General features: G+C 36.1%; 6 protein-coding genes and 1 non-coding gene across 17 annotated transcripts; 3 read left to right on the forward strand and 4 right to left on the reverse strand.

The window, feature by feature from the left end:
* Positions 1-5,148: 5,148 nt before the first annotated feature.
* On the reverse strand, positions 5,149-43,736 carry LOC128556174 (zinc finger MYM-type protein 4-like). Of its 7 annotated transcripts, none has more exons than XM_053540304.1 (23): positions 43,478-43,647; positions 37,500-37,712; positions 33,458-34,162; positions 32,510-32,595; positions 29,372-29,960; positions 28,813-28,997; positions 28,374-28,482; positions 27,608-27,711; positions 27,101-27,334; positions 25,581-26,429; positions 24,438-24,575; positions 23,715-23,829; positions 23,000-23,113; positions 22,236-22,306; positions 20,369-20,531; positions 18,046-18,227; positions 17,079-17,196; positions 16,497-16,661; positions 15,218-15,685; positions 14,297-14,422; positions 11,408-11,674; positions 10,451-10,559; positions 5,149-8,006 (listed from the first exon to the last, which is right to left on the reverse strand). In XM_053540304.1, exons 2-23 carry the CDS (start codon positions 37,699-37,701, stop codon positions 7,817-7,819), a joined length of 5,289 nt encoding a protein of 1,762 aa, XP_053396279.1. In that variant the 5' UTR covers positions 37,702-37,712; positions 43,478-43,647; the 3' UTR covers positions 5,149-7,816. The 7 variants fall into 7 exon arrangements, with proteins under 7 accessions (XP_053396279.1, XP_053396274.1, XP_053396276.1 ...); XM_053540299.1 differs by having other exon boundaries at positions 10,451-10,562; positions 43,478-43,646; XM_053540301.1 differs by lacking the exon at positions 43,478-43,647 and adding an exon at positions 43,671-43,736 and having other exon boundaries at positions 7,864-8,309; positions 10,451-10,562.
* A 5,054-nt stretch (positions 43,737-48,790) lies between these two features.
* On the reverse strand, positions 48,791-48,863 carry Trnan-guu (transfer RNA asparagine (anticodon GUU)). The gene has a single exon. It is a non-coding gene; the product is annotated as a tRNA-Asn (tRNA).
* A 248-nt stretch (positions 48,864-49,111) lies between these two features.
* LOC128556176 (transmembrane protein 50B-like) lies at positions 49,112-71,955 on the forward strand. Of its 3 annotated transcripts, XM_053540309.1 has the most exons (8): positions 49,166-49,316; positions 53,220-53,332; positions 56,296-56,408; positions 57,596-57,663; positions 59,662-59,754; positions 61,193-61,253; positions 64,791-64,874; positions 70,024-71,955. In XM_053540309.1, exons 2-7 carry the CDS (start codon positions 53,234-53,236, stop codon positions 64,834-64,836), a joined length of 480 nt encoding a protein of 159 aa, XP_053396284.1. In that variant the 5' UTR covers positions 49,166-49,316; positions 53,220-53,233; the 3' UTR covers positions 64,837-64,874; positions 70,024-71,955. The 3 variants fall into 3 exon arrangements, with proteins under 3 accessions (XP_053396283.1, XP_053396284.1, XP_053396282.1); XM_053540308.1 differs by lacking the exon at positions 64,791-64,874 and having other exon boundaries at positions 49,112-49,227; XM_053540307.1 differs by lacking the exon at positions 64,791-64,874 and having other exon boundaries at positions 49,167-49,316.
* A 5,620-nt stretch (positions 71,956-77,575) lies between these two features.
* LOC128556175 (uncharacterized) lies at positions 77,576-85,934 on the forward strand. The gene is made up of 7 exons (XM_053540306.1): positions 77,576-77,977; positions 80,461-80,644; positions 81,581-81,726; positions 83,069-83,318; positions 83,608-83,799; positions 84,249-84,467; positions 84,716-85,934. The coding sequence occupies exons 1-7, from the start codon at positions 77,687-77,689 to the stop codon at positions 84,796-84,798; spliced, it is 1,365 nt and encodes a 454-aa protein (XP_053396281.1). The 5' UTR covers positions 77,576-77,686; the 3' UTR covers positions 84,799-85,934.
* A 1,886-nt stretch (positions 85,935-87,820) lies between these two features.
* Positions 87,821-96,295, forward strand: LOC128556180 (uncharacterized). Its single transcript, XM_053540318.1, has 2 exons — positions 87,821-88,153; positions 94,535-96,295. The coding sequence occupies exon 2, from the start codon at positions 94,649-94,651 to the stop codon at positions 95,618-95,620; it is 972 nt and encodes a 323-aa protein (XP_053396293.1). The 5' UTR covers positions 87,821-88,153; positions 94,535-94,648; the 3' UTR covers positions 95,621-96,295.
* Positions 96,296-96,551: 256 nt separating this feature from the next.
* LOC128556179 (43 kDa receptor-associated protein of the synapse-like) lies at positions 96,552-107,638 on the reverse strand. Its single transcript, XM_053540317.1, has 6 exons — positions 106,399-107,638; positions 100,886-100,984; positions 100,223-100,345; positions 99,174-99,227; positions 98,314-98,513; positions 96,552-97,143 (listed from the first exon to the last, which is right to left on the reverse strand). Exons 1-6 carry the CDS (start codon positions 107,158-107,160, stop codon positions 97,023-97,025), a joined length of 1,359 nt encoding a protein of 452 aa, XP_053396292.1. The 5' UTR covers positions 107,161-107,638; the 3' UTR covers positions 96,552-97,022.
* Positions 107,639-113,078: 5,440 nt separating this feature from the next.
* Positions 113,079-117,184, reverse strand: LOC128556178 (kelch-like protein 10). Of its 3 annotated transcripts, none has more exons than XM_053540316.1 (2): positions 117,167-117,184; positions 113,079-116,272 (listed from the first exon to the last, which is right to left on the reverse strand). In XM_053540316.1, the coding sequence occupies exon 2, from the start codon at positions 116,225-116,227 to the stop codon at positions 114,503-114,505; it is 1,725 nt and encodes a 574-aa protein (XP_053396291.1). In that variant the 5' UTR covers positions 116,228-116,272; positions 117,167-117,184; the 3' UTR covers positions 113,079-114,502. The 3 variants fall into 3 exon arrangements, with proteins under 3 accessions (XP_053396291.1, XP_053396289.1, XP_053396290.1); XM_053540314.1 differs by lacking the exon at positions 117,167-117,184 and adding an exon at positions 116,876-117,034; XM_053540315.1 differs by lacking the exon at positions 117,167-117,184 and adding an exon at positions 116,684-116,829.
* Positions 117,185-135,049: the final 17,865 nt, after the last annotated feature.

Below are 135,049 nucleotides of genomic sequence, written 5' to 3' on the forward strand. Positions count from 1 at the left end.
GTGTTCTGTGACTATGACTATGATCGGTCCTTAGCTTCTGATCAAATCCATTACAAGAACAAATTCATTGCATGAAAAGAAAAACAATTACATGAATAAATCATTACACAAACAAACCAATTACATGGTCAAATCCATTACATTAACAAATACATTACACGAACAAACTCATAACATGAACAAATCAGTTACATGAACAAAACAAATTGATTACATAAGCAAATCCATAACAAGAACAAAATCCATAACAAGAACAAAATCCATTTCAGGAACAAAATTCATTTCATTTTCTACTATTTTTTTATAGTCTCCAAAAAGACAAACGTAGTAAATGAATCGTCCGTTATACCAAAAGTTCGTCCCCACTTAATTTGACTTACATGTGTATAATTTAAACAAAATTTGATTCACGATATGTTGGAACAAGAGAGTGTAGTGCGCAAGGGCAATAATTCTGATAAAATCTTTAATTATTATTTTTCTTTTTATCAACAGGAACATAATTTGATGATTATGTAAGAAATTCACGTCAAAAGTCAAATCTTGCCATGTTTGCAGTGTGCAAAAAGAACCCATAAGCATTAATTTCATTCTTTTTCGCGGACTTTTATTGTCCGGTCATTTTCTCGTTTCTTATTATAGCAGTTAATCCTCCTGCATTTTGCTGTATTGCACCAACGTTAAAGTTGAAACTGGTTGTATTTAGAACAAAAACATGTGGGAAAAAATGGTACTACTGTTGTCAAAATAGTGATGATTTTTTTAAAGTGTAAGGTGTTAGTATGAAGATTCTTTTGTGTTTTTGTTTCAATTTTACCCGTACCCTGCTAAATTTCTATTATGAACTGATCCATCATTCAATTCGGACAGTACTATTAACTATTAAAAGGGGTACTTATAAAAATATACTGAATGAATGGCGAACAGTGCACATCATAATCAGACTGCACGGATGTGCAGGCTGATCATAATCTACACTGGTCGCAAAAGCAGTCACTCGCGTTCAGCATGCTAAGGTTTAAACTGATGTACACAGACTCGGTTTGATTGAGTCGTGTGATCATAGTGTATAGATCATGGCCCTCATTCATATATTCAAATGAGAATAAAGCAAATTACTACATGATTGTATATACATAACTTTACAGTCACCGGTCCATAGTCGGTCTATATTCAGCGCTACATTTTGCAGGGCTAATGTCAAAGCTTGAAAAAAAAGATTATGAAGATTTGTTTTTGAAGTCATGTTCGGACTTCGGGCAAATACAGTCGATTGGTCAGTTCCGGATCACTAAGGGCTATATTTGTTATAGAGCTTCGGAAATATATCTTTTAAAACAAATTTTTGCACAGGGAGAAAGGAAAATCCTTTTGCTTTTTAAATTACCACATTTGGTTTGAAAATTCAAAGTAAATAATTATTCTGCAGGGGCAACAGTGGTGTCACAACCTCGGTCAGTTTCGGATCATTTTGGTCAGTCTTTGATCATTTTAGAGTAAAACTTAAATGCACTGTGACACCTGTGAAATGATTATTGTTTTCTATCATCCAACCAAATCATTACATTTTGACAGACTTGAAAGATAAAAATATTTTCTTGTTTAAAAATAATTTCTCGATTGTGTTGCGTCCCTGTTACGTGAGTTCCGGATCACATGGATTGAAATGATACGAATTTTCTTCGCATTCCAGTGATCTGTAAAACTTATATTTTGGTATGTTATTTCTCTTATTGAAACAAAAATTCATGCTAAGAACTAAATGATTATCTTCGTCATGTAAGTGTAAACAGTGCTGTGATCCGGAACCCCTATGATCCGGAACTGACCAACTAACTGTAGTTATGACTATTGACCTGCTAGCCATTTAGTAAGCGTACATTGTATATGTCTGTATCATTTTACTTTACATTTCTTTAATAAAAGCAGAAGAACCTACAGTGACAGTATTTATAATTTATGATATTGTATTTAATCAATTCAAACAAACTAATATTGCATTTATAAAATTTAACTTAATCTAAACATTTAATATAATAGTAAACCGTTCCACATACCTTTACTGTAGCTCGAACTTTGAATGTCTTCTCTGATCTCATGCGTTTATATATATGTTTTTCCATAGAAAGTATGGAACCCTTTCAGGGACACCTCATCTTGTGCTGATCTCGTGGAAACAACGATGCGGGAGCAATATATATATTGCAAGTCTCGCAACCTAGTCACAAAGTGCTATAAAGCCAGGCCAGTCTCTTGTTTTTGTTACATAGCATGCTTGGATAATCCGATGAAATAATAGCGTTACAAGAACTGTCAAAAGGGATAGTAGAGTGCTAACATTTCCACTCTTGGCCCATATATTCTGGTACGAAGTCTACATGTGACTTGAACATGGCTCATGGCAAAATATCAGTACTATTTTTCTAGAATTTGAACTTGTGAGCGAGTTAAAAGTTATTTGTTATCGGGTAAACATTTGCGATTCAAAAGCCTTTTAAACGTGTAGGACAGAAAGGACGATTTTTTCATGACTGCCACTTTCCTTGAGATGAGCTTTGAGGTCATGGAATCCTTGATAAATAGTTGAGTCCATACCCTTCAACAGATTAGACTGTATATATATTCCGTTCGCATATAAAAGCACATACCTATGATATGCCCATTTATCATTTAGCGGTCATAATGAAAAACAAGTCAGTTAACCTACGAGTTTTTTTCTGAAAGATTTCGCTAAATTGAGTTATACATCAGTTGCAAAACAGGACTCGTAAAATTGAGCGGGCGGTGAAACAATTTCTGGTTATTATTTGACTGGCTGAAAACGAAGTAATTCTCTGGTTTTCACTTTGACCATGCAGATAAGTGCAAGTGACCACATTACACTTTTGGCGACAACGTAACTCCGTACTTGCAGTAGAATGATTCAGTATCAGCCGAGTTTAAATTTATCAACAATCGTGACATCTCACGGGTATTTTTACATGGGTAACTTTATTTGTTGTTCGTGATGAACATAATTTATAAGGGCCCTTTTAATTCTGATAGATTTAGTTAAAAACAAAATAAATCTCTACAACCACGTTTTATACCCATTGACTTGTTCAATGGGTAATGTAGAACACAACCTCAGACTAAACAGGTCTATAGAAGGCACACACTGTGGTGCAAATTCGAAGAATATTTGCAAGTGCTTTTGTATGTATTTCATTTGCTCCTTTTTAAGACAAAGTACAGTCCGTGTTATTTCAGTTTCTACAAATGTCAGTTTTAAATTTCATTTTTTAGTGTTAATCACCCATTATAATTAGACAAAACTAGTCTTGAGCACAAGCGTTCTTCATTAATTGATTGAAAAAGGTTTTCCAGTCTGAACTTTACGACAAAGCCTCGATGCCCGTGAACACTGGCCATAGACATTCATCGCAAGTTTGGCGACTGCTTTTTGATCGGAATCCATTTTCAACCCAAAGGTGACCTTGACTTACTGACCAAACAAACAAAAGCGGTTCATTTACTGCCCACGGGCTATCATCCCAAGTTTTGCGGCTTTACTCCTATGCGTTCTCCAGTTATTAATCGAAACCAGTTTTCCATTTCAAGGCCACTGACCTACTGACCCCAAAAACAATATGGACCATCTACTTATCAAAGGCAATCATTCTGTGGAATTTGACTACCATAGGTCCAATCGTTCTCCGAAAACTGATCGATTTTTTTTCAGATCCACCGTCATTGTGACCTGGATCTTTGAACTAATGAACTCATAATGGTCATTTACTAACCACATGCAATCGTCCTATTAAGTTTGACGGCTGCAGACAAAAGCGTTATAGGATGTTTGCAACCAGCGAGTTTGTGATCTTCTAGACAAGAAAAAGTCTAACACTAATGCGCCGGAGATCTAGTACGTGCCAAAATAAGATATAGAGCATTCTAACGACACTTTGATACAGGGAAAGTAAATTGTAATGAACACTTGAACAGGACCTTTGACCTTCAGGTGTGACCTTGACCCTTGGTCTGGGTTGTATACTTTGTGAATAGTCTTGATTAACAATTCATGCTAGTTTAATTAAGATAATGCGCAGTTATTTGAACTATGACCTCGCAAGTGACCTTGACTTTGGACCTAATGACTGGGTTTTGCACTCTGCATGAGAGGTTAACACATGATGCTAATTTTATAAATTTCATTCGAGTGGGTTAGAAGATATGGAGTAGACACGAATTCAAGCTATTTTGAATATTTGACCTCTAAGTATGACATTGGCCTTGGCCTTAAATGACCCGCTTCATGTGCTATACAAGTCGTCTTTATTATGTTAGCAACTGATGCTAATTTTATGAAAATATTTCAGGCGGTTTCGACGATATGAAGCAGACAAGAACTTAAGCTATTTGACCTGTGTGACCCTGGCCTATTGACCTGGGTTGTGTGCTCTTCCAAGCAATTAAGGAAGTATGGCCCAGACACACGATGGATGGAAATGCAGGACTCCAGTATACCCCTTATATACATTGTACCTGGGGGGTGGGGGGTAAAATAAATCCTTATCAATATATTTTAATGGTTTCAAAGATAGAAGACATTTGAGCCGTGCCATGAGAAAACCAACATAGTGGCTTTGCGACCAGCATGGATCCAGACCAGCCTGCGCATCCGCGAAGTCTGGTCAGGATCCATACTGTTCGCTTTCAAACCCTATTGCAAATAGAGAAACCATTAGCGAACAGCATGGATCCTGACCAGACTGCGCGGATGCGCAGACTGGTCTGGATCCATGCTGGTCGCAAACCCACTATGTTGGTTTTCTCATGGCACGGCTCATTTTTGAAAGCGCTGGCTGGTTTTACAACGGTAAGTTTGAGAGGAGGTATCTGTTTCTTTTGCATGGACTTTCAGACAATTCAGACTTTTTTTCAGGGGATGAACTATTATCATGCAATGGGATATGTAGGTCAAAATATAAATTTAGCAGTTAGTGCTTCTTTGTGCATATTTCAACTTACTATTCTAAATGTAATTTGATTTTTGAATGAAATTATAAGTAACAGTTCCCACATATTGAAGCTGTGTACAAGTCAAAAAGTTTGGCAAAACTTATGTGGCAGTATTACACTCTTAACTGAAATAACAACAATGCATGCTTTCTCTACACATGAATTTTATTTGCACTAATTGATCGAGTAACTAAGTAGCAACATGACTTTTAACATTGTACAAAAGCTCTAACATCTGAAACATCAGGAGAAATGCTGCTGCAAATATGCAAGTGTTAACAATTATAACACTTCAATTACTTAATAGGAATCGTTTATTTTTATACTAATTACTAGCTGCTTTGTTTTTCTTTCTTTTTATATATTTTGTGCATAGCTAAGCAAAGAAAATGAAAAAAATCGCACAGTTTACAGACATTAAGTCAGAGTGCCTTGTAGTGGGATATAGTACCTGATAAATGACACAGCTGCCAACTAAAGGCAAGTTTGAAATGAAAATCACATCACCTTCAACTTTGGAGAAATAAAAATGTGAAAAACTTTTCACAATACAGGCCTGCAAATTTCTTTAGAGTTTTAAAATACTCCCATCTTTTTGAGCAGACTAGTTGTTAATTTTTGCAATTTTGACAGATTCAAGAGCCATAACTCAATACAAAGACTATCTGGGTGGTTATTGCACTTGGCCAACACATCATGCCCATAAACATTCCAAGTTTGGTGAATTTTGCATAAGAACTATTTAAGTTATTAAGCAGACACTGTCATTTTTCGCATTAAGAAATCCAAGGGCCATAATTCAGTACTGAATGGGATTATACTGGCTATCAAACTTGGCTGAGATAAAAATACCAATAAACACAGTAACCAAGTTTGGTGAACAATGGAGAAGAATTGCTCAAGTTCGAGAATGGACAATGTTAATTTTCACAATGTTGAGTAATTCAAGGCCCATAACTCCAGAATCAAAAGGATCCAGCAGCCAGCAAACATGGCAGAGTAACACGCCCATAAACATAGAAACCAAGTTTGATCAACATCGGATAAGAGCTGCTCATGTTACAAAACTAACAACTTTCTGGATGCCCACCTGTGCAAGTGTTGCTTCAAGTTGCACTGACTGAGCGTGTGTGTAGTAGTGCTAATACTGACCCTGTTTGTAGCAGAGTATGACCCCTGATCCTGTGTGCAGCATACACTGACCACTGACCATGTATGCAGTTGTGGGACATTGTACCCTGTGTGCAGTGGAGTGGAACCATTGATTGTGACCATTGGCCCTGTATGTAGTAGAGTGGAATCAATGAATCTTCTGCATTTCTAGTTTGTTTTAAAATATACTCACTTCTAAAGATTTTTTTTTCAAGTTGGTAAAAAAGACCCAAATAATTCCTGATCTGTTGGGCATTCATTAAAGAAATGTCACAGGATCCAATCATGGCTATTGGCCCAATAAAAACTTGAACAAGGTAGAACACTTTTTTAAAGAAGCCTTAATTTTGCCAACAGAATTTTGTCACCTCAATATTAAACTGTTTTATCAGCTGCTTTCATATCTATATATACAGTTAAAATAGTTCCACACTGAAGCGAAGAAATTTACGACATAATTTTATACAAATATTACTCTAAGACAGACACAGCTAACAAATATTTGTAATAAAACAACAAATTTTGTATTAAAAAATGATTCGATTTCTCATTTTCTACAACAAATTCATAATGTACAAAATGAATGACAATTTAAGTCATGAAATTACTCCTACAAATCAACACTAGAAAAGTGTTTGAATTTATACACTACTGACAATAATCATATACAAGTTTCAGTATTCAGCCAAGTTTTCAAATTTTACCACTAGAAAACATACATTTTGAGGGTTGAACAGAAAACTGTCAGAAGTTGTTATTTAAATTCAGTGAATTATGACAGTATATTCGGACCTCACTATATTCTCCCCTCGACTGTAAAAATCAGAAATCGAAGCAAAATTAAAAATTGATGTGAATGCCCTTGTTTAGATACAGAGTTTTGTAAAATGAATACAACTTCAGGACTTAGTTCATACTGACACGAAGATTATTACACATACTGGTATCATATAGACAGATGACTTCAACACTGTAAAAATCCTGCTTTCAATTTACAAGCAAAACAACATTCAGCTGTTTATGTATCAATTTCCATACAATACAATCTATCGTACATGCTTAATTTTTACAAATATAAAAACACAACCAATTTTACATCAAATTCTGGGATATGTAATGCTCATTCCCCACAGACTTACTTCTTGTACTTAATTCCTGCATCCAAACTGATACAAAAATTTATAAAACTATAGGACTGGTGGATTAAAAGTTTTAATAGCAGTATATTCTCATTAATACCAATTAAACAAATTGCTGAAAACAGGTTTGTGATATCATTAACAAATGCAATAACATGAACTGGAATTTCACTGTTAGAATGTGATCAGTCTACTTAACGAATAGATGACTGAATAGCGTGCACGATCAAGTTATTTCACAGGGTTACATACCAACATGTATGTCTAAATAGTTTATGACCAACCTGTTCCACAGGGTAATATACCGACAGACTTGTCTCAACAGTATATGTCCAAACTATTGCACAAGACAGTTATTCCTATTCCACTGGGTTATATACTGAAAGGTATGTATCAATAGTATGTGTCTTAAACTTTGTAGTTTTCACAGAAGCTGCACCTATCAATCTAATAACAAGAATCAATTATCTGAATTGATTCACAAATAAAATCATTTTTTAAAGAAATTATACACATTGAATTTATCAAATGTAAATTGGCTGGGTATGCAAATGTGCCTCCTGTATTTCTCGCACCAATCGTATTCTGTTCAACATTTTGGCCATATGGTCTATGCCAAGCGTTCCGGTAGAATACCACACAGGACTGTCCGGTACACATGACCTTTCCGGCACCAGGTAAAAAGTGTCATTACGGTTTTTAATGCTTTCCGGGCTGTAAAAGACAGCAAAATCACATTTAAGGTCAATGCAATTATCACAACTTCAGAAAAAAATGGGCAAGCCTCCTCCAAACTTTGTGACTTGTTCGCCAATTTCACTTGCAGGTTATATGTAAATTGGCTGCGTATGCAAATGAGCTTCCTGAATTTCCCTGACCAATCTTATTCTGTTTAACAGCTTTGTTAAATGGTCGATGTTAATAGACTGGTTTGAGTACCATACCGGACTGTCGGGCACACTGGACCTTTCTGGCTTCAAGTAGAAAGTGTCGTTACGGTTCTTAATGCTTTCAGGACTGAAAAGACAGCAAAATTACTTCAGATATCATATAAAAGCAAAGACATTATATATGAGACTGTCATTTCCAATTGTCCGTCAGGTTATCTCTAACTGCCATACTCAACACAAAGCCTTTGAACCCGTGGCATGTTTAAACTTACATCAGCTTTTAAATTGCTTCAGTGATCATACATGTATACGGTCAATTGCTACATCCAACAACTGTACCAAACACAGTCCCAATGCATGTGCGGCAGATTTATACATGTCATCAATATTCTACCCTCGAAGAGATATTACAAGACAACAAGCCGGCCATGATGGCCCAAAGATGCTCACCTGACCATGTCAATTTGACCTTGACTATATGTCATGACACTGCCTTATAATAAGGTAACTATTCTGTTTAGTAAAATATCGAATACTAGGAAGATAAATTGCTAATAAAAGGGGATGGGCAGATTTATAACAATCAACCCCACCCACCCACTGCTGCAATGTTTTTTTGACTGATAAAACATAATGAAGTCCCATCCAAGGTGGTAATGTTTTTTAGTCAATTAAGTTTGTAGTAGCCATTTTTAGCCTGATACTAATTTCTGCGAAATTGTTTTAAATCTGACTAAAAAGTTTCTTAACAAATATTCTTTTTCTCTTTCTATTGCCACGGCAACCAGAGTTCTGCAAGAACCAGTTTTATTAAAGGCAGTTTGGTAGAGGATCACACAGGGACACATACTGTGAAGTTTTATAGAGATTGTTTCACTGGTTTCAGAGTAATGTTATTCAAATAAATTGGTTACAGAAAGATAACTGACAAGGGACAATGTACAAACATTATACAAATAAACAATAGCTCTACAGCCTTTAGGTATAGATAAGCTGAAAAGGCATGCTTACAATTTACTTTATTTAAGATCTTTAACCTACACTAAAGCAGCAAAACTTAAGGCTTGGTGAGTTATTATTTGACACTGATTGTGAATATATGATGTCCCTAAACAAATAAAATGGTCATGTTTTGTGGTAAGCAAATAAATGTAAAAGATCATTATTTTCAATTAAGAGTATGTTAACAATGTAACTGATAAGGTAACAGATATTTACAGCAGTGCCTATATATTAATTTTAGGGATGAGCTGGTTTATCATGGTTTTGGTGATTCATATTTGCTAGAGTTATCATGACATTATTCAGACCCTCTGCAAACAGGCTTGTTTTGAAAGGCTGTAGCGTGATTATTTCTTGACCCCCTTACCCTGCTAAGTTTCTATAATGAACTTATCCATCTTTCAATTTGGACAGTACCATTAACTGTTAAAAGGGGTGCTTAACAAAAAGATATTGACTGAATAGCAGACAGTGCAGATCTTGATCAGACTGCATGGATATGCACGCTGATCATAGGTCGTAAAGGCAGAATCAACTGTGTCAGCGGAACTTTCATGAAAGTTTATACAAGACAACAGCTGAGGTGACCCCAAATTTGATCCCCAGTCAAATTGTTTATGAAACTTCCCCGTAAGATTAATTTAAGGATGTGACAAGCAAAGTTGGTTGGAGATCCATCAAGCAGTTCCAGAGAAGATATTGTCCAAAGTATCTTTTTTTTAAGCTCTGACTATTAGACAATGAATTGTTGACAATGGATGAAATAGTCTGAAAAATGGACACTGGATCATCAACCTATACTAAAAGGTGAGCTAAAAATTAAAATATCAAAACTAAAATGGGTTTTTTTTGAAAGACATCAAACTATAAAACAAAACAAAAACATTTTTATGATCAACATAAATAAATAGTACAACAATAAACACAAGTACTGTGTCATATGGAAAAAGGTGATCTCTAAAACTAGCAGTATGTTTATCAAAACTGATTGTTCACATATATTACAGGGCCATAACTCTTACTTTGGAAGTTATGTTTCCTTCAAAATGAACAATCATCCGTGACAGTTTTATTCAACACCTTATAATGACAGAGTAATTTGACAAACAACAGTTTCATGAAGCAAGTACATATGGACAAAGTCATATATATATACATCCACTAAACCTCATTTTGCGGGAACACAAAAATAAACTACAACAGTGAAATAAACACTTAATGTTTCACAACAGAACATTCATTAAGAATACTATAAAAATCACTGACCACTTAGATAGGTAGAACTCGTACAGTTTAACCGGACATCTCAACGGGTTGTCAAGATTTTCTGTTTGCTCATACACCGGCATCTCTTCTTTCTTTTTCTTCTGATTATCTGCTGAAAATTAAAAAAAAAATTTCTAGAAAATAATTTTGTCAGGGTTGGGTAATTGGGTATGTGTCACCTCTTTAGTGGACAACTAGAGGATCTTGTAAACAGTGCTTACAGCTAAAAACTTGACCAACACTGCACATAATCTGTACAGAATTAGTACTGTACAACCTCTACAGAGCGGCCCTCTCTTAAGCAAAAACCTCTTTATAACAACATCATCAAAATTTCCCCAAGCTGAAATATACTATCAAATTTACCTCTCTAGAACAACAACCTCTACATAACAGTCAATATTTGTATCTCCCAAAGGATGTTGCTCTATAGAGGTTGTACTTGTATCTATTTTACACAAGTCTTATTCTGATTTAACACAAGTACAAATTTAACACAGATTAGTATTATTTAACAAGTATCAATTTAAATGTATGCAACAAATGTAAAATGCCAGTTTCAACTATTAGAACTATAAGTCTCCCAGGTCTTTGAAAATGGAGGTGTAAAAAAACGATAGTGTATCATAAGTAATTAAGTACTTACTTACATTCTAAATTTACAAGTACACTGAAAAAATTTTGTGTTTACAGATACACATGGTTATGAGTGTATAGTTTGACTTAGCTTTGTATACAGGTGCCTTAATTTTCGGATAAATTCCTAGGTATTAAAGCTCCATTATCTAATTCAAGAGTTTCAGAATTTTTTATTAAGTTGCTTTTAAAAGACCTGTCCTACACTAGAACCAAACTAACAACATCTGAACTAGAATTCTAAAGCTTGTTATATATCAAGATAGCCGACAAAGGTGCAAACATAGTTTTATCATACAACAGTTGATATATCAAATGTACCTTTTCCCTGTGGTGTGGGACAATAGTATCTCAGATACACACTCCTTCCAGCGTTAGGACCTGTACCAGAGCCTCGTCCGGTAGCAGTTTTCTTCCAATGTTTCATAATGTGTGTGAACGACAGTTTAAGATGATCCTCTGATGTTTTCAACATGAAATATTTGGTGTTGAAATAGACAAGAGAGTTGAGAAGGACATGCGGGGAGTGAGCCCCAAGCTGCTTGGATTCCCATAGATGTTCCTCTTCAATTCGACACACTAACTGGCCTGTTGAACACAAAAGAGAAAATTTTAATCACCAGTTCCAACTTTTCTGTAGATCAAAAGTATAGACAGTATCAGCCTTAATATAGATCTTCCCCTTGTGTCATAATACCATCAAAGGTACCTGTTTTAAGTGACACTTTGATCCATGCCATAAAACTATCTTTAATAGTTTAACTCTTAACACGCTGGACACAGCCGTGCAGTCTGGTCAAGATCTGCACTGTTCGCCATTCAGCCAGTATTTTTTTGGTAAGCACCCCTGGTACCGTACAAAATGAAAGATGGACAAGTTCATTATAGAAATTTAGGGTGATAAGGGTTAACAGACTTGAATATAAATGATTACCTATAACATATTTGTATCTGTTAAATCAATAACCAATCACTCAACTATACAAAATTATTGCCATTTAGGTAATGGACAAAAACATTTCACTACATAAAGTTATACTCCAATCATCAAACAAAGAAGTTATATCCCAATCATCAAACAAAGAAATTCAGATGCCTATACAATTTTTTTCCAACAATTTGGAAATTGGGCCGAGGTCTATACAATTGGGGGAAAAATGCATCGTAAAAACCAAAATTCTGAACTGTTAAGTCATATTTTTTATTAAAATGTCACATTCAAGAAAATAAATAGTCATAAAATTTATCATTATGCATTAAGGTAGCAAAGTGTCTTGTGTTTCAAATCTTTCAGGTTTCACAGGTAAAGTCTTTTTCGAAAAAGCTGAAAAAAAGTTTAAAAAATTCAAGTTAGGGAATTTTAGCTTTGAAATAGGGGGAAAAACATACTATTTGCGATTGGGATTGGGACAATATTTCTGCCCTAAACTGGCAAGGAAAAAAAAGACTGCTATAAATTTCCTGTTAAAATTCACTATCTTAAACCTAACATTGTGTTCTATAGTCACTCTCTCTGATGAACAAAGGATACTGACCATGACAATTACACACTGTAAATCAGATCATTTTAAACAAAGTTTGCAAAAATGGATACCCTAATAAATACTGTAAAGAAGCTTTACAACAAGAGCTGTCCGTAAGACAGCCAAGCTCGACTATTCGAAATACTGACCCAGAAGCAGGAAAATATTACCCAAAAAAGTTAAGTATCAAAGAGTTTAAGTTCAAAAGGGGAATAATTTGACCAAAATGCATATCATTATGGACTTGCTGCTATCAACTAGTTTTATAACCCGAAGGCACATGAAAGTTTCAATTCATATCTGCATTAGTTTTGGAGATAGAAACTTGCATTGTAAAACTTTAACCAGAATTTTCAAAGTCCAAAAGGGGGCATAATTTGCTCAAAAAACATGTCAGATTTATGGGACTTGACCCAGTGAGGTTGGTAATTGATCTAGAAAAAGAAAAAATTTAGTTTTAAATCTTATGCCTTTTAGAAATAGTTGTATGTACTTGCACGCAAAACTTTAACCAAATTTTCTAAGTCCAAAAGGGGCATAATTTGGGCCAAAATGAAAGTCAGAGTTATGGGACTTGCTGCTATCAACTAGTTTTATAACCCTGAAGACACATGTGAAGTTTCAAATCAATATCTGCATTAGTTTTGGAGATAGTAACTTGCATGTAAAACTTAACCAAAATTTTCTAAGTCTAAATGGGGGCATAATTTGCTCAAAATATATGTCAGAGTTATGGGTCTTGACCCAGTGAGGTTGGTAATTGATCTAGAAAAAGAAAAAATAAGTTTCAAATCTATATGCCTTTTAGAAATAGTTGTATGTACTTGCACGCAAAACTTCAACCAGAATTTTCTAAGTCCAAAAGGGGGCATAATTTGGCCAAAATGAAAGTCAAGAGTTATGGGACTTGCTGCTATCAACTAGTTTTATAACCCGGAAGACACATGTGAAGTTTCAAATCAATATCTGCATTAGTTTTGGAGATAGTAACTTGCATGTAAAACTTTAACCAAAATTTTCTAAGTCCAAAAGGGGGCATAATTTGGTCAAAATACATGTCAGAGTTATGGGACTTGACCCAGAGAGGTTGGTAATTGACCTAGAAAAAGAAGAAATAAGTTTCAAAGCTATATGCCTTTCATTGATGGCTGTATGTACTTGCATGCAAAAACTTAACCAAGGTGTGACGCCGACGCCGACGCCAGGGTGAGTAGAATAGCTAGACTATTCTTCGAATAGTTGAGCTAAAAATGCAAGGTGTTTATATGCATGAAAGTTAGTAATACTGTAAAATCATTTAAATTCGCTGGCATGAAATTCCGCGCAAACGTGAAAAAGGACTGTTTTGCACAGGTTTTAATTCGCGCATTTTCAATTTTAGAAATGAAAAAATATAATTAAAAAATAATAATAGCACGGTCTTAATTTCGCGCATCGGTCCTAGCGCAAAATATGCGAAAATTCGTCCTACGTGAATAAAAATGATTTCACAGTAGTTGCTGAATTTAAAACCCCTGTTGTTTCCTTCTTATGGTTTCGAAACCCTTCCTAGGTGTATAATCATTTTGCAAGAGAAAACTATCCACCTGTCCAAATGCTGGTGGTTTTACCTAGAGTCTTCTTTTAAAGCTGTCAAACTGCCCATAGAACCATAGCTGTGTGTCAGCTGACTTAAAACAGTGTTTACCTGCATGATTAAGTTTTGGCTCATATCTGGTGAGTATCTCATTGAGTCCCTCAGTAAACCGTTCATAGTAAAAATCTGTGAAGATGTTGTCAATCCTTCCATTCTCAAACAAGTATTGCTGAATACCTGTAGTGTAAATATCGAGAAAATATTACAGAAAAATCATCTTAAGTTGTGGGCATGAAATTTTGTGGTTTTGGTCAAAACTGCAATTTCATGGGGATATGAATTCGTGGATTTCTACTTTTGAACACAAAATGAATGGGAAATTTACTTGTTCATTGGGAATAAATTTCATAGTCAACCATGAAATCCACGAATTTTAATGATTTCACAGTAACAGTATGTTTTCCATTGTATTTTTGACTTCAAACACCTTAACACATCAAACAGCATTTCTTCACAAAAAGTGAAACTGAGTAACATACATCTTATTTGACCTTTTCCTTTAGAACTGCTTATATCTTTTAAACTCCTGTAAATTCAAAGTCTCTGACTTTTATAAACTCAAGCTATCATGTTTAATCTGCAGCTTAAAAGAATTTTAAAACAACAAAACAATAAATAATCTAAGAGTAGGAAAATAATATCAAACTTTTTAATATAAATACATGTAACAAAAACTAGATGCCCACAGGCAACATGTCGAGCCCACCGAGACCTGAGACTTATCGCCAGGATAAACAAATCCAGATGGATGCACCCATGCACAATGGATGCAAATCCACACGCAGACATACTCCGAACAGCCATTTGGTCGACTATGTCTTTGCTTCCGAAAGCGGGCTTGACAAAACTCCCAGAAGCTATTTGGTCTCCTGTGTATATGATTTTTACCAGGAGTACTGTAAGATGATTATGAAGTAAAATTTAATGATATTGATTATATAAATAATTAGTGAATCCTGAAACAATGCTTACCTAAGCACAGATAATATATACTGTCAACTGCGTATTCCTCCCCGTTAGGTTTCCGAACTTCTTTCACAAACAAACACAATGAGTAGTTCAACTCATCAGCTGTACACTGGAGTATATCTGTTTTAAATGTCTTCAAATTTTTCCCGTGACCTGGCTTTGAGGCTTGCTCAATCTGACTATTCTTTTGTATAACCCAGTGCTTAAATGCATTCACGCCATAAGTGTACTTAAGATGGAAGTTTGCATCAGGGGGTGGAGCCGCAGGGGCAGGGGGTGATGGGGTAGCCTCATGATACTGTGGCGTAATTTCCACTTTTTGGCGTTTAGGGTTTCTTCTCGGTGTACTACGTGACTGTCGTTTATTTCCTCCCCTTGACCGACGGGAACGTGCAGATGAGGGCATGTATTCATCATCCTCCTCTACCGGCTGTGGGGGAGGAACAACTGGTTTTGGCTGTGCTGGTGGCTCTGTAAAGAAAACAGTATTTCTTTATCAAAACATAACTAAAGGTACGTATAAATGTGATTGATACATCCAATACGAGATTTGTTTTAAAAGGTTTATGATGCTCTTTGTATCCTTTTGAATACTACTCAATGACCCTTTATGTTCAATCTGGAAGGTAAGTTTTAATACTTGATCTTTTCATTTTCAATATATCAAGTTTCATGGAATTTAAATTTATTTCAGACAAGAGTTCTCTGACTTGTGCATGCCAGTAGATTTGCTCAGAAAGATGTCTTGTTTAACTTTCAATCCCACATAAAATCATGTAAATATTACAGTTTAACAAGTTGAAAAAGGGCCTTAATTTGAATTAAATCCAACCAAGAGCTATCTAACTTGGTTTTTTCAGTGAGTCTAATGACTGGAAAACACACATGAAGTTTCAATCAATGAAATACAGCTCAACAGTTAGTTGCATACAAAACTTTAACCAAATTTTCTAAGAAGAAAAAGGGTCAAAATTTGAATTAAGTTCAATCAAGAGTTATCTATCTTACTTTTCTTGAGTAAATTTGATGATTAAGAAGCCTTGTGTAAAGTTTCAACCCAATATAAGCAGGACTTACTGAGATATGAACCTGCGTCCACAACTTAACAAAGGTGTGAGGCCAAAAATGATGTCCATGAAAGTAGAATAGCCGACTTTCTTCGAAAGGTTCAGCTAAGATACTTAGTAATAGTTATACAGACAGACAGGAAAACATCTGTATAATTTCACTTCACCAAGCTCTAGTATTTCTTGGTACTCCATGAACAAAAGTGCTAACATACCGGTGTTTACAGCTACTGGCTCCAGTGAGTTTTCAAGATCCATGACCGGCTCGTCTGTCATCTCTGATGCCATTCTTAGCGCCATCTGTAACATGTCCTCTCCGAGATCACCACCACCACTGCTGCTTGCAGCTGGTGCCGTACTTGTCTCCTTCACAGGCGGTGCTACAATATACAGTGTTTTAAATTTAAATACTGCTTTCTTACATACAACTTATCATAAGCTGCCTTTAATTTTTAATACCTCAAGTAATTTTTCATTCATGTATTTTCTTCAGAATTTACCAACCTGCAAATCAGACAAAGTTCATCACTCATGCAAGTGATTTTAGGAAAATACTTTAAACAAGTTTTAAGCTTCAATGGACAATAAAGTACATCCAATTCAACAACAGATCGGTGATATTACTGGAGTTCTTTTTATACTGAATTTATTAAACAAGTTAAATAAACTAGATGCCCACGGATAACATGTTGAGCCCGCCCTTTGACCCCTAACTGTAACCTTGACCTTTGACACGGAGTCAGTCTGATTATCTGAGTTTGAGCGAATGTAATTACTAATAGGTTTCAATATAATACCAGTGTTATCTTCTTCTTCACTGCTGCTACTGGATTCCTCATCTTTCCCAGCTACAGCTTCAGCCATCATTAACAATTCCGCCTCCAGAGGGTCAGCGGGAATTTTTTCTCGAATTTCCTTAAAAACAAAATCAAACAGATAGTGATTAATTCTGCCAATGCTAATGATATGGGACAACAGTTTGAGGATGTCCATTTGGAGGGGCGAATGCGAAATAAGTTTAAAAGCATATAAATAAGGAAGCCCTTCAATTTTTTTTGCATTCACCCCTCAATTTGGTAATAACAAGAGATCAGGCGAAAGAGTATCAAAACATTAATCAGAATTTCTATAGTAGGAACATAATTCATGAAGTATTTCTGTCAGAGTTATGATGCTGGTGATGATGTGGAACAACTATTTTATGTCTGATTCAAATCAATTTAGTAACTGAGATAGAGTGAAAGTGCCTGTAAAAAGGGAGCATATCTCATGAAGTATTTCTGCCAGTGCCATGGACCCTTTGTCATATGATATGGGTGAGAACGTTAAACAAGTGTTTCGAAGTGTGAACCAATCCATTCAGTAATAAAGGATTCATTTCTAACCTGAAGTTCCAAGTAATTGAGGCTGGGAGCATAATTCATAAATATTGGTGTGAAAGTTGGGCTCTTGTAGAATATTAAGAGGCTGATAATGAGCAACAACTATTTTAAGTTTGAAGTAAATCAATTAATTACTACTATAATGGAGACAAAGTAAAAGTACTTCAAATCCGACAAGACCACGGACGCTAAGTAGCTCTCCATATACTTTCATATAGTCAAGCTAAAACTGATCTGTTTAAAGGCATAAATTACAAATTGTCTGGGTATATTACAAACTTGTCTTTATATCTACTGTAGATACACTTCAACATGGCCCTGCACTAATCAAAGAGTTAAAAACAACACCTTGTAATTCACAACAGTTTTGGAAAGATATTACCTTGATCTGCTTAAGGATACTGTTTGCACTCTTCTTTGTTGTAGGTATAAACACTGGCACAGGTACTGGCACCGGTACGGGAAATGGGACCGGTACTGGTACAGAGTACATAGCTAATGGTGTGGGGCAGTACAGCGGCACGGGTACAGGTATCAGGTACTTCTCTGGTTCCGATTTACCCTCTAGAAAGTAGTTACAATAGTTACATAATACATATTTTTCTTCTGCTTCTGACAGTATATTTCTTAGCAAAATACACTGATAGTAATCAAACTAAATGCCTTCTGGAAACATGTAGCAAGCGCCTTTAAAACTATGTGTGTGTCCATAGGTGCCCCACTCCTGCCACTCTAACATGGTTTAATGACTCAGGTTAAACAATTTTTAAGATGTTTGCAACACAAACTTTTAAGAACCTTATGTGTATTTTTCACTTAGTTGGCCATAACTCTGGCCTAGCTGAGTAAAATCCTAAAGGAAACACTTCATAGGCTATAAAACAATCCTCTAATGTTTTATGATTCTAGATCAAGTACATTTTAACATACATGTTTCGCAAACTTTTTTTTTGAGTAAGTCTGGACAAGAAGTCTGGTCTTGTGTAGTGAAATAATGACTGTAGGTAAAATATTTTTGGAGCTACGCATGACACAACATTAAAATGACAATTTTTTCCCAGGTCAGGGGCCATAACTCCTACAATACTGAATGAATCCGGATGCAAAACCCCAGGTGCACAACTGCATATGCTGACCAACATTCCTGTAAACTTTGGTGACTCTAGGTCAAATACTTTTGCAGCTACGCGCGACACAACATTAAAATGACCAATTTTTAACCAAGTCAGGGGCCATAACTCCTACACAACTGAATGAATCTGGACGCGGAACCCCAGCTGCACAACTGCACATGCTGACCAACATTCCTGTAAACTTTGGTGACTTTAGGTCAAATACTTTTGGAGCTACGCATGACACAACATTAAATTGACCAATTTTTAACTAAGTCAAGGGCCATAACCAGTGTACCAAATTCAGATTTGAATCCACTAGCCTGTTCGGGCTACCAGATTGGAAATTTTCCAAGCCCGACACCAATTTCACTAGCCCGAACTTTAATACCTTAAAATGTCATAATTTTTGCACCATATAACATTTTGTTTTACAGACATCTCTATGCATGTTTGAAGTAATAAAAAAGACATACAGTACATGTCTGCCATGTTTTTGAAAAATTTTAACTCTAAATACTCCAGTCCAGATCAGCATCGTCAGAGTCCAAAAGCATCGGACATGACACTCCTTGCCAAAACAAAATCTAAACTGTTACGCCCAATTTTTTAGGATCCGCACTTGCCAATTACTGCAACTCAGACTGTTGACAATTTGCAAGATGTAATAACGAGTGCTGAATATACATTTACACACATGCTGATAGCATAATTTAAGCTCCGCCTACTCCAGGTACTTGTGAGATTTTCGCGAGAAGTATGAAAGCTAATCAAATTATCTGTTACGCTAGAGGTGACTGTATTCAGCCAACCAGCGCTGCGGTTACGTCTTTGACACTGTGTTTGATTGTCAACACGTGAGAGTGCAAAACCAACAATAATTCCATAAGCGTTTCTCAGTCTGGATGCAGTACTCGTTTAATTAGCATGATTTTTTAAACAAATCAGGAAAATTCGGTAGCCTGGTCGGGCTTGTACCTGCGGCAAATCGGTAGCCCGAGCTGAAATTTGGTAGCCACGGGCTGTCAGACTACCGCGAATTTCGAACACTGCATAACTCCTACATGACTGAATGAATCCAGACGTGAAACCCCAGGTGCAAAACTACACATGCTGACCAACATTCTTGTAAAGTTTTGTGACTCTACATCAAATACTTCTGGAGCTAGGCGCGACACAACACTAAAATGACCAATTTTTACAAAGTCAGGGGCCATAACTCCTACATGACTGAATGAATCCAGACGCGAAACCCCAGGTGCACAACTACACATGCTGACCAACATTCCTGTAAAGTTTTGTGACTCTACATCAAATGCTTTTGGAGCTAGGCGCGACACAACATTCTTGGAAGGACGGACGGACAGATGGACGGACAAGAGCAAATCTATATGCCCCCATCACTCATGGGGGTGGGGGGGGACAAAAAAAACTCCCTTCATATTTATATTTACCAGTCTGCAAGATTATCATCAAACCTTCTGTATCAGATTTTTACAACCAGTCTAAATGGCGTTCTTTCAAAAAAAAAACACCACAATCTGTCAGAAAAATAAAAACAATTAGTCTAATGCTTTGAGATTTTTTACTCACCTGTCTGAACTTCTTTGATTTGTGTATGAGGTCGGCAAGAAGTGGCTTTGGTCTGTGTGAATGGTTTACACAACAGTGATTTATTCTTCACAGATATTGGTGGTGGTGGCTGTATAATGATCTGTTGCTGAACAGTCTGGTTTCCTGTTGTTGTTGTAGTTGCCTGAAATTTTATATGAACAACTGAAGGACACTTTCATTGTTACTATAATTAACAATATTGTAATGCCGATAGCAAACTTTGCGCTATTTTTATGCCCCCCTTCAAAGAAGGAGGGGTATATTGTTTTGCAGATGTCGGTCGGAATGTAGACTAATCCGTTTCCGGATGATAACTCAAGAACGCTTGGGCCTAGGATCATGAAAGTTGATAGGAAGGTTGGTCATCACCAGCAGATGACCCCTATTAATTTTGAGATCTGTATATCAAAGGTCAAGGTCACAGTGACCCTGTATAGTTAAACGGTATCGGATGATAACTCAAGAACGCCTGAGCCTAGGATCATGAAAGGTTATAGGGAGGTTGGTCATGACCAGCAGATGACCCCTATTGATTTTGAGGTCAGTATGTCAAAGATCAAGGTCACAGTGACCCGGAACAGTTAAAAGATTTCCGGATGATAACTTAAGATTGCTTGGGCCTAGGACCGTGAAAGTTGATAGGGAGGTTGGTCATCACCAGCCGATGATCCCTACTGATTTTGAGGTCATTAGGTCAATTTCAAGGTCACACTGGCCAGGAACAGTTAAACGGTTTCTGGACGATAACTTGAGTACGCTTGAGCCAAGGGTCATGAAAGATGATACAGAGGTTCATCATGACCAGCAGATGACCCCTATTGAGTTTGAGGTCAGTAGGTCAAAGGTCAAGGTTACAGTGACTCGGAATATTTAAACCTTTTTCAGACAATTACTTGAGAACGCTTGGGCCTAGGATCGTGAAACTTGATTGGGAGGTTGGTCATGACCAGTAGATGACCCCTGTAGATTTTGAGGTCAGTGGGCCAGAGGTCAAGGTCTCATTGATCTGGAACAGTTAAACCCTTTTCAGACGATACCTGGAGAACACTTGGGCCTAGGATCACGAAACTTAATAGGGAGGTTGATCATGACCAGCTGATGACCCCTGTTAATTTTGAGGTCAATAGGTCAAGGTCACATTGAACCAGAACAGTAGATTTTTTGTTTACAGTGAGCAAATAATTTCAGTTCCTTGTGCAATTATTGAATGCATCAAGGGGGGCATTTCGTGTTCGACGAGCTCTTGTTCTCTAAATTTTGAGGTTCATTTTTCAATTTCAGTACTGATGCTATTGTAGACTTTACACTGGGTTATACAGTCAGACAGGAAACATATTTATGACTAACGGAAGAGAAGTAGTATTTAAAAGCAGGACATTGTAGTAGTGGCATTTATTGAGAGGAGATTTTCCACACTGATTTGACAGCATCAGCCAGGGTTTTATGTTTTGTCTGTAAATTTTGGAAGCAGTATTGCTCACAAATTTAGAACATGGATGAATATTTATGTTTGCAACCTGCTAGGATTCCAATTCTTACACAAAAAGCATTAGACAACCAACAATTAAATGGAGAAAAAGAATGCAACACAAAAATACCTATATACATTATGAAAGGTACCTACAGAGGTTCATCATGAATTCAATTATGAAATATATGGTGTTCCAGGATACAGATTTCATCAACTTTAGGACATGAGGAATAGTGACTGCGGAATCTGAAACATTTGGAATCCTCCCTCTTCATGGTATAAGTACTGAATTTCACTAACGCACCATTTAGCATGGTATTACAATAAATTTGCATAAACTTGTCTTAATTCATATAAATGAAAACCAGTATTTACCTTGATTCCCTGCTGCTGGTTGGTTACTGTCACAGGAGTTGATGATTTAATATTGATCTGTTGCTGTGTACCTGAAATATATGTACATATATATCTATATATCCATCCTGTAATGTATGTACACAATATATTTTCTTCCACACATCACATTAAGTCATGTTGTCACTTTTCACAAATTTCAAGCATCAGCCAGAAGCTGGACAGAATCACAACCTTCCACAAGACAGATGACTTGAAGAACTCTACTTCAATGCATACAGTGTTTCAACCCGCTTAGCTGACAATGGCAAATCAATCCAAGAACCCTACAAACATTTTTACGACAGAGAAGACTACAAGAAATGGCATGACTAAGTTAATTTTTCAAATGCCTAGCTAAAGGAAAATAGAACAAGAGCTGTTTGTACTCCTAAGATCACTATGACCTTGACCTTTGACACGAGAAACATTAGGAGCAATGTACTGACCATAGGCAATCATCCTATCAAGGCTGACAAACAGTTCTTTAGTTATTGAGCAGAAATCATTTTCAGTTTTGAGGTCACTATGACCTTGACCTTTGACCTACTGACAACCTATATTAGAGGAAGGAGCTTCCCTGATTCTGTAGTGTGCCAGGTTTAAAGCACCTGAACAAGGGACTCTTATCCCAATGCAAGTAATTTTTAGTTGCTGGAGTAGAGGATCAAACTCGTGACCCCTGATTCACTGTACTATTGTGTCCGCTTTTATATGATGTAAGGTTAAGCTGTTTGTATAAATACCTTGTGGTGCCAAGGAGACCACATTAGAGATTATTGGGAACGAGTCACCATCTTTCTTAGTCGCTCGGGCCTTTCCTGCTGGTTGTTGCTGGGCAGCAGCTGCTACTTTAGGAGCTGTAATAAAATCATATCAAAATAGAAAGAATTCCTTGTTAGAACAAAGTCGTTCTATTAACTTCACAACACCACACAAAACAGAATATAAATGCAAAAAGTTTGTCTTTCATCTTAAGTTGTACTTATACAAATCTCAACAGATGATTCCAAAGCCATAAAACATGTGTAGCATATTTTGTAAGGTTATAAGCATTAACTATATGGTAACTAAAGTATTTAGTCACAGAAAAACTAAATATGCGTATCTTTTTTTGTTTCTGTTCTACTTTTAAAACATTAAAATTTCAATACTACAAAATATCAATAACAATTTTTCCTTTTCATTCTGTTGTTTGGCATTTTCAACATCATTTCAGATAACTAAAGCAGTTAACCTAACAAGTGACCCTTGATTTTATACCAGCATTAACAGTTTCCTGCAAGTAACTGACATTATATTAACAAGAAATACAGCTGGAGGACAGATGACACTGTATTAAATACAGTCAAACATCATGGAGAAACCTCCAACAGCAGACACTACAAGCAAGCATACAGTCTGGGGTGCAGGTGTCATGACCTTTTTATATGCAGACTTTGTATATTCATAACAAGTTACCTTTTGTTACAACTCTCCCTGATCGTGTTGTTGTCTGCTGTTGTTGTTGTTGTTGTGCAGGGGAAACACCTTTGCCTGCATTTACTGCATTATTCACTGAATTTTGATGTGGTACCTGAAAGGTAAAATTCTTATGCATTATTCATTGAATTTTGATGTGGTCCCTGCAGTGTGAAATTTTACTGCATTATTCATTGAATTTCGAGTGGTACCTGAAGAGTGAAATTTTACTGCATTATTCATTTGATTTCAATGTGGTACGTATATAGTGAAATTTACTTCTTTATTCATTGAATTTTGATGTGGTACCTGAAGAATGAAATTTTATTGTATAATTCGTTGAATTCTAATGTGGTATCTGAAGAGTGAAATTTAACTGCATTATTCATTCAATTTTGATGTGGTACCTGCAGTGTAAAATTCTTATGCATTATTTGTTGAATTTTGATGTGGTACCTGCAGAGTGAAATTTTTCTGCATTATTCATTGAATTTTTAAGTGGCATCTACAGAGTGAAAATTTACTGCATTATTCATTGAAATACATGTTACAGTTCCAGCAAAAATGGAACATTTACTGCATAAATCATTGAATTATGTTATGGTACCATCAATTAGTGATCATTTACTAAATTAAAATATTTTCTTCTTGTAAAAGTCAGCAAAAATGAACACCTGCATTATTCATTGAAATATGTTGTTAAAGTGTATATATGTAAATTACCTGTTTAGCAGGTGCTTGAAACTGTGCCTGGAACTGCATCACACAACCGTACGAGCAGAAATTTCTAACCGATGCATCACTCATTGTCAGATGGTACTGGGCTGGTACAAACTTTCGACACTGGTCACATGTCACTGCCTAAATAACACACAAGAAAAGCAAGAATTTTTTTTAAGAAATACATGAAACAACAAGGAAAATATGTAAAACTAAAAAGACAAATAAGTTACTTTTCTGAGTCGAGGAAATCAAGTCAAGTTTAAAAGCAGAAGCTATTATACTATCCGACTTGCAGCCTAGAGATGAAAAAAGCAACAAAAGTGAAGATAGATCCCTGTGACCTTGACCTTTAAAGGCAATGACCCCAAAAATTAAAGAGATCGTCCTGTAGTGGTACTCTGCAATTGCGTAAATTCTGAAAGCTATAGCTATTACTCCTCCTGACAAAGTCCAGGAACCATTCTCAACATCCAGGTCACCATGACCTTGAACTTTGAAATTATTACCCAAAAGTTCCTAATGCGTTGATTAATCATGATGCAAAGTTTGAAAGCAGTAGCTGTCTGACTTAGATTATAGAAATGGAAAATTTCAATGGACAGAAGGACAGATGGAAAATGCCATAAAACATCTTTTTTTTCAAAACATGGATACAAAAAATGGCTATACAAGTTTTTTTAAGTGTAAGTCATCTTAGCTGAAGTTATGGAATTCAAACAAGAGTCTAGGACTCTGATTTTGGAATTTTCAAGAACTCTTTTGTTTGTTTTAAGTTTTGTGCCTTTTTTCAACAGTATTTCAGTTATGTAACAACTACAAGCATAATTTCAATGCAAAAAAAAATTGAACGAATGAAATACTGCAGGACAGTAATATCTCTGGGTTAGTAAACTAACCACAGTCTGTATGAAACCATTTTAAAACACGAACAGGAAATTTCAAGTTAATAAAAATCAAGTAAAATCTGAACAGACTTGTGTTTATGTATGTACTTAAAAGAGAACTAAATATAGACAATATCACAATAATAAATAGTCCCGCAGCTGTATTCACTTAAACAGTGCCTTTGAAACAGAGATTTTTATATAAGAAACAGAAAATATTAACTACAACTAGTCTTACAGAAGAAACATTTTACTTTACCTGATTTGATGTTGCCTGTAGGTTGACCCTGTATAGTGATAGACAATTCAGAGAGCAGAATAGCTGATATTTGTTGTTAGCATCTACACGTTCAATCATATCAAAGTTACTCTTTTTGTTTCCACACCAAGCACATGGCACAGTCTTTTTATTTGTATTCCTAAATGTATTCACACACATAAAACTACAGAAGCGCCGCTGCTGGCCCTCAAATTGCACATACTGTGGAGCTTGGTTTTCCGAATTCAAATTCGTGCCACAGTTGTCACACGTGTTCAGTGTAAGTTTGTTTGCATACTGGAATGCTGAGAAGCATGGATCGCTACAAAGTCTGTTCACTTTTGAATCAAGCTTAAATTCATGTTTCACTGGGCCGACTTTACCGCATACAGCACATATGAAGTTCCCTTTTGGTGCTTTTGACGCTTTTTGCCCTTTCTGAACCCCAACTATCTCAACGTCTTTGTTATTCTTTTCTTCAAACTTCTGAAGACAGTTCTGACTACAGAAGTCTTTAAATGTTTCTCCAACAGGGGCCATAAAAGAATCTGTACTTTGTGCCAGATCTTTATTACAGAATGCACAAAGTTTCATTCGCTTTACATAATCATTATTACAGTTTGTGCTACAGAAATGTTTCACCTCGTTCCCTACTCGGCAACAAAACTTGGCTTTGTTGTTCGGAAAGATGGCTCCAGAGCAATAACTACAGTTGTTGCTAAGACCTCCCTGATACTTTCCGAGACATTCTTCCCCACAAAAATCAAGGCCCTGCCAATTTAGGAATGGTTTTGAAGTGCGTACATTCATCAACTGGCATACTGTGCAGGTCTTGTACACCTGTGACTGCTGAAATCACATAATAAGTATAATAACTAAAAGCTTAAAATCATATAATATATCCTTCCATCTGGATTATAGAACCTTTTCAGTAGATCACTGTAATATAACAATAAGACTATCACTTGATAAACAGGCAAATAAAAATCAGAAGTAATTTCACTGGAATGGAACTACACTTGAATGATAAAGAACATGAATAAAAATATAACCTCATTTGTGAAGAAAATGCTTCAATAAAGAAATAGGTGAAAATACTTTACAAAAATATACAAGTATATGCTAAACCATTTTTATATGTAAAAGACATTTAAAAATATTGTTGAATTATTTTTTTCCAACAATTATTGCCACATCCCAACATTGAGCATAATATTGAACATAGAGAATAAAATGGGTAAAATTTGGACAAAAAATCATTGGAAAAGCATGAAATAAACAGAAAATTTGTTTGTCTGAAATGTAAAATTAAATAACCTTTCCCTTGTGAAATAGATTTTACATTTTCAAATACTGGAGCTGGTCTTTGCTCATTGAAAAATATTTCAATCTTCCTACCAAATATCACCTAATTCTGTCTCCTTATTTACATGATACATTTTACAATTTTTTAGAAAATGTTTCGAGTAAGAAGACCCAGATACTGTCTGAAATGTATTCAACAATACTGGTTATCTTACCTGCTGAAATGATGCCTGTTGGTTAGGTACTGCCTTTACTGGTGCTGTATTCTTCAATGGGGTAGGTGCCGGTTTACTGTTGGTCTGTTGGTCCGGTTTAGACTGGGCCTGGGAAATACCTTCAGCCTGTTTTAGGTATGTGGTCGGACTGCTGCGGAAACGTTTGAAGCAGGTATCATCACACAGGTGTTTTACATCACCATTCCTTACAATGTTGTATTTGCATTTCCCAACCTTTTGAAAATGTAAGTAACAATAATATTCTGCAACAATAAGCAATGAATGGAATTTTTCATGACACTCTGTAGCCTACAGCGCTTGGGAGGCACCAGTCAACTAAATGTTAATACAATTACCTAGACTTGAACTATGATAATACGAAAAACATTAAATGCAACTATATTTGGGAAATACCATGTTTTTACTTTGTATGCAATTAACTGAAATATGCAATTAAGTGATATGCAATTAAGCGGAATCTACTGTATTTATGAAATACAAGCATACCTTTCCACATACAATACAGGTCTGTATCTTTGATGGTTTTGGCTTTGGTACAGGCTTTTTCTCCTCCTTGATAGCAATAACATCATCATCTTCATCTTCTTTAGCTACAATAATAATTTAATAAATGTCACATCAATTCCTTTAAGAAGAGTTAAAAGGGTAACCCCTTGCTTGTTTGTTTCAAGTTTAGTGCCGTTTTTCAACAGTATTTCTGTTACAAAACAGCAGACAGAAAACCTAACCAGTGTCCTGGATTCTGTACCAATACTGACCTGTTCAGTGCAAACAACTGACAAATTTTCCGCATGAATCAGAAATGGAAGACGAAGGATTTCACATGATGTCTAATATCAAATTGTCACAGATTATATGCCTCGCCCGTGATTCGAATTCACTGCCCTGCAATCCGTACATCTGCACTCTCCATACTGAGCTAAAGTTGAAGGCTAAAATTCAGAATTTATGTAACAGTCTCATTCTGAGTCATTCAGTATTGTATATAACAAGCACTGAAATTAATTGAGCCGTGCCATGGGAAAACCAACATAGTGGCTTTGCGACCAGCATGGATCCAGACCAGCCTGCGCATCCGTGCAGTCTGGTCAGGATCCATGCTGTTCACTAACAGTTTCTCTAATAGCAATAGGCTTTGAAAGCGAACAGCATGGATCCTGACCAGACTGCGCGGATGCGCAGGCTGGTCTGGATCCATGCTGGTCGCAAAGCTACTATGTTGGTTTTCCCATGGCACGGCTCAATTGTATACCTTTGGATTCCTGCTTTATTTTCTTTTTAAGTTCTTCATTCACAATTTTCTTGATGTCTTCTTTTTCTGTGGCTGTAGCTGCAGCAAGAGATTCCTGCTTAACTTTTACCTGTAACCATAATTTTAAGCTAAAACTGGCCAGTTAACTTCACTTGTAATGACCGAATCAAACGCTAACAGTCTTTCACACAAGATACATTTTTATTTTACAATAACATTATCAAAATGAATCAAAATGTGTACCAGCACCTTTTTAAGTTTTGCCTTGCCTAGTTCTTCTACTTCGAATCTGTGTTACAATATATTACAGCATTTTTCCAAAAGTTAAAATTCTGACGTTCTTGATTAATTTCAAAAGAAATCAACATGTAAATTAAAAATCTCTATCAAGTATTTGTTTACGTACTGATATAACGCAACTCAATCACTGTTATTTTACCTGCTCATTTACTTCATTGTTCTTTGTAGTCTTTTTCTCTTCTGCATTATCTCCCTTAGCTGATGCATTCTCAGAAGTCTGTTCAGAGTGGTCCCCCTTGTCTTCTACACCAACAGCAGACGTCACACCAACAATCTTCAGATTACTACTTCCTGTGTTAGAATTTTCACTTTCATTTGCTTTGTCTGAAACAGTAAGATTTATATTAACATCAGCTTCAGAATATTTAACTGCGAAAGAAAAGGTAGATAAAAGATTGAAAATACAGTGGAACTCCGTTCCCTCAAACTAAGATAATTCAAACACCACCCATTGCTCAAACTCGTCAGGTCCCGTCCAAAGTCCTATATAATCTTTATTGTTCAATAACTCGAAGTACCGATAACTCGAACAAATTTTGACGGTCCTGTCGAGTTTGAGATTGCGAAGATTGACTGTAGTTTTCAAGCTGTGTGTGAACTACTGACAGAAAATGCTGATTTTCATTAAACTAGATGATATTAGAAAATGAGATGGTTATTTAATGTCTTTTTATTTCTTGATAAAATTACAAACAAACCTGATTCTGTACTATCCATACGCTCTTTCTTTATCTTGACACTTGACATGTCAAAACTTGGAGATTTCCTGTTTGAAGTCCCTTCTGATTGGTTAGAGTTATCACCAGAGGGAGTGACTTCTGACTGACTAACAGCTTCAGATTGGTTAGAGTTGTCACCAGGGGGAGTAGTTTCTGACTGACTAACAGCTGCTGACTGGTTAGAGTTATCACCAGAGGGTGTGACTTCAGACTGACTATCAGCTTCAGATTGGTTAGAGTTATCAGCAGAGGGCGTGACTTCAGACTGACTATCAGCTTCAGATTGGTTAGAGTTATCAGCAGAAGGTGTGGCTTCTGACTGCATGACATTGTCTGGTTGGCTACTGTTATCAGCAGAGGGTGTGGTTTCTGACTGATTGGCAATCTCTGATACCTCAGTAAGATCTTTCTCTGAGGAGGTGGACCTTTGTTCTGGAGATTTTGTAGATGATCTGTGGACAGCTTCATCCTCTGTTTCACCTTCTTCAGAATTGGATAGATCTTCACCATCGTTTGCTTTATCAGGTATCATTTCCTTTGAAACTTCTTCTGTTGCCTGGTCACTCTCCTGTGAACAATTCTAACAAATGTTACAAATGTATACGCCTACTATAGTATAACTGACAAAATCTTTTGGGTGGATTAAATGAAAACATGTAGGCTTACACAGAGTTAAAAATTTAAAGGTAGGGTTTCAAACATTCAAACTTACTTCCTTTGATTATGCAAATATAAATCTTTCTATGGGATATGACATGTTGAAATTTCATACTTTAACATGAATGACATAGGATGAGGATAGACAGGGCTACTGATCATAAATTTTGTATTGATATAACAAATGACAAATAACTTAAGAATATATGGCAGTATGAAATAGTCCAATCTGAGTTAATTTCAAGACTGGATAATCTTTTTTTTTTTGCTCTTGTAATCTGTAAGATTCTCTGTAAAGTGTAAGCATATAAAATCATTTGATCTTTGTTCAACACAAACATATCTATAAAATTGCACATCATTCTGATAATATAAATACATCTGAACCTGCCTTAGCAGTCACCTGTATTCAGCAGCCACTTGCCTTAAGCAAGCACTCTGCTAACTTTCCAAACTGACTTTTTGCTCTAATATCAACTTGACTTATGCTGCTTTAAGCAGCCAGACTATGTCACACCCTTTGCTAGCTGCTTATACAGGTTTGACTGTATGTAACACCCTTTGCTAGCTGCTTATACAGGTTTGACTGTATGTAACGAACAACATCTTTTTTTATTAAATTTCAAAATGATGTGAGCAAATAATGAGGCTAGTAACTACACAATGTTTGAATTTAATGTTAGGAAAGTGTAAGAATATAGTTTTACATGTACACTTGTGCAATATTAGTGAAATATTTCACTAGAGACAGGTAAACAAAAAATTTTTCAGTTTCAATCCTAATGTAATATTAAACAGAATGTAACTCCAGTAAACAATTAAACAATTTACAAACTATCAGTCAATTATAAGCCTAATTTACCTAAATTCTGACTTCAATCCATTTACGATTAAATAGATTCTCAATGCAGACATATTTGTTCACACAGAGATTCCATACAAACTCATAATCATCCATACCTGTCCAGCAGTTTCCTCCTTGTTAATATCAGTTTCTTCAACTTCATTGGCAACTGCATCATCTGCCATTTCAGCAACTTCCATATTCTCCAATTCAGTTTCTTTACTCTCAGCCACATTTGATTCAATATCCATTGCTTCCTCTCCCGTAGTAACAGGTTCTTCCACTACACCCTTACTGTCCTCTTCTGCAGGTTCATTTATATCAACCGCCTCTTCAGTTTCCTCTACTTCTTTTGAATCAATACCTTTAACTACATCAGATTTTTCCGCCTCTTCAACATCTTCAGTATCAACAGGAGACTCTAATCTATCCTTATCAACATCTCCTAAAGCTCCCTTTAAATCACCAACCTCTTCAGTTACCTCTACATCTCCTTTGGCATCAATACCTTCAATTCATTGTTTTCAACAATTTCAGTATTTACAGGAGACTCTAATCCATCCTTATCGTCCTCTCCTAAAACTTCATTTATATTGCCAGCCATTTCACTTATATCCATTTCTCCTTTAGCAGCTATATCGTCAACTACAGATGTTACTTCCCCTTTTGCAGCAGATTCATTTTCCTCAACATCAGTCTTTTCAAATTCATGGGACATGTCTCCTTTTAAAGCTGTATTATTTCCATTGTCAGAAATTTCTAAAGAATCATCTTTATTTTCCATTTGTTCCAACTGGGGCTCTGGTTCCTCCAATATCTTTATTTCTTCACTGTCTTTTTTACCTTCAGCTTCAGTCTGTGCAAGTTCAAGGTCCTCAGCACTATTGAAGTCTGCAATGCCTGCTCCAACCTCTACGCTTCCATAATTTTCTACTTCCTGCATAAAGTACAGTTGCATCTCAACAGAACATGTATCGTTTGGACAAGCATAAAGCTAGGAGATTGCAAAATATCGAAGTTAATATTATTTGATTTTGGAGAATTGCTTCCACTGAAACTTTGTACATTAAGTAATGCAAAATATTGAATGACCTCGATTTATCTAGCTGAAACAATACTTTTTGTCATATATCTGAGCAATCCTCTGCTTACTGACACAACTAAAGTGAGGTTAGCACTAAGCAACTTTGTTATAAAACTATTAACAATAAAACTGTGCTAAAAAGTAGCTTCTGCCAGACCAGGGTTGCTGCTACTGAATCGATGGTGAATGAGTATGTGTGCGCAATAAAGATTAATAAAGAGTTCCTAATAGTATTATACAATGAAATAAACTTGAAAAATAGGACCTTCCCCTCTCAAGTTAAAATCTTTCAAAACCTTCAGTTAGTCACATCAAACAAAACAACTACCACCATGTTAAAAATCACTTGCCTACATTAGCACGCAAAAATAACCCTGCTTTAATTGTAAATACACGTATCCATTTCTACTCCACAAGTTTCCTTTAAATTAAACCAACTCCATCTACAATAGCTGCCAGGTAGAGTCAACTGTCAATACCCGTAAACCAAAGTAACGTAAAGTTTGAAGTGCCACATGTACATAGTAAATACCTGATTCAGATCCAAGCTACTTTCATCCTGGTCTTTTATAACAGAACCTGAGTTAGCGCCTGCCTCTACCACACTCTGCTCTTCTCCTGTAATTATAATTTACCTTTTTAATGTTGATAACATACACTGAAATCCTAATTATTCAAGAAGACCTTATTTTTGTGGATTTTATCCATGCATCAATCCAACAAAAACTGTTCCAATAAACAAACGAAATTCTCATTTTTCATATCTTCAACAAGAAATATCACTGTAAACTGACATATGCCCCCAAAATGTATAGATCTGTGATGAGGTATAGTCCTATTACCACTTAACAACTCCAGGAAAGGTACGTTCCAATGCAAGTCGTGTCTAAACCATGACATGTGACAAATGTTATGGTGTTGCTCTGTGTAACCTTGATTCAATTCTTATGTGTAATTTAACAGGAAACCCCTCACATACATATACTTATGCTCCAGACAAGTGGCTGTATGCTCTTCTGTTTTCAATTTGTGTGGCTAAAAGACACATTAAATCACCTTAAAATTCACATTAGGAAGCCATATAGACCAAAGATGTGGCAGCAGACAGACAAACTGACAGACAGATTGACAATTTGATTACTGTATGCCACCCTTCAAGGGCAAAAAAATTGAAATTCACAAATTCATATGTGCAAAAATAGTGCTTTTTGGCCAAAACCATGAAATTCCTTGCCTATAATTTGATCTTTTTGTTACTAATCTATGTTATCAAATAAAGCTTAAATTTATCCTCAGATGGCAAGAAAAGAATCATCATTTAAATCAATCTCTAGACTATTGGATTTCTATATTAATACTGCACTGCACAAAAAAATATATAAAAACAACAATTAAACCTATTACTGCATAACTGAGCTGACTGAATCGCAGGAAATTTTCTTGAGCCTCAGACATCCCTATAGACAAGTTTCAAACTTACCCTGATAATCTTTGTCATCTTCATTAGCACCCAGGAGCTCATCTTCATTTAAATCTTCATCCTCCTTTTCCTGTTCAGTATTTTCCTCTGCTAAGTTGGATGCTGAAGCATCCTGGTTGCTTTTGCTGTCACTATCTTCAGCTATGTGTTCTACTCCGTCTCCAAACTCGTTATCCTCTTGTTTGTTACTTACACTTTCTTGTGTAACATCACCTGTATCTTCAACTGGAGCTCGAGTTTGAGAGATCTCTTCAGTACTACCTTCTCCCTCACCTCGGCCTTCTGCTATATCCTGCGTGTCTATTATGTTTTTGTCTTCAACAAGAGGTTCTTCTAAATCCAAAACATCATCATCATTTCTATTAAGCTCTTCGCTTTCATTTATGTTACTAATTTCTTGACTTTCACTTAAAATTATTGCATTTTCATTACTTTTTTCAAGACTATCAAGATTATCATTACCTATATTATTGCCAGCACCATCAACATCTGGTTTACCTGCTTCAAGGTCCAGATTATCATCAAATACATTTTGGCTATCAGAAGTGTTTTCTTCTTTATCACTGACCTCTTGTTCACCACTATCATCAATTAAACTTAGTTCTGAGTCACTAGCACCATTTCCAGGTATTTCAACCTCTTTAGCAAGCTCTTCCAGATCATTTGCAGGTTCTGCACTTTCACCTGCCATTTCCATATCCTCCCCTGTAACAGTAGAAGTACATCTTCATAATATTAAAGTTTCTATAATATCTGTTACCACTACTGGCTTTGTATTAAAGTAACATTTTTTGTTTTGTTTTTTTGTTGGATTTAACATCGCACCGACACATGATAGGTCATATGGCGCCTTTCCAGCTTTAATGGTGGAGGAAGACCCCAGGTGCCCCTCCGTGCATTATTTCATCACGAGCGGGCACCTGGCCACCGACCTTCCGTAAGCCAGCTGGATGGCTTCTTCACATGAAGAATTCAACGCCCCGAGTGAGGCTCAAACCCACATCAATGAGGGGCAAGTGATTTGAAGTCAGCGACCTTAACCACTCAGCCATGGAGGCTCCCATTAAAGTAACTGTTTAGTTACTGTGAAGACATATAAACAATGCCTTACATGTACCTGACTTGCATCATTTCATGATTAGAGACATGGAACAATATTCTACAAATTCTTATATGACCAATTTTCCAGTGAGGCAAAATGGATGCAAACACAGATAAAGTGCAAAATTCGCAATTAGTATGCTGAAGTGCTCATGAAGTACTTTCAGTAAAGATAAACTCTGCCTGACCTTACATGAACAGCTGGAAGTCAGTGATGTAACCATGGACTGGAATACCTAATCATTGACAGATCTTATATAATAACAAGAGCACCGCCTTGCGGGTGCTGACGCTCATCTGATTTTTTTTGTATAATAGAAATATTGTCCTACCCATGATTTTCTAAGTCTAAAAAGGGCCATCACTCTTGCAAAAAGCAGGATAGAGTTATGTTTCTTCATGTACAGTGTCCACTTATGATGGTGAAAAACTGTTGCAAGTTTTAAAGCAATAGCTTTGATAGTTTATGAGAAAAGTTGACTTAAACATAATATTCAACCAAGAAAATGATTTTTCTAAGTCCAAAAGGGGCAATAATTATTGCAAAAAGCAGGATGGAGTTATGTTGCTTGCTGTACAGGGTCAGCTTATGATGGTCAACAAGAGTTGCAAATTTTAAAGCAATAGCTTTGATAGTTTAAGAGAAAAAGTTGACCTAAATATAAAACTTAACCAAGAAATCTGATATTTTCTAAGTCCAAAAGGGGCCATAAATCTTGCAAAAAGCAGGATGGAATTATGTTTCTTGCTGTACAGGGTCAGCTTATGATGGTGAACAAGTGTTGCAAGTCTTAAAGGAATAGCTTTGATAGTTTAGGATAAAAGCTGACCTAAACATAAAACTTAACCAAGAAAACTGATTTTCTAAGTCCAAAAGGGGCAATAATTCTTGCAAAAAGCAAGATGGAGTTATGTTTCTTGATGTACATGGTCTGCTTATGATGGTGAACAAGTATTCCAAGTTTCAAAGCAAAAGCTTTGATAGTTTAGGAGAAAAGTTGACCTAAACATAAAACTTAACCAAGAAATCTGATATTTTCTAAGTACAAAAGGGGCCATAAATCTTGCAAAAAGCAAGATGGAGTTATGTTTCTTGCTATACAGGGTCAGCTTATGATGGTGAACAAGTATTCCAAGTTTCAAAGCAATAGCTTTGATAGTTTAGGTGAAAAGCTGACCTAAACATAAAACTTAACCAGGCAACGCCGACGCCGACGCCGACAACCGCTCAAGTGATGACAATAACTCATCATTTTTTTTCAAAAAATCAGATGAGCTAAAAATGGCCAGTGTGAATGGATAGAGGATGAATAAAAACTGCTTGATCATTGATAATTCATCTGCATTGTTCATGAATGGGACTACTTTGTGTAGCACATGAACAAATTCCTTTGGATGTGATTTGGAATCAAATAAAGATGCTACATGATTGTCAGAAATACACTTAACTTTGGTAGCAGGATAAACCCGCAACCAAAAACTAAAATAAGCTAAATTCAGAGTTCCAGATAATATTTTCGGTCAAAGAGTACAAGTTTTTAACTATTTTACACCCTGACTTTTTTTCAAAGGGTATTTACCCCTTGATTTTCACTCAAATGTTACTCAAAAATTTCTAAAACTCAACTGCAGTTTTTTTTTATTTTACTTAAATGTCTGTAACTAAAATGTCCAAATAACATCTTTAATTGCTAATTATTAATTGCCTATGCCTTCATTTGCCCAAAATCTAATTTAATTATATTTTACAAATGCTCAAATTACATTTCAATTTTTATTTGTTGCCACTAAAATCTACTATAAGTCAATGGTGCTTCACAGGCCAGCCCTTAAAATCAAATTTGTAACTTTTTTAAAATTACCAAGTAAAAATGACTAAAAGAGAGCTGTTTCCTGACAGCATGCTGGACCATTCAAAGACTTGACAGTACAATGGACTTTCTATTTAACCTTTACCCTGCTATATTTCTAAAATGGACTGGGCCATCATTCATACTGGGCAGTACCAATAATCAAAATTTACTGACTGAATAGCTAACAGTGCAGACCATGATCAGCCTGCATGCTAAAGTTAAAGAATAGGCATATTGTCCAAATTCATGAGTTATGGGACTTGATGCCATAATCTAGTTCAATTGCACCAAAAATCTGTGTGAAGTTTCAACCAAGTATCTGCATTACTTTTAGAGATAGTAATTTCCATGTAAAACTTCAACAGTTCTGCTTTTTCAAGTCCAAAATGGGGCATAACTTTGCCAAAATATAATTCAGAGTTATGGGATATGCATCTTTCACAATGTTTTATACATCTCAATAACTTGTATTAAGTTTCAATATCTGCAGTAACCATGTTCACAACAAGACTTACAGTAACCTAGTATTTATTATGTACAGCCTGTCAAGTTACAATGTACACTGTAGACAGAATGAGCGCAGGACTCAAGCTGCCATTTCACTATTTGAAAATGGGGCTGACTTCATCACAACAAAATATTTCTCACTGTCAGACCGTATGCCAAATGGATGAAAACTACATGCTGGATATAAATCTTTTGAAAAAATACTAAGATGAGGCTGGCTTTCTGGGCATAAATTAATCCTTTTATTAGATTAAGGATTACACCTGTTTAAGTCAACTGAAAAACAATATAAATGGTGAATACACATATTAATAAACCATACTAAGACCTGTTCCGCAGGTATTTCTGAAAATTTATTACTTAACCCTTAGCCTACTGGCAGCAAGCGATTCTGCCTTTGCGACCAGCGCAGACCAAGATCAGCCTGCACATCCATGCAATCTGATTATGGTCTGCAGTGTTCGCCATTCAGTTAGTAACTTCTTGGTAAGCACCCCTTTTAACAGTTAATGGTACTGTCTAAATTGAAAGATGGAAAAGTTCATAATTATAGAAATTCAGCAGGGTAAGGGTTAAATTACCTTGCATAGAAACTGGTTCATCTGTTTCCATTTCTTCTGCACCTTTTCCAACTTCCTCATCACCATTTAAAGCACTTTCACCCCCTTCACCTTTACTCACATCATCACCAATAGTCTGATCATTACTCCACTCTGAGGCAACATCAGGCTCTGACATCAGCTTATCAGGAAAGAACTCATCAGCTTCCATTTCTTGATCCATGGCTTTAAAGGCTTTGTAAATAAAAAAAAGAACAATATTTATCCATAAGTATAAATGAGACAGTACACTTGATTTGGTATTCAACAATTTAATAATAATCTTTATATTAAAGTTCAGCATCAACCATAACTTCCATTAATAGCGAGGTCAGGCTTATGTAACCAAGTTATTTAATTACAAAGTACAATTAAACATTTTACAGATATCCCAACTTTTTCTGAATGCCAAGTGGGAGTTTTTGCATTCCAAAGTGGGAGATTTAATAATGCGGTATTTATGTTGATGGTATTACTTAACAGAAGCTTTTAATACAGGTACTAAAAACACATGTAAGGTGTAAAACATCTCTTTAGCACTCCTAATGACAAAGTAATAAACTACATGCAATGCAGCAGCTAATGATAATAACAACTTATTTGCACTTATAAGTTATAATATCACTAGTCATTACTCTTCACAATCATGTTCATGCATTTTTGAAGTCCTGAAATGTTAATATCTAACTATAGTCACCTGCACTCTTCAACTCTTTGTTGTAACTTATGCATGCCTTCTTTGCAAAATTTAATAGTTATTGCACTTTAAGCACTTATTAATACTGTATGTCTAAATTCAAAACTCCACTGAGAATTAAACCTGCACTCATATTTCTTTTGTGGGGAACAAGACTCCCCAGGTGAATTTTTACTACAAACAATGCAAAGTTATGTTAGAACCGTCAAAAGAAAATGTACAGAGTTAAAAATAATACAAGTTTAGGCAAAAGAAAATTAACTGTTTGATTCTCAACCCCGCCAACCCGTATCTAAAACTCCTAGCGCCAATTTTTTTACTGATCAAAATCCGGATATCCAAAATTGTATGTCCAGATACTGTTACACTTTCGTAAACATTGCCCAAATCTTCAGTTTAAAGGATGTGTTTGACAAATTATGATGATGCAAAGACAGTTTAACAGCATTTAAAATTTACCATGATATTTCCTCTTATTAAAAATGATTTAAGAGAAATCTTTATAAAAAATCAGCCTGCTGATACTGCGACAACCTACTTTTGATTTCAAAAACTTATAGAAACAAGAGCTGTCGGAAGACAGCAATGCTCGACTATTCAACAGCCTTGTCGATTGAATGAATATGAAAGTTGAAAAAGGGACATAATTTAGTAAAAAAGCAAAATAGGGTTATGGAACCTGCATAGTGCTTATCAGCTCATGACAGTGGACAAGTGTGTGAAGTTTCAATCCATTCCCATTAGTGGGTACTACGATACCAGCTTACATAATAGGAATTTAACCAAAAACTCCTAAGTCGAAAAAGGGGCATAATTTTGTAAAATGCGAAGTTGAGTTATTGACCCTTTGCATTGCATGTCATATCATGACAGTGAACAAGTGTGTGCAATTTCAATCCTTTCCTATTAGTGGATACTGAGATACCAGCTTACATACAAAAACTTAACCAAAAATTTCTATGTTGAAAAAGGGGCATAATTTTGAAAATAGCAAAATAAAGATATGGGACCTGCTTTGTGCATGTCAGATCATGACAGTGAACAAGTGTGTGAAGTTTCAATCCATTCCAATTAGTGAGTACTGAGATACCAGCTTACATACAAAACCTTAACCAAAAAATTCTAAGTCGAAAAAGGGGCATAATTTTGTAAAAAAGCAAAATAGAGTTATGGAACCTGTGCAATGTAAGTCAGTTTATCACAGTAAATAAGTGTGTGAAGTTTCAATCCATTCCCACAAGTGGTTACTGAGATACCAGCTTACATACAAAACCTAAACCAAAAATTTCTAAGTCGAAAAAGGGGCATAATTTTGTAAAAAACTTCTTAAAAGCAAAATAGAGTTATGGAACCTGTGCAATGTAGGTCAGTTTATCACAGTGAATAAGTGTGTGAAGTTTCAATCCATTCCCACAAGTGGTTGCTGAGATACCAGCTTACATACAAAAACTTAACCAAATCGGGACGCGGACGCCAACGCGGACGCATGGGCGAGTCCAATTTGCTAAAAAGCAAATTTAGCCAATATATTTTCTAATTTAAATTTGATTGTGATTTATTTTTATTGATAGAATATCTGTTTCAGTTGTCACACAATAATCAACACCTGGCTGTTATATCATGCAATAAACAACATTCAACAGTGGTAGGTGTGAAAATATCCGAAAACTGTTGTTTACAGATTCGTTATTAGCGATACTGGATTAATGTAAAGGAGCTAGTGGCTAATTTCTTTGTTTGTTGTTTTTTTCCCGGGAGATTTGGACTTCTTACTGGGGTAATCGGGTTTTACATCCAGAATCGGGAGAAACCTGACAGGATCGGTAGTTGGGATGTCTGATTTTATTACAGCAATGATACAACTTGTATACAAAACTTCAGCCTATTCAAAGTCAAAGAAGGACCACAATTTTAATCAATTTCAATGCACATTATAAGTGACATACTTTTTTTTTTATTATACCTCACTTTTGTCTACAATGATAAAATCCTATTACCCAAGAAGGAGATATTTTGACTATCAAAGCAAACATTTTCATCAAATTTCATGAACATCCTGCCTAAAATGTAGCTCCTATTGCATTCACAAAGTTTTTCTTTGATTTTACTGGGTGACCTAGTTCTTGACCCCAGATGACCCCTATCTGAACTTGACCTAGATTTCATCAAGACAAACATTCTGATCAAATTTCATGAAAATTCAGTGTAAAATGCAGCCACTATTGCATACACAAGGTTTATCTTTGATTTGTTCAGGTGACCTAGTTTTTGACCTCAGATGACCCATATTCGATTTTGACCTAGATTTCATCCTGACAAACATTATGATCAAATTTCATGAAGATCTAGTGTAAAATGCAGTCCCTATTGCATACATAAGGTTTTTCTTTGATTTGACCTAACAATCTAGTTTTTGTCCCCAGATTAAACATAATGAACTTGACCTAGATTTCATCAAGGCAACCATTCCGACTAAATTTTATGAATATACGGTGTAAAATGCAGTCCCTATTGCATACACATACTGTAAGGTTTTTCTTTGATTTGACCTAGTTTTAAAACCAAGATGACCTATATTCAAACATGACCTAGAATTCATCAAGGCCATCATTCTGACCAAATTTCATGAAGATCAATTGAAAAATACAGCCTCTAACACATACACAAGGTTTTTCTTTGATTTAACCTAGTGACCTAGTTTTTGACCCCAGATGACCCATATTCGAACTTGACCTTGATTTCATCAAGGCCATCATTCTGACCAAATTTCATGAAGATCAACTGAAAAATACAGCCTCTATCGCATACACAGGCTAAATGTTGACAGACGACAGACAGACGATGGATATCGAGCAATCACAATAACTCACCTGAGCATTGGACCAAAAGTGAGTCTGAATCTTTGACAATTGTAGATTTGAACTAATAAAAAACTTCAAGGAAGAATGCTTCAAAGCAAATCAAAGATTTAGGACTCCGACACCTTTCATCTAGCAATTCAAGTTCATATAGTATTACAGAGTTAGCTCTTGTTCTGATGGTTCTATTGATAAAGAATCAAAATCTCATGATGATCACACTTCTTAGGTATTAAAATCCCAGCCAATTACTGGACAGCTAGAATGCAGGCAAGGCGTATGGTTACTGGACAGCTAGACACTCAGGTTAAAGTCATTTTACCTATGATCGACCAGCCAAGTGCTTGGCCACTATTTATAAATGTACATGTTTATTAGGGTTGGATACCGGTTCCCGGTATCGGTACAATACCGAATAATCACTTCGAAAAGTACCGGTATATACTGTTTCGTAAAAGAACCGGTTCCGATTTCGGTATTTCCATAAAAGTAAAAACAAAATTCTTACAAAATCTGCGGCAAAATAAAGCAGAAATTTAAGCAAATAGCGTAATAACGCGATCGACATTGTTTACTGTGATACCGCTCACTCAGAGTAACCTCCCTTGACATGGAGAGCTAACCGTGCGAATAGTTTCGTATGCTAAATATTACCTGAAATACTTCTTTTTCTGTCGTTTTAAACAACGCAAACCAATACATAATTTCAAAATATACGACACTATTTTTCTTTGTAGTTTTCTTTTAAAACCAATGAAAAAAAATGATGTAAATAAAAAATTACGAGACTAAGCTGTAACCTACGTAAACAAATAATCGGTTTTCGCGAACCATTAGAAATAATGTTATTGTTGGAATGTTGGTTCTTTCAAGTGTTTTGAAGGTTTTTGTTCAATTAAAAATGTGTTGCAAAGTGTTTCACTTTAAAAATCATGAGTGAGAATTAGTCTGACTTGTTAGAGGGGTAATTTGAAAGCTAATAAGTGTTTAGTTAACAGTTCTAGACAGTACTGAGCTTTAAAAGCATTACTACAGAGAGTGTATTCATAGATTTAAATTGCATAGTGAGCGAGGTATCTGCTCTAGATTTTTATTTTGGAAAACTAGTCTGTAAGATTTATTTTTTACTCTTTCATAATCTAATACATACAACATTCCATTAACAGATTTAAAATGTTTATTTATCACAGCAAATTTTCATGTATATATACTTACATAGGTGTATATAATACTAAGCAAATCATTGCTTATGTAATGTACTACAAAGCATGGTATCGGTATCGTTAAAAATATTGTATCGTTTCGTTGGTATCGGTATCGGTATCGGACCGCTTTGTCCTTAACGATATCCAACCCTAATGTTTATTTAAATAAACCTTTGAACTAATGATTGTTGTTTATTTATTTCCTTCCAAGCATCCCTATATGACATCATACACACTTGATCTAGATCTTTCAGGGGCTTGTTTGTTTACAGACGACAGCTTCTTTGCCTCAATGGCGCCTTCATTAGTTGCGTCATGTAGACGCAATGAGATAAAAAGATTCATCGCGCCATAGGACAAGTTATGAGACATTTGACTTTTTGAAGTTTTTAGGTTTGTTTGATTGCCAAAATAGTTTGATTTCTTGTTAAATTACTTGATGGATACTGCATGCAGACACACCATTTACCAATGTTCCTTAAGCCCACTGTTCAGGTAGGTGTTACTATGTCTGAAACTTATTGGTTTTCAAATCTGAAAACAAAAACTAGAAAATATGAAGTTTTGACTATAAAAATATTTGTTTGTTTGATTTTATAATTACCTCTGAAAAAAGAAATCTGTCTAGTCCAGCATAAGAAAATGTCACTTTAAAATTTAGTGTTTTATACACCCTATAGTTTGAACCATGCCATATTTTACCCTGATCAATGCCAGTCAAATGCTTGGGTGTAAAAGTCGATCACTTCAGAAACTAAATGTTTTCCTTGTTAGTTTTTAATTTGTTCCGAGAAAAATACATGTAAATCTGGTCGAGCATAGGTATAAAACGAGTCTATAACTTTATGTGAATCCTCCTTTAAACCACATGCACCTGAAGATGTAGGTTTAGTACCAACATACTAAGTGTGATCATAAATATAATCATACAGTAGCAGTAAAAGATAAACTAAGGTGTGCACATCATATTTGTGTTACTTGCTGGGTTAAGCACATCACTGAATGGGAGGATAAATTGGGCGGGAGAAGTTTTACTGTTACACCGTCTAAATAATCTGCACAAAAATAGACTTAACTGGGTCAATTCAGACGCTTACGATCAATTTTATCCATTTAGTATTGCAATACAATCAAAAACATCTCTTCGACATAATACTGTAAACAACACAATTCCGTATTACCATATTTTATTTGTTTTACCTTCGTATAATGCCTCGTCAGGCTCGTGAAAAATGTCTGCAAATCAAGAGCTTACTTTCGCTTTGTTAGGCATTAGTTCGAGGCATGGCGACGCTTGGGTACAGCCTAATGAATGTTTCGTTTAGAGAAATGCAAAAGAAATTAATAAATAGTGTTAAGTAACCCCAATTCAAATAAATATTCGACATTTTACCATTGGTCGCCGTACTGACTTTCTCCGGAGCCTCGTTTTCACTTTACTCCCGCTGGCGTGCAAGCGACTTCCCTACTGAAAATTAAATTGGCATGATTTACTTCCCTTTAATTCAAGGTTCGCCCCTGGTAACTTATTTTTCTTGGTACGTTCCTGTAAAATTTAAACGTTCGAATCTCTTGAGTACATAAAGTAGTAAAAAGTACGATATTTCTTCAAATTTAAGGCTCATTAACTTTTAAAAGCTCTTTAGACATATGTTAGATATATGAAGAAAATTGCGAGTACTAACCTGGGGCGTAGCTCTTTTCGCGGGAAATTGCTAAAAATGGCGCTTAATTACATTAAAAATTTAAATGAATTTCAACTGTTTCTGATACATCTGTTTTACTTGAAATGGATTAGAATGAATGAACTACACATATAGAATCTATATGTCTTAGAACTGGTTAGTATGTAGTCTAAATAATGAGACCTCGGTAGACCGATTTTACATTTTGATATTTTACGTTGTCTATTGGAGGCTGATATCGACAAGTCAAGAAAATATAACGATATTCAACTCTCGAGTACAATTATTTGGACTAGTTAGTATGCATAGTGTAGTTCATTCATTCTAATCCATTTCAAGTAAAACAGATCTATCAGAAACAGTTGAAATTCATTTAAATTTTTAATTATGCTTTCTTCTCCAAGCTTAGTTGCTTTAGTTACTTGCTGTGCTTTTTGCATTGTGTTGTCAATACTTGTCTTGCTTTGCATGCTTTAGCTACTTTTTGTATAGGCTACCTTGTTTCCTTGTGTAGTCGACTTATATCTATGCCTTGTTCTCCATGTTTAGTTGCTTTAGCTAGTTTCTTTGTTTTGTTGCTTTAATTGCACACTTGTCTTTATATTATTTTTATGTAATAATTTGCATGTTTTTTATGTTCTCAATGTGCTATTGTTACTATTACATCTTATTTTCATGCTATGTTTTATGTGCTACTGTGAAGGAGCTGCTGCTCAGTTCATTTCAGATCTGAGTCTGAGGTGATATTCTCGTTTAGCATTTTTTTTTTATTCCGCTATTTGCGCCAATTTTACCTCTCAGTTTTTTTACTTCATGTTTATCGTAAGCAGTTTTTAGGCTTTTGGTCAAGAGCAGCAGGTCTTTCACAGTTTTAACTACATGTTGTACTGCATGTAATTTTGTATATAATCCTATCTGTTATTTTACAGCTTGCTTACTATATGTTTTAACTGTTTATCTTTGTTATATATAGTCGGTTAAAAAGCGCCTGTCGCTTATGTTGTATTGTTTCTCTGTCTTGCCGACTTAAAATAAAATTTATCTTATCTTATCTTATGCATTCTGCTTTGATCAAATTTTTGTTCGTCTGCAAGATACATCATCATCATCATCATCATGGTCTGCAGTAATCACCTCACTCTAAAAGTATACTCGAGATTTGATGATACTTACAAGTTTAAGGTATGTGAAACCTTCACGCTATCTAGCCTACTTTAAGAACAGTTATTTATAAATACCTTACCCCCGGCAATTTGGATCTGCGTTTACTGAGGCAATTTCGATAAATTGCCTTGCCCAAAGATATACCACAATGGGAGAAGCTTGGAATCAAACCTGGGCCTTCAGCTCCAAAGGAAAGTGTCTTAAAGTATCCCTCTCGACCAATGCTTTCACCGAAGCTCTGAAGAATTTTTTTCCTACTATATATTATAACAAGTATTATTTTTCTTGTTTTGTTTTGTTGGGATTAGCGTCACACCGGGATATGGCATTAGCTTTCACGTGATCCCAGTGAAAGTATACGTATGATTTCCATGAAGTTGGCATATTTCTTTCTGGGTTTCATTCAAATGAATATTTTTCAAGTCGTTAATGGATCTCTATAGAGAAAAGGACACGTACAAAAGGGTTATTCATATTAAACATTTCACTCGTCCCATGCCATTTTTGAAATAAATTTTATTTTTATTTTGACTGACCGTGAATGGTCATAATTTATAAATGCCACCAATCTGTCTCTTACCCTTTCTGTTCTCTAAATGAATGTCTAAAAATTGCCATATATGCAGTCATTTAAAGCAAAACTGTTATAAAAATAAAAGGTAAGGGTAAATGTCCCGGAAGCAGAGAACACCCCAAACACAGCCAGAGAGCCATAAATAGCGAAGTAGGCCCTGAACAAAAAGAAACTGTAACGGAAAAATATTATTATTATTATTATTATTATTATACCAGATTTATATAGCGCCCTTTTCATGATAAACACGTTCAAAGGCGCTTTACAGCAACTGCAGCCACACAGGGCGCGAAATCATCCTCTACTAGTACAGACACAGAGCGATCTGACCAGAGGGACAGAGTGAGACAAAGCCCCCACAGAGAGATCAGAAATCAGATACAGGCTTGTCCGGCTAACTTAGCCTAGCTCGTTGCGAATAGACAGCCTGGTTCTTTAACGTGCCCAGTGTATAGCACTGATACACGCAAGGATTGCCTGGGTTCCTGACCAGTACACCTCTAGCTGGGTGGGAAACACTGACAAGCGTTTCTGAAAATTCCCGAGTAGCTGCCGGGGATCGAACCCCGACCTCAGGATTGGAAGGCCAGTGTGCAAACCACTGAGCTATCCGTCCACCCATAATAAAATATAGCAGACAGGTTGCTTCAAAAATCCAACAACAAGAAATTTTAATAAATGCAAAATATGAAAATGGGTAAGGCGTAGATAAATGGATGGGGGTGTTGGAGGAAGTGGAAAAAAGCAAGGCTGAATATTCATCAGGGAAAGCCTAGTTCCAAAACCGCGGTCTCCCTACACTACAGCACAAACACTCGCGTACACAAGACACACGCACGCACGCACGGACGCACAAACAAACAAACAAGCAGGGAAAAACAACACAGTGGGGCGCCGCCCAGGGACGGCCAGTGGCCAAATATATGATGAGTACCTAACTTCACTCGTAGTAAAAGGGAGAGAGTGTAAATGCAAGGGGTGGGGTGGGATGGAATGGGGGCGACACAAAGAACAGACAAGACAATATACGTAACATAAAATACGAAACGGACAAAAATCTAGAACGGATGTTTCTCTTGATGAAGGATATGGTGGAAGTTGCCTTTTTTAGTGATCTTGTCAGTGTGCTTTTTTCCAGGGGAGGTCGTTGGATATGGTAAAACCAAGGTATTTTGAATTGTTTGTAGTTTTCAGTTGTATGCCGTTGTAGGGGGTGACACAGGGTGTCTCTTTGTAGTGATTTGTATAACTTCACATTTGTCGGGATTGAATGCCATCTGCCAGTCATGCTGCCGTGATGCAAGGTTGTCAAGGTCTTTTTGCAGCTGGCGTGTATCTTCCTTGGTGTTGATGATCCTGTATAGATCACAGTCGAGCTGTGGACTTAACCTTGGACGGGAGATCATTGATGTAAACCATGAAGAGAAGAGGACCAAGAACACTGCCCTGGGGAACGCCGGAAGTGACTGAGGAGGTAGCTGAACTGGAGCTTTCAAGAATAACCTGCTGGGTTCTTGGCGAGATCATTGATGGTGATGATAAGCTGGTGTCACAGGAACGCCTTTTGCGGAAACCATGTTGGCTGTCTATGATGATACGGTGTATGTCAAAATGGTACATGATGTTGCTGTGGATGATGTTTTCAAGGACTTTACAAGATACAGAAGTCAGAGAGATTGGTAGGTAGTTTGAGGGACAGAAACGGTTGCCTTTGTTGAAGATTGGTGAGACATGGGTGGATTTCCAAATATTTGGGATTTTACTAAGCTCAATTGAAAGCTGGAATAGCCAGACCAGGCCTGAAGACAGTTCCTCAGATGCCAGTTTGAGTAACCTGATCGGGATTTTGTCTAGCACTAGCTGCAGCTCTATATGGCTTGAGATTGTTCAGTAGCTTTTGGACACCCATTTTGTTGATATCTGTGGCAACTAGTATGGCTTGGGGGCAGAGCTGAGCAGTTCGCTGTATCTTCTTTTGTGAAGACTGAGGTGAAGTGGTCATTTAAAATGTCTGTTTTCTGCTTGCTATCAGCAGAAACACAAAAACTATCATTACTCTTTGATTTGATGTAATTCCAGAAGGCGTTGGGACTTTCGTGACCTTCGGTCAGCATGTCTGAAACGTGGTTGTCGTGGCTTGAGCTCTCCGTTTGACAGCTTTGTACTTTGCCCAGTCTGCTGGGGTATTGTGCAAAGCTGTTTAAGAAGGTAGCTCCATCGTTCATCTGCATTAATGGCAATTGTTTGTAACGTGCTACTACTTCTTCTTAGTTTGAACATTTTAAAATCCCAGTTATTCATGTTCTTACTGTTGCTGAAAAGAAGTGTCTCAGTGTTTCTACTTTTACTCTCACTTACCTGACGTGCACCATATCCACAATACTTGTGAGAGGAGTGAGGTATGAAAAGATAGATAGATGTACTTTCATGCTTCAGAAACAGTTCTTCTGTTGTATTGTTTTATCAGAGAGATGCATTCATCGGTTTTGTAAATAAATGTAGCGGGAACCAGATCAATCACATATTTCAGTATATTGCTATAGCATTAATTAACACCATTTCAAGTGTTGTGAAACTATTCCAACTGTTTCTACCTGTCAAGAATATGTCCCAGCTAGCATCGGTATCCCAATGGTAGAATTTTTTTCTAAATTTTGGCCAAAACCGCTGACACATATTGAACTTTCAATTTTTCCAATAATCGGTATTATCGATTTTTTGACACATTAAATAAAGAAGGATAAATTCGATTTATTCGTTGCATCTTAAATGGTTTAAAATAACGAATTTGCTTCGGCGACAATAGTTGATTTAATCTTTCCTCTAAATGATGATATAATTTTAAGAATTGTAAGATTATTTCACTTACCTTTTGAACCATTTCTATGTTACCACCCTTTATTTTCCATTGAAGTCAATAGTAAATTTAGGGTCATTTTCATTGATATATCGCTCAAAATGAGGAAAACGGAAAAAATAATCGTTTTTGCTTCGGTGATGTTGCAAAGAAAAATTAGTGCTCGACTCAACCGGGGGTAGACCCTACTTACCGTACAAAATATACTGTATCAGTCTCAGGAAAAAATGTGCAGCCTCGACCGGGATTCGAACCTCGGACATTCGGCTTAACGTGCCAACGCTCTACCAATTGAGCTACCGAGGCCACCTGATACGAGAACCGCTACACACCTTCCCCCTCAAGTTATAGCGAGACATTGGCGCTCCTGGCAAATGTCTACCGCAGACTGTTAACCGAATTCAGATGCACACCCCAGCCAAACTGCTTCGCCCCGCATGGGATCCAAGGGTGAGCATCCCGGACGAGCCCCCAAATGTAACAGTCTCAGGAAAAATGTGTAGCCTCGACCGGGATTCGACCCTCGGACCTTCGGCTTAACGTGCCAACGCTCTACCAATTGAGCTACCGAGGCCACCCGATACGAGAACCGCTACAATACGGTACGGCATGACACAGAGAATAGACACATTACCAAACAGGAAGTTAAGTTTGACAGTTCGGTCGCAGAGTGAGTCAAAATCAACTGGTTGTTTTGTTAATACTATCACGATATTAATGTGCATTTGATGTGTTTACAAATATATGTTGAAGCTTACGGTAAATTTTGTTCATGGAGTTTCAAATGATTTTGTCTCGCATAATTTATTCATGTTGTTGCCTTAGAAAATAAAAATCATGAAATTTATGATAAAGTGTCTAGGGGTACGTACCTCTAGACAAGACTGTTAGGGGTTTTCTAGGGGTACGGACCTCCGTTTTTCTAGAAATTAAGGGTAATTTATATTTCAAATTTTATTGAAAATAATAAAAAAACAAGGAAGACTTCATCCATAATCTCCTTAAACTTGAATCTAAGTTGTTTACAGATAACATCTAGATCTTCATCCGATTTGTTACATTTTCCTTGGAAACGTAAATAACCAAGGAACACCAAATAAATCACAAGGATTCAAAGTGGCAGAAAAAAAGATACAAAGATTAATAATTTAAAAAAAAAAGGAATGTTATGTATGTTGTGAAAAAAAACAACTATTTTTAATGATTATTTACTCTTAAGGTATTTATGTTTTCCACACATTTGGTAGCCATTACGAGATACAAGGAACTCTGTATCTGTTGAATACTGGAAAGGGACTCAGTCTCTGAGCAAAAATTATCCAGGAACGTGTGTGCGCTTAGGTCATTTAGTCATAAGAAATTGTCCCTTTAAAACTATTAATGGTGTCACAGTTCACTGCACTTTCTTGCAAGTTATTCCAATCAATAAATGTACGCGGAAAAAAAGAATATTTAAATATGTCTGTATCTGGCACCCCTTTAATTTTAATCTGTTTCTGATGTTTATTTCGTGATGTGCGTTGGTTGAACTCGATGTAGTGATCGGCGGGGATAGCTACCAGGTCGTTAACGATCTTGAAGAGGAGAGTGAGTCTTTGTTCCCATCTTCGTTCTTTTAATGGTTTCCAGCCAAGTTGGTTCATCATTTGCGAAACACTACTTGTACGGTGATAGTCATTTTGAAAAAACGCGCTGCACGACGTTGAATGTTTTCTATGCGCGTTATATCTTTTGAGAGATATGGATCCCATACTGTAGATGAATAGTCCAGTACTGATCTTACAAGTGAAATATAAGCTGTTTCTTTGAATTGTTTGTTACAGTTCTTCAAATTCCTTCGTATAAATCCAAGAGTTGAGTTTGCTCTGTTGCATATTTTATTGATGTGTGTAGCCCATTTCAAGTTATCACTAATTGTTATTCCAAGATAAGAGTTTTCTTTTACATGTTCCAAAATATGGTTGTCCAATGAATAATTAAAGGTAAATGGTTTCTTGCTTCGATGGATGGACATGATGTAACATTTTGAGGCATTAAATCGCATTCTCCATTTCTTAGCCCAGATCTCTAAGGCTTTCAGGTCTTCTTGTATTTGTATAATTTGGTCTTGAATACTTTCAATTTTGCAATACAGTAAACAATCATCTGCGAATAGTCTAACGGTGGATTTAACACAACTTGGCAGATCATTTATGTGGCACAAGAAGAGCAGGGGCCCCAACACAGTGCCTTGTGGCACACCCGAGTCTACGGAACATGGAGTTGAGAATTCACCTTCAACTACTACTTGTTGTAGTTTGTTCATAAGAAAAGATTTTATCCAGTTGTTAATTTTTCCATTTATACCATAGTTCTTGAGCTTATAAAGTAGTTTACGATGGGGCACTGTATCAAAAGCTTTACTAAAGTCCAAAATTGCCATGTCAGTTTGTATTTTAGAGTCAAAATTTTTCATAATATCATGCATCGTTATTATCAATTGACTTTCACATGAATGACCACTGCGAAAACCATGTTGTAGCTCTGTCAAGATCTTATTTTGTTCTAGGTGGTTCATTATATGACGACAGATAATATGTTCTAATAATTTGCAACATACGCACAAACAGTTATTTAATACTGTTTCTTTTACTTAATGATTATAAAACAGTCAGTTCCGTGCCGATTATTATTATATCTTATTAAATAACAAAATAAAACAAACAAAATGCATGATTATTATTATGGCTATATTTTTTTTCTGCTGAATTTCTATAATAATTTATTCAGCGGTTAGATTCACTAATTAATCTATTATCAACAGTTTGTTTTACAATAAACTAATCAACACGGAACAGTGTATTAATTTGGAGTTCTTTGGTTATTTAGGTTTTGGAAGAGAAGGTATTTAAAACCATTGGGTGAACGCTGGGATCTGTACTTCATTTAAATCCAAGTGAACACTGGTTAAGTCCTATTTCATTTACAACAAAATTTAAGATGTAAATAACCCTAAATCTCTAGAAAAAGGAGGTCAGTACCCTTAGAAAACCCCTAACAGGATTGTCTAGAGGTACGGATCTGTACCCCTAGACACTTCCTTTTATATTTTAGAGTAGATTTTCTATCATTATCATTCATTTTATTAACTTTTAAAACAAATAGATTGATTTACATTACCATATATTGAAATTTCGCTCTGCATTTTGGATAGGAAAATCATAAATATGTAAGTTTATAGTGCATCATTTTGACATAGCAATTAATGTAAATATACTGATCACGCATTGTCAGGACAGGACCGTAGGAAGCATTTTCAGATTGGGAGGGGCACACATTATGAAAATCAGCTAAAAATGATTCACTGTCAAAAAATTGCTATGATAATTACCATTATCGGTCAAATTATTGGAGGGGGAAACCCCCCCCCCCCCCCCCGTTCCTACGGCCCTGCAGGATTATGCAGGATTTTCATGTTGTGTACCAATTTTTTTATTTATTTTTTTTTGTTGGATTTAACATCGCACCGACACATGATAGTGTACCAATGTATCCCGAGGGATTGTGCAGATGTTATAACGCGTAAATGAACATGTACTAATGCTATTCTAGAATAAAACGCGTAAAAACTAAGAAATGAATATATTCTGTATCAACGTCATTAAATTTCAATGAAATGCGTCGGAAAGTCAGTGTTGTTTAATGACATTGATGTCATTTCCTTTTGAATTATCCATTTTTGGGCCGTAATATGTTTATTCTTCGCTGTGTAACGCGCATATTTAAAAAGGTGTTGTAACAGCACGTGAGTACAAGAATCTCACATAACACACATTTACTCTCCTGTCCTCTATATGTCAAACTAAAATTTCTTCATTTTAAGGCTCTCTTGTGGTGTCGGCATCTTTCATTTTGTTGCAATTTGCAAATAATATATCAAGTAAAGTTTAGTCTTATTGGCTTGTCTATTGTCTAGAGGTATGGATCTCTACTGCTAGAATCAAATTGTAGAAGTACAGATCCATGCCCCTAGACACTAGGACATGGGATATGATAAGATATGAATATCTTTATTGACAGAGTGGGGAAAAAAACAAAGTCACCTACACATGATCTGGGTTTTCCATTGAATACGCTTCAAATTCCTTGCCCCTCATCTCCGGGTTCAAGCCCCTGCTCATTCCATTCAGTGGGACATTCTTCCTGCTAGATTGGAGACTTAAGGACTTCGGTTCTACTAAGATGCAAGTTTCTGCCTGAAATAATGCCTGGAGGGGCATTTGCTGCGACAAAGCTGGAGGTTTCTTCAACCATTAAATCTTGAATATTCTTTCATAGCAGTGTTCTTCCTGACCAGACCTGAAATTCAGATTTATCATTATATAATTCATATAAATTTAGGTATTTCAGTAGACAGTTTACAGTTTTCATAACAAGATTTTGTTTGCATCAAACAATTTCTTTCTTTTTTTATTTATATTTAAAAACTAAGTAATTTGGTAAGCTGTCTAAATGTTTGACTGTGAAACTGTGTAAAGCTTACTAGCAAAAATATAATTCACATCTATGGTGAAAAAATATTGTTATTTGCTGTTTCTCTACTGTTTTATATTTCCTATCATATTTTGTTTGCATTAAATTAGCGAAATTTTTGGAATTATAAATATGTTTTTCTTTTCACAGAATAAAGAATAAAAATGTCGGGATTTTTGGATAACTGCCACCTGCCAAATTGTGAATGTATTGAGCTTGGAGAACGTAGGAATATGGTTGCATCTATCATTTCTGGATTGCTGGTAAGTGAGGAAAATTTTCTCTTTTGCCTGCCTTTGAAGAAGAAGGGATATGTTGTTAGTTGGACTCTACAAAGAACAGGTAGAGCTATTGGACTCACTTGTGTGTCTGCAGCTGCGTTGGCCTCCCGATTTGGTTAAGTTTTTTTTCTGGTACAAAATGTATCTCAGAAACAACTTGTGGGAATGGATTGAAACTTCACACAGATCATATTCATAGTGATAATCTGACTTACACTGTACAGGTTCCATAACTCTATTTTGCTTTTTAACAAAATTATGCCTCTTTTTTTAGCTCATCTGATTTTTTGAAAAAAAAGATGATGAGTTATTGTTATCACTTGGTCGGCGTCGGCGTTGCCTGGTTAAGTTTTATGTTTAGGTCAGCTTTTCTCTTAAACTATCAAAGCTATTGCTTTAAAACTTGCAACAGTTTTTCACCATCATAAGCAGACGCTGTACATCAAGAAACATAACTCCATCCTGCTTTTTGTAAGAATTATGGCCCCTTTTGGACTAAGAAAATATCAGATTTATTGGTTAAGTTTTATGTTTAGGTCAACTTTTCTCCTAATCTATCAAAGCTATTGCTTTGTAACTTGCAACTGTTGTTCACCATCATAAGCTGACTCTGTACATCAAGAAACATAACTCCATCCTGCTTTTTGCAAGAATTATTGCCCCTTTTGGACTTAGAAAATCAGTTTTCTTGGTTAAGTTTTATGTTTAGGTCAACTTTTCTCTTAAACTATCAAAGCTATTGCTTTTAAACTTGCAACACTTGTTCACCATCTTGAGCTGACCCTGTACATCAAGAAACATAACTCCAACTGTCTTTTTGCAAGATTTATGACCCCTTTGGTACTTAGAAAATATCAGATTTCTTGGTTAAGTTTTATGTTTAGGTCAACTTTTTCTCTTAAACTATCAAAGCTATTGCTTTGAAACTTGCAACACTTGTTCACCATCATAAGCTGACCCTGTACAGCAAGAAACATAACTCCATCCTGCTTTTTGCAATAATTATTGCCCCTTTTGGACTTAGAAAATCAGTTTTCTTGGTTGAGTATTATGTTTAAGTCAGCTTTTCTCATAAACTATCAAAGCTATTGCTTTAAAACTTGCAACAGTTTTTCACCATCATAAGCGGACGCTGTACATCAAGAAACATAACTCTGTCCTGCTTTTTGCAAGAATTATGGCCCCTTTTGGACTAAGAAAATATCAGATTTCTTGGTTAAGTTTTATGTTTAGGTCAACTTTTCTCCTAAACTATCAAAGCTACTGCTTTGTAACTTGCAACTGTTGTTCACCATCATAAGCTGACTCTGTACATCAAGAAACATAACTCCATCCTGCTTTTTGCAAGAATTATGGCCCTTTTTGGACTTAGAAAATCATGGGTATGACAACTTTTCTATTATACAAAAAAATCAGATGAGCGTCAGCACCCGCAAGGCAGTGCTCTTGTTTTAATTAGCAATGACCGTAAGCTGAAATAGTTTCTGATCTACAACTGGGGAACATTCTGACCTACAGCTGGGAAACATTCTGACCTGCAGCTGGGGAACATTCTGACCTACAGCTGGGAAACATTCTGACCTATGCTATCAAACTTTGTAGCATTAGTGCTTATTGTCAGTAGATGACCCACAAAATTTTTAGTGCCAGGAAGTCAGAGGTCAAGGTCATAGTCAATTTTTGATTGAAAAAAAACAACAGTTTGTTGTAATTAATTCGAAACAGAGTGTCAAGCCTGATGGGCTGATTGTGTTGTAAATGGATAACCATAAATATTTTTCACAAGAGGTCACAGTGTCAGTGGCCAAGGACTGCCTCGGTAGCCTAGTGGTAGAACGTCTGCTTCGAGCGCGGGAGGTCGTGGGTTCGATCCCCAGCCGCGTCATACCAAAGACTTAAAAAATTGTACTTTAAGTAGCTTCCTCGCTTGGCGCTCAGCATTAAGAGGATAGTGCTAGGACTGGTTAGCCCGGTGTCAGTATAATGTGACTGGATGGGGTTTCATGCCACCTGTCTATGGTGTGATATTCCAGTTAGGCAGCACTATAAAGTTGGGCATTGTGCTCACTGCGACAAGTAGACAACGTCGTTTATATGACTGAAAAATTGTTGAAAAAGACGTTAAACCCGAACACACAAAGACCTTGACCATATTATAATAAAACTGGTTCCTTATTTATAGCTGGAGAATGCTTTGGCCTATGACCATCAAACCTCACAGCATGATTCTCTATGTTCAGAAGAGGACTTTAGGGTCAGGAGGTCAATTGTCAAGGTTACAGCAAACCAGAGATTGAAAATTACTTGAGTATCCAGTAACCTCCAACAGGCCCACATAGAGGGCATAAATCATGTGTTTTATATACTTTTATTTTGTCAACAGATGTTCAATCTTTCATCTATGCTCTTTAAAATTAAAGTGGAGACTGTCCTTAAAATTTAGCCTGCTGGCGGCAAGTGGTTCTGCCTTTGCAACCAGTGCAGACCAAGATCAGCCTGATCATGGTTTGCACTGTTTGCTATTCAGTCAGTAAATTATCAGTGAACACCCCTTTGAATAAGAAGTGGTACTGCCCAAATTGAATGATGGACCAGTCCATTTCAGAAATTTAGCAGGGTAAAGGTTGATTATTGTTTGCTGTGTTCATACCTAACCACCTTGAATTGCCTCTACCTAAACTGTTTTTGACCTCAAAATGATTTTTTTTCATAATTTCAATTGTCTCAAAGCACTAATTTTTACTGTGGACAAACTTTGACAATAAGGTAAAATAACCTTATTTTTTAAATATTACAAAATAATTTGTTGTTATATGCTCCTTTACGATGGTTTAATTAGTAATGAGGTAGATGTAAAATTATGAAAACTGTGCCAAATGCATGGTTTAAATAGTCAAAGGATTTGTAGTCAATTTCCAGAAAAAGAAGTGTATAATGTATTTCAGTTCTTCAGTGGATGGTGGATTGTGATAGATGCTGCAGTGATGTACCCAGATCAGAGTGATTTTCATCATGCCTGCCATACATGTGGAGCTATAGGAACGGTAGCTTTCTTTTTGTAAGTCTTTTTCTGATTTGATACTAGTGCAACAGTTATTTTCCATGATCAAAGCAGTTCAATTTCCACCATGCTTAACATACGTGTTGAGCCATAAATGTGGTAGCATTCTTTCGTAAGTTTTTTCCCTGATTTGATACTAGTGCAACAGTTACGTACCATGAACATAGCAATTTCCACCATGCTTGTCATATATGGAGTATAAAGTTTGTAGTATTCTTTTTATATTTGTCTTGATTTGATACTTATGCAGCAGTAATGTACCCCGATCTAAGCATTGTCCGCTACTGTCTTGTATGAGGACAGTAGCATTAGTTTTGTAAGTTTTATCTTAAACGCTCAAGTAGGAATTGGATTTTAGTGCTTTGATTGTCTTGTTTTAAAGAATTGTGTGTTAACAATAACTTTCTTTTGTTTTGATATGAAATTATTTTGGTAATAGGGATGGCAATGAATATTCGAATATTCGTTCATTGCACGAATATTCCAATACTGTTTCACTATTCGAATATTTGGGAAAATTAAGATCATGAAAAATAAATAAAAGCCAAATGAAAGAACCAAAAACTGTTCATTTATCTAATTTGGCAAAACCAGCTTCCATTATAAATACGTGGGAAAATGGCTTCTATCTTTGTCAGATGTGTCATTTTGTATACTAGCGTGCTATAATGATGACAGTTTACCCTGTCGTTAATACTGCTAATTGCTTGCCTTTAGAAGATTTGCCTCCTGCTGTTTTGAAATATTTCAAGCAATCGTCCGATGAGAAGTCGGCTCCTTGTAATATGTGTGGAGAGAACCTTACTTACATGTGCGCTACATCCCTGTAAGAAATAAATAAAACCTTTATAAATTATATGTAAATGAAGGCATGTTACGAATATTTTATCTTTCCAAAAGATGAACAAGCGATGAGAATGATTAGTCTGTCTTAATTCGTCAATATCTGAATTACTTTTGATGTAAACGAAAGTAGAATTAATGCAGGTCGCAAATTAGGGTATGATAAACCATCAGATTTTGAGTTGATTTGTTGACCGAATATTCAAATACCAAAAATGCTATTCGTTGCCATCCCAAGTTTTAATAAATAAGTGAGAACTTGTATGATTTATTATAAATGTTGCTTTAGATATTTGGATCAATACCGTATATATGGTGTGGCTATTTGTTGTTGATTTCAGAATAAATTCAGTGTCCAGCGGACAGATACGAGGTGATTCTTACAGTACAGGGTGCCTGGGTCAAAATGGTAATTACATACTTGTATAATACTTAGACATTTATCTGGTTAGGTATATATGCATGTTGATATCTTTGATTAATCTTTTGATAGACTACAGGTATGATCAAATGTTTACAACTGCCTTATTATGTCTCCCACCACACAGTGGTGTGAGAGAGATATTGATTTACTCCTGTCTGTGTGTCTGTCTGTCACAAAGCTTGTCCGCACTCTAAGTCGAACATTTCTCATCCGATCTTTACCAAACTTGAACAAAATGTGTTTGACCATAAGCCCTCGGCCGAGTTCGATAACTAGCCAAATCGGCCCAGGCTCTTCGGAATTATGGCCCTTGACAATAATTAATGAATCACCTAGACTCATAAAAATGCTGAAGTATTCATTCTCAAACATGCACCAAAAACTATTCATCTTGTCCGCACTCTAAGTCGAACATTTCTTATCTGATCTTCACCAAACTTGAACAAAATTGTTTGCCAATAAGTCCTCGGCCAAGTTCGATAACTAGCCAAATCGGTCCAGGGTCTTCGGAATTATGGCCCTTGACAATAATTAATGAATCATCTAGACTCATAAAAATGCTGAAGTATTCATTCTCAAACATGCACCAAAAACCATTCATCTTGTCCGCACTCTAAGTAGAACATTTCTCATCCGATCTTCACCAAACTTGAACAAAATGTGTTTGACCATAAGTCCTCGGCCAAATTCGATAACTAGCCAAATTGGCCTAGGCACTTCGGAATTTTGGCCCTTGAATTACCGAAAATCGGCCTTTTTACTCTTTAAAGGTATATTTGTAATGAGTAAACAGTATAAAAAGACTGACTTACTATTTAGATGATTAGGCAGTTGTGGGAGACATGCGCTTTTCTCAAAAGCAGCTATAATTCTGTATTTATAACATATAGCACAAGAAGCAAGTCACACAGTAAAACAAAAATAGGTAGTCACTGTGATGGAGGCCTGATCCTGGCTCTGCAAAGAAGTTTTTTAGAATGCTTTATATTGATTCTCAAAACAAAACCACTTAGGTAGTTGTCACATGCAGATGTGCCTCAGTTAAGTTATGCTTGTAATTTTAATAAGGGTTAAAAGTTGCAGCACATCCTTTGTGGCAGTACTTTCAAATTGTTTGGAGATTAAGTAACAGTTGCACACATTGTCCTGTACTCAGTATCTGTCTGTCTTTTAATAGCTCAAGGTAGCTTATAAGGCTTTAAGAATGATAATTCGCATTTGCATTATATATAGAATGTGTATGTAGACCTGTACATTTTTCGAAATCATTAATGTCTTTTAAAAAAACAGAAACTGATTAACTGAATAGCTATAGAGCATAGGACTATGAAAAGGTCACTAAAGGGAATTAAATGTCTTACCAGTCAACACTTAAGTCTTTTTGAGCATGGCTTACAGCTAGGGGTAACCCCCTGTACCAAAAAGTTTTACTGCATTTTATTTAGTTATCCATTTTTAGCTCGACTATTCGAAGAATAGGGGAGCTATCCTACTCGCCCTGGCGTCGGCGTGAGCGTTAGTGTCATATGTTAAAGTTTGCATACCCCAAATATTTTCAAAGTCCATTGAGATATTGCTTTCATATTTTGCATACTTGTTTACCATCATGACCCCAGTTTGTAAAAAGGAGGAGGCAACTCTATCAAGCATTTTGACTGAATTATGGCCCCTTTTTCGACTTAGAATATGCTTATTGTAATGTTAAAGTTTTACTCATAGCTTATATTATACTATCAAGCACTGAGAATCGTCAAGCGCGCTGTCAAGTGACAGCTCTTGTTGAGGAAACCATTTTTATAGAATTTTGATATCTGTCTTTAATTTTATTGTATGCCCTTACATATGCAGCAACAGGGGGTTATACCCCCATACCCTTACAAAAAAGGTCATAAATTAAAACAAGTTACTTTTTCAAAAGTCGGTGACACATATTGAAATTAATTAAGTAATTGTTTCAAGTGTACATGCTTAATTTATTTACAGCTGCACGTGTTTGGTTATTTTTGGGATTCCTGCTTGGATTTGGAGCTCTCATTGCAGCCTCTTGGATCTTGTTTGGTGTCTATGTTGTTCCTGGTGAGACTATTTAGTTCAATTTTTAAAAACTTTTTTTTTGGTATTCACACATTTTCAATGTAAAAAACATGGCAAAGTACACATATGTGGGAGTTGGTTATCACAGTCATAAATGCTGTGTAACAATGGTTGTATTTGGTACTATTACAGACCTGTCATTCTTGCTTACCAGACTGGAGTTTAATCGGTGCTGGAAAACCCTGTCTTACGGCCTGAGGAATTAGATGACTCTCATGTTGTAAATGACATATAAAAAACTACATCTGTATAGATTTATGCAATAACTTATATATTTAAAAGAAAGAGATAAATTTAAAATCAAATACCTTGATACATTGTAGTTGCTCTTTGTTCCTTATAGTTGATTTCTCGGCGATATATGACCATTTTGTGTCGATTCGCTGTAAAACCCAGCTCACTCACTTATAGTTGATTTCTCAATTTGAAAAATGATTTCTGTATGAAAAATATATTACACTATGCTGCAAATGATAAAACAAAACCAGAGCTAAACATCGTTATTTGTCTTTGAAATGTAATGATGTCTTTCTTGTTTACGGATGTTGATTTCCCACACTTTGTTTAAATTTGCTGCTGTAAGAAAAAAGTGCTGTAAAGAAAGTTATTCATTTGATTTACTATTATTTCCTGAATATCGCATACAAGGAAAAGATTCTATCACTGGCTGTAGGTGCTGATGGGAATATCAGGCTCTCAGGTAATTGATTACACAGTAACTCGGCAGAGCCTCGTTACGGCATAAGCAGTTACTCTTGAGCTGGATATTCCCATCTACACCTACAACCAGTGATAGAATCTTATACTGAATACTAGGTTACTTAAATCATTAAAATAAATAAAAAAGGCCAAAAAGTATCTTAAATAAGACTAAAAGAAATTATTCTCTTCTCATAAACAAATACAGTTTTATAAACAAAAAAGTTAAGCCATTATCGAGCAGAAGTTAAGGTAAAAGTTCAGTGAAAGTCTCCATCTGAAATGGATGAAACAACTTCTTTCCAGCCAAGAGCCCGAGACCAAGTCAGGAGTCATATTTACCTTCCCAGATTCCGGTATAGGTGAGGATACTGCTAGAAACAGTACCAGTATAAGTAAAACACCCATCACTGAACACAAGTCAGGGAATGAGTCTTCACTGGGAATCAAACCTGGGCCACTAACACTGTAGTCAGAACTTAAAATAAGATCATATTATTGTGCAAAGGTATTTAGATAGGTGGTGAAACAGCCAGCAGTGATAAATAAACTACATTAAATAAAAAAAGAAAAGCAGGTCGAAGACATTTATTTGAACTTTTAACCCACTTGTCAACTGGTTAACAGCATCACTTTTAAAAGTACTTTGTGACAGATATAGTTAAGCTGAAAATGTATCCTCTCGAGTTTAAACATGAAATGTTTACTTATACATTTACAGGGGACAAACCAGAATGGCCAGGCATTGCAACATTTCTTCAAAATGCACTGATATTTTTCAGGTAAATTTTGTCATAGTTGCCTTTTGTATTTCTTCTTAGACATGGTGTCATTTCCCACTGCTTGTAGCTTGTGTATTCCTATGACATGCTTGCTTAGCTTCCTTCTTATACCTCAAAATTATTGTTACATTTCCTAGAAAGTTCTACTACACACATTGCCAGTGTGTTAATGATAACTGTCGAGTGTTTTATGTAGGTTACAGCAAGTAGAAACATTATTTCAATAGCCTGAACTGTTTGCATGCCATATATATTGTTATGCGCATCTTGTGGAACATGATCAGGATTTTCTGCATGCTCACTAGAAAGAACCCTCCATAAAAAACGTATCCTTTTGACCCCTACCCCAACAGGCACACGCATAATGTACTTGATAGATTGTCAGCAAGCATTTGCAGCCCACATAGTGTCTTACCATAACGTTATTAGCACACTATAGTATGAACAGTTTTGTTCTTTGTGTGATTTTATTTATTTGTCAATTTTGAGCTACGCAAGTTGAAATGTTCCCTCAGCAATTTTTGTTTGAGTTGCTAATTTCATTTCTCTACCTACATGTAATATGAAATGTGAAGCAAAAAATTAAGATATAAAGTATAGCTTAGTTTTGTTTTTTGTCAATATAATATTACTTTTAAACCAGATGTCACCTTTTTAGCTCACCTGTCACAAAGTGACAAGGTGAGCTTTTGTGATCGCGCGGCGTCCGTCGTCCGTCGTCCGTCCGTGCGTCCGTGCGTCCGTGCGTCCGTAAACTTTTGCTTGTGACCACTCTAGAGGTCACATTTTTCATGGGATCTTTATGAAAGTTGGTCAGAATGTTCACCTTGATGATATCTAGGTCAAGTTCGAAACTGGTCACGTGCCATCAAAAACTAGGTCAGTAGGTCTAAAAATAGAAAAACCTTGTGACCTCTCTAGAGGCCATATATTTCACAAGATCTTCATGAAAATTGGTCAGAATGTTCACCTTGATGATATCTAGGTCAAGTTCGAAACTGGGTCACCTGGGGTCAAAAACTAGGTCAGTAGGTCTAAAAATAGAAAAACCTTGTGACCTCTCTAGAGGCCATATTTTTCATGAGATCTTCATGAATATTGTTTAGAATGTTCACCTTGATGATATCTAGGTCAGGTTCGAAACTGGGTCACGTGGGGGTAAAAACTAGGTCAGTAGATCTAAAAATAGAAAAACCTTGTGACCTCTCTAGAGGCCATATTTTTCATGAGATCTTCATGAATGTTGGTCAGAATGTTCACCTTAATGATATCTAGGTCAAGTTCAATACTGATCATTTTGGGAAATCAAAACTAGGTCAGTAGGTCTAAAAATAGAAAAACCTTGTGACCTCTCTAGAGGCCATATTTTTCAATGGATCTTCATGAAAATTGGTCAGAAGTTCACCTTGATGATATCTAGGTCAAGTTCGAAACTGGGTCACATGCGGTCAAAAACTAGGTCAGTAGGTCTAAAAATAGAAAAACCTTGTGACCTCTCTAGAGGCCATATTTTTCAATGGATCTTCAGGAAAATTGGTCAGAATGTTTACCTTGATGATATCTAGATCAAGTTCGAAACTGGGTCACGTGGGGTTAAAAACTAGGTCAGTAGATCTAAAAATAGAAAAACCTTGTGACCTCTCTAGAGGCCATATTTTTCATGAGATCTTCATGAATATTGGTCAGAATGTTCACCTTGATGATATCTAGGTCAGGTTCGAAACTGGGTCATGTGGGGTCAAAAACTAGGTCAGTAGGTCTAAAAATAGAAAAACCTTGTGACCTCTCTAGAGGCCATATTTCTCAATGGATCTTCATGAAAACTGGTGAGAATATTCAGCTTGATAATATCTAGGTCAGGTTCGTAACTGGGTCATGTGCGGTCAAAAACTAGGTCAGTAGGTCGAAAAATAGAAAAACCTTGTGACCTCTCTAGAGGCCATATTTTTCATGAGATCTTCTTGAAAATTAGTGAGAATGTTCACCTTGATGATATCTAGGTCAAGTTTAAAAGTGGGTCACGTGCCTTCAAAAACTAGGTCATTAGGTCAAATAATAGAAAAAGCTTGTGACCTCTCTAGAGGCCATATTTTTCAATGGATCTTCATGAAAATTGGTCAGAATTTTTTATCTTGATGATATCTAGGTCACATGTGCTCAAAAACTAGGTCACTATGTCAAATAATAGAAATAACGACGTCATACTCAGTTCAACACTGGGTCTTGTGGGGATAGGTGAGCGATTCAGGACCATCATGGTCCTCTTGTTTCATGAGTCTTATTTATTTAGCATATTTGTTTTACACATTTTAAAGACATTTTTCATCTGGCTTACACATTCAAATTTCCCTGGAATCAAATTGTTAGTCATATTGTCAATTGCTACATTTGAAAAAACTGAATTTCTTAATTTGACTGAGGACATTGCCATTTGTAGAATTTATTGACTGTTGTAAGGAATATTTTCTAACTTGTACAGTTCATTACAAAGTTTCATATGTATATGCCAACTGGTACATTTATTTTCCTTTTCTCTATATCCTGGCACTTTTTTTTTTCAGATAAAATTTCATAAAAAACCTACACATGTATTGTGATAACATTTTTGTTCATTATTAAGACTTACAGTAAGAGGTTTAAGATAAGATGTTTTATTATAGTTCGGCTGTAATTGCATTTGCAGTAAATTGTGCAACTATATACACACAGTTAACTAAGAAGCTGTGCTGCTCATGTTTTTCCATCCCAATAATGCTAATGGTTTGATATCAAACCACCTCATAAAACAGTACTGGTGTTTCTCCAGGAAGAAGTTTTCTTAAGTATTAGAGTTTACATATTGAATTTAAACAAAAGTATGTTAGGCTGCTAAATGCTGACTGCTAGTAGAGAACAGTATAGATCAATGCTGAAAAATAAATAGCCTTAAAGGGGCATGCCTCCAGTTTTAATTTTTCCTTCTTCAAAATTTAGGAAATATTTTCATCAGTTATAGTCCAATAGTAAAACAAAGTTAATTTCAGAGAGTTTTAGATGTTATTTTCTCTTCTAAAAATGATATTGTGTAAACATATGGAGACATGTCACTGTAAATAGTCTCTAATATTCTACTGAATTAAATAAACTTCTTTCATTGTATTTATATACTTTCTCATATACCAAAATGGAATCACTGCAAGTTTTATATGTAAAGATTCTTACATGTTACAAAGGTCTTCTGTTTGTTAACATGTATTATTTGGTATCTTAAGTTGGACTAAAATTTACTTTTTCATGTCTTGTGCTATATGAAGAAAGTTGAAAGGTATTTTCAAAATCAGAGTACATGAAGCAGACAAAAATAGTGATACATTAAATGTTAAGGAAATAATATAGAATATTTTTGCAAGTATTACTGATTTTTTCGTTACATGAAGAGTTAACTGATTCCAGTTATATTAAACTCTTTATCCATTACGGTACTTTCAAATTCATAAGAATTAAGAACAGGAAAAGTAGGAACATAAACTTGCAGTGGTTTCTGTGTGTGTTTTGCAGTGCGATGGTGTTTAAATTTGGCCGGGCTGAGGACCTCTGGGAATAGCAATCCTTCTACTAACAGCTAGCCTCTTGTTCTACATAGTTAGTACTATATTCTATATATATATTCTCTCTTGTGTACAGTCACCTCTAAACAGCAGGCACCTGTGAGAAAATGAAAATTCTTGAGATGCTTGTACATGTACTTCAGTAGATATTTTTAAGATAAAACATTCCTGACCAGGTAAGATCACACAGGTTGATGCTGTAAAGAAGTGGCTGTTTTACATCTGTATGTGTTGTCAGGGCAGCCAAACCATGTGACTTCCATTAATGTACACATATTAATGTACACATGAGCTAAGTTTAAGTAACATTATAACTTCCTTATTACTTGTTGGTAAAAAGTGTAAAAAAAATAACAGGAAAAAAGTGCTTTTAGCCTCATTTATCTGACTTTCTCAGTATATTGTATGAACATTTTTCACAGACAAAATATGTAGGTAAGAGCCTTTAGGCAAAGTGTGTAAGAAAAGTATTGTGATTGTCAGGCTGATATTTTATGTGGAGGAATGCACTGGCTTTTCTGTCTTTATTGCTTTGAGTCTTATCAAAACCAGCCAAACAGTAAGGAAATTAAATTATAACCTAAATGTTAGCCTGAATCGAGTGATTTTCCCCATTTGTATATTACCAAAAAGTCATATGAATTTGACACCCTGACTGTGGTTTTGGTTTTTTTTTCATATCATAAAGTTGGTTTTTGGGTGTTACAAACAATATTTATGTAGAAACATAGAAAGTAAATATGCAATAGTCTCTGAAGTCTCTATTTCTTTATTGTGCCCCCCTTCGAAGAAGAGGGGCATATTGTTTTACAGAGGTCGGTCGGTCTGTTGCTAGGTAGGTCGGTCAGTATGTAGACCAGTCGTTTTCCGCATGATAACTCTAGAACGCTTGGGCCTATGATCATGAAAGTTGCTAGGGAGGTTGGTCATAACACGAAGATGACCCCTATTGATTTTGAGATCAGTAGGTTAAGGTCAAGGTCACAGTGGCCTGGAACCGGTAAACGGTTTCCAGATGGTAACTCAAGAACTTGGGCCTAGAATCACTGAAGTTGATAGGGAGGTTTGTCATAACCAGCAGATGAACCCTATTGATTTTGAGATCAGTAGGTCAAAAGTCAAGGTCACAGTAACCCGGAACTGTTAAACTGTTTCCGGACAATAACATGAGAACGCTTGGGCCTAGGATCACAAAACTTATTTAGGGAGGTTGATCATGATCAGCAGATAACCGCTATTGATTTTGCATTCAGTAACCACAGTGACCAGAACAGTTAAACAGTTTCTGGACGATAACCTGAAAACGCTTGATTTTAGGATCACGGAACTTAATAGGGAGGTTTGTCATGACCAGCAGATGACCCCTATTGATTTTAAGGTCAGTAGGTCAAAGGTCAAGGTCACATAGACCCAGAACAGGTCTATGGTTTCCAGATGATAACTCAAGAATGCTTGGGCCTTTGATCAAGAAAGTTGATTAGAGAGGTTAACCATGACCAGCAGATGACCCCTATAATTATTTTGAGATCAGTTAGTCAAAGGTCAAGGTCACAGTGACTCGGAACAGTTTAATCGTTTCTGGATGATAACTTGAGAATGATTGGGCCTAAGATCACGAAACTTAATAGGGAGGTTGATCATGAATATCAGTTGACCCCTATTGATTTTTAGGTCAGTAGGTCAAAGTTCAAGGTCCCATTGACTCAAAACAGCAGTTCTTGAATGCATCAAGGGGAGCATTTCGTGTTCTATGAGCTCTTATTCATCTTTTCTTGACATGTTTTGTAATGTTTACATCATAAAAGGCATCAATTTTTAGCTCATCTGATTTTTTGAAAAAAAAATGATGAGTTATTGTCATCACTTGAGCGGTGTCGGCGTTGCCTGGTTAAGTTTTATGTTTAGGTCAGCTTTTCTTCTTAACTATCAAACCTATTGCTTTGAAACTTGGAACACTTGTTCACCATCATAAGCTGACCCTGTATAGCAAGAAACATAACTCCATCCTGCTTTTTGCAAGATCTATGGCCCCTTTCGTACTTAGAATATATCAGATTTCTTGGTTAAGTTTTATGTTTAGGTCAACTTTTCTCCTAAACTATTAAAGCTATTGCTTTGAAACTTTCATCACTTGTTCACCATCATAAGCTGACTCTGTACATCAAGAAACATAACTCCATCCTGCTTTTTGCAAGAATTATTGCCCCTTTTGGACTTAGAAAATCAGTTTTCTTGGTTAAGTTTTATGTTTAGGTCAGCTTTTCTCCTAAGCTATCAAAGCTTTTGCTTTAAAACTTGCAACACTTGTTCACCATCATAAGTTGACCCTGTACAGCAAGAAACATAACTCCATCCTGCTTTTTGCAAGAATTATGGCCCCTTTTGGACTTAGAAAATATCAGATTTCTTGGTTAAGTTTTATGTTAGGTCAACTTTTTCCTCTTTAAACTGTCAAAGCTATTGCTTTGAAACTTGCAAAACTTGTTCACCATCATAAACTGGGCCCTGTACAGCAGCAGCATAACTCCATCCTGCTTTTTGCAAGAATGATGGCCCTTTTTAGACTTAGAAAATCATGGGTAGGACAATATTTCTATTATATAAAAAAATCAGATGAGCGTCAGCACCCGCAAGGCGGTGCTCTTGTTAGCTCATTTGATTTTTGAACAAGGCAGTTCAAAAGACAGCTATATCCCCAGCCTCTTTTTAGCTCGACTATTCGAAGCGTGAGCGTTAGCGTCACACAAATGTTAAAGTTTTGCGTACCACCCAAAATATTTTCAAAGTCCATTGAGATATTGCTTTGATATTTTGCATACTTGTTTACCATCATGACCCCAGTCTGTAAAAAGGAGGAGGCAATTGTATCAAGCATTTTGACTGAATTATGGCCCCTTTTCAACTTAGAAAAAATGTTAAAGTTTGCATACCACCCCAGATATTTTCAAAGTCCATTGAGATATTGCTTTCATATTTTGCATACTTGTTTACCATCATGACCCCAGTCTGTAAAAAGGAGAAGGCAACTCTATCAAGCATTTTGTCTGAATTATGGCCCCTTTTCGACCTAGAATAAATGTTAAAGTTTGTGTACCACCCCAAATATAGCCCCTTTTCGACTTAGAATATGCTTATTGTAATGTTAAAGTTTTACTCGTTGTTTATATTATACTATCAAGCACTGAGAATAGTCGAGGGCGCTGTCCACTGACAGCTCTTGTTAATGGATAGTGAAAAGGTTGATGGTATTGGGTGGAAGCATTGACGTTGTTAAGTATATTTTATAGTCCATGTATGGCGACATCAGTGAATTTGAAAATCCTTCAAGGGGTTTAGGAGATACAGAGCGGACACAAAATGGAAGGCTCAAACCTTTGACCTTGAGTTGTGACCTTGACCTTGAGCCAACATGGCTGACTCACGAGTTTGCACATCGTCTTGATGAGGTGATCATTTGACCAAAGTTTCATGAAAATCCTATAAGGGTTTAGTAGATACAGAGCTGACACAAAGTGGAAGGCTCAAACCTTTGACCTTGAGTTGTGACCTTGACCTCATGAGTTCTGCCTATCGTCTTGATGAGGTGATCACTTGACCAAAGTTTCATGAAAATCCTTCAAGTGGTTTAGGAGATACAGAGCAGACACAAAGTGTTACAGAAGGACAGACAGATGGAGACCATTCCTATAAACCCCCCCCCCCCCCTCCCAACCACCACTCGTGGCAGGGGATTAAAAAGAAACAGATATTGTGGTCACTAGATCTTAAGCGTTGGATACGATGTTTGCTTTGGTCAACTTTTAGAGCTATTGCTTTGAAACTTTGCACACTTGTTTATTATCATTACTTGAGTATGTTGGCCAAGAACCATAACTCTCACTGGGAGTTTATTTGAATTTTGGCCCCATTAGTATTTAGGAAATATGAATTTCTTGGTTAATTTTCTCTCAGGTCCACTTTTCTTTACTATAGGGCCTGGAAATAGCTTTGCAATTTTAAAGACTTATTACTCATCATTAGCTGAGTAAGTTGGCTAACATCATATATCTTGCTTGCATTTTGTTGGAATTATGGCCCTTTTTCTAACTTTTGCTTGATTAAATTTTTGCTCATGTCCACTATTTAAATACTGTAAGAGCATTAGCTTTGGAACTTAAAAGACTTACAAGTATATCTTTATTACTGGAGTACATTGGCTATTAATTATAACTCTCATTTGCATTTTGATAGAATTATGGCCTTTTGTATACTTAGAAAATTGGATTGTCTTGCTTAAACTTTTTGTTTGGGTCCTCTTTTCATGTAGCTTTGAAACTTTGTACAGATGTTTAATATCATTAGTTTAGTAAGTAGGTCAAGAAAGAACCATAATTCTCTTGCATTTCATCTGAAGTATGGCCCTTTTTAAGTTAGATAAGAAATATTTCTTAGTTATTTTTATGCCCCCTGCATCTACTGATGCGGGAGGCATATAGTGATTGTCCTGTCCGTCCGTCCGTTTGTCCATCCGTACGAGGTAAACCAAATGGGACCGTTTCTTCTAGCATCAATACCCCTAACTAGAATGACTTGATACTATTGCAGATGTAACCTGTGGCCATTCCTCATCTTCAGACATCACCTGACCTCAGTTTGACCTTGACCTTGAACTTGACCTCGTTTTGGACTTAGGTTGCTTTGTATTGACAAGGATACATTGCCACCGGGGGCATCAAGCGTTTATTGAACGCAGCTCCTTGTTGTTAGGCCTACTTTCCTTGAACACTGTGGTTTTGAAACTTGATATATTTTTGTCATCAGTTGATGAGTAAGAAGGCCGAGAACTATAAATCTTTTCTAACATATTGCCTAACGTCAGGTGATTTGTTAGCCCGCCCGCTTAGCTCAGTAGGTAAGAGCGTTGGTCTACGGATCGCGGGGTCGCGAGTTCGATCCTCGGGCGGGGCATATGTTCTCCATGACCATTTGATAAACGACATTGTGTCTGAAATCATTAGTCCTCCACCTCTGATAATTCATGTGGGGAAGTTGGCAGTTACTTGTGGAGAACAGGTTTGTACTGGTACAGAATCCAGGAACACTGGTTAGGTTAACTGCCCGCCGTTATATGACTGAAATACTGTTGAAAAACGGCGTTAAACCCAAAACAAACAAACAAAATCAGGTGATTTGTTACATTGCAGTTCACTGATATTCAAGTTTGGAAGGACAGAGGATTTGTGGCAGTAGAAGGCTGGATTAAGATATCATCTGTGTTGTGCTGTATCATGATATCATCCGTGTTAAGTTGTACCTGAATAATATCCTCATTGTTTTAATGTCCAGATCTGAGTTGCTTGAATTAGGTGACTGATTTGCACTATAGTGAAGTATATGACCGTAATTTGGTAAAATAGTTTGAAATGGTAAATTCATTTGTATATGTTCATTACATGAGGTAACTTAGGATTACTGTAGTTCAGATATATGTTGAAGTTTTGTTAGAGTTTCTGTATGAAACACATGCTGGTGCACATTGAGGTCCGTTTGTCTGTTCAACTGTATCCTTGACAATGAGTATTATGTTTATATTTATGTAAGATGACATAGATGTTTAGCAGTTTCAGCTTACTTTTGTTTCAAAAATATATGTGTATATTCTTATATCTGTATTATGAGCTTGCAATGTCTTTAAGTGGTTGAACTTTGAAAGCTTATGTTGCACATAATGCAAAGTACGACTTTTTTAAACCATAGCAATGTAAAGATAATATCAAAAGTGCTATATATAAGTATTGTTTGTTGATATTTTATGAGTGTTATGTAAGGTACAGCTAAATCCTTAAATGAGCCATGCCATGAGAAAACCAACATAGTGGGTTGGCGACCAGCAAGGATCCAGACCAGCCTGTGCATCCGCGCAGTCTCGTCAGGATCCTTGCTGTTCGCTAACAGTTTCTGTAATTGCTATAGGCTCTGAAAGCGAATAGCATGAATCCTGACCAGACTGCGCGGATGCGCAGGCTGGTCTGGATCCATGCTGGTCGCAAACACACTATGTTGGTTTTCTCATGGCACGGCTCAAATACTGTATAAAATTTTACTGTGTTGCAAAGGCACATGAAGGCAGTAGATAAATACACAGAACTCACTTAATCTGTTTTTTTTCCTGCTTATTTACAAATAGTTACAAAACTGAAGAACTTTCTAAATTAAAGAAAAATATAAATAAAATCTAAAAGTATGAAATTTGTTCAGTAATTTATAAATGGTTGCTAACAGGAGGTATAATAGTCATGTAAATACACAGTGCAAGCATAGAGTGTAAGTGGTGTCACAATATTATAAATGAATATTTGAGTGCAAAATTATGATATATTCATTCGATTCTCTGTTATTTTTCTACTGTTTTTTCCCCGTATTTTTTCTTTATTTGTATGTATGAATCGATAGAATGGTTTGTTTAAAATAATTGCGTTGTTCATGAGTAAAACTTATTGAATGTGACCTATACAAAAAGAGTTACCTTGCAGAATGACCTGTTAAGATTTATTGAGAATTGATTAAATCCCGGTTATTCTGACAGTGATGTATTAAGGAGTGACATGTTTAAAGGAAGGAAAAGAGGTACTGTACAAACAGATAATCCTGCGGGCATATCTATTCTTTAACCCTTACCATGCTGAACATGATTGATTCTGCCTTTGCAACCAGTGTAGATCATGATCAGCCTGCACATCCATGCAGTCTGATCATGATCTGCACTGTTCGCTGTTCAGCCAGTATCTTTTTGGTAAGCACCCCTTTTAACAGTTAATGATACTGTCAAAATTGGAAGATGGACTAGTTCATTACAGAAAGCAGGGTAAGGGTTAAAATAGAAGTAAGTTTAAACAAGGTTTTAATCTTCGTAATACATCACTAAGAATATACTAGTTACTAGTACTAGTAATGTGACTGGTCTGTGATGCAGTTAGCCTGTCGTTAGCCTGTCATTTCATATGAATATTTGATATCGAGAATTAACCTGTAAAATTACACAGTTGTTTAGAACACATTTTAGGTTTTATGTATCTTTATTATGTTGTTGATATTGTTTTCCTTTTATTAGAAAATAAAAATATGGAGAAATGTGATTTAGTGTTCAGTGTATTTGATAAGTTTGAAATATCATGTTTAAATTGGTGTTAAACTGCATTTTGCAGAAATAATTTTGAAACACTTCTCTCAACTTTTAATGGGACTGGCTACCAGGATGATGTCAGAATATTTTAATTCTAAGTCTGTTTATTTTCTAAAACAGATTGTTCTTACCTTTTATTTACTGTAACTTATCATCACCAGTTTATTAATTTTGTTTTGAAAAATAGCACAGTGTGGCGGTATTTCCCCTTTTATTCATTTATTAATGGGAGTGTTAAGCAGCAGTGTAAGGCTGATATATCATTAACTGAGTGAATTCAAGAGGAAATATTTTCATAAGTTGCATGGGGTGGAATGAAAGAGTTACTTTTTCTGTTTTACTGCAAAATTTAAAAAAGCTTTCATGAAAAAAGAACTGAAGATTTTTGTTGAACAGAATAGGCAGCTTATATTGAATGATGACCCTCATATTTAACAAAAAATGTTTTCTGGTTCTATTTAAAAGACCTTGCATACAGATTAATGTTAAAAAAGGTACAATTTTTAGCTCGACTATTCGAAGAATAGTCTAGCTATTCTACTCACCCTGGCGTCGGCGTCGGCGTCGGCGTCGGCGTCGGCGTCACACCTTGGTTAAGTTTTTGCATGCAAGTACATACAGCTATCATTTAAAGGCATATAGCTTTGAAACTTATTTATTCTTTTTCTAGGACAATTACCAACCTCACTGGGTCAAGTTCCATAACTCTAACATGTATTTTGAGCAAATTATGCCCCCTTTTGGACTTAGAAAATTTTGGTTAAAGTTTTACATGCAAGTTACTATCTCCAAAACTAATGCAGATATTGAATTGAAACTTCACATGTGTCTTTGGGGTTATAAAACTATTTGATAGCACCAAGTCCCATAACTCTGACCTTCATTTTGGCCAAATTATGCCCCCTTTTGGACTTAGAAAATTCTGGTTAAAGTTTTGCGTGCAAGTACATACAGCTATTACTAAAAGGCATATAGATTTGAAACTTATTTTTTCTTTTTCTAGATCAATTACCTACCTCACTGGGTCAAGTCCCATAACTCTGACATGTATTTTGAGCAAATTATGCCCCCTTTTGGACTTAGAAAATCCTGGTTAAAGTTTTACATGCAAGTTACTATCTCCAAAACTAATGCAGATATTGAATTGAAACTTTACATGTGTCTTCGGGGTTATAAAACTAGTTGATAGCACCAAGTCCCATAACTCTGACCTTCATTTTGGCCAAATTATGCCCCCTTTTGGACTTAGAAAATTCTGGTTAAAGTTTTGCGTGCAAGTACATACAGCTATTACTAAAAGGCATATAGATTTGAAACTTATTTTTTCTTTTTCTAGATCAATTACCTACCTCACTGGGACAAGTCCCATAACTCTGACATGTATTTTGGGCAAATTATGCCCCTTTTGGACTTATAAAATCCTGGTTAAAGTTTTACATGCAAGTTACTATCTCCAAAACTAATATAGATATTAAATTGAAACTTCACATGTGTCTTCGGGGTTATAAAACTAGTTGATAGAATCAAGTCCCATAACTCTGACATGTATTTTGGGCAAATTATGCCCCTTTTGGACTTAGAAAATTCTGGTTAAAGTTTTGCGTGCAAGTACATACAGCTATTACCAAAAGGCATATAGCTTTGAATCTTATTTATTCCTTTTCTAGGTCAATTACCAGCCTCACTAGGTCAAGTTCCATAACTCTTAACATGTATTTTGAACAAATTATGCCCCCTTTTGGACTTAGAAAATTCTGGTTAAAGTTTACATGCAAGTTACTATCTCCAAAACTAATGCAGATATTGAATTTAAACCTAACATGTTTCTTCGGGGTTATAAAACTAGTTGATAGCATCAAGTCCCATAACTTTGATATGTATTTTGGTCAAATTATGTCCCCTTTCGAACTTAAACTCTTTTGATATTTAACATTTTGGGTAATAATTTCCTGCTTCTGTGACAATATTTCGAATAGTCGAGCTTGGCTGTCTTACGGACAGCTCTTGTTAAAACAGAGGTAAACTTCTGTAAAATATAAAAATCATCAGTTTCAGTTTTCTGAACACCACAAACTAGTCTAATATTTTAATATAATTCTGCTTTATGACACTTTTTTTATTTCTTTTAATTATTGTTGAATTAGATCTAACTATTACCTGAACTTCCTTGCAACACACGGGTATAATTTTGATAAACTCTACTATTCATTGGCACACAAATTTCACATTTTAAGAAATTTTGGCATAAGTCTAGAGGTGAGTCGTATAGTTACAGCGTAAATGTGCTTTTAGAAAATAATTTTATTTTTGCAAATGCTACATAATTTTCTACACATATGAAATCATTCAAAGAAGAGAATTTAAATTAAAATGAATTGTGTACCAATTCATTATAACAACAGAAGTGTAAACATCATATTAATATAATAGGTGGAGTAACCATAGAAAGCAATACAGGGTGTTTTATGTTTTCCCTCCATAACACTTCCATTTGAAATAAGATTTGATAAATGTCACTAGATACCAGTTCATAAAATTCTTTGTACATTTGTTCAGATATTGACAGAGTTTTGTACTTCATACCAATCAACATTGTGAATCACGTGCTGCTATTCCAGGCAGTATAACATGTGAATCACGTGCTGCTATTACAGGCAGTATAACATTGTGAATCACGTGCTGCCCTTTCGGACAGTATAACATTGTTAATCACATGCTGCCCTTCCAGGCAGTATAACATTGTGAATCTTGTGCTGCTATTCCAGACAGTATAACATTGTGAATCACGTGCTGCCCTTCCAGGCAGTACAAAATTGTGAATCACTTGCTGCTATGTGCTGCTACACTAGGCATTATAACAGTGTTAATCTCGTGCTGCTGTTCCAGCCAGCAAAACATTGTAAATCACGTGCTGCTATTCCAGGCAGTACATATATTATTTTGTAGTCCTCTTTGCATACTGGTGACGTTAGTTCCTATGCAACACCCGAGACCAACGCATGTTCCTACGGGCTTGTTAGAATTACCGTAAATATTTACACTTCGTTCGAGTCCCGCGGAGAAGTAACTATCTAAATTGTTCAACATCCCGCCGCTTACACCCACATTGTTAATCCCGACGTACTCCCTGTAAGGATGGACTGTCACGGCATGCCGACGGCGTGCAAACATCGGGCCAGCGGCCTGGGACCGATACGCGTCATCTAACATCAGTTTTAACTCCTCAATAGATCTTGTAAGCATTTGAATATAATTCCTTGCTAGTGACAAGGTTGCAATTTTTGAAAGCTTACGCATAGTTGGACCGTTAGCACAAGGCATAACTTCTCGTAAACTTTCCATCGCTTTGTTCAAATCATGCATCCGCTTCCTTTCCCTTAAGTTTATTTTAGCTCTTTGTTCTTTTGAGTTATTTTGGCTATCGTTTGCATTACATTCGTCTTCGTAAAGATGCTTGAATTTTAAGGCATTTTTCCTTTCATGAAACATATGCGTAGATCCATCCTTTTCCATGGTACAGTTTGAATAAGTTTTGCTGTATTTATCCTGAGGATCAGAGTTCACATCACGTGTTTCTTTGTATTGACTTTCCGACAAGTTTCTAAAGGATGTGTCGTCGTCTGCGTCGTCACAAACAGACAATTCTTCGTTTTCTGTATTTATGTTTTCGTCACAAACGATTCCAGTTTCCATGATATATGATGAGTATTTCAGTTTTGCTTGAACAAAATCCGTTGTCGTCTGCGATCTTACTTACACTTTCTGACCAATGCTTGTCATAGTCTTGCAGCTTTCAGGTCATCAAGAAGTCCTAAGGTATTAAATGCACACCCTAGGGCGGGGATGTGCGCCGTATTCTAAAAGGTCGCCGCATCGTGGACAAAAATCGCTAATTACCGCTCGCGACAGCACTCACTAACAATAGCCGGTGCACTAATTAAACATCCGAGTGAAAATATGTTTACAGGATTTGTAAATTGTTAACAGATTTGATGCTGTGAAAGTGTCAAAGTCAGTTTAGTCCGAGAGTAACATCCCAATTAAAGTCATTGTCAAGTGGTTTTCATCAAGTAATGTGCGCTTGAAGAATAAAGCGCGCTAAATTCAGTTAAACATAGTTTTCCTCGTGAAAACACGTGCAGCCAGAAATATGAAGTAGACTAATATTTAACACGTATACTGATCGTATATATACATGCAATTAAAGCGGCATCGCTCTTTTAGCTCCGTGGCTGAGTGGTTTGTTTAGTTACGGTTACAGGCTTGTACTTCCTGTCGTCAAGACGTGGGTTTGTGCCTTTTGATTTCGAATAGTAAGTCAAATGCTGGCCCTAGGACTCTGGTCACTAACATAAACACAAGATATGCATCGGGGTTTTCCTCTACCATTAAAACGAGAAAGTCCTTGTATAACCATAGATGAACAGGAATGATTTGTAAAGTGCAGGTCTAGAAACCTTATTCATGTCTCGAATCAAAAGAACGCCATCGTTTTTCATTTATTATAGTACTTCCATTTTTGTCTTTAATGGCCTGGTATTTCACATAGTGACTCGTTTATATCAGTTTTTATTTGTAAAAGCTAATATTCGATTTATTGACTGCCTGTTCCATTTCCCGCCACTGCCTCTCTCATTTCGGACAGATGAATGCCACATTGTTACAGTATCTCTATCAGAACATCCCCGCAGGAAATCACAGTGATTATTAGTATGTTTAGAAACAAGGCGTCGAGTACAACCTGTCCCAAAAGGGGATCCTTTTCATAGAAAGTCCCTAATCAGTTGGAGCCAGCTAATTTAACACGCGATTAAAATCGTATTTAATTTGAACCCCATAAGGCAGTGCATTAAAGCCAATTTGCAAGCGAACGGGGTACTTGGGTATTTAAAGCGTTCAGGGCCAGTGATATTGATTGACAGCCATGATATTCCAAGTAATCTGCATTCCTCCTCAATATTTTTTGTTTGTTTTTGTTTTAAATATGTTGACTGGACATATGACTATGCTATATTGAGAAATCATATGATTTAAAATCAATACATCATATCCGCTTACCGTATCAGTAGGACTCGTTATGTCCAATGATGTCGACTGTATTTTAAAGCAAATATTCACGTATTTATTGATTGATCGTCTGCTTAAAATATTTTTTAAAAAAATGGGCAAATCTCGCATTAGGCTCAGAAAGGAGTGTAAATCTGTTTGTAAAAGTAATACTCTATTCTAGTGGACCTGAACGCCATTCATGCAAAGAATTTGACTGTGGTCCCCACAGTACGTAATCTAGCTAATTTAGCTAGATGTCCAGGGGCGGAATTTGGGTGAGCAGCGGGGGAATATTTATTACTAAAATAATTCATATATCTACAACCATAGTTTTTGGTGAATGAACACATATTCATATAAACAATATTGTGTAGAATATTTTTTTATGAAAACTGTTAGTAGGCCTACATACGATGATTCATTTACCGCAGGTAAGGTCACGTGGAATACGGTATTACATTACCTCTACAGTACTGGTGACCTGTAATAATCATATGACTTCGCATCTGGTCTATACTTAGTAACAATACAGAATGTTATGTTTATAACCATTATATACGCTGACATACTATATTTTCATTCATTAGTTGAATTTGAAAACTCAGACTGTTTCTTGTGAAAGAAAATTGTTTAAAATGTCAAAAGAACAAGAGGCTTACCAACAACGAACGGTTGAGGCGGACTCGAACCCACAACAGGGACCGGTCTTCCAGACGCTTGGGACAGATCAGTTTGGAACAAACGGACAGCAGACTGCTGCATTTCCAGGACATACATATAATGCAGTGGTTCCTGGTCCAGTCGCTAGCACAGTCTATCCGCAGGGCAGCCAAGTAATAACCGCGAGAGCCAAGAAATCCGTCGTGGAAGCCTACTTGCTTTGGTTGATCCTAGGACTTATAGGAGCTCATCACTTTTATCTCAGGGTACGTCTGCGATTTCGTTTCGTTTTATCTGTGTTAAATTCGGTGCTATTTTGAATTACTCTGCTTCCATTTCCTACTGTTGAAGAGGCACGGCTGTGTCCGAACCTGCAAACTGTGGGGTTTTATTAGCCCACCATCATCAGATGGTGGGCTATTAAAATCACTCTGCGTCCGTGGTCCGTCCGTCCGTCATTCCGTCAGTCCGTCCGTCCGTTAACAATTTCTCGTTATCGCATCTCCTCAGAAACTACTGGGGGGATTTTGACCAAACTTTGTCAGAATGATGTATTGGTACCCTTGTTGTGTCCCCCTGAAAATCAGACTGGTTCAACAATTTATGAGTGAATTATGGCCCTTTGTTTATTTCTATATTTTACATAGATTTATATAGGGAAAAACTTTGAAAACCTTCTTATCCAAAACCACAGAGCCTAGGGCTTTGATATTTGGTTTGAAGCATCATCTAGTGGTCCTCTACCAAGATGATTCAAATTATTTCTCTGGGGTCAAATATGGCCCCGCCCTGGGGGTCACATAGTTTATAATGACCTATATAGGGAAAAACTTTGAATAACCCCTTGTCCAAAACCACTGGGTCTAGGGCTTTGATATTTTGTATGTGACATCATCTAGTGGTCTTCAACTAAGATTGTTCATATTATACCCCTAGGGTCAAATATGGCCCCGCCCTGGGGGTCATATGGTTTACATAGACTTACATAAGGAAAAACTTTGAAAATCTTCTTGTCCAAACCACAAAGCCTAAGGCTTTGATACTTGTAATGTAGCATCATCTAGTGGTTCTCTACCAAGTTTGTTCAAATTATCGCCCTAGGGTCAAAAATGGCCCCGCCCCGGGGGTCACATGGTTCATATAGACTTATATAGGGAAAAGCTTTTAAAATGTTCTTGTCAATAACTACAACATTCAAATTTGGACCATATGTATATTTTTGAGTGGCAAGATGAACCTTGACATGAGTTGACCTTGATTTTGACCTAGTGACCTACTTTCACATTTCTGTAGCTACAGCCTTCAAATTTGGACCACATGTATATTTTTGAGTGGCAAGATGAACCTTGACATGAGTTGACCTTGATTTTGACCTAGTGACCTACTTTCACATTTCTGTAGCTACAGCCTTCAAATTTGGACCACATGCATAGTTTTGTGCACTGGAAAAAAACTTTGACCTTGATTTTGACCTAGTGACCTACTTTCACATATTGAAGGTACAGGCGTCAAATTTGGACCATATGCATAGTTCTGTGTTTCAAAATGAAATTTGACATTAATTTTGACCTAGTGACCTACTTTCACATTTCTCAAGCTACAACCTTCAAATTTGGACCACATGCATAGTTTTGTGTACCGAAAAAAACTTTGACCTTCACATTGACCTAGTGACCTACTTTCACATTTTTAAGGTACAGGCTTCAAATTTGGACCACATGCATAGTTTTGTATTCCGAAATAAAATTTGACCATGATTTTGACCTAGTGACCTACTTTTACATTTCTCAAGCTACAGCCTTCAAATTTGGACCACTTACATAGTTTTGTGTACCGAAATGAACTTTGACCTTTACATTGACCTAGTGACCTACTTTCACATTTTTAAGGTACAGGCTTCAAATTTGGACCACATGCATAGTTTTGTATTCCGAAATAAAATTTGACCTTGATTTTGACCTAGTGACCTACTTTTACATTTCTCAAGCTATAGCCCTCAAATTTGGACCACATGCATAGTTTTGTATTCCGAAATAAAATTTGACCTTGATTTTGACCTAGTGACCTACTTTTACATTTCTCAAGCTATAGCCCTCAAATTTGGACCACATGCATAGTTTTGTGTACCGAAATGAACTTTGACCTTTACATTGACCTAGTGACCTACTTTCACATTTTTTAAGCTACAGCCTTCAAATTTGGACCACTTGCATAGTTTTGTGTACCAAAATGAACTTTGACCTTAAGATTGACCTAGTGACGTACTTTCACATTTCTGTAGCTACAGGCTTCAAATTTAGACCACATGCATAGGGTTGTGTACCGAAACAAACTTTGACCTTGACATTGACCTAGTGACCTACTTTCACATTTCTCAAGCTACAGCTTTCGAATTTGGACCACATGCACAGTGTTGTGTACGGAAATGAAATTTGACCTTGAGGTAGTCAGTAAGTCTTGAAATTTGGAACACTCAAAAATGGCACATTGGTGGGCGCCAAGATCACCCTGTGATCTCTTGTTATTTATAACAATTTGTTACATATTCTTTAATTACAACTTGAATGGTACACGTATTTTGGATACTTATGTATGGTTATATCAGTGAAGAGATCCGAACAAGTCCTGGATGCGGAGATTTCTGTTACGTAAATGAATGCTATACCTATTAGAGAAATATATAAATTGTAAGTACACAATATTTATTCTTTACCAAAAGATTATCGTGTTTTAAAATATTGTTTTTCAGAGACCATTTTTTGGTGTGCTGTACATATTTACGTTTGGCCTGCTAGGATGTGGTTATCTTATAGATCTGTTCAGAATGCCATACTTGGTTTCTCAAGCCAATAAACGACTCGAAGATTCACGTCTAGAAAAGAAGAAAAATATCAGTGATGCCTATACACTATGGTTCCCGTTTGGACTTCTAGGTAAGAACAAGTTTCTCCAAAATTTCTAGTGATGTGCATATTCCTCCCAGACCTAGGGATGCACGTGCTCCTCCAGGACTTTTAGATCAGCACGTGTCACGGACTTCTAGGCCCGTGCATGTTTCTACCGGACATTTAGGTATTACTAAGTATATGTTTCTCTCGGACTTCTAGGTCAGTACATGTTTCTCCCAGCTTTTTATGTAAGTACTTTTTAACTCCCGGACTTCTATAGGTTAGTATATGTTGCTCACAGACTTCTAGGTCAGTACATGTTCCTCCAGGACTTTTAGCTGAGTACATGTTCCTCCCAGAGTTCTAGGTCAGTACATGATCCTCTCAGACTTCTAGGTCAGTACATGTTCCTCCAGGACTTTTAGCCAAGTACATGTTCCTCCCGGACTTCTAAGTCAGTACTTATGCCTCTAAGACTTTTATGTAAGTGCATGTTCCTACTGGACTTTTAAATAAGTGCATGCGGCAATGATTATTATTTGATCTGGGTTATGAATGAACATGACAAAATGAAGAAAAATATTCGGTTCCGCTTCTGTTCTGTGTCCTCCAAACTGCTCGCCGTTAGAAAAACTTAAAAAGTGAAACAAAAATGGTATCTACATATATATCTATAAACAATTAGAAATAGTAAATGAAAAATAATAATGAGCAAATTCGCTTATATTCTGGCACTCTTTTTTTTTCTCTCCCCCGAAAACGGCGCGGAGCCATCCCATCAGTTTGTAGCCTTATAATATTACCATTGGTACATGTACAACGCATTTTTTAACTAAAATCATATGAATGAAATGTAACTTTCTCAAACAGCCGTGTATAATATTTTTTTCTGATAGGAATATGACAGCCGTGTATAATATTTTATCTGATAGGAATATGAACTACCGTTATTATTTTAACACCTATACTTTTGTTCTGTAGGTTTCCATCACTTTTACTTGAACCGACCAGGATTTGGTGTTCTTTACTTGTTTACATTGGGACTTTTTGGCATTGGTTGGCTGGTGGATTTGTTTCGTATGCCGTCCCTTGTCAAGGCCGCCAACGAAGACCCTAATGTGTTAAAGGTATGCATAATCGTACATACTTTGTAGAAAGTAAATATGAGCAGTTAGAACTATTCTTTAATTACGTGAAATACCCTTAAACTACAGGATAAAAGGCACAAACACGTTAGCATTTTATGTAACTGAACTCACGGAAAAACAAGCTATGGACGTACCGCCTCTATGGTAATAGCGCACCACTGTTACGAACATGGGATTTTGTGTCAAGATGCACGCCAACTACGTAACATGTCTTCCATTTCCTTGTATATATTAAAGAAATAATATTTACGTATCCCCTGTTCTTCTCATTGAAAAGTATGACGTTCATTTAGGAAATGGTGTAAAAGTTACGATAACGCACTTAGTGTTGCATAATGTGCCTCTGTTTTGATGAACTCATTGATCGGGAAGCCGATTTTAAATACATGTATAACATATGTGCAATTAAATGCTTGTTAACAAACGGAAAAGAAATTAAATATATGAAATGATCTTTTTTTGATGCTCATGCAAAATGAATGACAGAATATGTTAAGCAAACGAACTATGAATCACTAGCGCAATTTATGGATTTCCCAATCATATTCAGCCGTTCTTTTTATATGTACTCCGAAAAAAATCATTTCTTAAATATATAGCGGAGCCGTGTTTTTATATATTCAGAAACGAAGAAGAGGTTATACACCCGCGGAAAAAGTTCTCGGTGACCTAACCGGAGTGAATTATTCTACGCGGCGCACTAGTAACCGATTTTAAGTGTTTAAATACATTTAATCATGATTATGTTAATTTCGATTCTGACATGTCTTTCATGTATAACAGTGGGTGAATGAAATAGAGAAATACGCTTTATTGGCGCGTGTATGGCTTTAAATAGGTCAACGCGACGTCATGACGTTACCGTGTTTCAATGAATTAAAGCATGGCGAGGGTTTAAGTGTCCGGCGAAGTCATTCAAGAGTGCGTAAACGTCTTTCGAATTAATTTGCGCCCAAATAATCGATCTTATGCCAGTTAAGTATAACACAGTTCTGTTTTATCACCTTGATTCTGAACTTGCCTTGTATACAAATTAGTAGATCAGATATAGTAGCACTCTTTCTCGTCGCCTGTATGGCACCAAATAGTGTGACATGACGTCAATATTGCCTAGTTTTAATGAAAATAAACATGAATATTTCATATTAGAAATTTGTAATAAAATATTTGAAAATGACGATATTATACGTTTTGGTGTGTTTTCATAAGCATATTTATTTTTCCTAGTAGATTTATTTTAAAATCTAAGCATTAATCAGTATGAACAATACCTGACTAATTCGTGCTGAGGTTTACTTTTTTTTATTTTTCTACTCAACAGGATAAGAGTGTTGGAGCAGCCTATGCTCTTGGAATTTCGCCACTCGGAATCCTTGGCTGTCATCATTTTTACCTGAACAGACCAGTATTTGGCCTGATCTACTTTTTGACATTCGGAAATTTCGGTGTTGGTTGGCTGGTTGACTGGTTCCGTATTCCAGTGCTGGTGAAGAGGGCAAACAAAGAGATTGCGTGGGGAAACACGGGAGAAAGACATGTTGACGACGCTTATATCTTATGGTTTCCGCTGGGTAAGAACAGGTTGTAAACTCAGTTATGCAACAGACACTGCCTAACGACCGTCAAAACCTACCTTCTGTAGCTATATAGCGTTTTTTGCGCCACCAAGTTAGACGTTTGTAGGAACCATATCATAACGGCTGTATTTGGTGTACTTGTAATATGCATATGAGGTTGGCTACTTCAATATTAACCCATCTTTCATACTCACCAGTGAAAATCAACAAGTATGCAGTTGCAGTGTGTACATATTATTTAGTAATAGCAAATAGACATGTTATTTTTTTCTCATTAATTTAGGTCTAATTGGAGCACATCACTTTTATCTAAACCGTCCACTGTGGGGATTCCTGTACTTCTGTACATTTGGAATGTGCGGTGTGGGTTGGCTCATAGACGGCTGTAGAATGTATTGTCTTGTTAATGAGTGCAACAAACTGAACGAGGAGAGGAGAAAGTTGCCGATCCATCGTGGATATGGAGGCAGAGACGGTAAGTCTATTGACAGAACACCAAGAAATGTTGGACATTGGGGTCCAGTGAACGTAATACGTTTGATTGAGAACACTAAAATTAAGTGTATCTTGTAATTTACTTATCAGCAGAATCTTGATTAACCAGGAGTTATCCATATTGATAAATATATACTTGTTTACATGAAAAATTTAGCAGTGGTTATAATATATACGTGTAATCGTGAATCGCGATAGTCCGTTAATCAAAACAATTTATAATTATATGCTAAGATACATAATATGCATATATTCCGTTATTCTAAGCTCTGAAAATAGTTTGTACATTAAATTACTTTAAATGTATTCCACGTTTTGTATTTTAGATCAATATATTTGCTTTTCATTTTGTTAACTGATTTTAACCGTGTGCAAAGCTGGATGTCGTGTATGTCACGCGTTTACTATTGATTGTTATGTTATTTTCAGGTATTGTCATTGCCGCCCCTGGTCTTACCGGCACTGAAGGGTACGCTGCCCCCACCTGTTATCCACAACAACAGTTTCCACAGCAACAATATCCGCAACAACAACAACAACAACAGTTTCCACAGCAACAATATCCACAACATCAACAACAACATCAACAACAACAACAACCTCAGCAGTACCAGTACCCTCCAGCATACCAGTACCCACAACAGTCAGGTATGATAAATACACACATGCTCTAAAAGATAAAAAAAATAATTTTACTCCAGAAAAGCAAAGCACTGAGGAGATATGCTCTTCACTATCATGTTGTTTCTAGAGGCACTGAGGTATGGCCGGGTCCATTAACACAGTAAGGAGTGTTGTTTCCATAAGTTTTTTTAAAAAACGTGTTTTTACATATAATGTGTTCGGATTCTTTACACTTTTACGGGCAATTAAACGTATTGTATCATTCTTTTCAGTGCCATCATACATGGAACAACCCCCGCCATACAGCCCAGTGTCAGGACCCGGGCAACCGCAACCCGGATCCGAGACAAAGTAAAACGGAAACCCGGAACCTGTCCATGTGGACATCTTCAGAATAGACCATCCATGACGTTCCATTGCGGTATACGATACTAGTAGACGCACGGATAACTTTGACTGTACTATACGCTATAAAGGGGAACAATTCAGTCAACACTAACATTAACTAGATTAGTTTGATGTTTCATGTGCACGTGCATACAATTAGATAGAAACACGTGCAGCTGTTAATTTCATTAAAACATGTGTAGCATTATTTCAGTTTGAATCAGTGATCATTGTTGTTGACACTCATTATGTTGTTATTAAATATTTTTAATTTATGTATCATTTGTTATGTACATTTTTATGCCCCCGAAGGGAGGCATATAGTTTTTGAACCGTCTGTCTGTCGGTTTGTCAGTCTGTCGGTCTGTCCGCAATTTTCGTGTCCGGTCCATATCTTTGTCATCGATGGATGGATTTTCAAATAACTTGGCATGAATGTGTACCACAGTAAGACGACGTGCAGTGCGCAAGACCCAGGTCCGTAGCTCAAAGGTCAAGGTCACAGACGTTAAAGGATAGTGCATTGATGGGCGTGTCCGGTCCATATCTTTGTCATCGATGGATGGATTTTCGAATAACTTGGCATGAATGTGTACCACAGTAAGACGACGTGCAGTGCGCAAGACCCAGGTCCGTAGCTCAAAGGTCAAGGTCACACTTAGACGTTAAAGGATAGTGCATTGATGGACGTGTCCGGTCCATATCTTTGTCATCGTTTGATGGATTTTCAAATAACTTGGCATAAATGTGTACCACAGTAAGACGACGTGTCATGCGCAAGACCCAAGTTCGTAGCCATAACTATTCATTCAAAGTGCCATCGGGGGCATGTGTCATCCTACGGAGACAGCTCTTGTTTGTTTTGATTTTTAACCATTTCACTGCTGGAAAGAGTACATAAAACACAGTACTAGTATGTCATGACCTGTAGCTGTAGAATTTCTAAGTAAATGCCGACCGAATCAGGGTACTCTTAAGGGAATGACCATCTACACCTAACAAAATGTCTCACTGGTCACTTTCAAATATTCATCTCAGATCATGAATGTCTTTAGATATTTATCACATCTAATTTTACTGAAAATTAAAGTTAATGATAGTTCGTGTAATAGTTTTGGCTTATTATATGCAAAACAGCACAAAAATCCCAAACTTATATCATTATGGCTAGTGTATATTGATGTATGTTTCCATAGGAATATCAAGCACAAAACGTTTGCACTCTTTTGCTATAAATCACAGTGTCATTTTACTGTAGCATTTTGAAAAGCTTTTTTTTTCTTTCAAATTACATCCTCTGTATATACAAATAAGTTCGAAACTGTATGTTATTTAATGACTGTCTTTCTATGAAAACTAAATCTGTGATAAAATTATCTTATTGTACTAGTCCTTGTTTTAGTTAGACCATTGACTCTGATGATAGTCCAGAAGGAAAGATTATGCATTTAACCATTTACCGTCTGGAAATACTGGCAGCTACCGTCTTGTAATGAACTCGAGTATTTTGGTAAAGACCTCAATCCTTTTGAAAAAATTTGTGAACACAATTGCTGTCTGGTTTTATTGTAACCTTTCTTGATATTTTGTTATATTGATATCTGGAACTCCTGGTAAGATATATTCGGAAAAAGTAGTTTAGTCACTTCCTCTCGTTGTTGGCCTTTATGATGTTTAAATGATTTACATGGTCTTCCATGTAACTGTGAAGTAGCAATAAATGATATTCAATGAGTGTTCATATTATCGTGTTTTCACGATGCATTTGGCGAAGTTGCAAATATTTATACAAGCCCGTTGTAGTGTCCTTTACAGGCGGTGATAAATCATTGGGCTGTAAAGTAGAATATTTTCATACTTTAATTGGATTGTATGTAAACCTCTTAAAGCTTTCGTACAGCTTAATTCTCCACTGATCACACACTAATCTCAGTTATACAAATAAATACTATATGAGCCGTGCCATGAGAAAACCAACATAGTGGCTTTGCGACCAGCATGGATCCAGACCAGGCTGTGCATCCGCGCAGTCTGGTCAGGATCCATGCTGTTCGCTAACAGTTTCGCCGATTCCAAAAGGCTTTAAAAGCGAACAGCATGGAGCCTGACCAGACTGGGCGGAAGCGCAGGCTGGTCTGGATCCATGCTGGTCGCAAAGCCACTATGTTGGTTTTCTCATGGCACGGCTCATATCTGCACATGCACACCAAAGAAATATTAATCTGTATTCAATACTGTTATGCTCAGCCCGTGATTGCAAAAAATTGTATGTTTGCACCTCTCTTAAACTAGCTGCTTCTTAAACTGCAGCTTTTATGGAAGGCTGCATCTAATTAAGGTTGATGGGAATTCAATGCTGCTATATGCTATATGGTCAATAGCATATATACGCCTTCTTTCTTTTCAATATCAAAATTGCTAAGTTTTGCGTTATAGTTGAATATTATTCATAAAGTAGTTTTGGCTTTTGTTTCTCACAAGCAGTTTTATACTCTAACTTCTAACACATTCTAAAACTTTGTTAAATGTTGAGATTTAACTGTAAAATTGAAGTTAAAACTTCATATGATTACCCAGTAGTAGTTATTAAAAATAACGTAAAAACTATATTTATGAACTGAAGTAGATTTTTTTTACCCAGAAATAGTGCGACACTTAGTAGAGATTGACCGGTATTCCAATGTCACGGGTTAAAGTCCCGGTCTTTCTGTGCAATATGTTCTGTCCTGTTCAATAATTCCAATGATTGGAATTTTCTCCATACAAATCATTTTGTTATAGCTCTATTGGAAATATTTTTTAATTTTCTTTATCTTTATAGATAACTACTCCATAGTAGCTATAAATGAGTCCTGTCAGAGGCTATTTATGGGGAGTTTTTATTGAAAAAACGATAAGAGTAAGTACTGTAAATTGATAAAATTTACAAGGTTTACTGATAACATTTGTGTCCCAACGTACAATTATTGACAGTGAAAAATTGCCGTATTTGCATGTAATAACAATTTAATCCATACATTGGTTAAAGTAAAGCCACATTAGGATTTCATTTGAACAAGAATCGAAAATCAAATACACGGTTTCTTGAGTGATTGTTTCACACAGCGGGTAGTACTTACAAACAAAGGCGTATTTATATTTATGAGTTTAGTGGGATTTTTTAATTAAAAAAAATATGTGACTGATTTACTTCACGGATTAATCTTGTCTCTTACGATGGATTGAAACAAAGTGAACAAGGAACGTGTAGATTTCTACTAATATATATAGGAGTATTGTTGTTATGGCGATTGTAGTTTGGATGTAAAGATGTCAAAAATAAGGTGAGTACAGCCCAAAACTCCTATAAACCAGGCTTGCTCTTGGTAAGAAAAAGCGGATTTATAAGGGAATGGTGTTTGTTGGTGTTTAACAGACGGAAAAGAAATTTACAAATTTTAGAGGGATTCGATATAAATACGGTTTATGCGTTTGAGATAATGAATAAAAAATAAACGCGTTTTCGGGTGATAGAAATTTACAGAATGTTCGAATGCGTAAAGTAAAATATGGAACACGATACAGATAAAAATATTTAACAGTAAAAATAAACAAAAGAGAAAAAAAGGTAATAGGTGTTTTGCATTGTATTTGTAATTAGTTTATCTGGGTTGTACCAAACACTGAAGCATAAATAAAATCTCTCTTGGGAGTCTGCTCACTAAGAACTGTTTGTCCATTACAAGTGATGGTCGTACGAAAACATTTATACGTACAATCTGAGCATCATCATGTTACAAAAATGGCAGTTGATAAGTAATTAAATTTGTTATAATATAATGTCAAAATTATTCTTCATTATTTGTACAAATATTAGCTAGCAACAACAGTGTCCCATGGCCAAAATAGAAAACACGAAAATGTGAAAAGGCTTCAAGCTATCAAATTAATACATATAATACAAAATTTAATTGAAAAAGAAACATTTCCAAAATAAATTTTGATGAAAACATTTACTTTTTAATCCTTGTCATGCTGGACACGATTGATCAAGATTATCCTGCACATTCATGCAGTCTGATCATGATCTACACTGTTCGCTATTCGGTCGGTATATTTTTGGTAATCACCCCTTTTAACAGTTAATGGTGCTGTCCAAATTAAAAGATGGACAAGTTCATTATAGAAATTTAGCAGGGTAAGGGTTAATATATGGATATAAATCAGAGTGGAAGACAGAGATATAATGCTCTGGTTACGTTTCACTAAAATCGGACAAGAGCAACTGCTGTCACAATTTTTCTTTATACGAGATTTATTGGATTCTAGTGCAAAATAATGTGATTTAGCTACAGGGGAAACTATAATAGGACAAATGAAATAGTACGAGTTAGTTTTGAATCGACCGGCGTTCTAACGCCCATGCAGTATAATTAAATCGAATGTTAACAATTTGTACAATACAAAGAATTTACTCCGCATTTTGAATTCAGCGCTCCGATCTTCATTTAGACATTGAAAACAGAATAAAGAGATCAGTTTTCGAATTATAAATCTTTGTCCCCGAACAATATATATAAATGTAGTTAAAGAAAAGTATAATTTCAATACAAATTGTGTATAATGAAGTCTCAACATACGCAAGGTTAAGTTCGTTACTTTTACCATTATATAGACACCAAAAAACTTTATACAAAATGTTCTCAATGTAATGCCGGCTACCGTTCTTCTATTATTTGACTCTTCTTTCCCAGACTGACATATTACAACTTGATACCGAGACAAAAGATCAATGACATCAGAGATCGCAACTGTACTTTGCCGCAGAAACCTGACAAAGGTTCGAACCTACGACACTGATGGCATAAAACCACTAAATAGCTGGTCTTCTTTATTTTATATAAAATTCAGAAACTTCCAATGGCTGCAACACACAATAGGGCCCATTTTAATGCATGTAACTTTCATCTCCTTTAAGAATATTGCCAGTGCTGAAAATAATTAAAAAGAAAAGCGGGGGTCATATTTGATACAAACAAAAATTCAATCAAATAAACACACCGCAAAATCAGCTGAAATTGAGACCCCAAATTGTAGTAGTGGTGTTTGACTAAGTTTCCATGACAAATTCTGTAATGAACTGTTTCATTTTGAAAATGCTACCCAAATGTCAAACACAGATCCGTCATGTCAGTCCTACGACTTACAGACAAATCCAGCATCACCCTGATGCTCTAGTTATCAGTACCACTAATTAGGTTAATTGACTACCAGTAATAAAAGTCCAATTATCGTGCTGGGTGAGCAGTGCTGTTTCTGGGGTGCTGTACCATGTGCACACTGAGATAAAAATCAGGAAATAATAAATAAAATAGATTTATTTTGTGATGATCCCAGATGATATGTTAAAAAGAATCAAAATGAGACATTATGTAAGAACATATCGAACAGATAATAGTGTTTAGTGCAAGATAATGAGAAATTACATGATTGTATCAGAATATGTTCGAAAAACCCTTTATTGAGCTTCAAACGTTGTATATGTTTTTATTTTATTGAAAATGATTTCAAAATCAAGACGAAGATACTGGTGAGTATTTTATTATCATGATTTATCATGATATTGATACGACAATTAATACTTACAAGAAAAAAAATGTGAGAAACATTAAAATAGGCTGATTCCTGTTAATGTATTTGTTAGTTTTCTTGTACATTCTATACAACATTCAATATTAGTTAGTCAACAATTTTGTAGGAAACAAATAAAACATGTGTGGACCATATCGATACCCATAGAAAAATTGCGTATCAATAAATGTTTCAATAGGGAATTAAACTCTAATAAGGTTTTCATCAGTATTATACATTGTGATGTTGCAAACAATTTACACATGTATTCAAGGGGAGCTGTGGTCTAGTTGATAAGGTGTCGGTAGCTCAATCCGTCAATCCATGGGTCTTGGGTTCGAGCCCTGCTGGGGTCTCGACCATGACTTAGTACTGGTTTTTCGAGGATATGACTTCTGATAGAAAACCATTATTTAAATTCAAAAATGGCTGCCAGTCGATCATCTTGGATTCGACCAGGAAAAACATATGCTGCCATCAACTATATACAGTGATAAACATTTCCACAAAATTTAATTGAACAATAAGATGACTCCGTACAAATTTAACGGACGGACGGACGGTCAATGTGCGATAACATTGTACGTTTCCTTGGGCGTATACAAATATTTATAGCTACTTTGCAATGAATTGTTTGTCATATTTATATTAAAAAAATACCGTCTCAATATTGCAATGTGAGCATGAAAACATAATATTTTAATTCTAGATTATCCGACAACAAAAATATAAGATCTGTTTAGATATCTGGATATTAATACTATATTTCCTAAGAATGAATATACATGTGCTAGTATTTTACGGGAACACATGAGAATTAGTTTTTTTACTACTTTTTACAACGAAAATATCTATAATAGATTTATTTAACGTGTACTTAACACTAAATCCTTCATAGCGCTATTGTAACGACAGTGGATTTTTTTATTTTTATTTCCGCGGCGGTGCGGATTCGATTCCCGACGCGGGCATCTAATTTTCTTTATTTGGCATTCATAAAATTTGGCATTCATAAATGAACTCATATTCTAATGTTCATTATATAACCAAACTTCAATTTGAAAGAAAGATCTTGTTTTAGCCTAAATCTGGAGGCCAGTGCCTTCAAATATGTTCTACAAAGCTGAAAATTCGACATTAAAACAAAACTTTATCATTTTATCTTTGGCAACTAAATACCATGTACATGTACATGTTTTTTTTTACAGGAGACAAAGTGCCAACGCACATGATATTCCTTAGACTTCCGTGCTTTTCACAACCATGTAGGCATGCTGTTTCAATGGATAGCAACAGAAAATGTCAAAAACAGAACATATTTGATAGTGCTTTAAAATCATTTACTTGATTAAAAGTCTTGATACATACATTAATTAATCCTAATAAGTAATTTTATACATAATCGGACAATTATTGAATAAAAAATTTCTATAGTTTCGGACAGTTATATACTGAGTGAAAGTAGACTAGTTCCCAATTGCATATATTTATATATGACATTACACAATAAAATGTTACTTGATCTTTATCTTGTATCCATTGGTAATATTGTCCCAGATAACATATGGTAATGATAGTCAGTGGATCCCCGTGGTTCCCTGTGGTGAAAAACTGATTTCAGGTTTCACAGGCAATAATCACCTAGGTATTAATTAAGTCTAAGAAAAGTGGTAAAAATCATAGATATGGTAGTAAGTCGTAGGACTGATGTGATTTCAGCAAAAATGCAATGAAAACAAGGAAAATAGAGAGCAAAAATACTGACCGTAATTATGTGATTACCATTAATTTTATTTCGCGCCATTTCCCTACTTCCATTTTTTTTCGCGTCATTTTCCCATTTTCTGTCTGTATACCTAATATTGTTAGATTTGTATCTCTGCATTTCACAGAACGGCAAGCAGAGTCCGGAACATGTATATATGCGACGAGGTTTGCCAGCAAAAGCAGCTAGACCAATTCCATGTATTACAAATATTTTACAGATATTTTTTATTTCTGAACCCCATTTCTCGAAAATCGATATCACGAAACTACGATGATGAAAGTCGAAAACTATGATGGTGAAAGTTGAAATCACGAAACAACGACGATGTATATCATTTCACATTTTCGCCATCGTGGTTTCGTTTTTTCATCATCGTGCTTTCGACTTCCGACAAAGTTGAAAGTCGAAAGCACGATGATGAAAGTCGAAGCTACGATGGTGAAAGTCGAAACCACAATGATGAAAACACGAAACCACGATGGAGAAAATGCGAAAACTTTCGTGATTTCGACTTTCACCATCGTAGTTTTGTGTTTTCGCCATCGTGATTTCTACTTTCATCATCGTGGTTTCGACTTTCATCATCGTAGTTTCGTGATTTCGAAAGTTTCGAAATATGGGGTTCATGAATAAAAATCTCGTTGGTCCAAACCGAACACCGTAATTATTGAAGCTGCTCCAGCTGGTGGTTCTGTCCATACAACCAGCCTCAGTTCTTTGGCTAAAGAAATCAAATTAACATAGAGAACGTAACACAACTACCGACCGTATACTTCTATGCAAATCAATGTCAAAAATACAATTCAGTTCAATGAATGACAAATAAACACTGCAGCAACTTAAATGCAAGTGTAGGGGCCTCCGTGGCCGGTGGTTAAGGTCGCTGACTTCAAATCACTTGCCCCTCATCGACGTGGATTCGAGCCTCACTCGGGGCGTTGAATTCTTCATGTGAGGAAGCCATCCAGCTGGCTTACGGAAGGTCGGTGGTTCTACCCAGGTGTCTGCTCGTGACGAAATAATGCACGGATGGGCACCTGAGGTTTTCCTTCACCATCAAAACTGGGAAGTCGCCATATGACCTATAATTGTGTCGGTGCGACGTTTAACCCAGCAAAATGAATAGATAGATAAATAAATAAATGCAAGTGTATTGGAGTTATGCGTACATATTCATTAAAAAGAAACGAAACAAATTATTGATTTGACCCAGATAAAGCTGATTAAGTTTAGTTAGATTATAAGAATTAACAATTTCATTCTAAGTTCCTTTGTGGCAGTATATTAAGAAGAACTTCCGCCCAGATTTCATCAACAAACACGTACTGTCATAGGTCTAAACTAATTATAGAAAAAACTTGGCTAATTATTTAGATATCATTATAAACATTTAGGTCTACATTATATATACATAACACACTTATTTACGTTGCGGTTCGCTTTTTGGCAGGACTGACGTAAAATGAATGAAAGATTTATACAACCTTGATACTTGTGATTTATTAAAATCGAATCATAGAAAATCTTTTGAACAAATCGCACAACGAATTTACCTTTATATTTGTACAACTTACAGAACAAATATTGAGATAACGATAACAAATGTTGCCTTACTGTGAAACAATAAATAATCGCGATATATCTTAACAAAAATTCAAGAAATTTTCAGTTTTTTTTCTTTCCGTCTCTCACCGAATTTTATTTTGAAGATACAAATTACATGTTTTGCAAATTGGTTTAGTTCCAGCTTTTGATTTTTCATTTTGGAAGCCAATTATCTTCAGTTATAAATAAGTTCAGCATGGACTTGCAAATATACAGAAACGTCTAGCCTTTACTTCTACGCATAATAATTATAAACAGTTCCGTGCGTATATTACTCTCCCTACGAGCATGCCAAAATAAATATGTTTTTACAGGAGTTAGCCATGGGATAGGACATTATATGTAAATAATTTCAAAATATTGTAATTTACTGCCCATGTACTGGTTTGAGCGGGAATTATGTGAACACTAGTTGCAGTTGTGTCAGTCTCCGCAAGTTATTGCTAAGTGGTCAGTGCCTGCTACACTTACACCATTTTGAGGTATCAGTACGTAATTAAGCCACGATCTTGTAGTTTAAAACAGGCACCATATGTATACCATAAGGCAGTACTTAGTGAGCCTCATAATAACATTCGTTACAATTAAGTTAAAATAAGTTAGGCTGACAATATGATATGTGTTAAGTCTTGCATTTGAATTTCTATGTTTCTTTAATATAACGGGATTATTGATGGATTTGTTCAGAAAAATTAATATATTTGTATTTTTCCATTCATAGGTAACCAGTTTCTGTAACAGTGTTGCAGTCGTGACGAATTCTTACTGGCGGTAAGCTTATCTTCGCCGACGACGACTGTAAACGGACCGTGATCCGGGCAACCTATTCGGCAGGATGCCGTCTCTCCAGAATGTCAGTTACAACTCGTCGCGTGTACAAAGGGCCTACAGGATAAATAATATCGAAACACTTAAACTGAACAATAGGATTCAATTGCTCGAAAAGGAACGGTTACATAATCAGAGATTGACCAATCAAGATATTAGACTTATTTCATTAACGCTAGATTATATACAGACATGTAGTGGACACAGTGCTGAGGGGCTGGGTCCGGATAAAGAATGGGAAGAAGAAGAAGAAGAAAAGGAACAGCATAGGGGACCAACATTTTTATATGGTGAAAGAATTGTCAGCCGGAAAAGGCGACGGAATTTTCGCCCCCAGTCTGCCATGGAGAAAACGAGCAGTCGTCTGGGTAGCGAAACCGCGTCTACTGTTTCAACTACAGAACTAACTATCCGGCCACAAAGTAGTCCGAACCGCCGTAAGCCGACATTTATAACTCATCTAAGAGACGACGAGTCAGTCTATAGTTCGAGTTCAGAATCGGCAAGAAGCGGTTTGAGTACTCCGTCAGAGAGATTTAAGCCAGCTTGGATGGATGAACCAATGCCTGACGTCACAAAAATATTACTCCGCGCAGCTAACAACAACACAAGACGGGAATCAGTATTCAACCGAACCAGGGCAGGACCGAGTGGGTCAGCCTCAAAATCACTGCCTCGTGGTTTAAGATTCAGTGCATCTTCTGGTATGCAAGGCTTGCCATCTGGTAGATCAGCAGACGAACAATCTCAGTCACACGCGCCAGAACGCGGTTCGCGCATAACTGACATTCTTAACCGTGGTCCTAAAACAACTATGTCAGCAAGCGCTTGGAAAGCGCATCTGAGTCATGCACAGACAGGACCTGTTTCTAGTTCATCCCAAAGACAGTACATTTTGGAATCGAAAAAAGCAATGAACAATTCACGAAGCGAAATGCTTAGAGGCAGGGTTAAAAAGTTTGTTGCAGAACCAGAGTGAAACGTCCCTTTTTTCACAAAAATGTCACATATCGTTATTTTCGTTATTTTAACTACAGTTGGTTATGAGCATATGTTCTTGTTCTTGTAGAACTTTGGACTGACTGTTTTTGCTAAGCGTGTGATATCTATTAACCAGTCTTTTGCTGCAACCGTTAGTCAAAAAAAAAAAAACTGCCTGAATAGCCGTTGCGTGAATTCGAATTCGAATCCATATATATATAAGAACGCTGAAGTGCTGTTTTGCGATGACTTAAAATATGATAGAGGCGTACCATGTATGTGAAATATAAAAACCATCATTGTATAATTTTTCTTTAAAAAGAAACTTACTAAGTGTGCCTTTTATCCTTTTGGGTCATGAGTCTGATTGATAGAATGCCACTTAATGCGTTGCTAGGGTCATTAGTAGTAGTTCATGTGACAATTGCTGCATTTGTTTTTATTTCTGAAAAGGCAAAGGTACAGAACAAGCTCAACCAGACCGAGTCTGCTAATAAATTTTTGCCTGATAAAACGTTTACTAGTACAAAATAAATGCTTGCTATAGCCATTTTCCAAACACGTTTAAGTCACTGAAAACCAGGCCTTTAATCATGTTTGTTTCCGTCAAGTGCATTGAAGTTCTATAAATGAATATACTAGTCAATAGAATAATTACTGGACAGAACTTATACTGACTGTTTTGTGATGTTTTTGCTCCATTATCTCGAAAAGGTGAACTTATTTTTTCTTTTCTAATTAAATACAAGAAAGAAACATCCGTAGCAAAAACTGATAAGAATGTCGTTGAGTTAGATTGAAATGAAGTTCTTTTTTAATTATTGTTGATAAGAGCGACCATGTCTATCATACGAGCTTTTGGAGAGATTTGTGAGAGTTCCGAGTCAATAAAACGCGATAACGAAGTCTCCGCAAGCTATATGCGCCTGGCGTTCCGAGCCAATAAAATGCGATAACGATATCTCCGCCATTTACAAGACAATCCTTTCCAGAGAACCAGAGAACGGTTTATTGTTTTCAGTTGCCGTTCGATCGACGATCTTGACCTTCGACTTGAACCCATTGCTAAGTTAACGATCAGAAATGCATATCCCATACATATGGGCTTCAGCAAGACTGCGGTAGGTTCCTGGACTTCAATTTAGCAAACACGATTATGCAGAAACCCTGTAGAAAGAATTGTTTGAAATGTGCAAACTTTATTTCAATTTAACGTGCATATTTTTCATCTTAAATCGTCCTAGGACCGAAGTTTGACAGTCTACGCAGAGTGTAACAGAAGCTGTGCATGTCAATGATTTAATAAATACTGATCACAATTATATATACACATATAACAACTTATTCCACAAGTTTATGATTTGAACACTGAAATGGTAAGGAGAGATCATGTTCCTTTTTCAAAATTCTTCATCTGATATAGGATTTGAAGAGGTTCTATGTCTGCACGTGGGGCACGGGCGGCGTCTCTGTAGCGACAATGTGGAGGATGACGTTGGTCGATAGAGGTGAACAAGACACCTGTAATAGTAAATGCTAATTTAGAATTCTCGGGATTGCAAACGTTTCTGATCTAGCTGAATGTAATGTACCATACCCGAACTTAAAATGTTTTTAACTAGAACTTCTGACGACTGATGCGCCACTTAAATTGCTGTTAGTCCCCTGCAGTATATACAATGTACTGATCTTTTCATAAATGCTGTAACACTACAGTTTTTGGTTTCATTTCGACTAAAAAGCTCTCCGTAAGTTCCACTGCATATTTTATCGTGTTAACAGTATTACTGTACAGGAAGACAATACAATATACAACAATTAAATACTAATTAATATACTACGTCGTAATATGGATTGTTTTACTCCACCAGAAAACGACGTGCTGCTAGAATACACTCGTCCTACTGCAGTAAGCTTGTTAACCCATCAAAACACCGCCGTTCTAATACATCGTCACGCCGGTTAACCCCTGTACGAGTATAATATTCATGTCACAACTCAATGTGCTAGATAACCTTTTTATAATACCCCCATCCAATAAAGTGTGCTGGTTTAGTAAACCTCCGTTCCATTACAGTGTGCTTACTAATCCCTCTAGAAAACTACCGTGAAAATTCAGTGTGCTAGTTAGCCTCTTTAAAATACCCGCGACCTGGTCGACGGTTTAGAGCAAGAAGGTCCTAAGTACATATAATTGATTAAAGCACTCACTACATTTTAGCACCAACCCCTCGAAATGTAGTGTGCTCGTTTGCCCTTATAGAATATCCCTGTCCCGATACATCGTGCTGGTTAACCCCTCTATAATACCGTCGACCAAATACATGTTCTGGTTATCCTCTCTAAGAAAACTCCCGTTCAAATACATAGTGTTAGTTAACACTTTCAGAATATTCCCCGTCCAAATACACCATGCTGGTTAACCGTTTAGAAGGCCCCTTCCCGTTAACCCTTTAGAAAGCCACCTTCCCAATACAGTGTGCTGGTTAACCCTTTAGTAAGGCCCTTTCCCAATACAGTTTGCTTGTTAATCCTTTAGAAAGCCCTCTTCCCACTACAGTGTGATGGTTAACCCTTTAGAGAGACCCTTCCCAGTACATGTGCTGGTTTACCCTTTCGAAAAACCCTATAGAATACAGTGTTAACAATACATCCGTCCCAAAACAATGTGCTTGTAGACAATCATTATACCTTTCATGGATCATATGGTAGCAAGGCAATGGACGTAACTTTTCATCCTTTTCGCCGATAATTTCCGTGCATACGCCACAATACAACTGTAACTCGTGCAGCAACTGCCGCACATGAAACCCGTGCAGCTGAGAGAACTCCGGAGAATCTAAGTACATGTAGACGTCACAAAGACGTCTGTGACTCTCCAGCATGTCCAGCTTCATGAAAATAAATGTGTCGTATTAGAAAATGGAAAGAGAAATAATCATAAATATTCACAAATTCTGAGAGATAAAAATACACCTACCGAAGGGTTTTCTTAGACGTTTGCCCGCAGTGGCTTTATGAATTTGCCCGCAGTGGCTTTATGAATAGAGTAAGCTCTGTACATGCGTATGCATGAGTATTAAAGCTATCGCGTACGCACATAAAAGCTATCGTGCGCTCACCCAAAGACTAATGCGTGCGTACGCGAAAGAAAATATATTTTCTATGCTTCTATGTTCCTTCTGTATTAGCGTAACTTGTTACATGCATAAGGCAGTCTTATGTGTTTTCGAAGCTCTGTAGGTAGGGAACCTCTATAGGCAGAATACAGTACACCCCCTCAGGAGCTGGTTGGTTCAGTCCCGGCAAATAATATGTTCTCCTTGATGAGGACTGAGAAAACCGGCCACAGAGATTCGACTTCCATTTCTGTTTCATATGGAGAAGTTACTTGCAACAAACAGAGAATCAAGGAACTTTGGTTAGATATAAGTACCACATTACGCTTAACAATAAATAGTTCTGATTCCTGAAAAAAAAAGAGACAACTTGGGCAACATTTGTATATCTCTTTCAGCAAACCTTTAGTTAGATTATTCATAAACACTCACCTTGGAATCTATTTCTTGAGATAGTTTCAGTACTTTTTCATTAAGTTCCACCGACTGTACAAAATGAAGAAATACCACATTTCAAAATACACCAGAACACAAGTACCACTTCAATTGGTAACAAACAATTAAGCTTAAGTGATCTTTAGATGCGTGCAGTCGTAATGAAAAAAAAATCTAAGCAATGAAAAGTGGATACTATTTATATTTACCTGAGAAATGAAGAAAACAAGTTTTCGTAATATCTAGAGAGAGGTAATTACTGTTCTACAATAAAGCAATTTTCTTGAAAATAAAAGAATGTACTGCATGTTGTGCCATGCTGCAACCACATGCTATTTTAAAACAATGATTTATTTGTAAATGTTGCAGTGCTACTTTGATACATAAACAGTCCCCAGTTTCTGTCGAATTGCACCTAACGACACAATGTATTTTTAAATTATATATATTTGGAGTGCGGCATTCTTTTGTTTTCACTCTGAGCCGCCAATACTTAGATGTGAATCGTCTAGTTAGGAAGGACCATCTTTCAAGGTTTTGCAGTCTTTTTAGAAATGACTAAAGATTGTAAAGTTTATAATGCTCTCATTACGTATTTATATGTGGGTACTTGTGTCGTCAACACGAGATACACACATCGATTTATACAGGGGGCACACAACACCACCTAGCTCCATACCTAGAGAAAGAAAAGCGTTTCATTTCAAGCTCTATCCTGCTAGATTTCTAAAAAGGACTGGTCCATCATTCAGTTTAGGCAGTATCACTTATTATTCAAAGGGATGTTTACTGAAATTTTACTGACTGAATAGCGAACAGTGCAGATCATGATCAGACTGCATGGATGTGCAGGCTGATCTTGGTCTGCACTGGTCGCAAAGGCAGAATCACTTGCCGCCAGCAGGCTAAAGGTTAACATGATGTTACCGAGCACGTGTTTATTCTCTCAAATTGGGTCCTTATACACAGGTTTAACCGTATTTGAATCTTAGATACCAGATGGTCCTATAGAACATGACGACACATAACTAGTCTTTTTTTCTCACCTGTTCCATATCTTGTGAACCAAATGCGCATAGTGCCATACCGGAGAGTACATCCAGCTGGCACTTCCGGTCACCCGTTTCCATGGAGATGGCATACGCCGACTGGTACCTAGGATACGCCCTCTGTAATAGTGTTTTGAGAAATAGACATATTAATATAAATATCTTTACTTTTTGAAACCAGTTGCTTATGATACGTAACAAGTGTTGAAAATTTAAAAGTAAATGTTAAGAAATTTGGGTCATCGCCAGTATTAAAGCAGCCCATCTCCGGGTTAATTAAACTTAAAGTCAATAAAGTTTAAGATGCGAAAGCACAGCAATTGAAATAAAAAAATATGAATAGCGAGTTTTCATCTTTTTTATCTCTGTTGAAAACGTTTTTGTTGTCTGTGAAATTTGCAAAAAAATCTCTATACCCCGTCAGCACGAGTTACAGATGTTAGCTGTAGTTGACAGTTGATGCTGCCTATGCATATGATGCATCACAACCTTGCGGGTATTACGTGCATGTTTTGATTATATACTTGATGAAAATAAGAGTGCACGAAGTTAAACAATGCATAGTTTCCAAAAAAAAAAAAGAGAGAGAAAAAAAGGAAAAGATCGGCATGGAATCTTTCAACAATTTCATGTATGGCCTGAATGAGAGATATTTCTCACCTGATAATTTTGCTTCTCTCTGTGAATTTCTGCAAAGTTGAGTAAACATCTAGCCTGCACTAACCTGTCACCATGGGTGAGCGCCTGTTTCATCGCCTCCTGCAAGGAATAGACATAAATATCGTGTCCAAACCATCATGTTTCATATTTTCTGTAATTCCAGGTACCCAAGAAAAAAAAAGAATTCCATAGGAACGGCATAAATAGCAGCTATGTCCCAAAGCGAAGCATAAAGCAGTAGCAATGGATTAGTAATCCAGTAAGTCTACAGACGCGGACATATTTCCATCAGGATGTTTGATTATATAAGAATATATATTATTAGTATATGAAATGAAAATAAAGTATCTGTGAATGTTTCTTACATTGTCACATAACCATATACCAACTTGTCAACAATAAATCTGTTTTTCTTTACACGAATCCCTCTTGGGCAAATTGCAACTTTCCATAACTTTAAATGGCGTCCGTGAATTTTAGGTTCCCTCAGGCTTCTCACAAAATATCTAACTAGCCTAACTACTAGTCTTTTTATGTTGAGTTCAATCAAATTCGTAATACAGTTTTGTTTATTTTAATGGAATTGAATTAACACCGGAAAATAGTATTGCAACTGTGGAAGAACATTCTAAATACCCTTTCCAAGAAAATCTTTAGGCACGAGAGACACGTAGGTAGAACCACTGGGTGACAGCAAGCGACAGAATTCGGTTCGTAAGGAAAAAAAAGAAGAATAAATCTTGCATACACTATGAAGCGAACAGTGCAGTCCCTGAAGCCTGCTTTTACCTATATTTTTCATATTGCATAATATAAAAAACAGGCATACTAGATAATTGGAAAAACGTTAACACTAATTGAAGCGTCTTTTAATTTGAAAAACATACCTGAAAACATTTAGTGAGAAATTTTAAACTCGTGAAGGTCTGGAAAAGTTATAAAAACCTTAATATAACAGATAGCCGAACCAATTAAAGACGATTTACAATGTGGCTTATTATCGATTTTTTTTCTGAGAAATTTCGAGCGCTGCCAGATTATTGCGTTATAATGACACCTGATATATTGGGGGAACTATTTTTTTTTATCTAAGCCATTTTCCATAGAAGATATAAGCCTCATTAAAAAGATTTTCCGGAATCCTCGTTTAGTGGCTTCGTTCTCCTCATAGAAAACAATTATTCACGCGTTTTATTGTGTGTATTTTTCTGGTGATTTATATTAAAACTGATAACTGGCAACTTGAGATATCGAAACGTATGAAGAACAAATTATAATGTGATGTTTGTTTTATGTAAAATGTTTACCGGAATAGGAAAATATATTTATTTCCAAGATCAACAAACATCCAATAGAAAGAATATTGAGTTTTGCATTTAAAAGTCATGTTGCACTGATAACAATGCGATATAAAATACTTGATCGCATTCTGATCTCGCCAAACGTCTGTTTCCTACTCGTGCAAATAATGATTGCAAGAATCAAGCTAGACTAGCCACTAGGCTGATAATAAAGATATTTCTACATTTCTCCCTTTTTGTCAATTTCGTAGCGTCAAAAGTTAGTCTATTCTAGAAATTTTGTGAGATGAATGGTGTTTTAAAATCATCAGACTATGCTATAGACTGGCTTAGTTCATTACACTGAATCGTAAAATATAAACAAGAAATATCTTTAAAAATGATGTTCGGCGAATTGTAATAAGGAAAGAAGTTTATAATTTTTTCATCTAACATTTATCTTTCATCTAACATTTTTCAAATTGCAAAACTAAACACCGCACTTTAACAATTTAAATGGTTCTCTTTTAATTTTTCGCAAAGGTTTCGTAGGGTTGCAATTTTGTTTCGTTTATCCTTAGGCGAATGATTACAGCAGTAGTTTGATGAAGATTCATGAAGCGGTTCATGAGAAGAGGTCATTAAACGTGTTTATATTTTTAGCTAAATTGGTCCCTATCCCGATTTGTAACAAAATAGCAGGAGACCTTACGATATTGTTACACATCGAGTTTGATAAAAATCCATTACATTTTAGTGGTTAATGCGAAGAAAGGCATATCTACTTTTAGCTATAGTGGTCCCTAATAGGGCCCAAGTTCCTATATAAATTTTGGAAGAGGACCTTATAATGATGCTCCAGACCAAGTATGACAAAGATCCACCAAGCTGTTCATGAGACGCTGTATAAAGGCATTTCTAGTTTTAGCTCTAACAGTCCCTAAAAGGGGTCAAATGTCCCAGCTGAACAAAGTTGGTTGCGGGCCTAATAAAGATGCTACAAATCAAGTTTGATTAGAATACATGAGAAAAAATCAATTAAAGGATTTTTTCGGCGACGCCGTCTAAATTCGTTTTCGTTACCTATGCCACGTGACTTCAGTTTGCAAATCAAACTACTTGATAACGCATTATAGATAATTTATCAAAATGGAAGATTTATGCAACACTCTGCCTGATTGGACGAGAGTGTCAATTTCTTTCACTCTGTTGATTGTGCTACGCTGAGTGAAATGTAGACAAAGCGTTTATCCTAAACGACGCTGTTCACAGTTTTAAAGCTAACTTTGGCTCAGTACATTTAGCAAGAATATTGATATATCTCAAAATGATAAGTAAGTTTAATAAATAAGATAAAAACCTGTTCAAATATCAACATATATCAAATTAAAGGAAAAGCTGAATACGGTCTGCGTATCACATGAATAAGGCCATACCAAATTGATTAATAGTTCTTCGGAAAATTTTCAAAAAAAAAAAAAAAAAAAAAAAAATAGGAGCGAGCGAGCGAAATTTTTATTTTATTTTTTTTCTCAATTTTGATTTTTTCAGAGGCGGGTAGATTTTACATGGAGCGAGCGGGCGTTTTTTATTTTTTTTCCCAGCTTGAACCCTTGAGGAGGCGGTTATGATTATATATAAAGTTAACATTTCTTTAGAAATAACACAGAAATCAAACATTTACAGTGTGGGTAACACAGTATATAGCTTTTCTATATGTTTTAAAGACTACATGAATGATTTTGCAAATAAATTCATGCCAAAACTCACTGAATCACTTTATATTTTTATTTTGTAATTTTAATTACTAAGGAATGGGTGTTTTATTTTTAATTTTGATTTTTCTACATTAATCTGAAGACGTGCCTATTTAATGGCACAGGATGAGGAATATTTAAGACAAAACAGGCACATGATTGAGTGGAATAACATTTCTTCTGAAACACAGTTAGATGGCTTTGACACATGAACAAATTTGTGCCCCTAGTGGAACTCCAACCCATAGAGGTGAGGGGAAGTAATAAACCACTTGACCAGTGAGACCAAACGGAGTTGGGCATACAGATGCTTCGACATTGCACGAATCCCTTTGGAATAACTTCTTAACAGATCATGATCAGGCTAGCTTTAGCTTTTGTGGTAGAGATTCATTTCAGGCAAAAATAATAACAGACGGACAAAGAATGATCCCAATATGGCCACCCTTAAAAGTGTTGTTTGTTGTGCTTTGACTGAACTAGAAATTTAGAGTTGGGGAAGTCTGTTTTTTCAGTTTCTTTCGTTCAATCAATTTACAGCCAATTTTAAATATATCCTGGCGTCATGTGTACAAACAGGCAAAACTGGGGTTACAAATTATTTTCATATCAACACTACTTATTTGAAAAGCTAAACAATTTCTAAATTGACTAAATGCGTTTTGATAGAATATCTGACTGCTGTACTAAAGAAGTTACGTTCAAAAAGATTTGGGCCGAGACAATGTGATAGGTCGGACCCCGCTTTAACAAATGCATATTCGCTATTCATGAATCTTTGGACAATGACGTCACACCTTTAAAAAAGTGAAGGTCAAACAAAACATACAATTGTAATTATTTCAATATTTCTGTTTCATAAACAAAGTTTGACTGTAGTCATATTACATAGATAAACTGTATGCAGCGTACCTTCATTTCAGTGTAATGAGATTCAGTCATTATATGGCATAATTATATATAATGAAACAGATTTCAACTGAGTTCAATATTTGCATACCATACTAAAGAAAAATATTCATATATAATAAATCAGTTAAATAAATTATAACAAATATATCAAAGCAAACAAGTACTCATTTTAATATGCAATCTGAATAAGTCACAAAAGCAAGACACCTTTTCATATACAGACGACAATTGCAACAAGGAAAATCTTTTAAAAAGCACTTCTCTACATAAAAGACTCTTATCACACCCTTATTCATGTGATACGCAGACCGTATTCAGTTCTTTCTTAAATTTGATATATGTTGGTATTTGAATAGGTTTTTATCATATTTATTAAACTTACTTATCATTTTGAGATATATCGATATTCTTGCTAAATATACTGAGCCAAAGTTAGCTTTAAAACTGTGAACAGCGTCGTTTAGGATAAAAGCTTTGTCTACATTTCACTCAGCGTAGCACAATCAACAGAGTGAAAGAAATTGACACTCTCGTCCAATCAGGCAGAGTGTTGCATAAATCTTCCATTTTGATAAATTATCTATAATGCGTTATCAAGTAGTTTGATTTGCAAACTGAAGTCACGTGGCATAGGTAACGAAAACGAATTTAGACGGCGTCGCCGAAAAAGACATTTCATAGTCTAGGAGCTAGTCTGGAAACAAGTTAGACGCACCAGGACTAGTCTGTGTTCAGACCCTGTGTTTTGTTCACAGGAGATAACTCCTGAGGATATTCAAATTTTGTATAATTATGTCCCTTCTCTTCTCAAAACAGCCAAGAAAGATTGGTCAGAATATATAAGAGAAATTATTTTTAAAAAATATCAAAAAGATTATTTAGCCGGTAGCCAGACTACACCAGGCCCTGTATGATTGTATGCTGAAGGTAATTGTTTAATGAATCGTGCTTACAAGTTGTGAGGTTTCCTAAATTCAAAGAAACTTAGCTTTCCTTTTTGATATATAGCCGTAATTTACGCATGCATGTTCGAGGAAAACGTCGAAAACCGTTTGAATTAAGAACTATAGAGATTTGAAATATTCCAGCTTAAATTCTAAGACTTAACTCTAACACTGAATAGCATAAATGCATTTTAAGATATGTACAGTTATAGGTCCCTAGTACTCTAGACAGGCACAGAGTTCTACATCGTTTTACTTTAAAGCTTTTTAATATGTGTAAGTATTTAGTAGGGCAGATATATTTCAGGCAAACTGGCAAAAGTTCAGCTTTTATTGATTTAGGAAGACCCCAGCTGTTTTTACGGGCATACTCATCAGTGGGCACCTGGGTAGAACTATCGATCCTCCGCAAGTCAATTCGACAATCAAATTGAGACAGGAATCGACAACGGTGAGAGCCAAGCGACCGTAGACCGCTTTACATATACTGCAGAGAACTGAATTTGATGAAAAAGGGATAAACGCTCTTTGCAAAATTTACATTTCCATCAATTTTTCAAAACTATGACACCATGATAAACTTATGTGTATATAATAAAATGTTCAGACTTTCGATTTACCTCGCATATTTCCAGCGCTTCTCCTAGTCGGCCGAGCTTGGCGTAAACCACCGCCATCTCGACTGCCACCCGACGTTGATACTTCATGCATGGATGATTCGCCGAAAATTGCCGAGCGATTTCCGACGCCCTGACGTAATGCTGCAGTGCGGTGGCATTGTCTTGCAGCGTCATAAAGAGCTGCCCTAAGCCCATAAATACTCGTAATTCTAACACCGTATCACACAAAATGCGAGCAACGTGCGCTGATTTGTCGTAGTGTTTTAAACTTCTCCGAACTTCACTGAGACCATAATAACTGTTAGCAAGACATAAATGTGCATAGCCCGAAAGCGGAGACATATCAACAAGATTTTTGCACACTAAACTCCTCGTGCATAAAGAAACTGAAGTTCGATACTCCCCAAGTCTTTCGTATGCTCGTGCCATATTGAAAGTCGCCTCCGCCTGTAAAGAGTCGTTTTGCATTTGTCCACTGACGACCACTTGTCGTTTTGCGCTCAGGAGCACATCGTGATATCGCCCGAGTTCCATATATACCAAGCATAAGTAATTCAGATTTCTAAATATATCCTCCTCTTTTGACAATTTCCTACAAGCGTCCTCAAGTTCAATTAACGCTTCTGCGTAATTTTGTTGATTGTAAAGAATGACACCACGTTCTGCATGACGCTTTGCAATCCGTTGTCCCATGATGGGCTCCAAGCACAACATAAGTTCCGCACTTTTTTTGTTTTTCCTTTCGTTTATTGATATTAACATATAAACCTTGTAAAGACCGTACCGCTCAATTTCCTAAGAGCAAAGGTAGAATACTTTAGCTTTGTATTTCTGCAGCATCCAAACAGAAGACGTTGGTAATTAGGTTTCAAAGGTTTGTTTTTTACATGTAGCACGTGCTTATAATCAATCGCGCGCTGAACTGGCGAACGCCAGTAATCTCTTTTGTAAATGGACAAACACTTTTGATCGTTAAAAAGCTCTTCAAGAGAATTCTATGGTCTTTACCTCAAAGCAGGAAGCATTGAGATTTTAACGCTGTTATAAGCCGCAAAAATATTTTACTAGTGAATGGAGCGTGTGCTACTCTTCTCAGAACGTGAATTTATTCTTAGAATGTAAGGTAATTATTGCCAAGTACTTATAAACGAACAGTTGATTGATGATAAACTTTTCCAACTTTTTATATATCCCGGGCAGAGGTTCTGGTAAATTAAAAAGTAATATACACATATTGAAGATACTTGATGCGTTTTTTTTCTCATTCGGCAGAAACGTTTTAGTTGGATTTTCGATTCGTTTTGAATATCTACTGCTTTGTGGGCCGCTACTAGAGTTTTGGCTAACGGTATTAAAATAACAGGCATAAAAAGTCATTTAAAAATTACCGTGTTTCATGCCATTTATAATGACAATTAAACAATTATTTCCTTTTTATAACATGGCCAATACTTGTATTTTTGATTTATTAACATAAGTGCATGATATCATCGGATAAGAAAGGCCAAGTATTTTTACGTCTCGCATAGTACAATATACATGTACCGATCACCGTGGCCCTGTGGTTAAGGCGTCCGCCTCGGGATCGGGAGGTCGAAGGATCGAGCCCTATGGGGAGCGTTCGTCCGGGGGATGTTTGTCATGGGACTCGTTCCGAAATGGCCGGTTCGTGAGCCGCGAGTTAGTTAAATGAATGGTTACCGACTTCTATCCGCCTGGCGTCTGGCATAGTGGTAGGAGTTGGGAGGTAAATGGTATGCACAATAAAGGTGTCTCATAAGCCAAATTGGCTGGCCCTTTCAATAGGGGTGACACTATAGTAAACAAGACCTTTACCTTTACCTTTTACATGTAAATTCATAAACAATAAATTTATAACAAGCCTTTCTTCTCAGAAGGACGAGATACTAATTGCTTTTTTCAAAAGGCGCTAGATAATAGTATTATATTAAGTATTCAATTAACTATTTATTGCAATCGACGTTATATGAGTGTGCAATAATTGGTTGAAACTCAGCCATTACAGAGAATATTCTATCCTCGGTCGAGCTTATGTTCTCCATGACGATTTGATAAAATACATTGTATCTGACATCATTCGTCCTCCACTTCTGATTCATGTGGGGAAGTTGGCAGTTATTCGTGGAGAACAGGTTTGTCCTGGTACAGAATCTAGGAACACCGGTTAGGTTAACTGCCCGCCGTTACATAACTGAATTACTGTTGAAAATGTTAAACCCAAAACAAGCAAACAAACAAAATCAGATTCCTGTAATAGATTGTTAGTAACGATAGTGAGGGGATAGTGCAAGATACAGAAGACACTCAAGTTTATTGGTTCTTAAGCGTGCCAAGTGTAAAGCACCAATACATGGGACTGTTATCCCAAAGTTAGTACTTATAGTTGGAGGAGTGGGGCTTGAATTCACGATCCCTGGTTTTAAAGTCAGTGTTTATCACTGGACCACTTCGTCCAGCATTTATTTAGAGTATTATACGGTTTGGTTTTGTCTTTTTTGCCATAACGGGCCACCTAGTGCCATAATTGCCAGAGGGATTAAGCCAGAGCTCCGTTACGGAACGAAATGTGCCATTATGGGTAGAAGGCATACACCAGCTGTTTATTGACTGGCATCTTCATTTTCATGGTTTCCTCAAACTTATAAGTATCAATTATCAATTGCATTGCATTTTTTTTTTATCAACAATGCCATTATTATTTGAGAATCGACCTGAAATCGATTCAGCACCCCTTCAGCCTCCATAATGGCATTACTGCATGACGTCAACGCCAGAACTTGCGGACTTTCTGGTTACCCGGGGCCATTATGATAATTGCGCGTGAGGTACACTGTGCCATTATGAATTCGTCAACGGTGACCGTAATAGTCGTTTTCAACGGCTTTCTTGTTACTATGTATAGTAAGGTATAACTACTTTATTTTAATTAGGAAGGACGCCTTGTTACCGCCCAATGCGCAGGTGCCCTCGTGACGGATATTTCAATCTGATTCGTAAACATATGACCGATATTATTAGTCAATACGTAGAAAACATGTTCAAGGAAAATAATTTCTTAAACGAATTTTGTAGACCAATTCTGAAACCAGATGATAGCGACAATGGCCGTAAATCCGTGACGTCACCGACACTTTTGCTTATAAAAAAATTCGACGGAGGCAATAGAAAAAATCACCAACTGATCTAAAAGCAACATCTTTATTTATAATCAAACATAATAAAACTAACAACAGTACCCAAAAATGTTCCAAAATTAACACCTGTGCTTTGAATTAAGGTCCCAATTTTATAAAATTTTGTAATATTTGGATCGTATCCAGACACCGGCCTGAATTTGAAAATGAGTCTCAAAATCCAAATTTCCCTTGGCCAACGACTGATCAGTAATGACTGGAAACAGCTATGATTACATAACGCAGCGAACGAATAAAACTAATCAAACATCAGTAGAAAATACATCATATTTAAGTTACATACGAAGTTTAAGAAATATTGTAAATTAGAGTACAGAGTTAAGTGAGGTATGATTGCTTGCCCAAACGTGTCCTCAACCACTACATGTAACACAATACAATGTATGCTCGTTTCCGCGAATACAATTATTCAGATAATTGTACAATCAGTCAAAACAGTTTTAATATGAGCCGTGCCATGAGAAAACCAACATAGTGGGTTTGCGACCAGCATGGATCCAGACCAGCCTGCGCATCCGCGCAGTCTGGTCAGGCTCCATGCTGTTCGCTTTCAAAGCCTATTGCAATAAGAGAAACTGTCAGCGAACAGCATGGATCCTGACCAGACTGCGCGGATGCGCAGGCTGGTCTGGATCCATGCTGGTCGCAAAGCCACTATGTTGATTTTCTCATGGCGCGGCTCATATGATGTAGGTGTGGTTAATGTAAACTTTCTTAGAAAACATGTCAGACACCCGCCATATAGGTGAACCTAACGCGCGACTTGCTCTGTCTTCTGCAAGGCATTGAGTACATGTGTACTCTGGTTCTTATTTTTTTTTATATAATAATATACAAGAGCATTTTTACACATGACGTGACATACCTTCTGTTGCTATTGCTTGTGTTAGGCATTTATCCGGTGTCGGGGATAACTAATTTACACTGTCCCGTGACATTGGAACATGGTAGGGATAAGAGTGAGGTAAGGTGCGCACGACAAACCGGTTTGAACTCCACAGTGGTGTTTTCCCAATGAGCGTTCCAAGGCGGTGTCACACTGTGTTCCTTTGTCTGTTTGTTTTTGTCATCGTGTGTTTACTTTGTCTTTATATGTACGTTTACCTGTCTATGTGCACGTCCGTGTGCGGTGGATTGCGCGCTGGGGGTGGGGGGGGGGGGGGGGCTGTGTTTTTGGAACGTGGCTTTACCTGTTGGATACTCATCCTTGATTTTTTTCGTAACTTAAACCTCCGAGTGGCATTTCCGCAGTATGGCCTTGTCCGCTAACCGATAGTTACATTCATGAATCATAAAAAATGAACATTCCTGAAATTTCACAGAGGACACTTTCCGACAGTATAAACCGATCAAATTTGATAGTTTATCCAGCTGAATTTTTTCAAATATCAGAAAAAACAGTATTGTTTTCTTACTTTTTGACGGATAACGACATTAGTATTTTCTATTATGTTTATTTCTTAATAAAGAATTCGCTGTTTGTCTTTTTTCTTTGAAAATCAAACATACTTTTCAAATAATAAAGACGTAAAATGTTCGGTATGACCATAAAGTTCTTATTTGTTTCAAATGTTGTCTTTGTTATTTGGACAATAAAAAGTGGGCTGTATATTTATATTATAAAAGTGACCGTTCATTTAACTAGCTCGCGGCTCACGAACCGGCCTTTTCGGAACGAGTTCCATGACAAACATCCCCCGGACGAACGCTCCCTAAGGGGCTCGAACCTTCGACCTCCCGATCCCGAGGCCACAGTTTTCCACAGCATTATATTTGACAACTGTACGATTTAAATATGCAGTTTTGGAAACAATATTAAATCAGTTGTGAATATCACATCAGTATTGGTCCTCAGCCTTCGGCGTAGGAGTTAGTAGATCTTATGCTTAGACCTAATAACATTTCATTAAGTGACTATATTGAATACGTCGTAATACTGTACTAACTGCCTAAGTTAATACGAGGGTGTTGTCGGCAATATTTTCCATCTCGGTTAATATATTATATTAAACATCAGATTCGTTATTGGATTAGTTAATCAGCTGGGTTGAAAGCCATATAACTAGGCTCAAACCAATCTTTGAAGTAAAAGACATTCTCTGTTTCACTCCGGCTGTCAACGAGTTTCACCCAGTCTTACAATCATTGTTATATTCCGAACTCAGGGGAAGTAAGATGTAGCGGGAAAGCTTTTAGTCGCTTTCCATTTGTCCCCCCTTCATTACGTTATTTAAAAAAAGTATGTTTACTCTGCATGCCAACGCTCACTACAGTCAAGAGACGTCACGTGCTGACACGATATACTTGATATCGGGTTCGTACTTGCATATCAGATTGGTAATCGTCTAGTATGGATATTAACAAATAAGAATGTAAAAGGTAGCCGTGAAGATAGAAGCGTTGCATGTTTTCTTGGGATGTCTCGAAATCGAGTCATGTATCAGTTTTCATGAACATGAAAATTAAAACGTAGATGGGGTGTTGATGACAATTTATAGCCATTTTTTTTGGTTAGACAAGCTGTTCCACCTTGTCATTCGTGGCAAATTATTATCGATTGTGAAGCAAGTTCTACAAGTTATGTAAGTTATCTATGTGTAATTACTGACGACACCTCATTCCCGACTGAATCCTAGCAAGGGAGCTACTGTCACCATTTTTCAAGTCTGGTATGACTCGGTCGGGGATCCAACCCACGACCTCAAGCACCCGAAGCGGACGCTCTACCACAAGGCTATCGGTGCCTTCCATCAGTCTGATTATATTTTTTCAAAGAACTATCTTAGTTCCTCCAAAACATGAATAGTGACATTTTACCTGAATAATTTTGCGTGAATGATATGAGCCTCTGTTTACCTCGTTGGCATGGCGGGAAAAACCCGTTTCATGAAACTTTTTTTTTAATACCCATCATGTCAAAATGAATGATAAAATACTTTAAACAGCACTAAAGAGGTTCAATTTCGACAGGAATCATTTCTTGGGTTTCTTTAATTAGAACAGACTGAAAATAACTTATTCTTAGGAATACAAGGGGAGATTTTTTCCTAGAACTATGCGTAATAGCAGATGAATTACTTGGTATGTAAAATGAAATCAACCTAAATCCTAGTAAGGAATATGTGAACAAAACATTAATAGTTCATTTATACATTTTATTACTTATAATATACAAAATTACCAAATACACAAGACTTACAAAATACCTTGTACAAAGACGTGATTTGTCTTGCAAAAAGGTTAACATTGTATATATGAGCCGTGCCATGAGAAAACCAACATAGTGGGTGTGCGACCAGCATGGATCCAGACCAGCCTGCGCATCCGCGCAGTCTGGTCAGGATCCATGCTGTTCGCTTAACAGCCTATTGAAATTGGAGAAACTGTTAGCGAACAGCATGGAGCCTGACCAGACTGCGCGGATGCGCAGGCTGGTCTGGATCCATGCTGGTCGCAAACCCACTATGTTGGTTTTCTCATGGCACGGCTCATATATTAAAAGCCCAGGTGATAAATGTTACACATCGCGTGAACCTAAACTCAAATACATTTATCACAAAATCAGTAACAACACAAATATTTCCCGTTTCCATCAGGGAACTGTGTTACAGATTTTGAAACAATGATTTGTCTCAATTTTATGATCTTTTAACGTGGCTATTACAGGATATTACCCACTTTTACTAAACATTTAAGGACAAAAACTAATTGGCAGACAGATATAAAAATTCTGTGACACCGTTTCCTCAAACTGAGAATACTGAATAAAAAGAAGCAAATTTTTAGGGTAATGGGGACACCTCTATCTGTAAACATCGTTCAAATGTTATTTATAGGTAATACATGTACATGTTATTCACTTTGGTGACCTATATTCGTTTATAATCTTAATCGATATCACTACATAAGCGTCGTTTTATTTGTTTAATAGTTTCAAAAATGTAAAGGTTTATACACATATTTAATAAAGTAAAATCTATACAACCCTTTGAAATATTTCAGAAAGTTTTACTGGATGCATGTACTAAGGGAAATACTGACACTCAGAGTTATATCATCACATTAAAATTGAAAAACAAAACAACAGAATTTGAGCTTAAGATTTCCAAAACATGATATTCTTTTAAGAAACATTTGTATTACATGTCTGTGCATAGCTCGAACCTTGCACAACTTAAGACATGAACAAAGTATATATTAAGTTTACACAATCAACGAAAAAATGACTGAATATAGCCTGTACATTAGCTAGAAGCATGAATGATATTTATAAATACTGTGTAAAAGACCATTTTTAGAATCAATGTCAATAAAAAATATTTTGAGAACACATACTTTACAGATTGTGTCGTCATGTTCATAATAATCTATAAAACAGATAAGTACACGATGATTACACAGATATAATCAGGCAACTTAAAGTAAAAAAAAAACTAAGGGTACATATGTAAAGAAAAATAACTCGGGTAATATTTTAGAATCACATGGTTTTAAATCTCAGTTTATATAATAAATTAATACAATGATATCTGTTAAAATTTAGCTTGACCTAGGCTCGATCACACTTTATAGCTACTGTATTCATACTTTGGTTATCTTAATTTATATAGGGTAAGATATAGCCCAAAATGTCAACAAGTCACTTATAATTATTCCTGTTACTACAATGTCGAAATTTAAATACCACAAATTATAGCTACATTTTCATGAAATAAAAGTATATAAAATATTATAATATTTGCAAAGGGGTCAGATTAAGCAATACGAATAAAACATTTTCGTACTGAACAATTTCCATTTAAAGTTTCTGACTTGACTACGGACTAGTTCACACTTAGTCATACTCGAGTCCGCTTCCTCCAATGAAGTATGGTACTGATTTTGTCGAGTCAGAACTTTTCATTGAAAGGGATAACACAGCATTTCTTTTCAAAGTTGATTATACAACTTGCTAAAACTGAAAAACTATAACACAGTTTATTTTTTTCCAACCACACGTCCTTCTCTGCGTTGTATCGATATTGTGGAATCCGTGCTGTTTTTGAATCGGCACACAATACCCCACCCACCACATAGATCCTGTCTTGTTTAACAAACATTCCGAATTGCTTTCTGTGAATCGGTTGTTGTGTACAAAGTCGAGAATAACCTGTGTTTGGGTTGAATCGAATCATATGTCCTTGGTCCGTTGCAATGTAAATTCGATCATTTAAGATTACTGCTTGACCGCCATCGAACGCAACTGGTAAATCAGCCAGGCGCTCGATCACGTGACTGTCGATGTCGTAGCATTGTGTCGTTGCTATGGGACCAGCAGGAGTTCGGCCGCCAAAAATATAGATCTTATTTTGATACACCTTACAGACCGCTGATGTAACCTGTGAAACCAAGGACGCCCGTTCAGTCCACTTGTTTGTTTTTAAACAATATTCTTCTATGCAAGACAACTCCGACCCTCCGAGGGCGTATATTGAATTAGGTCCCGCAGTGACCATCATATGGTGCGACCTGCCGTGTAGAAGTTTGGCACACTTGTCCCACCGTCCTAGAATGATGTCATATTTCATCACTAAATGAGCATTCTTTCCCTCTCCCCCGCTTACCATGATGAACGGCGTCCCTTTAATTTCAAAGCTACAACACGCGAACCCTTCCCCAAAATTTCGCAGTTTGTCCACCTCATGATAATAGACGTTCCGTTTTTGGGAAGTGTCTATCACCATCACCTTAACTTTACGTTTGTCTTTGTTCCCACTAACGACCGTATCTGTAAACACTATATAATACTGGGGAGGATCCGAATCATCGGGGTTTGACACTACACTTTGTGACCGCTTGTACCCTGTCGCAGATTCACTTTTGATTTCATTTTGACACTCGCAACCTTCAAAACAAGCTATAATGTCTGTCTGATTACCCAAACGGCAATATTTTATACAGTGTTCTCGAAGTTGTTTCAGATGCAGTAATGACGCCACGTGATAGAAATGATGAATATTTCCCATTGTTAACTGGGCATGCGCGAGACTACCGGAAGATAGATATTCAGCAATGCCAGTCTTGTCATCCGGAGAAACACTTTGCACGTAGGCAAGGACGTCACATACGTTAGTTTCCTGACGAAATTCTCCGGGTGGTTCTTCATCTACACTAAGAATCGTACTAGAAATTTGTTTCAACAATTTACATCTGGATGAGTTCTGGTCCTCGTTCTCTTCCAGGTAACACAAGCTTTCGTCAAACATATCCGGGTCTGTAGGCTGTGACGCCATTTCAACAGTTTCCGGAAAGTTATAATATCCGCTGGTTTCATTGTTGTCGTTTTCCACTGGTTCAACAGATGTTTGTGTCTCTGCAACCATATCTAACACGAGCGCATCACTTTTCGAGCTTTCAATCGATGCAGATCGACTAAACGACTGCAGATCTAAAGATGTAGATCGACTGAAAGACTGCATGTCGACAGACGTTGACCGACTGACCGATTCAATACTGTCCATATAACGCCAACTGCTACTGAGTTCATCCACCGATTTCAAACGTTTTGTTATAAATTCACGTCTCGCATCTTCCCCTGAAGACGACAATCTTCGTTTGCTTTCTGGCGCTTCCATCGTGTAATTGAAGTTATGTTACTCCAGCCGTAAACTCTCCTTAAACTATAACGAAGAAAGGTATATGATATGATATGAAATGTAATTCAAAAGAATTATAAGCCCTAATGCACACTTTTGTATTTTCTTCACGGTTCAGACAGACCGGGAGATATCTTGTTTATGAGAAGAGATGACGGAAGATTGTCAATATATTTCAGTCCAGGTTAAACGCTTATTTCAAAATATCTAACAAAACTTGTACTTTTTTCCATCGCGTCGTGAATTTTATGTCTATATTACGTATGTTATGATATTTTAAGATCTTAGGCTATTGAAAATGATATGAGATTAATATAGATAGCAGGCTATTGTTAAAATGATTTTGAAATGAACATTATGATAACAACAGTAAAAAATAAATACGCAGATATCCGATCGTTATGATCGTCATTTAATATCTCCCCTTCTTCTTACCTACAGTCGTTGAATATTTATTAAAACGAGCAAAAAAGATCGATGCTAAGAGTTAAGTAATCTGAATATCATTTACAAAACCCGATTTAAATTAAAATCAAAATAATCCTTCACAAATCATCAAAAGACCGAGAACTCTTTAGTAAGAGATTGTATCTTATTAAAGCTAAATTTATTTTAAAAGATACTTACTACTTAGATGTACGTACGTTGCAGTATCCAATTATTTCACAAATATGTAAGGTTTATTTACACCCCAATCTATATATATCTAGTACGTGATTTATTTTTGTACTTATGACCCATAACGTAAAGTGGAAAAACTTTGTAAACATTCCGAACCCGGTCACGTAAAATTTTTGAAATATTCAATGATGTATAGTTCCCGAAATAAGTTGTTGATAATAAGCACAGAGGTATATTATCTTAACTGATGTATAACTTCTACTTTTTTTTTTTAATGTCACGGAAACAAATACTTACAATTAGGCAGATGCAGGAACAGCATTTCTTCAGTAAAGTCCATGTCATCATTTTTTTTTTTTGCGTGACGTCGACACTTATTTCAGCGGTATAGTTTAAGGATAAATCGGTTATCAGTAAGTAAAACTAATAGCAGTCATCACTGATCGGTGAAATTTTGATTTTTTCCAAACTTGATTAGTTGCTAGTATTTTATTGTTATTAAGTATACCGCACCTTGGTTACATTATTTGTGCAATAAATGTATAATTTTATGTACTTACGGTTGATGACCCGGTTATTGGACGAGCGAACATTTTGTAAACTTATTGTTTTTTATCCCTACAGGGATATTTGAGTGTAAATCTATCACTTAACCGATTAACTTCATATCAAGTAGTATAAAGTGTATTACAAAGAAACAGCAACTTCTAATCATTCAAACATTTCTAGTTTCAATGCAGTAAATAATGTCAGAAAACTACGGAATCCTGTTCGTGCCACTTAAATTGTCGCCTCGCCAACACGCGACAACGCGATAATTATCGCGTTGTCGCCTTGTCCGAAAACATACTTACATGCGACATTTAACAATCCTCGCGAGGTTAAGAGGGCGACAATTATCGTCTTAATTGTCGCTTGTCTTTTTTAAACCTCGCATCGTGAAATTGAAATCCAATATACATAGTTGCGAGAATTAGTAAAATCTCGCATTGTCGCATTGTCGCTTTGTCGCCCGGTGATAGGGATTATTTCTTACTACAGCACCGTTGGTGAAATTTTCTGCCACACCGTTGACAAAGGGAAACTACGGAATCCGGTTAGTGTCCCATTGAATGCCGACGAAATATTGACTAAAAACGAGTATGAAAACAATTTTCTACACGCCGTCGGAAAAATTTGCTGAACTTTGAAATTTTTGCTTAAAATATTGCCGTACAAAAAAGGGGAAAAAGGCTTTCTTTTGAAATATTTATTTGGGGTAATAACATTCAAAAAAAACTTTTTGTTAAAAAAAATTGACACTATCGAAAGTCTTTGTCAAAAAACATTTATCTTTTCCCTTCGTCTGTACGTAATTGGATATCAGTGTTTTTCCGTCTTTTCCGACGGAAAAGCCCGTGTTTTTCAATAACCTTTTAAAACCTGCTGGCCCAAGATTGTTCTGCCTTTCGATCAGTGTGATCATGTCCCTGCATATCCGTGCAGTTTGGTCATGATCTCACGTTCGCCATTCAGTAAGTACTTTTTGGAAGCACCCTTTTTAACATTTGGTACTGTCCAAATTAAAGGATGGACAATTTTCATTTAAAAATTTTAGCAGGTAAGTTTACTCAAAAATTTCAAAATGTCCAGACAAAAGATTTTCATGAAATAACTTTTAAAAATTAATGTAAATATTGTCTAAACAGCATGTAATTTTATTTTTTGCAAACCGGTTTGTCTGGACAGTCAAACTTACCTTTTTTTCGTGAAAATAGATACTCTCAAAATTTTAAATTTGGGGGGTTTGGCCGTAAAGGGGAGTATATTTCAAAACTGCCGTCCTATTTTAATAAAAATGATACCTTTAAAGAAAAGGGGGCAACCCCGTCCCCTAAAAAAACGGGCCCAAATTTGGTTAAAACCCGGGTGGGCTAGGGGTCAAGGTCTATTTTTAAAAGTTCGGTAATTTTCCCAAAAATTGATTTTTTAAGCATAAAGGAGGCCTATCTTCCTGACCCAAACGACCCACTGGGCAATTCTCACGGCTCCCGGTTGGCCCACTTTTCTTTGCCACACCCCCCCCAAAAACAATTTTGGTCATTTACTGAAACCTGTCCGACTTGATGATTATAGGGACTTGTAAGTAGTTTAAAGTAAAGCTTAGATACTCCAACATTTTCCCATAAGGTTATGATACCCGGGTTTAAAGAGTCCAAACACGGTTTAAAAATCTAATAGTGTCATTAAACAAACCTATTTCCATGTCACCTCCCCTGACACATAGGCTCACCCAATATTAAACAGGTTAAATAAAGGGATTAAACTTTTTCCGGGAAAAATCGGAGACATTTTTTTTTAAAATTTAAAGTGTCCCTTTGTTAAATATTTCGAAAAAAATTTTTTTTTTGTTCGATTTTTTTTTGTTGTTCTTTTTTTCTTGCAAGAAACGATTTTAATCTATTTCATCGGGGAACCCCTTTAAAAAATAAAATATCAACCCTAAAAAAAATTTTCTGGGGAGGGGGGGGGGGGGGGGGGTTGGTAATTTTTTTGGGGTGGGTATTTAAAAAACCTTTGAAAAAATGCAAAAAAAGTTTTTTGGTGTAAAAAAAAATATTTTATGGTGCTAGGCACAAACTTTAAAAAAAATGAGTGATAAATATTGGCCCCCAAACGGGACCTTGCCCGATAAATATATAAAAAAATCGGGGGAAAAAAATAAAATTCTGGTCGGGTTTTAATTTTTTAAGTCCTGTGCAGACATTATTATAACAATATAATGTAGATAAGTGTACCTAGCACCTTACATTTTTTTGTACCTTATTAAAGTCATGGCCCCCGAGTATAAAAAGGAAAAAATAGACTTAAATCGACTCCCGGGCTGTTTATCGCACAGCGTTGCTCAACCTGCCCATCGATAAAAGCCATATCCGTGTTTTTCGAGCATTTTAACTTTAAAAAAGGGTAAAATAAAAAATTTTTAACCAGCGCTCAACATTTTAAAATTCTAACCTTAGAAAATAAAAACCACGCGAACGCTTACTTAATAAATATAAAATTTCCTTGGGCCTCGATTTTAAATTGTTGATCAAAATGCGTCTTTAGTACGTTTTTGAAAAACCGAAAAAAATCACCAAACTCAAAAAAACGAAAACGCGCCCCCCCCCGATGAGATAACGCGATATACAAACGATGGTGATATCGCGTTTTCCCCCATCGTACGTCGCGTTTTCCCCATTTTCCGTTATCGTAGATCGCTTATCATCACGTGTTGTCGCGTTTTCGTTATCGTGTCCCCCGTATAGCGGGGGAGAACTTCCCTTAGTGGCCGCGTTTGTTCCTCTGGTAAACAGAATGGCCGGGAAGCTGATTTTAATGTTAAACCCCAAAAAAATATGTGCTTTATAATATTATTTGTTAAAAAGGGAAATAAATATAATGTAATATAAAAAATAAAACTATTTTTTCGTGTTCAACGAAATAACACGGAATAAGATCGAAAATTTAAAACAGGGATTTCCCGCCCTTTTCTGTCTTTTTTTTGCATGAACACCGAAAAAAATCATTTTCATTTTTTAAAAAATACAATGATTAACGTAAAAACAAAAAAATCGGAAATGTCAAAAAAGACTCGCACAAACACTGCGCGTAAATGCCTCTCAAGAATACCCCTTTGTTCACGCAAAAACGGAGCAGGCAAAACGATCCGTCCATTTAAAAGGGGAGATAATATTGTTTTGCTCGAAAAAAAAAAGAAAAAAAATTTGGATACTTGAAAGCTGTACTAGTTTTAAAAATCAATTTGGTACTCCCAAAAAAGCTAAAATTAAAAGAGAAAAAGGTTTGAAATAGCGGGTTTTTCAAAAACAGTTGCACGTTGAAACTACAAAAAACACAAAAGTTGATTTTCCCCCGTTTTACAATTTTATTAAAAAGGTCAAATGCACATTTTTTTTCGCAAATGACGTCGAAACAAAATATCTTAAAATTTTTATTTTCTGAAAAAGGGCAAACAAAAATGGGGGGGTACCGACTTCGTTTTGCGTTTTCAAAAATTTTTCCCCCTACCCCCCTTTTTTTTCTTGCTTTTTTTGACTAAAAGACAAAAAAAATCATTTGAAAAAATCATGAAACACTTTTCCCAAAAAATTTTTACCCAAAAGCGCATTGTTGCACACGGTTTTGTTAACTGTAAGTTTATTGGGCCCTTTTCGTTTAAATAAATTTAGCCAAAAAACTTGCATGTGTTGTTCCAAATCTGAACTCTAGGGAAGTGACTTTTCTTTTTTAAAAATTGGAGCACTTGTTGGTCTAGGTTAAAAAAAAACACAATTACTTAAAAGGCTTTTTCCAGCAAAATAACAAAAAAATCCTTGACTCCCCGACTTTTTTGGAGCTACGAAGTCAAAAAAAAAAAAAAAAGATAAAGTCTAAATGCGATAGGGACGGCTTTTTGGCGTTGCGCATTTTCCCGCTTTTTTCGACGTTAAGAAAAACTCTTTACTAAAAACGGCGAAGCTGTTTGAAAATAGATATTTACCCCATACCGTTTTAAAAAAATCAAATACTTTCTAAACATTTTTTCTTCTTGTATTTACAAATCTTACATTTCTAGTTTCTTTATCACGGTTTTAATGGAAATTTTAAAGTTACGCTTAGAAGTTTGTAGGCTTTTCCGGGGAAAATAGAAGCCGAATTTTATTCTCTCGCTGAAATTTTAGGAATTTTTTTAGAAATTTTTTATTAAGTAAATTTAATTTTAAACTGGCGGAAAATGATTTTTTTTTTGCATAGAGAATGTTACAAAATAAAATTTTTTTTTATTCCCCCCCCCCCCTCCTCCTTTGTGTTTGGGGGGGCAATTAGTGTTGCCTAGCCCCCCTCCGTCTGTCCGTCAGTGAATTTTTCCGCATATCTCAAAAAGTTTGACCAAAATCTCAACCCCCAGGTTTTGTTTCAGATTCCATTTGAGTATTTTTAAAATTTCGCCTCGGTGAATTCTGCCCTGGGTTAATATCACGCGGTCACTGACCTGCGTCATTTTCGTTTGGGTCCTGTCGAAAGGTTAAAATGTTTTTATAGTCAAAATATGTCTTTTGGGGTAAGGGGATTTTTATTTGTAAAAAAAGGGGGAAAGGTTGAAAAGTTTTTGAAGTAAAAATATGTTTTTCCCGGGGTAAGGGGATTTTTCTTTGTAGACAAAGAGGGGTTAAAAAAATGTTTTAATTTGATCTCCACAGTAAACCAGTGTTATGGCCTGACGTAGTCAAAAATACTAAAATTTTGTGTCACATGTATCTCTTAAAGTGCTTCAAATTTTTGTTGATATATTTTAAAAAATGTTTTCGGCATGTAAATTAAAAACATATTGGGTTGAGCTCCCGAAAAATACTTGTTTTTGCTTAATTTATCTTTAAAACTATGCATCAAAACAAACTCAGACGATTTAAAAAGTTAACCACGACAAAAGTTTTCGTTTTTAACATCGCAAGGAAGTACCCGCTTTGTTATTGTTGAGATGTTGTCAAAACAAAGTTGAGCAATTAATACCGTGGGGGAGTTCCGAATTCGAAACAAAAACGTTAATTGATTATTAATTATACCTACAATCAAACAGAACACAAAAAAATCAAATTTTTTAAATTTTTTTCTTTTTATTAGAAAATCCCTTTGATTTCTATGGTTGTAGAAAATACAGCAATTTTATAAAATATTGAAGAAAAATTAAATTTATAACATCAGCTGTTTTCAAAATATTTATGAATTTTAAAAATGCTTTCAAAATTCTTAAATGCCCATTTCAATAAAAAAGACTTGCACATACACGCATTATGTGCTTAACCACCAAGATTATCCACCCGGAAAAAAAAACAAAATGTCCGGTGTATCGCCCTCCTGCACCTCTTTCCAAACAGCTTTAAGAAGTAATTCGCACGTTGCGATGCTAATTTTTTGGCTTTCCGCCAAACGTCGTGAATTCCCTTTTTACCCTAACTCTCTAGTTATTTATGAAAGGGTGAATTTTATAAAGGTAAAAAAAGGGGAGATGATAAAAATTTAAAAAAAACCTGTACTTAGGAAAAAATGGACTAAACCCCTTAAAAAGAACAAACATTTAGTGCACTAAATGGCCAAAAAAATTGATAAAAATTAAAATTTCTAAAAAACTTTTCAATTTTTATTGTAAAAGAGTTATTTTTGTTGTATATTCATTTTGTTTTAAAGCTTTATATTTTATTTTAATTTTCGATTTCCCGCGTAAAAATAGCACCGCGACGCTATCAAAAACAAAATAACTAAAAAAAAGAAGACACTTTTTTTAAAAAGAAACGTCAATATTGAACCAAAAATGATGACTTTTTATCAAAAAAATTTTCGAAAATACAATAAAATAACAATATACAATAACAAGGTAATATTTTGAATATAAGACACGACTGAATAAAAATATCAAAATCAAAAAGAATAACAAAAAAAATAACAATAAAAGGGTTTTCCATAAGAATATCGAAATACAATAGAAAAACGACAAAAAGAAAAAAAAAGGGAGATTTCGAATAGAATGACACACTTGAAAAACAAAAATCAAGAACAAAAAAAACGAAATATGAAAAACAAAAATGATTTTTAAAAATGAAAGACAAGCTTTAAAAACAATAACAAAAAATACAATAAATAACATACATATTTAATTTAACAACGTTTGACATGCCAAACGACTTAAAAAGGGGTTTAATTTTTTTAGTTTAAAGTTACTCAAAATTCATCTGCTGCAACTTGTTTTAACCTTTAAAGGGAAGCGCCATTAGCATTTGACCGTATTAATATGAAAATCAGTAAAACTTCCCCCGTTTTTTCATATGTGTATCTTTTTTTTTTTAACTTCCGAATAACGTAAATTTTAGCTGGATATGTGCAAAAACTCTTCATTTTCAATTTAGCTTGAAACAAATCCGGGTATATAAAGAACTGAGGTATAAGATAGATAGAGGTGCCGTTTCCAACTTTTTCGCAAAAATTTTTGAATCCCGGGGCTCCCCAAAAAGTGACCGCTCAGAGTCTGTTTTAGAACAGCACTTAAAACGGGGCTAAAAAAAGGAAAAAAATTTGTATGAATAAAAGGGGGTAGTGTAAAAATAAATTTCACGTTTTCAGTTAAAATCTAACTTCATTTTTCTTTTTTTATTATTTTAAACAATTTTATCTGTTTGTTTCAATTTAAAATTCTTTCCCGGAGAGGTGCAGATGGGAATATCCGCCGATGAAGTGTTTTGGGATAAAAGGGTCTTGCCGATTACCCCTTAATCAGTTACCTAAGAGCCGGTATTTTCCTTGCCCTACCACCAGTTTTATTGAATTTTTCTTGCATGCTACACTCAAAAAATATAGTAAAAAAAAAAATTTTAAAAAGAATTTTTTATGCCTTTTTTCTTAAGTGGTTTAAAAAGCGGGAACTTTACGTCAATAAACGAAGTACGCATACGTTACAAACACGAAAACACGTTATTCCCATTTAGTTTATCATCTGCAGTAAAAACGTTATGTTTTTTCCGAAAAGGGCATTTTTTGAATGGGGAATATGTTAAGGAACAAAAAAAAAACTATCAAGGTATTTTATTTTTACGTAAAAAAATTATTTTACTACACAAATCTTCTGTACAAAATAGTTTAATACGTCATTTTCTGCACGAGAGATGGATTTTCCAGCACCGTGAAAAACACCGAATAATAAAAATGTCATGTGTTTACTAAAGGTAGAAATATCCTCCCAGGGCACTACGCATCGGGCAGTAAAGAGGTGCCCAGTTACCCCCCAAAGGTCATACTGTTATATTGAGTCCGAGCATAACTTCAAAACCGTTCAAATATTGACTTCAAATCGGCATATGAAAGGAGGCGATGAAGTTACAGACCCCGAACATGATTTTTGGTCAAAAATTCAAATTTACAAACTTATTCAAATGGCAACTGTCCTTTGTATTTTTTTTTTCCAGATCACAACTTTAAAAAGTTAAGGGATTGACTTTTTAAATTCGGGTATAGTAGGTAAAAAGAGATTACCAGTGGAAAACCCCACCACTCTCCTCACATATACTTTTTTTTCCCCCTCCCCCCCACAAAACCAAACCACCCATCACCGCCGCCACTCAAAAACAAAAAGTCACATTGCACCTCTTATCACACACCCCAAAAAAAGGGCCTTTTTATTTTGTGCCCGGAGAAAAACTTACATATCAGTAAAAATAAAAGAAAAGAGACCCAAACCCGCAAAGGGGGATAAAAAGGGTTTTATTGATTCTCTGTCTTTCATGGTAAAAATGTCTAAACAAGCATTTAAAATACATGAAATTTCAAAGATCAGCTGATATAAAAAAAGTAAGGAAAATTGGTGATATTTTTAGAACTCTTTTTTTGATGATAAGCCTTTCTAATAAGGTATGTAGAATTTCATCACGAAGTTTAAAAAAGTTTTTACTTGCAATACTTAATTTTAAGACTTTTCTCTGAGCGAGTGTTTCAAACAAATCTGATCAAAATATGTAAAATCAAATTTTTTTAGTTTAAAAAACTTTTACACATTTACCCGTTTTCCATTATGCAAAAACCCTTAAAAAAAATTTTTACAAAAAAATCCCTTTTAAATTTGTTCAAAATAACAATATTGTGTAAAAAGATAACATTTGAAAACTTTGTGTCGTTTTCTAACGTTCCTGCAAATTGTTTTCTGTTAAAAAAAATTGAAAATGTCAATGCTTTTCGCAAAATAGCCATGTGATACATAACACGACTGATTTTTTTCCTTTTTTTTTCCTTTTTTAATAATTTAGCAAAAGGCCAGTTACAGAACTTTCGTAATTAAAAAGTATAAAAACAAAGTTATGCATGTTAACAAAATTTAGTTAAAATATTGAAAAAGGGCAAAGACTTTACTTTTTTTGAAAAGCCATCAAAATTCATCAACTATGTTTTGCTACATGCTAAAGCGTGATGGAATTTTTAAAAGGTTTTCTTTCTTTATAATATTTTATAACATTCCTTTTTTTTATAAATATTTACTATAATCAAATTTCATGGCCATTAAATGTTACTCGTAACGGTAACTTTTTTTTTACCAAATGACTTTTACATCCCTTAACTCTCATCTACATAGGGAGGGCTTTTTGAACTGCCATATTAAGTCTAAAACCTGAATAATTGTTCATTAAAACCTTAAAAGACTAATTTTTTCTGTGAAATAAACACGAATGATATTAAAAGACAGGGGACTGGTAATTGAATAATTACCCGATGCCGCTTTTTGATTTTGATTCGAAACTACAATAAGGCAAGAATGATACCATATCATTAGGAAAATGTCAAGAAAAAAAAGGAAAATTTAAATTCCGTCCCTCCCCACCTAGTAAAATTTTAAAAAGGTTTCCGGGTTTCCCCGCAACTGAATTATGTTTCCCAAAAGAAATGCTGTATTAAAACATCCCCCTTTTCTGTATTTTAAAATCAAATTGAACCTTTAAAATTTTTCCAAGGTAATTGGAATTCAAAAATTTAAACACTTAGTACTTCCAAATTCTTCTATGAAAAACATCTAAATCCGGAAAGCCCCTCAGACATGTACAGTTTTAGCTAGTCTGTCTGCAAACCGACTGGCCACTGTTTTTTAAATTTTACTTCTTCTTCCCCCCTTTAATCTAACGTATATTGCCCCGCTTTGCGGAGACGTATTTAATAAAAAAACTATAAAAAAAACTACTAATTTATATGGTGGTATTTTTTGCCTTTTTGTTTTTGTGACGTATGTAAGCAAAAAAATTTATAGCGTTCCCCAGTAACTTATCATTTTTTCATCATATTTAACCCTTAGCATCAAAGCGGAGCCGGGTTTATCACGAGCTGAAAAAGTTAGCCCGAATGACCCGCTTAGAAGCCAACTTTACGGTACGTGAATGTATTTCTACACAGTGAGAATTTGAGAACATTCGCCGGGAAGTTAGCAAGGCGCATTTAGCGGCTAGGAAATAGTTTCCTACAGTGAGGGGAGGAAAGTCATTCGACGCTCCTGTATATCGTTTTTTGGCACTTTATTGGTAAAAACATGGTCGCTATTACTTTTTTCTCTAAGCCTTGTCAAAACAAATTTAAAGAAAAAAGATATTTTAGGGAAAAAGTTACACTTGATTTTAAAAATGATGGGCCGCTGGTGGCCGTGACTTGCTAAACACGTGGTATAATTCTGTCGACGGTGAATCAGGGGTCGATCTAAGACCACATGACCTATTGTTTTCAGAAAAATAATTCGAACGCTCGATGGCATCTTATCCTTTTCGCTCAAATATATCTCGAGTGCACTCTTTTTCGATCGCACGACAGTTTATCCGAGAGCACAATCTTTTTTCGGCGCGCGAGATAAATTAATCAAAACGGTCCAAAATACCACCATATAAAAAAACATGTAAAGAATTTTTAATCATACTAAGGTTTCGTTTTTTTTTTAGAACCATTACATACAGGGGTTGCAGACACGCAAAGTCCCATTTCCTGAAGAAACTCCCTGGTAAGGACCTTGAATAATTTAATTCTGTCGGCACCCCCGCGGGCTAACCCTATAAATTCAATCAATAAAGTATGTATATGTGCACCATTGAAAACAAAAATGTAGTTCCAAACGTTGCCCCTTTTTTTAAAAAATTTAAAGATTAAAGGGGGTGCGCAATTAACGGGCCACACTTTTTACAGTCTTTTTTTATTAGAGGTTTTCCCACTCCATGAAAATCCCCACTTCGATTTTTACTTTGCCCTTTTAGTGAAAAAATAGCCAGTCTACCCTTTATCCATGCATTCCGTGCAAAGCTGGTTGCAAATTCTTCCGTGCAAAGCATGGTTTAATTATCTAAAAAATGTACACTGCTGACTACGTACAAATTAAACCCCAAATTCAGTCAAATCGGTCTGCAAAATTTACATTTGTTTTGTCCTCGTTGCTTCTGAGGGGGTTTCAGTTTTGTTAGGCCAATATATTATGTTTTTTTATTAAGTGTTTTTATATTCAATTCTATTTCAAGAAAAAAAATAAAATTTTGGATTTTTTTATTAACGTAACCTTGCCTTCATCAGAGGTTTAAAGTACTTAGCATAAATGTTTAAACCTTGAAAAAAAGAACCCTCTCCAGGTCAAAAGGGGTTAACAGGTTTTTTTGTGTCGGTCCATTTTCCTGATCCTGGAGGGATTTTGAAAAATCTTGGGGTAATGGTAACTATAAACAGACAATGTTCCCCGACCCAAACCCTTTCTCCAAAGGGCCCTGCATTTTAGAGCATATCATAATAGACTTTACGTGTCCGTAATAACTCTTTTATCCTTGGGGGGGTTTTTTGAAACAACTTGGAAAAATTGTTTCCCACAAGGGCCCAATTTTTTTTACCCCGAAAACCCCCGGGCCCCCTAGTTTAAAGATAATTTTCCCATTTAGAAAAAAGTAAAAGGTTAAAAGGGTTTTTGGTTTTTTTCCGTTTCCCGAAAACTTTTTCCCTTTAATCATTTTAAAATCTAAATATTCTAAAAATTTTGTAACCAATTTGCAATTACCCCCGGGTTAAAGCTCATCCTTGTTAAACATCTTTTACCGTGGGGGTTTTGGGGAAACCACCACCGACTTAAATTTTTTTTCTCGTTTTTAACTAAACATTTAGTTTCCCTTTCAAATATGGGGGACAACAAAACAGGAAAAATTCAAAAGCCGACATGGCAGTCAAAAAAGTTTTACCATTATTTTAAAAGATGATATTGACAAAATTGCATGCTTTTTGGGCTGTAAAAATTAAAAACAACTGTTGTTTATAAAAAGGGGAAAACCATAAAAATAAAAACCCAAAAAGAAAAAAAACAAAAATATGGGAATGAAAATAAAACGAAAAAAAAAAACACCAAAACACACACCCCAAACACACACAAAAATAAACGGAAAAAAAAAACTCCCGTAATTCAAAATTCCCCCCAAAAAAATTAAAACGCAAGACCCAGCCCCCTTAGCTCCAAATAAGTTTACATTTTAAAGGTAAAGGAAAGGTTAAAAGGGGTCTGTTTCATCCCCGGTTTCGTAACCCCTTCTTTAAATCAAGAAATTTCAAAATTTAATTGGGAAATTTTTCCCCCAAAACCCGAAAAACGTTTTCGTGCAAAAAACCCCCCAAACCACTAGCTCCACTTTCGATGCCCACATTTAGAGGTTAATTTTTTTCATAAATTTGTTTCTGTCAGTTCCATACCTATTCCGTCATGAAGACTTTTTAAAAATTACATGCAAAAAAAACGTTCCCTATATTAAAATGACGTGTCAGCCAAGTCCGAAACCCCTTAAAAGTTTTTCAAATTTAAAAGTCAAATTAGTTTTAAAAAGCAAAAATTTATGTTTCTTGCCCGTCAATAAACTCTGTCATCATAAAACATGATTTGTCACTTTTTTCCCTTTTGATGAGTTAGTGGGGGCATGTTCCAAACCCCCAACCCCTTCTCAAAGGAAAGGTTACCTTCCCCGGAAAAAATTTTTTTTTGCCCGGAAAATTTTTTCCATACCTTAACTTTTCCCTGGCTTATTTTGCGCTTCAAAGGGGGTAGCTTTCCCCTTTGGGGAAAAACCCCCGGGGTTGCGTTTTTTCCAAATAGGGGCCATCTCTTTTTTTTGAGTTCCCAATTCCCTAATTTTGAAATTTTAATTTTTGTATTTTAATCCCTTTTAAAAAATTTTAAAGGGGCCAGTGGGGCTTTTGGGTAAAGGGAAACCTTTTAAAAGACAACCATTTAACTGTAATTTTTTAAAAAAATTTCCTAATGCTGTTGCCCAAATACACCTCCCTGTTACGCTAACTTGGGGATTTTAAAGCCCGTGCTATTATACCCCTCGTTCTGACGACCTTTCCCTTTTTACCAAAACAAAAGGTTTATTTTAAAAACATTTTGAAAGAAAAAAAAATTTGTAACGATGGCCCGGATTCGGCCCCTGACCCTACATTTTTTTTAACTTTTTTAAACTTTTGTGAGAAAAAAAATCAAATTTTTTTTGGGGGGGTTTTTTTGTTACTTTTTTTTAATGCGTAAAGGTCAGGGGTTTAAAGCTTTTGTGGGTAAAGCTTTTCCCTTTTCCCGTAAGCATTCCTCTGTAAGAACTGGGTTCCGGTTTCGGCCCGGAACAGCCTACACTTTTCTTAATCTTTGACTTCAAAAAAGCGGCTAAATTGGGTTTAAAAATAAAAAAATGGGAATTCCCCCCCCCCCCCCCCCCCCGAAAATAAAAATAGAAATTCGGGAAAATCAAAAATATACAAAAGACGATTAAAAAGGGGTTTTCATTCTGGGATCTTCTTTTAGAAGATCAAGTTTTTCCCAGTAAATTGTTCCAAAAATTGTATTCCCCCTTTGGGGGTATGGAGAAAGAGAAATGAAAAAATTTGTCTTATTAAATTTTTGACAGTAACAGATTTTAAGGTTTTAAGCCCAATGTATTCCAATATATTATTCAAAAAAATTAGTAGTATGCACGGCACTTCATGTATTAAGGTGATTTTTAACCATTTTTTTTCTATATACGTGTAAGATGTTTTTAAATTTATTTTTTTTTATAAAATTTAAACTGAGAAGAGAATGACTGAAAAGTTTGCAGATAAATTTAAAAACCCCGGCTGAGCTTGTCCCCCTTTATCTTTTAAAATTAGTTGTATGTCCAGTATTCCCAAATTATTTGAAAAAAATTTCCCTGGGGGAAAAAAAAAGTAGACCACTAGGTATTGGTGGGCCCTTTAACTCTTTCAAACTTTTTTAAATACTGATAAAAAAAAATAAATGCTTTTAGTCTAAATTAAGGGGTAAATGCGAATACTTTAAATTTTTTCCCCCACACCGATAGGCCCCCCAAAAACTACATCCCAGATTTAATTCCCACATTTTTCTACTGCAAAATCTAAAGTGGTAATTTTGACGGGGAATTCACGGCATGATTTCTTTTGCTAGAATCCCGATTGGGGCAGCCAAGATAGAATTTTTTAAAGCAATTTTAAAAATTTTAAATACACGAAATTTTGCCTAAATTTTTGGGAAGGGAAGTGTCTTGCACTATCCCCCAGCAACTTTTTTGAACAGTCTTCGGAAGATACCCAGTGGCGACTATAAATAAGCTTAAACCAAAAAACGAGAAACCCGAAAACCAATTATCATGTTAAAATTCATCTAGAATTCACAATTTCACCCTACACCGCCCCCCCCACCCCCCCCCCCCAAAACCCCTCTCCTGCAAAAATTTAAAAACATGCCTAAAAAAAAGGTAAACACTTCTTTGGGAAAAAAAAGGAAAAAAAAGTAAAGTGAAAAAAAGGAAAATTCAAACCTTTTAAACTTTTTCATTACATGATTTTCCCTTAAATTTAAATCGAAAAAATATTGTAGATATTCTATTTTATATTGACAGTGAAAAATACAAAAGTAAAAAAAAAACACCAAAAATCTCTCCAAGAAATTTCCCAAAGGTCCCGGCCCTTTTCAATTCAAAAAAATTTTAAACCCATACATGTTCTAAAATTTAAATTTTTATTTGAAAAAATAACATTCGGCAGCCGGGTCTAAATCCCGAAGGGTTTTTTTTTTTTACATCTCGGGTGCGCCGTGGGCTTAATAAGGGAAAAAATAAGTAAGGCACTAGGCCCCTAGGAAATTTCTAGGATGCTAAAATTTACGACGCCCTGGGGGGACAGGGAAAAGAAAAAAAGGAAAGTCCGGGGGAAAGGGGAAAAATTATAAAAAGGGTCTATTTTGATTGATATTTCATTGATGAGAAGGCAACAAGGGCCCCCTTTTCACATAAATTGGGACCCCTTTAAAAGTACCCCAAAAACAATCTACATTTTTTAAAGGGAGGTTTAAGGTCAAGGGGGTAACCGCTAAGGGCACAGGAAGAAAAATGGAAAACAACTAAAAAGCAAAACAATGAAAAACAGTTTTTTAGCCCCCCCCCAACCCCCCCCCCCAAAAAAAGTTTAGACCCCCGGGTTTGAGTCCCCTGTGTTTATCCCCATTTTACCCTTACCATTTGATCTGACTTGTTGGATCTAGCTTGTTCAAAAACCAATTTTTGGGGGGACTGGATACCATCTTAGGTCTGGGCATATAAAAAATTATGGAGGAAAGTGGAGTCAAAAAAGCATTATTTTTTTCAATATTGGGGCTTTTTTTAACCGGGTTTTATGCCCCCCTGACCCGGGATAATCCCACTATGTTATATAAAAAGATAGGTATGGGCCTTGTTACGAATAATTTTTAAATTTTAGTATTTTTACATTTCCCATAAAGGTCATGGGAGGTCCTATAAGGGCACGGGGGGTGTTTGAAATTAGGGGAAAAACCCTCAAATTTTTAGCTTTAGAAACCCTTTTAACCCCCTTTCCCCTGACATATTTCAATATTATACCCTTTCTCGGTAGGTTTTAGGTCTAAACTAAAGATTGGACCCCTTCAGGGACCCAGTGTAAAACCCCAAATTTAGGGAGGTTGTAGAAAGGGGGCCAGGGAGGGTTTGAACTTTGAAAAACTGCTTATTTTGACCACGTCGGAAAAAAGGGTTTTTAATAAAATCCCGGCCCAAACGTTTTATGCCATTAAAGGTTTCCTCGGATAAACCGCTAGGTTTGGGGGGGTTTTGAGTCTCTACATCCGGGTACCTACCTATAAACCTATATGGATATTTGGGGAGATGTCGAAGCTCTTACAAGTCAATATTTTTTCCCCTAACTCAGGGCAGGGATCAGAAAAATTAAACCAAACTTGTTTAGTGTTTGGGTGCAGACCAAGACTAAGCTGGCCCGGCCGGGGGAGGGCCCAAGAATTGTTCCAGTGGGGTTGTTGGACTTATTTAAGATTGTATTTCGTTTTTCAGGGCCCGCCTTGGGCCCGCTTGAAAAATTCAATTTTTAGAAAATTTTTTCCGAAAAATTTGACCCATGCCCTTTTAACCCCCAGGCCGACCGGGGTTTGAACCCGACTTGGGGCCCTTTTTCCCCGGGGACTGGCTTGCTCTTTGCCCTTTTTTTAAAAACAAAACCTCAAATTATGAAGATATGCCCCTTTTTGACAAGGGGCCCCCCCTCTATTTAGTTTTATGAAGAAATATGCATATTTTTCCCAAAAAAGGGACCTTTTTACGGGCCCCCGAAACATTTTGGGGGTAAAAAAAATATAAAATTTCTTTTCTGCTTAGACCTTTTTGATTAATTTTTTAAAAAAATTTTTCATTTTAAATTTTTTTGTGCTTTGGAAAAATTCTACAATTTATTTGAAATTAAAGAAAAACACGGAATTTTTTCCCTATGGAATAAAACAGAAACCCGCTTTTTTTCCCAAAAACGTACCAAACGGGGCAACAGGGTTTTGCTTTTTTGTCACAAACGTTTAAATTTATAATAGCGATAAATCTCTGAAAATTTGATATGCTAAAAATGGGCGAAAAATTTTTTTTATGTAAAAAAAGTACAGTCGGTTTTTTTGGGGTTCACCCAGAGACTGTCATTAGAAATTTGTTTTGGTGTATTGATAAAAAAATTTCCCAAGAAAAATTTTTATCGATTTAATTTGGGGCCCGAAATATAATCCCAAGCGACAGTGCGGCAATGCGACAATGCAGGGTTTTTTCTAAATTTTCGCAAAATATGTTTTTGGATTTCAAATTTTTTGATGCGAAAGGGTTTTTAAAAAAAAACCCCAAACACAATTTTTTAAAACCCAAATTTTCGCCCCTTAAACCCCCGCGAGGATTGTTAAAAAGTCGCATGTAAATATTTTTTTGGAAAAAGGCGAAAAAACCGATAAAATTTTCCCCGTTGTCGCGGGGTTGGAGAGGCGACCCCTTTAAGTGGCACGAACAGGGTTCCCTAGAAAAAAATGCCTTAATTTTTTCACCAAAAGACCCCCCAAAATTTTTAACGCACTTTTTTAAATTTTTATTTAAAGCTTTATCATTGATTTTTTTAAATTGAAATTTAATTTTTAAATTTTAAAAAAAGGGCTATAATTTTTTTTTTACTATTAAATTTCCCATAAAAAAAAAGGGATGGTAAACAAATGGGTTTATGTTGCGATTTTTTTTATCCAATTTGCTAAAGACAACAAACAAAAAGTAGTTGGAAAAGGGTCATTATAACTGAAGCTTGGTCTGGGATGTTGTATTCGGCTCTCGTGGATTTTGTCAGGATGGATCCCACTCCACGTCTCGTGTGAATTTTGTCAGGCCGGATCACACGCCACGCCTCGTGTGGATTTTGTCAGGCCATATCACACTCCGCATCTCGTGTGGATTTTGTCAAGCCAGATCACACTCCGTGCCTCATGTGGATTTTGTCAGGCCGGATCACACTCTGCGCCTCATGTGAATTTTGTCAGGCCGGATCACACTCCGTGCCTCGTGTGAATTTTGTCAGGCTGGATCACACTCCATGTCTCATGTGGATTCTGTCAGGCCGGGTCACACTCCACGTCTCATTGGATTTTGTCAGACCGGATCAAACTCCGCGTCTCGTGTGGATTTTGTCAGACTGGGTCACACTCCACGTTTCATGTGAATTTTGTCAGGCCGGATCACACTCCGTGTCTCGTGTGGATTTTGTCAGGCCGGATCACACTCTATGCCTCGGGTGGATTTTGTCAGACCGGATCACACTCCGTGTCTCGTGTGAATTTTGTCAGGCTGGATCACACTCCGCATCTCATGTGGGTTTTGTCAGGCCAGATCCCACTCCGCTTCTCTTGTGGGTTTTGTAAGGCTGGATCCCACTCCACATCTTGTGTGAATTTTGTTAGGCTGGATCACACTCTGTCTCGTGTGAATTTTGTCAGGCTGGATCACACTCCACGTCTCGTGTGGATTTTGTCAGGCCGGATCCCACTCGGCGTCTCGTGTGGGTTTTGTCAGACCAGATCACAATCACGTCTCATGTGAATTTTGTCAGGCTGGATCACACTCCGCGTCTCGTGTGGATTTTGTCAGGCCCGGTCCCACTCCACGTTTTGTGTGAATTTTGTCAGGCTGGATCACATTCTGCGTCTTGTGTGGATTTTGTCAGGCCGGATCCCACTCCATGCCTCGTGTGAATTTTGTCAGGCTGGATCACACTCCACACCTCGTTTGGATTTTGTCAGGCCGGAACACATTCTGCATCTCGTGT

The sequence above is a fragment of the Mercenaria mercenaria genome, chromosome 4 (genome assembly GCF_021730395.1).
Source record: "Mercenaria mercenaria strain notata chromosome 4, MADL_Memer_1, whole genome shotgun sequence".
NCBI lineage: Eukaryota > Metazoa > Mollusca > Bivalvia > Venerida > Veneridae > Mercenaria > Mercenaria mercenaria.

Excerpts from the sequence above, each read along its gene's own strand:
- LOC128556174 (XM_053540299.1), bottom strand. The coding sequence starts at position 37,701 with ATGGATCAAGAAATGGAAGCTGATGAGTTCTTTCCTGATAAGCTGATG. Across the intron at positions 26,430-27,100 it reads AACAGGCATCATTTCAGCAG|CAGTCACAGGTGTACAAGAC; the intron begins GTAAGATAACCA and ends ATGTGATTTCAG. Across the intron at positions 17,197-18,045 it reads GTATCCTTAAGCAGATCAAG|GAAATTCGAGAAAAAATTCC; the intron begins GTAATATCTTTC and ends TTTGTTTTTAAG.
- LOC128556176 (XM_053540308.1), top strand. The coding sequence starts at position 53,234 with ATGTCGGGATTTTTGGATAACTGCCACCTGCCAAATTGTGAATGTATT. Across the intron at positions 56,409-57,595 it reads GGAACGGTAGCTTTCTTTTT|AATAAATTCAGTGTCCAGCG; the intron begins GTAAGTCTTTTT and ends TGTTGATTTCAG. Across the intron at positions 57,664-59,661 it reads AGGGTGCCTGGGTCAAAATG|CTGCACGTGTTTGGTTATTT; the intron begins GTAATTACATAC and ends ATTTATTTACAG.
- LOC128556175 (XM_053540306.1), top strand. The coding sequence starts at position 77,687 with ATGTCAAAAGAACAAGAGGCTTACCAACAACGAACGGTTGAGGCGGAC. Across the intron at positions 80,645-81,580 it reads GTTCCCGTTTGGACTTCTAG|GTTTCCATCACTTTTACTTG; the intron begins GTAAGAACAAGT and ends TTTGTTCTGTAG. Across the intron at positions 83,800-84,248 it reads TGGATATGGAGGCAGAGACG|GTATTGTCATTGCCGCCCCT; the intron begins GTAAGTCTATTG and ends TGTTATTTTCAG.
- LOC128556180 (XM_053540318.1), top strand. The coding sequence starts at position 94,649 with ATGCCGTCTCTCCAGAATGTCAGTTACAACTCGTCGCGTGTACAAAGG.
- LOC128556179 (XM_053540317.1), bottom strand. The coding sequence starts at position 107,160 with ATGTTAATATCAATAAACGAAAGGAAAAACAAAAAAAGTGCGGAACTT. Across the intron at positions 99,228-100,222 it reads GTTCACAAGATATGGAACAG|TCGGTGGAACTTAATGAAAA; the intron begins GTGAGAAAAAAA and ends CATTTTGTACAG. Across the intron at positions 97,144-98,313 it reads TACCATATGATCCATGAAAG|GTGTCTTGTTCACCTCTATC; the intron begins GTATAATGATTG and ends TTACTATTACAG.
- LOC128556178 (XM_053540316.1), bottom strand. The coding sequence starts at position 116,227 with ATGGAAGCGCCAGAAAGCAAACGAAGATTGTCGTCTTCAGGGGAAGAT.